This window comes from Zingiber officinale, chromosome 3A (genome assembly GCF_018446385.1).
Source record: "Zingiber officinale cultivar Zhangliang chromosome 3A, Zo_v1.1, whole genome shotgun sequence".
Lineage (NCBI taxonomy): Eukaryota > Viridiplantae > Streptophyta > Magnoliopsida > Zingiberales > Zingiberaceae > Zingiber > Zingiber officinale.
Genome location: NC_055990.1, coordinates 23,571,347 through 23,707,163, shown reverse-complemented (window position 1 = coordinate 23,707,163; position 135,817 = coordinate 23,571,347). Strand labels below are relative to the sequence as shown.

At 38.6% G+C, this 135,817-nt stretch overlaps 3 protein-coding genes and 2 long non-coding RNA genes across 9 annotated transcripts; 2 read left to right on the top strand and 3 right to left on the bottom strand.

Moving 5' to 3' along the window:
* Nucleotides 1–5,901: 5,901 nt before the first annotated feature.
* Nucleotides 5,902–7,426, bottom strand: LOC122053609. Its single transcript, XR_006132265.1, has 4 exons — nucleotides 7,032–7,426; nucleotides 6,781–6,893; nucleotides 6,046–6,152; nucleotides 5,902–5,974 (listed from the first exon to the last, which is right to left on the bottom strand). It is a non-coding gene; the product is annotated as an uncharacterized LOC122053609 (long non-coding RNA).
* Nucleotides 7,427–49,828: 42,402 nt separating this feature from the next.
* On the top strand, nucleotides 49,829–52,385 carry LOC122051453 (U-box domain-containing protein 9-like). 2 transcript variants are annotated; one of them, XM_042612601.1, is made up of 2 exons: nucleotides 49,829–50,308; nucleotides 51,140–52,385. In XM_042612601.1, exons 1-2 carry the CDS (start codon nucleotides 49,985–49,987, stop codon nucleotides 52,211–52,213), a joined length of 1,398 nt encoding a protein of 465 aa, XP_042468535.1. In that variant the 5' UTR covers nucleotides 49,829–49,984; the 3' UTR covers nucleotides 52,214–52,385. The 2 variants fall into 2 exon arrangements, with proteins under 2 accessions (XP_042468535.1, XP_042468534.1); XM_042612600.1 differs by having other exon boundaries at nucleotides 49,830–50,308; nucleotides 51,116–52,385.
* A 5,705-nt stretch (nucleotides 52,386–58,090) lies between these two features.
* Nucleotides 58,091–85,028, bottom strand: LOC122051452. 4 transcript variants are annotated; one of them, XR_006131441.1, is made up of 5 exons: nucleotides 84,887–85,028; nucleotides 84,405–84,603; nucleotides 82,836–83,014; nucleotides 80,834–80,934; nucleotides 58,091–58,311 (listed from the first exon to the last, which is right to left on the bottom strand). It is a non-coding gene; the product is annotated as an uncharacterized LOC122051452 (long non-coding RNA). The 4 variants fall into 4 exon arrangements; XR_006131443.1 differs by having other exon boundaries at nucleotides 80,834–80,880; XR_006131442.1 differs by lacking the exon at nucleotides 58,091–58,311 and adding an exon at nucleotides 72,012–72,064 and having other exon boundaries at nucleotides 80,834–80,880.
* On the top strand, nucleotides 83,588–85,472 carry LOC122051451 (pirin-like protein). The gene is made up of 7 exons (XM_042612599.1): nucleotides 83,588–83,916; nucleotides 84,008–84,057; nucleotides 84,149–84,187; nucleotides 84,270–84,298; nucleotides 84,390–84,452; nucleotides 84,555–84,658; nucleotides 84,821–85,472. Exons 1-7 carry the CDS (start codon nucleotides 83,639–83,641, stop codon nucleotides 85,305–85,307), a joined length of 1,050 nt encoding a protein of 349 aa, XP_042468533.1. The 5' UTR covers nucleotides 83,588–83,638; the 3' UTR covers nucleotides 85,308–85,472.
* A 20,433-nt stretch (nucleotides 85,473–105,905) lies between these two features.
* LOC122051450 (high mobility group B protein 9-like) lies at nucleotides 105,906–111,920 on the bottom strand. Its single transcript, XM_042612598.1, has 7 exons — nucleotides 111,846–111,920; nucleotides 111,309–111,528; nucleotides 108,555–108,633; nucleotides 107,426–107,585; nucleotides 107,231–107,338; nucleotides 106,528–106,904; nucleotides 105,906–106,436 (listed from the first exon to the last, which is right to left on the bottom strand). The coding sequence occupies exons 2-7, from the start codon at nucleotides 111,509–111,511 to the stop codon at nucleotides 106,080–106,082; spliced, it is 1,284 nt and encodes a 427-aa protein (XP_042468532.1). The 5' UTR covers nucleotides 111,512–111,528; nucleotides 111,846–111,920; the 3' UTR covers nucleotides 105,906–106,079.
* Nucleotides 111,921–135,817: the final 23,897 nt, after the last annotated feature.

The window sequence follows — 135,817 nt, the reverse complement described above, 5'->3', positions numbered from 1 at the left end:
TGAATAAGATTTTGTATTAGGAATTCACTTTTTGGCATATGTGAGGAATTAATGTCTTGACATCTAGGATAAAATAAGATTTGAATGTCCAAACCGCTCGATATAATAACTCATTCATATGCATATTCCAAAGTTATTCTTTTGGATCAGGAGTGCTCAAGATTCAAAATTATCTTGATTTTGATCACTATAATTGATATAATAAATTAATTAATTTAAAAATATAAATAATTCTTAGAAGTGACTGATTCAATTTAATGAAATTTTTTTAGCGGTTATTAGGAAAAATTCGAAAGTGAGAATGACACGCTGCACAACCAACATTCTAGAGTTATCTTTTCATTACAGGAAATTAATCTGTAATGTACCACAGTTAAGAATCATGCAATTAGTATCTAGTTAACTATGAAAGCGCTTTGTCATTGCACCATTGTCCAAGGGCATTCAACTATCTCTTTTTTTAATCTACTATTAAGCTCTTTAACTTGAAAATTTATTACAGCGTTAAAAATATTAAATCAATAGCGGTGCTCAATTATGATTGAATAATTTTGTTGACAAGAATGGTCTATTTATAACGAGTTTCCATATGAAATATCTCAAATAAACATTATCACATAATATTATCGTAACTCAAATAATCACAACTAAATATTCGATATAATTTTAGAGTAATTGAATTTTACCTCAAAGTCATATAATTTCAGAATCTACAATAATAAACCAACTAATAAACAATATTAACATGATATAAGAGTCTAAAATCAAACTAAATCAAATAGGTACAATTCTCACTCAAGGCAACTAGCAAATCAACCAATACAGCTGGAATCGAGCTTCAAAATTGCCAAAATCATAGCTAAATTAAGTGGACAAAATTTCTATCAATCGGTAGCTTGAAAAATCCAAACCAAGGATTTGGAATCAAGTTGAAACTCATGAAAAATGAAGCAAAATCAACCTAGGATTAACAGCTTCTTCAAGCGCCTCCTTTTGACCGCCATGTGTTGACAGCACCCTCCTCGTAACTCCTTCTTGAGTGGACCTTCCACCGTTTCAGTTTGTACATTACAAATATGAAACTTGAGTTACATTCGAGTCTAAAATCTATTTACAACAGGAACATAATAAGGGAGGCACGACGCACAGGTCACATATCATATACAACACGCACAATACTAAAATGGCGCGCATGACATATTATGAATTACAACACAATTTTAACCAACCACATTGGGGTTTTGGGTCATGACCATCACAACATTATACATAATTTTAAATTATGTATTTTACATAAATTTCTATAATTTTACTACTATTTTATCAATTTTATGAGTCACAACTTCTCGGCGGTCCTGTTTAGCGATTTTCGGGCGCGATCGCGAGATAATGCCCCTTGTGGGGTTAGGGGCAGCACCCCTTATCGCGAAATGAATATCGCGAGTGCCCCAAACTGATCTAATAGTGCCTTAAGTCGTTGTCCCAAAAAAAAATAATTTTTGTTTGGGCGAGACCTAGTCGTTTCGGAAGGTTTTTCTTGGTATTTGAAGCCTACAAGTGTCCAAGCACTTGTTGCTTCGCCTCTACAAGAAAAATACTCACAAAATCCATAAAAGTAGAAAAATTACAGAAACTTATAGATCTGAAACCTTTTCGTAATAACAAATACAAACATGTACAAGCTTCGCACGTGGCTCTGATACCACTATTAGAACTTTCGAGCCGCAAAAATCGCCTTTTGCATTACGAAAACCTCGAAGCTAGCCACGGATCCGTGCGAAGATAGATAAATAAAACATTCATGTACATGTTGTTGGTTAGTCCTAGGAAAACGTACCGGTTCCACTGTACATAAATTTTTGTACAAGTGTCGAACTTTTCCTTAAATAACCTATTGTGTTCTTTAGAAATTAAATTAGGAATCGCAGACGGAACTTAACACCATTGATTCCAAATTTAACTTATCTGTTCTTAATGGTTTAGATTTGAATCGCAAACGGAACTTAACACTATTGATTCAAATCTACCTAAATTATTAATTCCATTAAATATTAATTTCCAAAATTGGCTTCCAGGACTGCATGGCGAGGTACATGACCTTCTTGGATATGAGAGCAACCGCCACCGCCTAGGAAAAGCCTTTTAAAGAAAGATAATATTTAATTTCCTTAAATAACTCTAGGTTAACCAAAAAGAATAATCGAATCACAAATTCGAAAAAGAAGAAAACACAAACTTGAAAAATAAATTCGATAAACTAGATCTAATTACCTCTTGTATTTAGAATTCTTACAAAGAAAATAACTAGTATGATATTACTAGTTATACCTTCTCTTTGTAAGCTAATGACCTCGAGATCTTCTGCCGTATTCCTCGCCTCGCCTTGGACATCGTGTGGGCGACGATCCTCCAAGATGATGTTGGGTTTTTCGGGTTGCGAAAACCACTTTTTCGCGTCACGGAAACCCCGAAACCCCGCCACTGGATCCGTGCGAAGAATAAAAATTCGAAAAACTACGAGTACGAGTTTACCAACCTATAGATCTACACTAGAACTATATGTTAAAGAGTTTTACCCTCGTAGCATGCCCTTCGCGAGTCCCGCTTGTCTAAGGAGATGCCGGATCTCAAGTTGTCAAAGTAGACAACTCTCTATGCGTATCCACATGAACTAATTAGGTGGAGAAGACCAAACAATAGGTGTGCTAGCACCTAGGTGGTTCGACCAAGGAGACACTACAACAAAAACCTTCATAGACATCGATTTTCCACCGGTGTCTATTTGATTTTCGACCGATGTCTATGAAGCCGATGTTAAAAGTCTACCATTTTAGACATCGGGTTAAAACCGGTGTAGTATCATTTAACGACACCGGTTTTCGAATCGGTTATTAACCGGTGTAGTATCACTTAACGACACCGTTTCATCAACGGTGTAAAACCGATGTAATATTGTATGTTAATAACACCAGTTTTGACAGCGGTAAATGACCAATGTAATATTACTTTATAACACCGGTTTTACATCGGTGGAAAACCGATGTAATATGTATATTTTTTAACAGCACAGATTTGATTTTAAAACCGATAATAACAAAAAAAAATACACAAATATTCACAAATTGTACAAATATTCTTCATTCAATAATATCCATAAAATACACAAATATTCACAAATTATATAAATAATCTTCTTACAACAATATCCATAAAATACCCAAACATTCTTTTTACATCAAAAGCTAGCTAATAGATATCAAAATCAAGGTAGAACATTCTTTTAACACATCAAGGTAGAACCGCACTTCAAATGTAATCTAGCATGCATTCAACCCACTCGAACTGCACTTCATCAATTTCAACTCTGGAGTACTTGATATTTGTAAACTGTAAAAACACATAAATCCACCATATGTCAAATAACTAAAACAAATGTGTACATGTATCAAATAAAAAATATAAGATCACAAGTGCTTGTCATAAACATGCTTACCAGCGTGTTGAAACCTATTCTGTGAATGGTGGCTTCGAATGAACTTCACGAGCAAGGCCAAAATTTGCTATCTTCACAAAGTCCTTGGTTACCAATAAGTTCTCTGCAAAGGTCATAATCTAGTTTAATAGAATGCTAACTTCACCAGAATAATTATAGGTGCATAAATCACATTTAACAAAATAAATGCTAATCCTAGATAACAACGTTGTAGGAATAGATATGTTAAGAGCACACAAATGAATCTTTATAGGGATATTTGGTTAAAATCGGAACTAAAGAGGTACACCTACCTCCCATGTCAATAAGTCACTTCCTCGAGTTAGATATGGCTTTTGCAAATCTAGCTCCATATAGAAGGTGTAGAGTTTGATATCTTGAAGCTGCAAATCCAATCATAAGTAGGATTAGCGTGGTAAGCAAGACATTGAAAATCCCATTAATAGACACATATTGGCCATGAGAACCCTTGTTCTTGTCATTGAAATAAGGTGACTAGGAATAAAATAGGCACTAGGAATGACTAAAAATAAGTACAACTAAAATTCATAATTAGGATATCACTAGGAACGACAGTAGTGAAATAGTCTCCTTTCCGATGCCAATCAATTTTTGTCACAACCTGCAAAGCAAAAGAATGAATAATAGAAAGGTAGTGGCAAAGAACATTATAAAACTAAAATTATTAATAGGTTGCAGCTTAGGAACACACGCAATATAATTAAAGAAGGAATCAAATATAAAACTGCTTTATTGCATAAATTCCTCAAGCCGAACCTTATTTTCTCCCCCATTTTCTTTGGCTTCATTTTAGAACACTTGCCGTGCCAATCACAACCTTCCGCAACGATCCAATGTTTAGAAAATCTTAAAATATCATCTTAAGCATGTTTTCTTAGGCTTCATTTTAGACCTGTCTTTTGTCGGCCTACTAGCAATGATCTTTAGCAAAAACAATAAACTGACTGCAAGCTGTGCACCTAATCTCATTATATGATAATGCAACAATCAAGTTGGAAAAAATTATACTAGATGCCATATCTGTATGACAAAACATTTCAAAGATATTTTTGTAAATCCATTTAGGTACATCAGTACATATTTGCTTTCATCCACATACTGAAATGTAAAAAGGATGAAGCAAAGCTGTCAACCTTTGGTCATATTGTTTGTTCTTATAACTGAATTGTAAAGATCAAACTTGTTAACAGATAGTGGAGGGAAGAAAGTGAAGAAAGCTTGCAGAAGCTACAACCAAATTCAGCTACAACACACACAGAAACATCAAACAATGAACAGGACAACTGGGAAAATTCCACACAGAAACATCAGTATAAAGAATGAGTCACGACTCCAACATCTAAGACAGCATCATCTATGGAAACATGATACTAGTGGAGTTGAAACTTACAGGATAGAAAATTCAACAAAAAAAATAAAACAAAGCCATCATGTGTCTCAAAGTCAAGGTTCAACATCATAAGAAATATGCATACCAAACTTATAAGTCGTTGATAAAATTAATTCTTGACAATAAGGATACTAGTTGGTGCTTACAGGTAAGGGGTTTGCGGAAATGAATTGGTCAAAAAAGAATAAATTATCAAGCAAAGAACATGAACTTGCTACCGTATTCATGTAGGATCAGCAAGTACTCACGTATCTTGACTCGAGGAGATTCTTCAAAGTTTCCTGGAGAATCTATCATTAGTGGCAATACAGTTTAATGACAGAATCTGCTCCAGCTGTGAATAGCCATGGCTGCCTCGGATGAAATTTACAATCTAAAACACCTGTTCAATTAATAAGTTAATGTTAGGTCTAAGATAGGCAGGAATTGCAATTTTTATTTGAGTTAGAAAGCCATAGTTTCTTAATCTAGACGCGGTAAATGAAAAACAAGGAAAATAACAAAGTTTGCAACACAACTGACCTCTGTCATTAAACTGAGAGAATTTGGTATGCCTAAACTTTTCAGGGCACTTTAGGTTTCATCCTGATTCCAGCCTCAAAGGCTAGGTAACTAGGTATAATGTCATGATTTTTATATATTTCCAATTTGTCAGTGTGTATTAGAAAAAAGAAAGAAACAAAACTGAGATATAAAATAGGCACTAGGAATGACTAAAAATAAGTACAACTAAAATTCATAATTAGGATATCACTAGGAACGACAGTAGTGAAATAGTCTCCTTTCCGATGCCAATCAATTTTTGTCACAACCTGCAAAGCAAAAGAATGAATAATAGAAAGGTAGTGGCAAATACTCTAACAATTAAAATAAAGTAATCCAAAGGATTAAGTCTATGTCTAGAAACAATTAAGGTAATTTGATGTGCCTATATTGAAATTAATTACTATACAAATACATATGTACTCTGAAGGGGGGATACACACTAATATAGCTCACCTTGCAATGTTTTAATCGGATGCAATCATATTTATCATCTCGAACCCATCTCACTGCTGGAGTGGTATTTCCTAAAGCACAGAATCGAGTGCCAACTGATCTGAACATAAGCTAAAATAATATTATGAGTAAAAACACTTACCCTCATCCTCCTCTAGTTTTGATTCCTCCACATGAAGCAACTCCTTGACCCTTGCTTGATTCTCTGCACTTCCCAATCCAGTATCTAAAATAAGCACATCGCATCCTCTGAAACAATGTGTAAATGTATGTCAGAAAGAAGCAGGGTGGAATTAGGTATCGAAAACTGAATTAAAAAAAAACCCTAGAGGGTGGAAATTAAATTACAAAAACCTGGAGGAAATGAACATACAAAAGAAACGCTAACCATAGGTACGGCTCCCTTCTTTTAACATAACCATATTAAATTTATATTCTAACCTAAACCATCCAATATCTAAATTCCCATTAGATCTTCAAGGTTACAATCTTCCATAATCACCTAACATGAAACCTAAATGTCACTGAAACCATTTCAGATTCAGGTTAATCTTTATTTACAACATTCAATTACCCAATATAACAACTCTTATCCTTGTTAACTAGTAACACATCATACCCTTAACCTCCAACACCAGAACAAACAAATTCTTATTGACTCTGCCGTGGATCCAGCTCAAAACACACAGGATTCATTAGGTAACATCTACTGCGACTAATGATCGCACAAGAGTAAGGAACAAGAACTAAACTGTACCTCAATCCCCTACAAACAGAACATTACATAGTGCATCTTCACTAGCCGGATCAAGAAGAAAGAATAACAAGAAGTCATCAAAACAACCTGTTAACAACAACAACAGATCGACCTCATTACCTCTGCACCCTTCAATCACCGGAGACGATCACTGATACGAAGAAGAGATCGATCCAACAGAGCTGTGGTGGCCGGGACCAAAATACCAGTCTCTGCTTCCCAGAAAGAACCACCTGAATCAACACTAGAAAGGATCAAGGTTCGAATTCACAACCAAAACCAAACCCTTATCTCCAAGATCGAAGTTAGGGCAACGACTTGTTCTTGCCGACGAACAGGGACAGAGATCGGGAAGGAACAATGGTTGTTACCTCCTCCAAACAATCGATGCTGGCCTGATCCAACGCCGATGCACTTGGTTCCCTCCCGACAGCCGGCGAAATCCACCGATCGAGATCCGTCGCCGTTGTTCACCGAGATCAGAGAAGGGAGGAAGGGATCGGGGAGAAAGAAGGTTCGGCTGTAACTAACCTCTCTTCCTCTCAACGCTCCAAGGTCCGCTCTTCGCCGGCGCCACCGAGAGAAGAAGAAATCGCCGGTCTCGGTCGCGTGAAGTCCGAAGTCGCGAGAAGGAGAAAGTCGGGGGAAAAGAAAAGGCTTCGGCGCTTTATAGAGAGGTTAACCCCAAACCCCATCCTCAACCTTTAGCAATCAGACGATTAAGAAGAATGAAAAGAGGAAACGAGAGGTTTTGACCGTGTACCCAGCGAGCAAAGAGGCCGAGAAGGAGAAAATGAAGCACGGAGAGTCTTTATGCCTGCAATTTTAGGGTTTTAACAGGCAGACATACTTCGTTATTCTTGTACTGCACTCGATCTCTCTGCTTCAGAAGAAGGAGACCCCTTTACACAAGATCAGAGATCTCGGTGTTGTTCTCTCTTCCTTCGGATTCCCTCATGTTGCCGACCAACCGTGCCATGGTGGTCGTGGGCGTCCTCTAGCTGTTCGGATCTTGTCGGCCCCTACCTTAGCCGGGAAGAGCGAAGAGAGGAAGGAGGAGGAGGAGGAAGAGAGGATCGGACGAGGAGGCAGAATGGAACGATTTATACTGCGATTTTGCTTAGGATCGAAGCAGGTGGTTTTGATCCTAAGGGGCGTCGATCCAGGAAGGGGAAGAGATCCAGGAAAGGGAAGAGGGAGATGAGGCTGAGAGAGATGGTCGGAGGTTTAGGTTTAGGTTTAGGCTGAGAGAAGGGAAGTGATATTGGTTTAGGTTTGGAGGGAACTTTGTGAAGTGTTATAAATTTTGCTGGTGGAAAAATTAAATTATTTTTTTTTGGTTCATTAACATCGGGTTTTAAAAACCGCTGTTAAAACCGATGTCTATTAACAAAAAAAAAAGGCGCTCATAGACATCGGCTAAAAAACCGATGTCTATGAGCGAAAATCTGCGCTTATAGACACCGGTTTTTGAAAAAACCGGTGTAAAATACTCAAAGACATCGGTTTTTGCTTAAAACTGTTGTTGTTCCACCGATGTCTATGAGGCTTTTTCTTGTAGTGAGAAGAGGGAGAGGAGAAGGAGAGCTTGAGGAAGAAGATGGAATGAATGAGAATTACTTACAAAATGAAAACCCCTCACCTAGCATTAGTGTGGCCGGCCACAATTGTAACTCATTCTCATTTAATGTGGCCGACCACATTAAATGGAAGGAGACTTGTAACCTCCATGAGATGGCACACACATGTGCTAGCTTTGATGATGTGGCACATCATCATTTGTTCTCCTAATGCCAACTCACAAATGATGTGGCATAAAGTCAAGTCAAACTTGATTTTTCCTCTTCCTCTCAAGTCAAGTCAAACTTGACTTAATCTCTCTCATGGTTGATCTAATCCAACCATTTAATTCAAGCTAATTTAATATAATGAATCTAATTCATTTAATTAAATTGATTCAATGAGTCATAATCTAAATTAGACTCATTGAACACATGAATCAACTTGAGTCCAACTCAATTAGCCTAATTAGGATTACTCTAAATCCAATTTGATTCATCACATGAATCTAATCCTCTTGGTTCATCATATGAACCTAATCTCCATCTAATTGTCCTTAGTGTGTGACTCTATAGGTTCTTGTAACGTTGGCAATGTCCCTAAACTCATTTAGGAGCATAAGTAATGAGCAGTATCTAGCAACACATCATTACTACCCAAGTTACAAGAATGTTGAGATCCAACATCACCTTGTGACTACTAATTGTGACTTCTCACAATATATGACAAGTGTCCTTCTATCCTAGACATCTAGATTGATCAATGTGAGGCATAGACCGTGTCATCCTCTGACCAATCTAAATCTTGATCTCCAAGTAGACTCACTAAATCAAATGAGCTCAATATCTTATATTGACTCATTTGGGCATGGTCATGCACTTCATGGTCTCACTCTATCAAGAATATCGATGTCGCTCCCGTCATATAGGAGGGATAAATCCCATCTACATCACTCACATCCCTCTGCATAATTCGTTACATACCCAGTAATCGCCTTTATAGTCCACCCAGTTACGGGTGACGTTTGACGAAACCAAAGTACATAACTCCTTATGTAGGGATCCATGGTGACTTCAAGTCCTAGGACTAGTAGTCATACTAATAGCCACATGAGAAAGTATATGACACTCATATAACGATCCATGATACTTTCTCATGGCGGGTCATTCAGTATACATTCTCCAATGTATACCCATGTGTCAACTTGATATCTCTATATCCAAGACTCGTGAGATCAAGTCATCGAGTTTACCTACATGCTAGTCTTATTGCATTAATATTGTCCCTGAATGTTAATACTCGACTAGGAATGATTAAGAGTAGTGTTCCCTATATCATCTCACTATCGGTTCAACTAACCGATTGATATAGGTAAGAATCTTCTACTCAAGGACGCTATTATACTTAGTTTATTTGGCACCAATACAAGTAAGTATAATAACCCAAAAAAAAATAAATGCCTTTATTTATATAAGAATATGATACAACAAGTCCATAATACAATCATCAAATGATTGGCTCTAGGGCTCTAACTAACAGATGAACACCACCCAAAAGCTTCCTCCTCTTCTTCTAAAATCCGGCCACCACCACCATTAAGGAGAAGAGAGCAAAGGGAAAGGGAGAAGACAGAGGGGTCGCCCACCAAGAGATCACCAACCAAAAGAATAAGAGTTGTGTCTCATAAAGCCCCCTCATCCCTTCTTTTATATTACTTGCCCAAGGTAAATAAGGAAAAACTTTTTACAAAAAATAAAATCATCCAAGAGTTTTTCCTTTTTCTTTTTAATTTTTCCTTTTCTTTTCTCTTGATTGAATCAATCACCAAAATTAATTTTTGTGATGATTTTATATTTTTAATTATGGCCCCTTGCTTGGGCACCAAGCAATGTGGTTGGCCACCTCATCAAGAGAAAAGGAAATATATTTTTTAAAAAATTTTACAAGAAGAAATCTTCTTTTAAAATTTACAAGCTCTCTTTCCTAAAGTATGAGTTAAAAAAGGAAAGTTTTAAAAATTAAAATCATGTTTTAAAATTTAAAACTTCTCTTATAAAATTTCCTTTTTTAACATGATGATAGAAAATTTTAATTTTAAAACTTATCTTCCTTTTTTTCTTAAACCATGAGGATGGTTAAAAAAGGAAAGTTTTAAAACTTTTAAAACTCTCTATTAAAACATGTGGCCTAATTCAAATAAGGAAGGTTTTAAAAATTAAAATCTCTTTTTTAAAATTTATAGTTTTCTACAAAGAGAAGATTTTAAAAATTCAAAAACAATCCTCCTTATTTGAATATTGTGGCCGACCCCTACTAGCTTGGTCACCAAGCAATAGGGTCGGCCCTTTAAGAGGAGATGTGGCCGGCCATTGCTTGGTCACCAAGCAATGGACCGACCCCCTTCTTGGACACCAAGATGGACCTTTCTTTGGATGGACTTGAGACTCTAATGAGGCTACGACAAGGACCTAGAGGAGAAATTGGTTTTGGCCTTCTGATGAGCTTTAGTATCCCGTGTTCGCCCCGAACACACAACTCAAGATTATCGATAATAACTCATTCCACTAGAGAGTTATTATCGCACTACCTCACCAATCCCAAATTACATTATGTGCTCCTTCTTATCATGAGTGTGTTAGTTTCCCTGTGTTTAAAATTACGAATGCCCACTAATTAAGTAAGTTACTGATAACTCACTTAATTAATATCTAGCTCCAAGAGTAGTACCACTCAACTTTATTGTCATGTCGGACTAAGTCCACCTGCAGGGTTTAACATGGAAATCCTTATGAGCTCCTCTTGGAGACATTCTCAACCTAGATAACTAGGACACAGATTCCTTCTATAATCAACAACACACACTATAAGTAATTGTTGGTGCAAGGTGCACCAGAATCAAACCTGAGTTTTGATGTTGTCAAAGGTTCAAGTTAAGTCTTGTTATGATCTGATGATTTGGCTAAGTGTGCAGACTATTTACTCAATCAGGAAAGCCCTAGTCATGGCCAGATAGTAAAGTCCAAACAAGTCTGGAGGACCTAACGTTTGGAAGGTAGGTTGAGGTAAATAACTGGAGGAGCGACAGTGAGGTCGGGTTCCTGAAGGGAACAACCTAAGGTCGCTGATCCAACTGAAGAAACCGGGAAGGTTTCCAAGTTGAGATCAAGACAGTCCTAACTGTTATACTCATGCATATTACTATTTATGTATTATACCTGTGCTAACTTTGTTTTGTAGGAATATTATTGTTATATCGAACTAACTTTGTGTTGTAGAATCATATGATCCTTTGGACTTCAAATGGTCATAACTTTTGACTCAGAACTCAGAATCAGGATCTGTCAGTGGCCACGTGACCAACACTCAGAAACCTTCAATTTACCAAGGGTTCAGTCGACTGATCAAGGCATTTTATCAGTCGACCGAAAAAAGGTTCGGTCGACCGAACAGGTAAATTTGGCAAAACAGTTCAGGCTCGCAAATATGGTATCACAGCATAATCGGTCGACCAAAAATGAGGTTCGGTCGACCGAACCAATAAAAGAATTAATGGAGCATTAAGTGCGAATCTCGACGAGAAGGGAAATTCACCGTTCGGTCGACCTAACAAAGTTATCAGTCGACCGAACCATTAAAGATCAGTTAATGCTCGAAGATCAGATCTCAGCGAATCTCAACACAGAAAGAATGGAGCGGGTTCGGTCGACCGAACCCAGGGATCGGTCGACCGAACATCAAAGGTTCTTTTAAAAGAGAGCTCGAGGTCCAGGGCTGAATATACTGTTCGGGTTCGAAGTCAATCTCTTTGCTAGCTGCTATTGTTCGTGCTACTGCTCTACAACTCTTCTACACGCAAGCAAGTGCCGACTGAGCTTCAACTTTCACATACTATCGGTATACTTTACTTTTATATTGCACTTAAACTCATATAAGATAGTAGGCTTGTTACTATCTTATATTATTGTATTTTGTATGCATTACTTCTTTCCGAGGTTTTCGGGAAGAAGAATCTTAGTGGATTGCTCATCGGTGCAGTCAAGGACTGCGAGCCTTCGAGTAGGAGTCGAGCTAGGCTCCGAATGAAGTAAAATACCTTGTCTCTTTTCTTATTTCCGCTACATTACTTTGATTTGAAAGAAAAGAATAGTTTTTAAACGCGCGATATTCACCCCCCCCCCCTCTATCGCTTCAAACGATCTATTAATTGGTATCAGAGCCTAATAGCTCTGAAATTACTTAACCGTTTTTCGAGCAACTTTAAAAACTTTTTCTTTTGCTTTAAAAGTGTTTTATTTAATTCTTAAGTTTTTTTTTCTTTCTTTATCTGGCACTACTAATCCCAAGACAAAAGTCTTGGAAATTCTTTTTGTTTCTCAATTTTTGGTGCAAGAACAAATGGTGCAATCCGAGGGATATTCGACCGTGCGTCCTCCGCTATTCGATGGAAGTAATTTCTCATACTGGAAAAAGAGGATGGAAGTTTTTCTCAAAACAGACATTGATCAATGGCTTATTATCCGATGCGGCTACACATCACCAGTCAACAATCCAGAGGAATGGACAGAAGAAATAAAGAAGAAAATACAAATTGATTCAAGGGCACTCAACACTCTACAATGTGGGTTATCAAAAGAAGAATTCAAACGAGTCAACCCCTTCGACAATGCAAAAGATTTGTGGGATAAGTTAATTAAACTACATGAAGGGACAAATGATACAAAGGTAATAAAGCGTGATCTTTTATTAAATTCATTACTAAATATTAAAATGTAAGATGGTGAGTCGGCAAGTCAACTACACATGAGGATTAAAGACATCCTAAATGGACTGCATATCATCGACCATCAACTTGGGAATCGTGATATCATCAGGTATACACTTAACTCATTCCCTCGAAACTCCTTATGGGCATCTATTATAGATGCCTATAAAGTTGCGAAGGATCTTTCCATTATTAAATTAGACGAACTATTTTGTGAATTAACATTACATGAGCAGACTAACTTGAGTCAAGCCAAGAAAGGGTTAGCTTTGTATGCAGGGCCAAACAAGGAAGCTAAGCCTCGAACAAAACCAGAACCAACGCACTTGAGTCATATAGCATTTATGGCAAAGACTGAAGAGTCCGAATCCGAGTCTGAAGATGAGTATGAGTCAGAGTTTGACGACGAGTCTGAGATAAGCCATGGATTTGCATCAGTTTCAAAAGGACACGATAAGGTAACTTTTAATTCAAAGTCTGAAATGTTGAAAGTAATTAAATGCTTGTTTAAAAAATTAACAAAATCTGAAAAAACAAAATAACTTGCTACTTAAGGAAATAGACCACCTTAAGGAACAAGTTAACTTGAGTAACTCGACTAATCAAGTTCAAGTTGGAACTTTGACTCAAGTTACAAAACTTGAGGAAGAAAATTCTAACTTGAAAAGACAAGTCGAGCAACTCAAGGAAATGTTGAAAAAGTTCGAACTAGGATCCAAGTGTCTAAATATGGTACTTGGATCGCAACGAGCCGTGTACAACAAATCAGGACTTGGCTACAACCCTAAACAAACAAACAAATCATATTTGTCTTTAATTAGTCAAAAAGTTAGAAGTCAAGTCCAAACATGGGTCCAAACAAAATTTTTAATCAAACAAATTGAACCAAATCTATACTTGATCCCTAAGAGTCAAATCCATTACTTAGATAGACCTTATCTAAGCTATGACTCAGGGGGAGCAAGTAGAAAAATAATACAACCAACTTGATTAACCAAACTCAATACTTAGGACTAGGTTTATTTCTGCTTAGAACGGTTAGATGAAAAAGGTTTATCAAACCCTATAACATAGCATCGGAATGGATTGGGATGATAGTACGTTAAGGAAGTTTTGTCGAAGGCATGTCTAGGCTGAATATGGAATTCTACCTGGTGCACTAGACTTAGTGGATCTGACCGAAACTACCCCAGTCAAACATGGGCTAGTTAGACCAAAATTTAGCATTAAGTTTTTTGGGCGGGAACAGTTTGGAAAGCCTTCAGCAAGTGGTCTAATGATATCCAAGTAGGTCGTATGCCTCACCACTGAACTGAAAGCTTATCCTTAGGACGCTGGCTTGATTAACCCAAATCTAAGTTTGAATCTAACATTGGTTCAATAACCTTTCTCGAATAATTAATTATCAAACCTAATTCAAACTTAAATTCAAAATTAATTATCAAACCTTATTTTAAAACTTATTTAAAATTATTTTAAAACTTAATTAAAATTGTTTTAAAACTTAATTAAAATTGTTTTAAAACTTAATTAAAATGATTTTAAAACTTATTAAAAATTATTAAAAAAACTTAATTAAAATTATTGTAAAACTTAATTAAAACTTTTTTAAATCTTTATTAAAAACTTAATAAAAATTATTTTAAAACTTAATTTAAAATTATTTTAATCTTAATTAAAATTATTTTAAACTTAATTAAAATTATTTTTAAACTTAATTAAAATTATTTTCAACTTAATTAAAATTATTTTAAAACTTAATTTAAAATTATTTTAAACTTAATTAAAATTATATTTCAACTTAATTAAAATTATTTTTAAACTTAATTAAAAGTTATTTTAAAATTATTTAAAATTATTTTAAACTTAATTAAAATTTTTTTAAATCTTAATTAAAACTTAATTAAAAATTTAATTAAATTATTTTAAAACTTAATTAAAATTATTTTAAAACTTAATTAAATTTCTTAAAAACTTAATTAAAATTCTTTTAAAATTTTATTAAAATTTAATTAATTTTTTTAAAAATAAAACTTTGTTAAAACTTAATTAAAACTAAAATTAAATTAACACTCAATTAAACTCAAACTTAATTTTTGAAATTATAATTAAAACTTAAAATCGTAAACTTAAAGGAAAACTAAATCAACTCTAAATTCATAACTAAATCAATTAATTAAACTTGAAATCACAAATTAATTAATTAATTTTCTTTAACAATTAATCTTGAAATTTCTAAACTAAAACATAAATTAATAAATAAATTTATTATTAATAATACTAATAAACTTAAAATAATTAAAACTTAACTTAATTTTAAATAACTTTAATTTATACAATAAATTATAAATTAAATAAATCAATAAATTTTTAATCTCATACCTAATTTATTTTAATTTAATTAAAACAATAATTAAATCATTAATTAATTTGAGGTTAATTAAATTAACTTTACAAATCTAATTAACACAAAATTCAAAATAATCGAAATTTAATTCTCAACTTAATGAATTAATTTATAAATTCTCTAATTTAATACGTAAATTAATTCACGTTTAAATAATCTTAATCTAATCTAATTAAAAATCAACATTAATTAATTTTAATCAATTAATTATTAAGTTGCTTTAATTAATCTAAAATTGATTAACAACTTAAACTAATCACCTTATTTTATTAATTTACATTTAATCCTAAATTAATTAATCTTAATCAATTCAAAACTAACCTTAATTAAGTTTAACTTAAATAATTAACTAAATTCACGCTTGGTCTTTAGATTATTAAGGGGGAGCATTAACATGATTTCAAAACCATTCTTTCTTATAATTTTTCAAAATTCATATTTTCAAAACTTACTTCTTTTAGACTTATGGATTTTAAAATTCTCTTTCCAAAATATTTCAAAAATTATATACTTATTTTCCTAAAAAAGTATAAATGTTCTTGATTAAAAATATTTTTTGCTTCAAAGTTTTTTCTTCAAAATTTGACTTAGATTTTAAAAAAAAAAAATCTAAAGACTAATTTAAAAACTTAGTTCACTATTTTCTCTTAAAAAATTTTCTAACTTCCAAAATTTTTCTTAGATAATTTTTCAAAAATATATTTTCACATAGTTTTGACTTAATAATTCAAAGCTTAGATATTTTATGAATTTTTATAAAAAAACCTTGTTTTACTATTATTTTCAATCGAATAACTTCTAACTTATACTCAGAGAACCTTTATTTCAAAATTTTTCAAATGAGTTTTCTAACTCAAACTTAGTTTTTCTCTTAAACTACTTCAAATATGTTGGTATTATCCATATTTTTGATGTGTGTCAAAGGGGGGAGAGATAGTAAATTTAGGGGGAGTTATTGAACTCAGGGGGAGAGTTAAATGTTTGTTTACTTAACTCTGCATATTTTAAACTTAACTGTGAATCTTGGTTGCCAAACATCAAAAAGGGGGAGATTATTGGTGCAAGGTGCACCAGAATCAAACCTGAGTTTTGATGTTGTCAAAGGTTCAAGTTAAGTCTTGTTATGATCTGATGATTTGGCTAAGTGTGCAGGCTATTTACTCAATCAGGAAAGCCCTAGTCATGGCCAGACAGTAAAGTCCAAACAGGTCTGGAGGACCTAACGTTTGGCAGGTAGGTTGAGGTAAATAACTGGAGGAGCGACAGTGAGGTCGGGTTCCTGAAGGGAATAACCTAAGGTCGCTAATCCAACTGAAGAAATCGGGAAGGTTTCCAAGTTGAGATCAAGACATTCCTAACTGTTATACTCATGCATATTACTATTTATGTATTATACATGTGCTAACTTTGTTTTGCAGGAATATTATTGTTATATCGAACTAACTTTGTGTTGTAGAATCATATGACCCTTTGGACTTCAAATGGTCATAACTTTTGACTCAGAACTCAGAATCAGACTCTGTCAGCAGCCACGCGACTAATACTCAGAAACCTTCAATTTACCAAGGGTTTAGTCGACTGAACAGGAGGTTCAGTCATCCGATCAAGGTATTTTATCAGTCGACCGAAAAAGATTCGGTCTACCGAACAAGCAAATTTGGCAAAACAGTTTAGGCTCACAAATATGGTATCACAGCATGATCGGTCGACCGAAAATGAGGTTTGGTCGACCGAACCAATAAAAGAATTAATGGAGATTAAGTGCGAATCTCGGCGAAAAGGAAAATTCATCGTTCGGTCGACCGAACAAGGTTATCGGTCGACCAAACCATTAAAGATCAGTTAATGCTCGAAGATCAGATCTCAGTGAATTTTAGCACAGAAGGAATGGAGCGGGTTCGGTCGACCGAACCCAGGGATCGGTCGACCGAACCCAGGGATCGGTCGACCGAACGTCGAAGGTTCTTATAAAAGAGAGCTCGAGGTCCAGGGCTGAATATACTATTCGGGTTCGAAGTCAATCTCTGTGCTAGCTGCTATTGTTCGTGCTACTACTCTACAACTCTTCTACACGCAAGCAAGTGTCGACCGAGCTTCAACTTTCACATACTGTCGGTATACTTTACTTTTATATTCCACTTAAACTCATATAAGATAGTAGGCTTGTTACTATCTTATATTATTGTATTTTGTATGCATTACTTCTTTCCGAGGTTTTCGGGAAGAAGAATCTTAGTGGATTGCTCATCGGTGCAGTCAAGGACTACGAGCCTTCGAGTAGGAGTCGAGCTAGGCTTCGAACGAAGTAAAATACCTTGTCTCTTTTCTTATTTCCGCTGTATTATTTTGATTTGAAAGAAAAGAATAGTTTTTAAACGCGCGATATTCACCCCCCCCTCTATCGCTTCAAACGATCTATCAGTAATATCTTTTTCCAACTTATCAGGCATATTGATTTATCGAGCTAAACCTCACCCTTTGATAAGTCAAAGAAATAAATATTAAATATATGTGCTTGTTATTATATTAGGATTAAGAGCACACACTTCCATAATAACTAAGGTCTAGTTCTTTTACTAAGTCAGTACAAAAAGAACTTACCTAAATGGTCCTACTCAATACACTTAAAGTGTATCAGTGTAATTTATTAGTCAAGATAAACTAATACTTAATTACACTACGACTATTCTGATAGTTTGTTCCTTTCCATCTTAGTCGTGAGTAACTGTTTATAATTTATAGAGAATTGACAACATGATCTTCTGAGTGTGACACCACACTCCATGTTATCTACTATATAAATTAATTGAACAATTACATTTAACAAATAAATACAAATATTGACCAATGTGATTCTTTTATTTCAAAAATAAATATTTATAAAAGCTAGACTTTTAATATACACTCCAACACATGTTTGTCCACACTAGATCTACCTTAGATCTACATGAACAAGGAAGTATTACCCTTGTAGCAATGCCCTTCGCATATCCCACTCGTCCAAATGGTTGCCAGATCTCGTAGAGTGTCAAGTGTACACTCCTCTACACGTATCCACACGGACAAAAGGTGGAGAGAACCACTTATAGTGTGCTAGCACTCTTGAGAGGTCTCGGCAATGGAGGAGAAGGAGAGAAAAGAAGAAAGGAAGAAGAAGAGACCTTGAATAAGCACACACTTGCTTTCTTTTTCTCTCTATTTTGGCCGGCCACTTATTAGAGTGTTTTATACCTCCATGTAATACCAAGAGTCATGGCTCTTAGTCTTCCTCATGAGGTGGCACACAATGATGTAGCCTTGATGATGTGGAACATCATCATTGGTCGGCCCATGCCAAGTCACAATGAAGTGGCATTTGGTCAAGTCAAACTTGACCCTTCATCTTCCCTCTCAAGTCAAGTCAAACTTGACCTCTTATCTCCCATGGTTGATCAAATCTACCCTTTGATTCAAATCAATTTAATTTAATGAATCTCTATTCATTGGTTTAAATTGACTCAATGAATCATAGTCTAAATTAGACTCATTAGACACATGAATCAAATTGAGTCCAACTCAATTAGTCTAATTTGAATTACTCTTAATCCAATTTGATTCTTCACATGAACCTAATGCTCTTGGTCCATCATATGAACCTAATCCTCTTGGTCCATCATATGAACCTAATCTCCATCTAACTGCCTTTTGTGTGTGACCCTATAGGTTCTTGTAACGTTGGCAACACTCCTAAACCCATTTAGAAACCTAAGCAATGAACGGTATCTAGCAACATATTATTACTACCCAAGTTACAAGAATGTTGAGATCCAACATCACCATTGTGACTACTAGTTGTGACTCTCACAATATGTGACATCGTTCTTCTATCGTTGACATCTAAATTGATCAATTGAGGCATAGACCATGTCATCCTCTAATCAATCTATGTCTTGAACTCCAAGTAGACTCACTCTAATCAAATGAGCTCAATATCTCATATTGACTTATTTGGGCATGACCATGCACTTAGTGGTCTCACTCTATCAAGAATCATGATATCACTCCCGTCATATAGGAGGGATATATCTCATCTACATCACTCACATCCCTCCGCATAATTTGTTACATACCCAGTAGTCGCCTTTATAGTCCACCCATTTACGGGTGACGTTTGACGAAGCCAAAGTATGCAACTCCTTATGTAGGGAACCATGGTGACTTCAGGTCCAAGGACTGATAGTCATACTAATAGTCACATGAGAAAGTATATGACACTCATATAACGATCCATGATACTTTCTCATGGCAGGTCATTCAGTATACATTCTCCAATGCATACCCATGTGTCAACTTGATATCTAATATTCATGACTTGTGAGATCAAGTCATCGAGTTGACCTACATGATAGTCTCATCGCATTAACATTGTCCCTGAATGTTAATACTTGACTAGGAATGATTAAGAGTAGTGTTCTCTATATCATCTCATTATGACCTACATGCTAGTCTCATCGCATTAATATTGTCCCTGAATGTTAATATTTGATTAGGAATGATTAAGAGTTGTGTTCTCTATATCATCTCATTATCAATTCAACCAATCGATTAATATAGATAAGAACCTTCTACTTAAGGACGCTATTATATTCAGTTATTTGACATCAATACAAGTAAGTATAATAAACATAAAGAAATACCTTTATAAATATATATATATATATATATATATATATAGGAATACGATACATCGAATCTATACAACAATCATCACATGATCGGCTCTACCCTAGCCCAAGCATGACTCCGTGATCAACTTAAACATGTATTGAGTATCGAATGATCAACTCCTTCTAATCGCCCCTATCCGAAATCAACTCAAAATCCATCCCAAAAGGGGTAAAACTTCTACTATCTTCAATCCAATATTGATGCATCAGCTTTGAGTGAAACCGAACAACACTCTATTGGTAATGGCAGAGCTAGTCCAGGTGATCTTCTCGGATGGATCTCGAGTTCTGGGTTACGAGCATCGATGCCAACGTTCTCATGTTAGGCTGCCTTCCTCTTTCTCTCTTGTTTTTAATTTTTTCAGTTGTAAATCCGAGCTTATCTCCTTTTTAACACCGTTGAGCCCCAGACTAAAGCTCAGGTAGGCATTAATGCATTAACGTGGCTCTGCCCTGGTCTACTGGGGAGTTCATCCCGAACCTGTCAACAACTAAGATGAACAAGTTGATTATTCAGAACTTGTCAAACTGCAACTATAGATAGAGGTCTCTGTTGCACATCCAAATCATTAAGAAATATTTACATACTCAATACACTCAGTAAATCTTGCAATTCTTCCTTCCAGAAGTTCTACAACATTTAAGTAGCTCAGTATATTCCTTAATTTTTAGTATTATTTTAGTTGTCTTATTTCTATTACTTACATATGAAGGTGTTTTCCCCTTTTTGCATATTATTTTAAATTATTATTCTCAAGCTAAATTTTTGTAAAGGTTTTCAAGAGTTTCAGAATGAAGAAAATATAGTAAAATTTTAACAAGAAGTGATTCGCCTAATAAATCATAAGGAGTAGGAACTAGGAGATTTTCAAATCGGCCTCAATAAATTATTATTTTTATTGCACTTAGATCATTATTTTTTAAATTTTATTTGATTTTAAAATTAAAAGTTTGTTTAGCTGCATATTTAATTTAGGATTTCTTTTAAAAAAAAATACCTTTTAAAATAATACTTAAACTTTTAAAAATGTCATTCACCCTCTTTCCCTGGTGCTAACTTGATCTACAGCAATACTTAGCAAGGTCAATAGTCAATTTAGTAGGTACTTAGTGAACAATCTATCATATATTTTTAAAAATTAGTTATACTAAATTAAATATAACTTATCTATCAAGATAACTTGAACAGATAATCTCAGACTTTCAGTGAGAGTTGATTTCTACCAAGTATTGAGTGCAGACTACACAGTGGTCGAGCGGGCAAAGCAACCAAATGGGTAAATCGTCTGAGCGGGCAAAGCGGATCGTGAGGCAGAGCAACTAAGTGGCAGAGCTGACAGATCGGTCGAGGGGGCAAGTCGGTTGAGGGGGTTGATTGGTTGAGCGAGCAAAGTGGCTGAGTGGGCAGAGCGGTGGAGACCGTCGAACACTGAGTCTTAGTAGACAAGTGGAGTAGAGTCGTTGACCGACTGCAACTCCCAAGCGGGTAGTACATTAGAGTGGCTGATCAAGACATAGAGCAGTCGAGTGAGCAAGGCAGTCGAGTCCAAGAACAGACTGAGTGGTAGACTAGTCAGAGCAGCTGACTAAGCAGAGCAGACTGATCAGGACGAGTGGTTGACCGGGCGAAGCAGCCTAACAATGGTCTCCCTTTTTTTTGTGTGTATTGCTAAGACCATGGTCTCCCTTTATATAGGAGCACCATTCCTTACCTGCATTGAACGCTGAGAAATGACCATTCAATATCCTTAGTAGACAAGTGGAGCAGAGTCATCGATTTGGTGCAACTCCCGAGAGGGTAGTACATTAGAGTGGCTGATCAGGCTGAATGACGTAGAGCAGCCGAGTGAGGAAGGCAGTAGAGTCCAAGAACAGACTAGGTGACAAACCGGTCAGAGCAGTTGACCGGGCAGAGCAGGACAATCAGGCCGAGTGGCTAACCGAGTAGAGTAACCTAACAATGGTCTCCCTTTTTTTTTTGTATATGTATTGCTAAGACCATGGTCTTCCTTTATATAGGAGCACCATCCCTTACCTGCATTGAAGGCCGAGTAATGACCATTCAATATCCAAAGATTAATGATAGCCGACCGCCATCAATGGTCGACCATTACTATCCGGGAGGTTACAAAATCACCATTAACAATGGTTAATACTTTCGTTATCTTCTTGAGCAGCAAATACAAAGAATTCATGTGATAAAATATTGGTTGTTTCACTTCGACAAATGTTGCTCTGACTAGTTCAACATTCAACATGCGTAGGTCAAGTGCAATCCGTACTCTGAATTTACACCTCTTGTGCACCCACACATGAGAGAAAGTCTCTCTCCATACATTTATTCATATCATCAATACATATGAATTAATATAAACCAACTAATATATCTTGAAACTCTCAATGTGAGACTAAAGTTTCATTCATAATGAAACTTCTTCCCTCTTCCACCACTTCTCCATTTACATATATCCAATACTTAACATGTGAAATTCTATGTAGATTGAGTACTAGATACTTTACAAGTGAAGATGTAGGTAAGTATTAGAAATTTGGCAAGTTGAAGTCATAGCCGATCAAGAAGCACCAATTTTAAGCAAGACAATGAAGTTCTGGAAGTAGACCTCTCGGCATGAAAGACTTGAGATAAGGTTTCTGGCATGTGAAGTTCCAAAGGTGGAACCTCTTGGTAGGCAAGAAACTTCTATGAAGGAGAATCAAGTGCACCTTGTTGATATAAGCAGATACCTAGTTATTATTGAACCAATGTTTTGATATATAGTAAATGTTTAAAATTACTTATCTTGTGATCTGATATGTGTGTCAAGTGTGCAAATACAAGAAAACTTAACAGGATGCATTGCAAGAGCAATATGAAAGTACAATAAGAGTTGGTAAATGAAAAGTTCAAATACGTCAAGTAAACACAAACAAAAAAGAAAAGTTCAAATAGGTTGAGGCGGAAAAGAAATTTGGCAACAAGATGAAAAATTTAAATGGTTCGAGATGGACTAGATATTTGGCAAATAACTAAAGACCTAGTGAACCGAATATCCGATAAGCAAAAGAAGTCATGATAGGTTAAGAACAATCGAATATCAAATAAATACGAAGTCTCTGTTGGTTGATACACGAAATATCGTACTTATTCCTCTGTACAAAAATTTTGTACAAGTTCTGAACCATTCCTAACAACCTTTTGTGTTCTTTAGAAATTAAATTTGGAATCGCAAATAGAACTTAACATTATTGATTTCAAATTCAACTTATATGTTCTTAGTGGTTTAGACTTGATCGCAACGATGCTTAATATTATTAATCCAAATCCACCTATGTTACAAATTCAATTAAATATTAATTTCAGAGATTGGCTTCCAGGTTAAACATGACGAGGTACTAGACCTTCTTGGTTATGAGATCATCCACCACTTCCTTTACAAAGCCTTTTAAAGAAATTCAATATTCAATCTCCTTATAGTGGCCCCAGGTTTAACCAATAAGAAAAATCAAATCACAAGATCGAAAAAGAAAAGAAAAGAACACAAACTCGAATCACAAATTCGAAATCTAGAATCATATGCCTCTTGTGTTTGGTATTTCAAAATCTATACAAAGAAAACTAGTATGATGCGGAATAGAATTACTAGTTATACCTTTCTTTGTAAGCAGCAACCTCTTGATCTTCTATCGTATTCCTCTTCTTATCTCGGACGTCGTGTGGGCGACGATCTACCGAGACAAGAACCACCCAAGCCTCCTTCTCTAATAAGTTTCAGCCACCACAAAATCTCCAAGAAAAGATGAGGTTCGACCACCACCACAAGTTTCAAGGGATGCTAGAAACAAAGCCTCCTATCTCTCCTTCTTCCTCTAACAATAACCGGTCACCAACAAAAACTCCTTGAGATGAAGATGCCGCCGGCCAAGGAAGAAGAATAGGAGATGGAGAGGAAGAAAGGGGTCTGCCAACAACCAAGGAAGAGAGAAACCAATAGAAGAGATATTGTTATGAGGTGAGGCACCTCTACCCTCTCTTTTATATTCCTTGGTCTTGGCAAATAAGGAAAGTTTTATTAAAACTTTCTTATTCTCTTTGCTAATGAAAGGAAAGTTTAATAAAATTTCCCTTTCAAACTTTATATGGCCGGCCACCTTAATCTCTCCATAAAAGGAAAGTTTTAAACACAAAATTAAAACTTCCTAATTTGTTTCTGAAAATTTTTAAATAAAAATTTCTCTTTAAAAATTTCCTTCATAGTTGGTCATAAAAGGAAACTTTTATAAATTAAAATCTCTCTATTAAAACATGTGGATGATTTACAAAAGGAAAGTTTTCTCTAAAATTAAAATCCTCCTTTCAATCTACAAATAAGGAAAGATATCAAATCTTTTCTTAATCTTTTGTAGAAACTATAAAAGGAAAGATTTAATTTTAAAACTCTCTTTTAAATCATAAGGATGGTTAAAAAAAGGAATGTTTTATTAAAAATTAAAATCTTCCTTTTAACTACAAATAAGGAAAGATATCAAATCTTTTACTTAATCTTTTGTAGAAAGTTATAAAAGGAAAGATTTAAATTTTAAACTCTCTTTTAAAACCATGGCTTCCACATAAGAAAGATTTTAAAAATAAAATTATTTTTAATTTAATGTGGTCGGCCACACCAAGCTTGGGTTCAAGCTAGGGTCGGGCGGTCGACCACCTAATGAAACCAACTCACCTTGGTTTGGTCGGCCCTAGCTTGGGCTCCAAGCTTGGCTTGGCCGACCACCTTAAGGTGGGTAAGAAAGTGGTATGGGTGGGTATAATACTTTATAAATAAGAGGCTACGATAGGGACCGAGAGGAGGAATTGGTTTTGGTCTCCCGATGAAATTAAGCTTCCCGTGTTCGCCCCGAACACCCAACTTAATTTCATCAATAATAATTTATTCCACTAAAGAATTATTATTGAACTACCGCACCAATCCCAAATTACATTTTGGGCTCCTTCTTATCATGAGTGTGTTAATCTCCCTGTGTTTAAGATATCGAATGTCCACTAATTAAATGAGTTACTGACAACTCACTTAATTAATATCTAGCTCCAAGAGTAGTACCACTCAACCTTATCATTATATCAGACTGAGTCCACCTGCAGGGTTTACATGACAATCCTTATGAGCTCCTCTTGGGGGCATTATCAACCTAGATTACTATGACACAATTTCCTTCTATAATCAATAACACACACTATAAATAATATCATTTCTCAACTTATCGAGCCTATTGATTTATCGAACTAAATCTCACCTATTGATAAGTCAAAGAAATAAATACTAGATATATGTGTTTGTTATTATATCAGGATTAAGAGCACACACTTCCATAATAACAAAAGTCTTGTTCTTTTATTCAATCAGTATAAAAAGAACTTATCTTAAATGGTCCTGCTCAATACACTCAGAGTGTACTAGTGTAATTTTATAGTTAAGATAAACTAATACCAAATTACACTACGACTATTCCAATGGTTTGTTTCTTTCCATCTTAGTCGTGAACTACTGTTTATAATTTATAAGGAATTGATAACATGATCTTCTGTGTGTGACACCACACACCATGTTATCTACAATATAAATTAATTGAACAACTACACTTAGCATATAAATGTAGATATTTGACCAATGTGATTCTTTATTTCAAAAATAAATGTTTACAAAAAGCTAGGCTTTTAGTATACACTCTAACAGTCTCAATAGATCGAGGAGAATTAAATGTAGTTTGTAATAAATAATTTCATATGAAACGAAATAAACTTACAGTGCTCGAAGAAGAAGAAGTCGCTGGCTAGAGAATATCACCTTTGTGTTCCAATGACGATCACCACCAAGAAGAAGCTGCTGTCCCAGAAAAGATCACCACGTTGGAACCTTTTCCTATTTCTAAAAACCAAATCCTAGTCAATGGATGTTCTCCTTTGTTGATTGTTTCGATCACCTCAACTTTGTTCCTCTTCTTCGATTGCTCTTGGACGCAGAGATATATAGGAAGCTTACATCAGTTTATAATTAATGCTTTAATGATATTTCATTGAGATTAAATAGAGGGAGATGGACCAATCACCTCCTTCACTTCCTAACGTTGCAAATTCTTCAACGTCTAACATTGCAAATTCTACAATGTCTACAATGTCCAACATCTCTCACTCATCCAAGTCAATCCATAAAGTTATATGGTCACAAAGACTATGTAAGTCACCTAGACTATAAGATGATCATGGCACAAAGATCATAAAAAAAATACTAATTAGTCACAAAAACCAAATAAGAACATCCAATTCATATTTTATGGAAATAGTTTGTGCAACAGTAAGTACACTGAGCAATTATTGTTAAGAACATTGTTACACCTTACATAACTGCTCTATAGAACGAATCAGAGACATCAATAACTTGACGTTACTCCAAATTAAATAATTTACACACTAAGATTGTTACACCTCTGCATATCTTTGATGCATAGTCATCCTTTAGATTTCTTGGCTCAGAAGCAAAATATGGTCAGTTGTGATCCACTATTTTCTAAGAGGGTGCATCAACTGGATGATACAAGTATCCATCACGAATTCTTTTATCAATATGCCAAGTTAACTCCTTAGATATCGCCTTGTTCTGAAACCATCTTTGAAATCTTGGAACATTTGTAAGAACTCCTTCATTTATCATAGATTTTTTACCCAACTTCCACCTTGACATCTGGCAAATAGGACAATTGTTAAAATCCTCATACTCCTTCCGGTATAAGATACAATCATAGGAAAAACATGAATTTTCACATAATTCATCCCTAATGCACATAAGCTTTTCTTTGCATCATATAAAGATAAAGGTAATTCATTATCATCTAGAAGCATTTCCCAAAACAAACTAAGTCAGTGAAACTTTTATCACCCCAACTATATTTTACGTTCAAATTATATAATTTCACAAGTGAAGATAACTTTATAAATTTAGTACATCCAGGATATAAAGGTTTCTTGACATCTTCAAGTAGCTTATGGAATTGGTTTAGATTCTCAAGATAACTATCATATGCAACATGTACTATATCTATAGGTTCTTCAGCAAAAGATTTGTGTACATCTTGCCCTACTCGATCACTATCATTCATTGATTTCCTGATCGTAGATCTTTCCCCATACCAAATCCATACATGACATGTTAAATCTATACCATTACAACACAAATGTGCCCTTATAGTGTCAACATCTTTCTTCTTTAGATGACCACATCTTGCACATGGGCAAGGTATTACATTCGGATCGTTAGCATTTCGCGTTGCAATTAGTGCAAGAAAGGCTATGCCCTAATATCATATTCGTGTGATAATCTATTCTTTGACATCCAATCTTTGTCCATTACTCGTACAACTAAGCAACCAATAATGAGTCAAATCTTTCAAAATAGTTGTAAAAATAGGACACATTTGTTGGGTTACAATGGTTGCAAACAAATTCACACATGGAAAAATCATAGACTTATAAGTAAAAGATATCTCCATTGATATGAGACCTTTTAGGTAGAGCCCAAAAATAAAACCATGAGGATCTAGGCCTAAAGTGGACAATCTCATACTATTGTGGAGATATCTTAATTTTTTTGGTCCTAACAATTGATATTAGAGCCCAGATTTCCAGAAGGACTAACCGCCGATTGTGCACATCCAGAGTGGAATATTAACCTCTAACAAAGGAAGTGAGGGCTCCCATTCTAGATTAAGACGACTAGACACTAGGCAAAGAAATCCTAGTTGCGGCTAGGTAAGGCAAACCTGGTAAGTCGGTTGGACTGAGAGGCAAGGAAGTCCTAGCAGGTCAGGTGAACCGAGGGACAAGAAAGTCCTAGTAGGTCAGTTGGATCGAGGGGCAGGAAAGTCCTGGTGGGTCAAGGATCAGATAACATCAAGTGAATATGTTTGAGTGGGAGACCCTTCATTTGAGCGAGGATTGTTGGATTGCAATGGTTGCAAACAAAGTCTCACATTAAAAACACATGAAAAGAATCATAGACTTATAAGGGAAAAATATCTCCATTGGTATGAGACATTTTGGATAGATCACATAAACTATGAGGGCTTAGACTCAAAGTAGATAATATCATACTATTATGGAGATATCTTAATTCTTTTGATCCTAACAAATTTCAGCCCTTCCAAGGTACAATCTACCAAGACTTCCATTGCCCAATATCCAGTCATCCGTGACCTATTTGGACTTGCACATTCTTAGCATCCAGTCAACCTTGACCTGCCAGGGCTTCTTCACCAAGTGTCCGGCCAACCTTTAACCCATTTAGACTTATCCCTTGCATAGTCCTGCTAGTTCCACTGCCTAATTCTCAACTAGGTTTTCACTAACTAACCACATTAGAACTTCCACTGCCTAGTTCCCAACTATATCTTCACTGCCTAGCCCCACTAGGATTTCCACTACCTAACATCATTCACTAGGGTTTTTCCGTTGCCTAACCTCCGGTTAGGCCTTTCCTGTTGCCTAACCTTTAATTAGGACTTTCCTTTGTCTAACTTCCAGTTAAGATTTCTAGTTACCTAATCTCCAATTAAGACTTTCTGTTGCCTAATCTCTAGTTATTTTTCGTTGTTTAACTTCTAGTTAGGACTTTCCGTTTCCTAACCTCCAATTAGGACTTTCCCAAACAAATATCTAGTCCTCCCTTGACCTACCTAACTTCTCTCTCATAAATTCTCAAACATCAAAGTTAAAGCTTGAGTCAACTCGAGCTTAATCAAACTAGTCAACTTTTACCCGAGGACACTTGCACCAACACACAGTCCATGAAAACAGAGTACTCTAAGGAAGAAATTGATGAAGTACATTCTGGGTGGGTGGAATGCATACAAGATTATATTTATAGTTATGTATGCAAAGTAATACAAAATTATATTTATGACTAGGCATAAAAGTGAATTCATTTTGCCTACATTTAAGATTTCAAAAAGATTTCAAAATTTTAATTGAATTTAATATTGTGGTTTTATTGGGTCACCATTAATTATATATATATATATATATATATATGATCCTATATTGTATCGCATTTGAGTTTGAATTTCCTCACTTTGTTAACCTTTTTTTCATTTTGATTGGCTGAATTTATAGTTTTGTCCTTGGTTTGATTATGTTTTGGTGGTTAATGTAAATTGAAAAACGAGGACAAAAAATTGTTCCTTTCATTGTGTTAGCTAGTTGACAATTTCATAAGATTAACTTTGACACCTCTTTAACAACTCTTTGCAAAATATTAAGGTAGGAGAATGCCTTGTTATTTGGCAAAGAATGTTAGAATAATGTGACATGATGCTAGATGAAAAAAGGCTTCTAGATTTTTGCGCATGTACATGGATCAAATACAGAACTTTTATGTATCTTTATTGATCCGGTAGCAAAGGAGGGGTCTCGTACGGACAGAGGTTGATGACATGTGGAGGTCAAGGTTGAGATGATCGACGTAAAAGGTGAGCCGAGCGGGAGGTCACCTTGCCGATCGGCCGCGGCAGAAGGCTGGGTCGTCAAGGAGATAACTCGGCTGAGGGTCGAGTTTCCGACGCTTAGGAATCCACATACGACAGCTGATTGGGCCGAGCGACCGGCTGCTCAGCTGGGTCGTAGGCCAACGTAGGCGCTATTCATCCGAGCATATGACCGAGCAGCCCACTCGCTCGGCCCCGCCTGCGTCCCCCCGGACCACTAGTATGGCAAAGGCGCGGTCCCGCTCGGCCCGACCAGTATAGTCGAGCGTCTTTCCCGCTCGGCCTGATAAAAGACAGAAGGTGCAGAAGAGTACAAAGGGGACGACCAGAGATATCCTTCTCGAGATATGTGCCGCCGACAGACAGCATGGTCGGCAGCCGGACCAGACAAAGAATCGTACGGGGGAAGTTTCCACTGTCATATCAGAGATATGCTCGGACGGTTGCGATATGACCTCATGCGTGCTTTCCTGACACATCCATTTGGAGGTATGTTTGGGGAAGCGCGCACGCATCGATGAGTGTGCACGCGCCTCCCCGGGGGCCTATATAAGGGCCCCCAGACTTCGACGGAGGTATGCAATCAACCATACTGTAGCTATAGTTCTCCTTATTTTGTTTCAGATTTCTTCTCGCCTAACTTGAGCGTCGGATGGTCGTCGCCGCCCTTCCCAGCCCAGCTTTGTTGCAGGTTCGCCGGAGGTCCACCTCATCCCGACGTCTACGCGGAGCCAGCAGAGAGCGCCACGTCCCCAGCTTTTATCAACTTATAGTTCAGGATCATTTATATTCCATAAAAAATAATAATTAAAAAACATATAGTTTTCCATTATTTTTCCTTATGTAGTCTGGTGGCTTTCTTTATTGTAGAAATTGTAATTGCACCATTAGATAACAAAGTATGTTGGTTCAGTTCAATAATCTTTTTGTTGGAATATCAATATCTTTGGTATCGACTTTGACAATGTCTTGTGACATTTTGCTAAATTTATAATATATTTAACTTGCACGCAATTGTTTATTTTATGTTCTTGATTATTCTTAAAAATTTAATGATGCATGAAATAATAGCCGTGCTTCTATGGTTTAAACATACATGTAACAGTCTTAAAAACACAATAAACGTGTAGATTTTTGTTTCATGTGTATAGATTTTATAAATCTTAACTAATATACATATGTCTTTGTCATGGGGACAAGAGAGATACATGAATGAATTGATTTTGTTTAAATATCGCCTTATTAGTGCAGAGAAGACATTTTACACATTGTAAAAAGTTAATTTATGATTTGATAGTACTAAATTCAGATGTGTATCGTTAATTTTATAAATCTTAATTGACATATTTTTTATTTCTTTTACTAGCTATATTATCTTCCAATTTAGATATGCATATAATTAATTTTGAGATCTTAAATATAATATAGTTACATGGATTGAATGTAGTAAATGTTTTATTTTCGATTAGTTATTTTTTTATGTTTAACTATTATCTTATATATTATAAATAGAAAATAATTTTTCTAACAAAGATAATGGTTTTTAACTATTAAAAAATATTAAAGATAATGATTTTTAAATATTGTAAAAAAATTAAGAACAATAATTTTTAATTGTCAAAGCATTTTCTAATTACTATAGATAATGATTTTTAAACTATTGTAAAAAATAATTAAAGACAACTATGTTAAACGATTGTTAAACTATTGTCAGACAATTATCTAATATTGAAATACTCAAGGAAGACAATAATATTTAATTGTTCAAAGATAACAATATAAAATTATTATCGTTTAGCATACTTGTAATCATCTTGTCCATTATAATAATTTTTTAAGTATTAAAGATAACGAAAAAAATCTATTAATATTTTAGCTAGAGTGGTATTTGTTGTACGTGCATGCAGATGGCACCTATTATGTATGAATTTTAAAATATAAAAATTTAAAAGTGTTATTATTTTAATATAATTTTCTCATCGATTTACAGGTGACACTATTTAATTGTAATAAGTAGCTTTATTTAATTTAATTAGTCATCAACATTTAATTTAAGCAATATGCAATTCTTTTTTCATAAAATTTGTAATCAAATTATATGTCCATTTACATAATTTAATCGTATAGGTATCTCTATAGGCCCCTTTTATATAATATAATTATATAGATAGCTCTGTTTATTTGTTTTAGGTATTTGAATTAATTATCGATATTCATTTTAATTTTTTTAAATAAAAGCAGATTATAAATGGTACGTTGAATTAACAGATGTGATGGAACGAAAAAGATTTGAATTAATCAGAATATTTTGAAGAATGCAATTATTGAGTCTTAAATACGAGTATGAATTTCTCTTGCAGTTAAATTAGTAGTTATAACTTTTTTTTTTTAGATTTTTTTTAAAAAACATAATTTTTATCCTAAATTATAAATCCTAAGTACTATGATTTAAAAAATAATAATAAAAAATAATACTAAAAGTTCACGATTCACAAATAGATGTAAGGATAACACTTCATAATTTTTTATGTCTAAATTTTACTTGATTAATTTTAAAAGTGGATGGTTCGTGATCTTATCCGAAAATTGATGAGATGGAAAGTTGAAAATGTAGCACTCCTATGATTGTTTGTATTCTCTGACTTGTAACACAGATTACGTCAGTGTCAAATCAGAAAAAGGACATCTGCGTTGATCATCTGACATTCAAGTCAGTTACCAACGATGATATAAAAGGTGAAGCAACAGTTTATTTATTCATATTCTACAATCAATCTTTAAAATATTTATTTCATTTAAAATTTGAATCCTCTTCTTACATTCCAAAATTACAACTTAATAGTTTAATAGTTGGTATATTAGTATGTGATAAATTAATAGCTTTCAATGATAACAACATAATAAAAGGCCAGTTATTATAATACATAATAAATTAATTAGAGGCTCTCATGCATTGCCATATTTTTATAGATAATTATTCTAATAGATGAGATCAATTTTCAACGAATATAAAGTGTCAGACTGTCTTGAGGGTATGCTAAGGTGACTATTTCACTCGTTTACTTTAATAATAAATTAATTAAAAAATTAAATATTTTAAAATAAAATAAGATAAATTCATAATTATCGACCATTTGATAGTTTTCAAAAAAGGAAATTATATCATTTTGATATTATATAGTATTACTGCTGATTTTGGATGCTCATCACTATTTGTAAGGATAATTATTCATTTGGATACGACAATTTAGCAAAGGACGTATGAAGAAATCTAAATTTATTAAAAGACGTGCGCTATTTTGATATTTATCAAAAACATATTTTTTAAGTGTATTTCCTATCTTACCCTCAAGACAATTTGATTTTTTTCTACGATGTTTCTTTTCTCCACTGTATTTCTCTCTTTTCTCTCTCTTTTCTTTTTTGTATCGATATGCAGAACATATGAATAACATTAGTCAATTTTTTAATAACATTTTAATACATTTGAAAAAATAAAAATAAATAATGAATAGCATATTTAAACTCCTTGAAATTTCATAAATCCATTGGAACTAAAATGAGTGTAATCGGAGCTCTCTAGGTCGATCAGTGGGTTTCGCTCAAAACTCACTAATGGACCTAGAGAGCTCTTATTACACCCAATTTCAGTTTCTATGGATTTTTGAAATTACAAGGAGTTCAAATATGATGTTCATTATTTATTTTGGATTTTCATAGATGTTAATATGCAAAATGACAGATTTGTCAAAAACGCCCACATTGGGCCTTATATGAGTCCATATCAGGCCCAATGTGGGCTTTTTTGTCAATTCTTTGATTTTATATATTAATATCTATTAAAAGTCAAAATAAATAATGGACACCATATTTGAACTCCTTACAACATCTGAAATCCATAGGAACTGAAATGAGTGCAATCGGAGCTCTCTAGGTCCATCAGTGGATTTCGGTCAAAACCCACTAATAGACCTTGAGAGCTCCGATTGCGCTCATTTCAGTTCTTATGGATTTCTGATATTGCAAGGAATTCAAATATGGTGCCCATTATTTATTTCGGCTTTTAATAGATATTAATATATAAAATCAAAGAATCGATAAAAAAAGCTCACGTTGGGCCTGATATAGAATGATATCAGACCCACCTGACATATAAACAAAAATTTAGGTCCTCTATCAATGAGGATTAATAACACCTTTAATGACACATAGTTGAGATAAACACTAGCAGTTGTTTTAATACACAAGAAAGGTAAAGGGCTGTTAAATGATTTTGTCATAAAAATATGACATACTAATGAATAGTTTGTAGGTATTTATTTTTATATTATTTATACTTTTCAATTTTTCCTATATTTCTTGGAAGAAAAGTAAAAAAGTTTGATCACTATTCCCTTATTTTTAAAACTAAATTCACAGTCATGATTTTACTGTCTCAATACAATACATAAGGTTCTGCCATTATCTTATCATAAAGTAAAAATGTCCTAAAAATATAGCACTGATGATGATAATCCACAACAAATATTCTTGTATCATAACATTAGAGATTTCCGGAAGCAATTAATGTATAAGGAGATCATTATGTGACATTGTACTGCACCAAAGAATACAATAATAGCTAAGAATGCAACATTTTGCTTGTCTTGAATCATGGCTGCATTGACTCTTCATACCATAAATTTAGTTAGTCTAGTACTGAAATTCAAACTGACGAATAGTAATCCACTCACACCAGACTATTCATCCCAAGATTGTATGTCACAATAACTATAATCTTAGAGGTATTACCAGGAACGATTTACACACATATATTTGGAACATTTCATATCAGACCCATGTTGAGCCTGATATGAGTCCATATCAGGCTCAACGTGGGTTTTTTTATCGATTCTTTAATTTTATATTTTAATATTTATTAAAAGTCAAAATAAATAATGGATATCATATTTGAACTCCTTGCAACATCAGAAATCTATAGGAACTGAAATGGGCGCAATCGGAGCTCTCTAGGTCCATCAGTGGATTTTGACCGAAACTCACTGATGGACCTAGAGAATTCCGATTGTACCTGATCCGGCGGTAAGAACAGGGGACCACCGTTCTGGGGAGTCAACGCCACGTGGAAGTCAAATGGCCGGGTGGGCGACCGGATATGGGTTGGTTGAACGCCCGGCCGGCTGACCGGGTTCTAACTGAAGGCGCCCCAACAGGAAGCTGGGCCGAAACATGAGGTAGCATACTGCTAACAGTCTCCACAAAGCACATCACCGAGAATCTTCCAAGTAGACCACTATATGTGCCCGACCGGACGTGAGGTAGAGGCTAGCCGGCCGGACGCTCGGAGCGTAGGCCGGCCGGACGCCCGGCCGGAAGCAAAGGGGAAAAGGACAAGGGACATCTTTTTCTGACAACGGGTATGTTCCACGTTTAGGCCATACTCCAAATCTTACGACAGGGGGTTCCACTGTCCCATCGAAAACATGCTTGGACTGTAGCAGTATGGGGTCAGGTAAGCTCACTGACAGGCCCTTACTGGGGTATGGGCTGAGGACACGTGTACACCTCGGTATGTGTGCACCCGCTTCTCCCCAGCCCTATATAAAGACCCTCATCCTTCGCCGGAGGTACGCAGTCTACAACTTTGGGAGCCACTTCTTCATTGTTAGCTTACCTGACTTGAGCGTCGGAGGGTCGTCGCCGGGAACCCCTTCCCGGCCCGACTTCTGTGCAGGTTCACCAGAGGACCGGGCGGACAGTCAGCAGATCTACGTCAGCCGCTTGGAGAGCACCACGTGCCCAGCGTCCGTTGATTCAGCTTTCGGACATGATCAATTTGGCGCCATCTGTGGGAACACTCTTGCATCCGAACGGAAGTAATGGACGAAGCTGGACGACAACACACGGTGACGCTTTCCACGGAGGAACTCGACGCTTTGATCGAGTTGAGGGCCGCCAAGCTTGTGGAGCAAAAACAGAAAGCACCAGCCGAGCGGCCGGAGCAGCAAGCAACGTCAGCGTCTGGTGGCCGAGCGGAAGCACCATAGGCCACCGTTGCATTCCATCGAGCCCTATTCCGCACTCCTGAAGCCGCAGCAACTAATCGAGATCGGAGATCATCTTCGGATGAAATGCCAAGACGGGATAGCAGAAAAGGAAAAGCCCCCCGAACGGACTCATCGCCCGAGCGGATCAACCGCCAATTTTCAGAGGCTATTTTACGATACCCTCTGCCCAAGCACTATGTGCCTCCGACGATCGGTGAATACAACGGAACCACCGATCCGGATGATCATTTGGGTAAGTTCGACAACATAGCTACTCTTCATCAGTACACAGATGGGGTGAAGTGTCGAGTTTTCCTCACCACCCTCTCCGGATCGGCTCAACGGTGGTTTCGGAGGTTGCCGGACGGATCTATCACAAGCTTCAAAGACTTCCGTACGGCCTTCCTCCACCACTTTGCAAGCAGTCGGCGCTATCAAAAAACCAGTGTTAGTCTGTTTGCCATCAAACAGGAAGCCCGCGAATCGCTCCGAGCCTACATCCAACGGTTCAACAGAGTGGCCATGGACATTCCAACGGCCACCTCGGAGACCATGATGAATGCCTTCACACAAGGCCTCGTGGATGGGGACTTCTTCCGATCATTCATTCGGAAGCCGCCCCGAGACTACGACCACATGTTACACCGGGCCAACGAATACATCAACGTGGAGGAAGCGCAAGCGGCCCGGAAAAAAGAAACTCCGGCCGAGCGGGCTCCTCCTGCCGAACGGAAGCCGCAAGCTGCCCATCAGCCACCCAGAGGACCAAGGGCCGAAACAATCCGCTCCCCCCATGCTAGGTCCCACGTGTAAGAGGTAGCTGCCGCGCGGCCCAAGCCAAAGAAGAGATGGACCCCAATGTTCTGCTCCTTCCACCGGACAGACACGCACAACACAAGGGATTGTCGGAGTCTTCCCTTGATCGCTCATCCCGTTCCCCGGAGTGGCGGTCGTCGATCGCCATCATCCGACAGGCGACAGAGAACTCATGAAGCTGATCGGACGATAGCTGACAAGCGACAACAGCAGACTCCCGAGTGGCATCGCTCTCCGAGGCGGGAGAATCTCCGGATGTCCAGGGAACGTCCCCGATCGTCCGCTTGGGAAGAAGAAAATAAGAGCAATACTTCCCGAGGCGAGATCAACATCATAGCTGGTGGTCCGACCGGAGGAGATTCCAACCGAGCGAGGAAGGCGAGTGTCCGGCAGCTCCAGGTCCATGCGGTCGGCTACAGCCAGGAACGGGAGAGCGGACCCGAAATTAGTTTCGGGCCCAGGGACTTGGAAGGAGTTGGAAGTGCCCCACGACGACGCTCTGCTCATCAAAGCGGTAATAGCCAACTACACTATTCACCGCATTTTTATTGACACAGGGAGCTCGGTCAATATCATATTCAAGAAAGCATTCGATCAACTGCAAATTGATCGAGCCGAGCTGCTACCCATGACAACCCCCCTTTACGGGTTTACGGGCAATGAAGTTCAGCCGCTCGGACAAATCCGGCTAGCCATATCACTGGGAGAAGAGCCGCTCAGGAGGACGCGGACAGCAAACTTCGTGGTGGTCGACTCTCCCTCATCATACAACGTCATTTTGGGACGACTGGCGCTCAGCGAGTTCCGAGCGGCCGTCTCCACCTTCCATCAGAAGATCAAGTTCCCCGTCGAGGACAAAGTGGGAGAAGTACGGGGAGATCAACTAGCAGCTCGGCGATGCTACGTCGAGATGGTCCGAGCAGAAGCCAATTCCGCTCGGAAGTCGCCACGGATCGAGGTGAACGCTATAACTGAAAAGCCTCCCTCTCTAGTTTATGAAAAAAAAGAGGAAGTGCAGATTCAACCGACCTGAGCGGAGGCCACAACTTTCATCGCGTCCGATCTGGAGGCGAGCCAGAAGGAGGAAGCGATCCAATGCCTCCAGAGAAACCATGATGTCTTCGTCTGGTCAACGCACGAGCTGCCCGGAATTTCGCCGAGCATAGCGCAGCACGAGCTACATGTCCGACCGGACGCTCGGCCGGTGAAGCAGAGAAAAAGGGATTTCAGCGCCGAACAGAATGTCATCATCCGAGCGGAAGACCGTCGAGCTCCGACGTTAAATATCGAGAGACGAGCCGGCGTCTATAAATCATCCGAGCGGAAGACCGTCGAGCTCCGACGTTAAATATCGAGAGATGAGCCGGCGTCTATAAATCATCCGAGCGGAAGACCGTCGAGCTCCGACGTTAAATATCGAGAGACGAGCCGGCGTCTATAAATTATCCGAGCGGAAGACCGTCGAGCTCCGACGTTAAATATCGAGAGACGAGCCGGCGTCTATAAATCATCCGAGCGGAAGACCGTCGAGCTCCGACGTTAAATATCGAGAGACGAGCCGGCGTCTATAAATCATCCGAGCGGAAGATCGTCGAGCTCCGACGTTAAATATCGAGAGACGAGCCGGCGTCTATAAATCATCCGAGCGGAAGACCGTCGAGCTCCGACGTTAAATATCGAGAGACGAGCCGGCGTCTATAAATAATCCGAGCGAAAGACCGTCGAGCTCCGACGTTAAATATCGAGAGACGAGCCGACGTCTATAAATCATCCGAGCAGAAGACCGTCGAGATCCGACGTTAAATATCGAGAGACGAGCCGGCGTCTATAAATCATCCGAGCGGAAGACCGTCGAGCTCCGACGTTAAATATCGAGAGACGAGCCGGCGTCTATAAATCATCCGAGTGGATGAGGCCAATAAAAAGGATGCAATTGTCCAAGAAACTCACCGACAATATCGTTCGATCGTCTCTACATTTCGCTCGGCCCAGTACCCAAAGGTATTTCATCGGTGTCTAGCGAGCGATCTCTGCTATCAAAGCGAAATGTTGCATATTGGAAATATTACATATTTAGCCGAGCGGAAGGGCAACGCCAAATACTTGAAAAACACATTTCGAATACTAGAGATGTGATAACGGGCGAGCGGACAACACACATTAACTAGCAAAAGGACAAAGTATGCGAAAGGGAAATGTTGCGTTAAAATTAAAACTTTAGGCCGAGCGACCTAAGTACAAAAAAAAGATCATTTTTGGCCTAGTGGCCTAATTACACATAAAGACGTCTACTCAATGTAGTCATAAAGATCCTTGGGGATATTGTCCAGGAGTGCCACTTGATCGTCGGCCGGAATAGTAGTGGACTCCGGAAGAAGACCCTTAGACTTCAGATAAGTGGTGGTGGCGGTCATAGCCAAGTCGAAGGCTGTGTACATCCGCTCGCAGATTTTTTCAGAGAATTCAGGCGAGCGGATATAGCTTTGTCTTAGGGCAGTGACCCGACTCGGCTCGGCCTCTTGATATTTTTGGAGAGCCGCCTGGGAGGTAGTAAGGGAATCCTGCAGATTCTGAAGTTTCTCCGCGTCTGTCGAGCGGCCTGCCTTTTCTCTGTCGAGCTGCTCCATCAGCTCTTTTACCTTCAGCTCCAGGCCCCGAGCCTCCAGGTTCTTTTTCTCCAGATCGGAGATGGCCGTGTTTTTTCGAGTGGTGGCCAAGGTTATTTTTGTGTCGAGCGACTTGACTTGTCGCTCAGACTCGGCCAGGGCGTGGGCCTAATCGGCCGTCTTTTTTTGCTCGGCCGCCAACAAATCTTGAGCTCTCTTCAGCTCCTTTTGCAGCTCGGCATACAAGGGGCCTTGAGAGCCGGGCGGACCGCTAACCGCCTTTAGTTGTCTCAATTCCTCGTCCACCATCGCCAGGCGGTTGGAGACAGCTATCTCTTCCACCCATCTCTGGCGAGAGAATTAGAAATTGTTAGTGGTCGAGCGAAGATAATGCATACCAAACACTGAAGAAAACAAACTTACCCCCGTGGCCTCCTGCATATGGCTATTGGCCAAATTTCGAAGGGGGATCAGCGCGGCGCGCGCCCAAGCGTCAGCCCACATCTCGGCTAGGGTCCCCTTCAAGGTGATAGTGTGCTCGGGCACGTTTGGACGATCGACCTCTGGCAGCAGCTCTTCAGTCGGGAGATGAGGAGAGACTCGTACAGTGCGGCCATAGTCGGGGGTCGTCCGACCGGCGGTCGGAAGAGGATCCGAACCCGGCACCGAAAACTGAGAATGAATGGTTGAGCGCTTGACTGGTTGACGAGCGGGCGGAAGGGTGCTGACTGGAACAGCCTCAATAGGGGCCACCGGGTCGTCCCATTCCGAAGGAGTCTGATCGGACGAAACGGTTTCGACCTCCGGAGCTTTTCCGCTTGCACTTGCAGTGGCTCGGGCGGAAGGTTGAACAGCAGACGTGGCCGAATGGACTGGAGTCTCCACTCGGCGCCTTTTGGGGAGAGGCTGCTCTTCTTCCGGAGCTAAGTCGTCACCCCGAGCGGAAGGTTCTTGGCTGATGGTTGCTCCAACCGCAGGCTCCGGGAGAGAAGCCTGAGCGGCCGACTCCCCGGCATGTGTCCCGCTCTCTTCTTCATGTGAGCCGACTGGCTAGATACCGAGCGCCTCCATCTCCCTGGCCGCCGCGACTTCGAGCGCCGCCGCCTTTCTCTTCAGAATGCCGGCCATTACCGACTCCATGACGATGTCCGCTGCAAAGGAAAGGAGAAAAATAAGTTAGCAATCAAAGCAAACGCCCAAGTAAAATTCTTACCGAAGTCGGTCGGAAGAGGAGTCCGTATGGGACTCAGACCGAAGATGTACATCACTCCTTCGTGAAGAAGCTTATTGATGTCGAGTCATAGACCGGCTAGCATGTTTGCAGCATGGAGGTAGTCCGGTCGGGTCTTGAATTTCTTCAGCTCAGGAGTGGGGGGTAGGTCGACCTGTCACTTGGTCCGGAAATTGGCCTGTCGGGCATACGGATATAGAAAAAATACTCCTTCTAATGTTTATTGGAAGAAGGCAGTTTGTTAAAGAAGACTAAGCCGGGCCGATCTTGAAACATGAAGGTGCCCGGCTCGGATTGCTTGGGGTAATAGAAATAAAAAAAGTCGTCCGGTCGGAGGGGGATGTTGTGGATTTTGAACAAAACAACAACCCCGCAGAGAAGGCGAAAAGTGTTGGGTACTAGACTGCCGAGCGGAACACCAAAAAAGTTACAAACATCGATAATGAAAGGATGTACAGGGAAACACAGACCAGCGGTAAACTGGTCGCGGAAGACACAGAAGGCTCCGCGCGGTGGCCTGTGCGGCCGAGCGGAGGGACCGGCCAAAAGAAGTTCAAAATCATTGGGGATTTCAAAATTATCGGTCAGAATATCAAAATCACGCTGGTCGAATCGGGACTGCATGGTGGTGTACCATGGGTCGAGCGACTGGTCTTCAGGATGAGAAGAACTAGCCATGATCCGAGCGGAAGGAATAAAAAAGGCGGAAAGGTAGAAGAAAGGCGACAGCAAGCGAAAAAAGGCCCCGAGGATTGAAACTGGGGAAAGAAATGCGGAGGAAACACCGGAAATAAGAAAGAAAAGATATAGAGCCTTACTGCGAGGAAAAGGATCAAGGAAGAGGCGCCGGAGAGCAGGAATGGAATCGCCGGAGCACCGAAATACCAGGTACGAAGGTAGAGGTCGCGAAAGCAAATGAGGGGGATAGGGGAGAATGAAGATTTTATAGGGTGGAGGTCGGGCGGCCTCCACCGTTGGATCCAGGTCATGGGAATCAAAGCGTGCATCGCACCGTCCATTTCGAACCGCTTCGATCCCATCAAAGCCCTACGCCGTCGCCGCTGTACGATGACTACAGTGCGCCACGTGGCATTCATCCATTCAAAGTATTTAATGAGCGCATGTTCAGCCTTAATGTTGAAGATTGGCGCAGATTACGAGGAGGTTCAAGGAATGTGGCTGTTGACTAACCTCAAGGCCATCCCTGTGGAAAGCCGAGCGGAGGATAACGCCACACAGGCGCCGCCCGGCTAGACTCGCAGTCCAGTCAGTCGGACTAATCGCCTCCTTCGACTAGACTTGAAGGGGAGGCAAGTGATCCGGCGGTAAGAACAGGGGACCTCCATTCTGGGGAGTCAACGCCACGTGGAAGTCAAATGGCCGGGTGGGCGACCGGATATGGGTTGGTTGAACGCCCGGCCGGCTGACCGGGTTCTAACTGAAGGCGCCCCAGCAGGAAGTTGGGCCCCGGCGCTCATGATACAGGTTCTTAGGGCCGAGCGGAAGGCACGCTTGGCCGAAACATGAGGTAGCATACTGCTAACAGTCTCCACAAAGCACATCACCGAGAATCTTCCAAGTAGACCACTATATGTGCCCGGCCGGACGTGAGGCAGAGGCTAGCCGGCCGGACGCTCGGAGCGCAGGCCGGCTGGACGCCCGACCGGAAGCAAAGGGGAAAAAGACAAGGGACATCTTTTTCTGACAGCGGGTATGTTCCACGTTTAGGCCATACTCCAAATCTTACGACAGGGGGTTCCACTGTCCCATCGAAGACATGCTTGGACTGTAGCAGTATGGGGTTAGGTAAGCTCACTAACATGCCCTTACTGGGGTATGGGTTGAGGACACGTGTACACCTCGGTATGTGTGCACCCGCTTCTCCCCAGCCCTATATAAAGGCCCTCATCCTTCGTCGGAGGTACGCAGTCTACAACTTTGGGAGCCACTTCTTCATTGTTAGCTTGCCTGACTTGAGCGTCGGAGGGTCGTCGCTGGGAACCCCTTCCCGACCCGACTTTTGTGCAGGTTCACTGGAGGACCGGGCGGACAGTCAGCAGATCTACGTCAGCCGCTTGGAGAGCGTCACGTGCCCAGCGTCCGTTGATTCAGCTTTCGGACAGGATCAGTACCCATTTCAGTTCCTATGGATTTCTGATGTTGCAAGGAGTTCAAATATGACATCCATTATTTATTTCGACTTTTAATAGATATTAATATATAAAATCAAAGAATCGGAAAAAAACTTGGGCCTGATATGGAATCATATCAAGCCCAACGTTGGCCTGATATCATTCCATACCAGGCCCAACGTGGACGTTTTTGATGAATCTTTCATTTTGCATGTTAACATCTATGAAAATTCAAAATAAATAATGAACACTATATTTGAACTCCTTGTAATTTTAGAAATCTATAGAAACTGAAATAGGTGCAATCGAAGCTCTTTAGGTACATCAATGAGTTTTGACCGAAACCCACTGATCGACCTAGAGAGCTCCGATTACACCCATTTTAGTTCCAGTGGATTTCTGAAATTTCAAGGAGTTCAAATATGCTATTCATTGTTTATTTTTGCTTCTTCAAATGTATTAAAATGTTATTAAAAAATTGACTAATGTTATTCATATGTTCTCCATGTCGATACAAAAATGAGTTGAGAGAGAAATACACTGGAGAAAAGAAAAATCATAAAAAAAAATCAAATTGTCATGAGGGTAAAATATGAAATGTACTTAAAAAAATATGTTCTTTGATAAATATCAAAATAATATATGTCTTTTGATAAATTTAGATCTCTACGTACTTCCTTTGATAAATTATCGATTTGGATATAATAAAAAAATAAAAGACAACCAGTATTTAGGAGTCATATCGCATTTATTCACCACCCATTTTACATAATATCAAATTTAATTAATTTAATAAATGAAATGGATCAAAAATTAATAGCCCAAACATCAGCTAAGCTGGAGGGATGGATTGCATACAATCTGTTTGACTAGAACTACATTAATTGCAAAGATGTAAAATCATATTTATCTTCCTTTTCAATTTTGCTTTTCAAAGCATTATCATATTATTCAATAAACTACTTCAAAGTTATTTTCGAATGAACATAATCATTAAAAAAATGCATTCATACTTTTACTTCTTTGACTTGTCGACATACCTGTCCAAAATTTATCTTTCGCATATACAAGCATCTACTTATGACGAATTTCATATAAAGAATTCAGCCAATTATTTTTCTCCAAGTTAAATTCTTCGATCAATTTTTTTCCAGTTGCTATCACATTCTTTAGACGCCATATAATTGTAAACAATATTTTTCAAATTTCTCTTTATCAACTTATAGTTGGCATGACTACTAAACTTGACTGGAAGTTTTTTCATCTTTTTCCAGTTGCTATCACATTCTTTAGATGTCATAGAATTGTAAACAATATTTTTCAAATTTGTCTTTATCAACTTATAGTTGGCATGACTACTAAACTTGGCTGGAAGTTTTTCATAATATGTCAAAGGCATAAATGATAATACGAGTCCGGAAATACCTTAAGAATTGCAATTTCCATGGCTTTGCATTGATTCGTAATAGTAGCTCGTGGAACTCGTCCTCTCATGCATGTCAACCATGATTTAAATAACCAAATGGAAGTTTCGGAATCTTCTTTATATATCAAACCACATCCAAGTAATATAGATTCACCATGATGATTTACTCCAACAAACGGAGCAAATGACATATCATAACTATTTGTAAGATATGTAGTATCAAATGTAATGACATCAGAAAAAGAATCATATGCAACCCTAGATCTTGCATTAGTCCAAAATATATTTCTTATGCGAGAATCTTCATCTACGTCAATCACATAAAAGAAATTTGAATTTATACTTTGCATACGACAAAAGTAATTATTCAAGGCTTCTGCATCACCATTCCCAAGCCTTAATCTTCGTACTTCAGCCACATAATTTCTACACTTTCTCTCATCAAACGAAGAATTTTCATAGCCACTAGCTTCAACAACAAATGAATGAAAACTCTTACTCAAAATTATTCCCGCTTGATCATTCAACTCTAATTTCCACTTAGTTTGGGAATCTAACACTTTATTACATCTAAAATGTCTTGACTTCCTTAGACTTAATGCATGATTGTGTTCAAGTTGAATACTAGTAATGATACATAATTCATCATTCTGAATTGTAATATTAATCCTTGCTTTGCAATCTGTTTTGCTACAAGGTCTAGGATAAAAGGACTTTTTCACTCTGGGAGCAGTCATACCATTTTTAGAGCATCCGAACGAAAAATACTTTAGCTAACCATCATCTCCTTTTTTGGAACCTAGCTTTGAAATACCAAAACCAAGACCTTGGACATAGGATTTGTAAAAATCACGAACTTCTTCAGCTGAAAACATACATCCCAATTTGTGAAGTATCAACTCTGTTTGAGCTTAACGAATCACCCCACACTTGAAAATCACCCTCAATTAATAGTTCTTGCTCCATAATAATTTTACAACCTAAATTCAAACAAAATAGTTATTAGTAAATGATAAATCAGCTGGTAAAGTGATGCAGGACAATTAGCTCTATGACGCAAGACAAAAAATGTGATCACTCTGTGATCGCTCTGCGATCACTCATGATAAGCTAGTCACATGAACAACAAAATCTGTAAGCTAGTCAGTAAATCTGACCATAGTCACATGAACAACAAAGTAAGAAATGATATGGGTACTTTGATACAGAGCACAAAGAAGATAAATGATAAGCTACATATCTTAATATGCTGCAAGAATTATAAATAAATAAACAATAACATAAATCAGACCATAGTCACATGAATAACAAAATCTCAAATCACAAATTTGTAAAACACAGCATAAATCCGCTAAAAATCTATAAAACACAGCATAAATCCGTAGAAAGCAGATAAGACTTCGTCTGTTTTTTTTACTTCGTCACTTCCAGAGGCGGCGGTAGGAGAATGCCAAACTTGGATGATAAAGAAGGCGAAAGGGACATGACAGAGAAGACGAAAGGAGTCTTTGGGATCACTTATGTCCTTCCAAAAAGGAGATCAACACTTGGAGATCTCGAACCCACTCGGAAATGGATGGTGGCGGAGTGGGTTGGTTGCGTCGTAGCAGTAGGTTAGGTAAACCCTAGGAAACAAGGGCGGCAACACGGGAAAGAAGAAACAGATCTTCACGGGAAAAGCGAAGAAGAGTCTTGTGTCGTTTGTGAGTAAGATTTCGTGCCGTTTTATTTTTTTCCCATGTAGGATGGAGGGTTTCGTGCCTTTTTACTCAACATATCATTTCTCTTTATTTTATGTTTTTGATTATTCTTAAAAATTTAATAATGCATGAAATAATAGTCGTGCTTCTGTGATTTAAACATACGTGTAGCAGTCTTAAAAACATAATAAACGTGTATATTTTAGTTTCTTGTGTATAGATTTTATAAATCTTAACTAACATATATGTTTTTTTTCGAAGGGACGGGAGAGATACACACGAATGAATTGACTTTGTTTCAATATCGTCTTTTTATGTGGAGAAGACATTTTGCCCATTGTAAAAAGTTAATTTATGGTTTGATAGTACTAAATTCAAATATGTATCATTAATTTTATAAATCTTAATTAACATATTTTTTATTTCTTTTACATAGTTATATTATCTTTGTATTATTAATTTTGAGATCTTAAACCTAATATAATCACACGGATTGAATCTAGTAAATATTTTATTTTCGATTAGTTATTTTTTTATGTTTAACTATTATCTTATATATTATAAATGGAAAATAATTTTTCTAACAAAGATAATAATTTTTAATTATTAAAAAAATAATTAAAGATAATGATTTTAAAATATTATAAAAAAATGAAAGACAACAATTTTTAAATTATTATAAAAAATAATTAAAGACAACTATGTTAAACGGTTGTCAAACAATTATCTAATATTGAAATACTCAAGAAAGACAATAATATTTAATTGTTCAAAGATAACAATCTAAAATTGTTATCTTTTAGCATACTTTTAATCATCTTGTCAATTATAATAATTTTTAAGTATTAAATATAACGAATAAAATCTATTAGAGCATTAATGATGACACCAAATATTTCCTCTATAAATAATATTTATAGGGTCCACTTCCATATCATTAATTAAATATCTCACTTATCAAATATCTCAAATCTCACAATAAAATATTCCCTCAATCAAATATTTATAGGTCCCACCTATCAAATATTTTTATCTCTCAATTACAATTTGTGGGACTCACTTTCTTGCCATCCACAATGAAATCATCGATTGTACTCAATGATTTCTATTCTCCTTTCAAATATCCTCACAATAAGATATATTTGAGAGAGGAAGATATTTAATGAAATATTTTCTTCAAATATTTCCATTGGAGATATGCTTAATATTTTAGTTAGAGTGATATTTGTTGTACGTACATGCAGATGACACTGTATGAATTTTAAAATATTAAAATTTAAAAGTGTTATTATTTTAATATAATTTTCTCATCGATTGACAGGTGACACCATTTAATTGTAATAAATAGTTTTATTTAATTTAATTAGTCATCAACATTTCATTTAAGCAATATGCAATTCTTTTTTCATAAAATTTGTAATCAAATTATATGTCCATTTACATAATTTAATCGTATAGGTATCTCTATTGGTCCCTTTTATATAATATAATTATATAGATAGCTCTGTTTATTTGTTTTATGTATTTGAATTAATTATCGATATTCATTTTAATTTTTTTTTTAATAAAAGCAGATTATAAATGGTACGTTGAATTAAAAGATGTGATGGAACGAAAAAGATTTGAATTAATCAGAATATTTTGAAGAATGCAATTATTGAGTCTTAAATACGAGTATGAATTGCTCTTGCAGTTAAATTAGTAGTTATAACTTATTGTTTTTTTATATATTTTTTAAAAAATATAATTTTTATCTTAAATTATAAATCCTAAGTACTATGATTTAAAAATAATACTAAAGGTTCACGATTCACAAATAGATGTAAGGATAACATTTCATAATTTTTTATGTCTAAATTTTACTTTATTAATCTTAAAAGTGGATGGTTCGTTTATTGTATAAATTGAAAATATAATTTATCCATATTCTACCATCAATCTTTAACTATTTCACTAGTTTAATTTAATAATAAATTAATTAGAGAATCAAATATTTTAAAATAAAATAAGATAAATTCATAATTATCGACCATTTGATAGTTTTCAAAAAGAAAATTATATCATTTTGATATTATATAGTATTATATGAAATTACTGTTGATTTTGGATGCTCATCACTATTTGCAAGGATAATTATCCATTTGGATATAATAAAAGAAAATAAAAGACAACCAGTATTTAGGAGTCATATCGCATTTATTCACCACCCATTTTACATAATATCAAATTTAATTAATTTAATAAATGAAATGGATCAAAAATTAATAGCCCAAACATCAGCTAAGCTGGAGGGATGGATTGCATACCATCTGTTTGACTGGAACTACATTAATTGCAATATTGTTTGTACTGATATACATTTTACAAGGACATTTTAAAAATTTTATATAAATTATCTATTATATGTTATTTTTTAAATATTAGAATGACAATCTTCCTCATTAATACTGATTTATACCTACTTAAATATTCATCCTTAATAAAATTTAAATGGGTAAAAAATCAAAAGAGCATCCCAAATTATACAAGAGCTTCTCTTTTTTGAAAAAAAAAATTAAAAAAAACACTCCATCAAATATTTTATTCCTAAAATACCTAAATTCTAATGTTACTGTAGTAGCTACGCTACTAATAACTATAATGCTCTTACTTTAAATTTCATTGTAAGTAGCTATGATCACTATTATGATGTGTAACAATTATTCTATAGCTATTCTAATGCGTAGAAGTTATAATTGTTTTAAAATAATTTTGATTAATTGAAATGACTGATAAAATGTTAATATTTTTGGTCAAGTAAAAATTATTTTGAGATAATAATATTCAAAATTTAGAATTTAAGGTTCAAAATTTAAGAATTTATATACAACTGTGTAGCGGTCATTGGGAGACCGAATCCTCTGGTCTACTTTTTGTGGACTAGGAGATGGTCGGTTGAATCGTGGGTGTGATTCAGTCGTAATTGATTATGATCCCTTCCTAGGTTCATCTTCCCATTTAAGTTATAGTTTGGGTCGGGATGGACGGTCGGAGGCCGCTAGTGATAGGCAGGTGGTCGAACTAACGTGCATCGAGCGGGGGTGGCCTCCGGGCACCTGCCACAACCCAAACTATAGTCTAGATGAGAAGGTGTTCACCTAAAGGGGATCATAACTAATAACGATCAAATCATGATCACGATCTGACTACAATTGTATTGTTGACCATCCCCTAATCCATAAAAAAAATGAACTCAGTTGGGATCCTTGCTCCAGCCACTAGTAGTTACTACGGGTAGTAAATAATCAAAAGTTATTATAATGTAAAAAAATAATTATTTCACTTTTATTAAAAATATTATATATAAATCATTATCATATTAAAATACTTTTAATAATTTGATCAAAATTATTTAAACTTTATTAAAATTATTTTAAATGTGTTAAAATTACTTTAGAGCTAAATCATAAATCCTAAACATTAAAATCTTAAATTAGAACACTATTATATTAAAATATTCTTTATCAAATTAGTGAAACTTATTTAAAATTCATTAAAATCATTTTAAATTAGTTAAAATCACTTAAAAATCATTATAACAACTACCTTACAATATGTAAACACTACCAAATAACTACTACAATATTACAATAGTATTATATTAAGTGTTATAAATTATAGTAATTGCCGAATAATTTCTACGGATTATAATCTAACCATAACTGTTGTAATTAAACGTAGTTTTGAAATAAAACTATCTAGGCGTGTACTTTCGATTTTTTTTAAAAAATATTCTTTTATGATTTACATAATTTAAGATGTCTTTTAATTTTACCGAATTTAAATTTTAGCTCTATTAATTATTATTTTTTTAATGTCCATAGGAGCGCGTGTCATTCATTAAATTAGCACAACTGGCTGTTTAATTGTGAATTAAGCGATCACAATCCAACTTAATTATAAAACTGAAACCCTAGCTATGTATGCGCTGTGTTACACAGTCAGAGTCATTCATATAACACCCTAGATTCGAACAAATTACAATCGGTAAAATTATTCATTTAGCGCCCTAGCTCTGGGGTCCTCGACCGTAAAATGATCAAATTAGTCGGAGTGATTTGTGATGTCCCGTGACAGATTCGTTGTTCTGCATGATCCGTAAGCTGTTCCCACACATCCCTAATTGATTAGTCGAAGGACAAGGTCTAGATGAGCGTATCCGGCGGAGCATCGTAACTGAGCCACCCTTTAATTAAATTAAATGAATTTCGGTTTGCTTGGCCTTCCGGTCTCACTTCCTGACTCTCCCCTCGCAGGTCGCTCCCGAGAGAGATGGTCGAAGCGGAGCGCCACCACGCATCCGTCGACCGTACAATCCGAGATCCCTGATTCACCGATCGCGTCTCCTCCTCCCTAATTCACCGATGGCGAACTCGGAGGCAGTCGAGTCGTTGGCCGGGCCCGCGTCGGCGGCGGCGAGGGCGGAGGAGTTGAAGAAAGAACTGTGGAGGCTGGTGAGGGAAATCTCGGAGTCGGAGGATTGCAGCCTAGAATCTTACGAGGACGCGTCCAGGGCGCTCGACGCCCTCAAGGACATCAGGTTCCGCGGGAGCGTGAGTTCGAAGGAGGCTCTGGCGTGCCAGAGGAAGGCGGAGGGAAAGATGGAGCCGGCGGGCGTACCGAAGCATTTTTTGTGCCCGATCTCCTCCGAGACGATGAGAGATCCCGTCATCCTTGTCTCCGGACAGGTATCGGTGGTTCTGGAGTCTGGATTTACCGAATTCATCGTTTTTGGTTCTACGGCAGAAGAAATGTTGCTTTCATAAATTCCCTTTCCTCTTTCTTCATAAGCTGTGCATTACTACTGGATTTTAGGACCACGGAGATTCTAGTAGATGATTTGATTTATGTCTTTATTTTCTCTTTTATTATTTTGCCCAAGGTCGATCCTTTTTCCATGCTCCATGCTCCATGCTCCATGGTATGTATGTTTTTGTGTTAGTCGCTGTTTTTCAAATGGGATTTCTGTGAGGTTATATCAATTGACAAGTGTAAAACGTAGGGTTCTGCTTACTTTCCAGTTCTATATTTCATTTTGTTATTTTACTTCAGTCAAAGGAAAGCAAAAGCAATAGAAGAAGACTTACCATGTCTAGACTGTCATCATTTTCCAACCTTTAGGTAAATTTCTACCTACCCTGTATTTTACTTTTATCCAAAGAAAGTTTTCTCTAATCCTTTTTGGGTTGAATTATGGATCCAAGTGTCAAAGAACATTTCTGAAGCTTGATGCAGAAGTAAGTCGGTTCTGGTTCTATAATGCTCAGAATGCATTGGTTTTCATGTGTAGAAATAATCCTACTCTATAATTGCAAATCTTATTTGCGTTTCCTTGTAATTGAAATTTGTCTGGGTGAATAACAATAATGGCGTTGGCATTGCTGCAAATGCTTTGTTCCTTTGCTTGCAATAAACATTTGCTTCTTCTGTTTGTGAAGGTTGGATTTTTAGTGGCTCTGCTATTTTTGTGTCACTACGATTGATGCCTTTTGCAGACCTATGACAGGCTTTTCATTCAGGAATGGTTCAGTTCCGGGAATAGAACATGCCCACAAACTCAACAAGTTCTATCCGACTTCACCCTCACCCCGAATCATCTCGTACGCAGCATGATCTCCCAATGGCGCATTGAACATGGCCTCACTCTCCCTCCACAAGATCATGAGCAAGGAAGGTTGATAACTAGAAAGGAGCGGAATGCACTTCGTAGGATCCTTGACAAGATATCATCGTCCTCCAACATTCCAGAACAAAAGCAAGCAGTTAGAGAGCTCCGTCTGCTCACCAAGCAAAATGGATCGTTTCGTGCATTGGTGGGGGAGAACCCAGATGCAATATCACATTTGGTGTCTGTTCTTTCTGTCCCGGGATTGAATTGCGACCTGCAGGTGCAGGAGGATGCTGTGACGACGATGCTTAACCTTTCGATCCATGAAAGCAATAAGAAGATTGTGGGTGATAACCCGCAAGCGGTTGCTTTGCTTATTGAGGCACTGAAGACTGGAAACATGGAGACCCGTAGCAATTCAGCTGCAGCATTGTTCAGCTTGTCTGCCCTCGAGTCCAACAAAGTAAAGATTGTTAAAATGGGCGCGATGAAACCGCTGGTGGAACTGCTAGAACAAGGCAGCCCCAGTGCCAAGAAGGACGCCGGTTCCGCAATCTTCAACCTCTGCATATCTCATGAAAACCGGGCCGGGGCACTGATGGAAGGGGTGGTGGGTGTTCTGCTGAAGTCAATCGCAGACCAATCACTCGTCGATGAATCACTGGCGATCCTCGCATTGCTATCAAGAGACCAAGAGGCGGTCGAGGAGATTGCCGGGAACGGCGGCGTGACCTCCATGCTGAGATTAGTGAAGGACAGCGATCGCACCCGCAACAAACAGAACAACAAAGAGAATGCAGCAGCCATTCTGTTCGCAATTTGCATGCATGACCGGACAAAGCTGCGGGAGGTTGCAGAGGAGGAGAAGTCGACCGGAAGCATCTCTCATTTGGCTGAGAACGGCACCCCCAGGGCGCGCAGAAAGGCTGCTGGAATTCTGGAAAAATGGAAGAAGACGTTGCGCAGCACACATTATTCATGTTGAGGAATCAATCAATCATCAAGGTGAAGATGCACATATATATGTAAATAATACCCCAATCTCTTCTCTTCAGTTCATGGAGACTACATCTTCTGAGATGTAGAAAAAGATCTGGTAATTTTTTTCCCCCAATAATGTCTGTCTTTTGCATAAACATGATTTTTATCTGCGACTAGCTATCGAGATTCAAAAATATATGCTTCAAAACTAGTGCCTCTATGCTGCTATTTCTAGTAAGTAGTAGTATTTTTAATGGAGAATAATGGGCGGTGGTTGCGGTGAACTGCACTCACCAGCTATGGTTCAGTGGGTGCTTGGCAGCGGCGCCGCTCAGTGATTGCGACCTCCGCGTTCACGCGCTTTGCATCCGCCTTCTGTTTGTCTTGAACCCCACCCACAAATCACGGTTCTGCTTGAAGGATTGCACGACACGGCATGAGGGTGAGACTAATGGCCAGCTTATTTGGAGGATTAAAAATAAAATTAAGAAAAGTTTCTACGGAAAAAAGAAATTATTATTTACTATTTTATGAAAAATTTTAGATGAAAGAGAAATATAATTAAAAAGGACAGTTTGCGTCAAAATTATCCTTATTAAAAGAGAAATATAATCCATTGACGAATAATATATATATATATATATATATATAAATAAAATGACATATGTATCAGTTTTAAGTGATAAAATTATACTATGTACTTTAAAAATGTTGCATATATTTTTTTTATTTATAAAATTATATAGCATGTAGTCATTTTTTTCTATCAAGATAAATAGACATGCAAAGAAAAAAATTTCTTCATCCTTTCTCTTCTCTTTCTCTGTGGATAATTTTTCACTATAAATTTTTTTCTCTATCTCGTCCACACATTAGAATAAACAGAGCATAAAAACATCTCTAGTGGGAGCTCTTTCGGAACTCCTACTAGTGACGTAGCGTGTGGGACGAACCTCCCTCCCATAAATGATGGAGCCTCTCTGCATTTGCGGAGCCACTCCTTTGTAAGTGAACTTTTTAAATTATTTTTTCCAATATTTTTATTAAAAATTTTATAAATTCTATAAAATATGAAACTTGTTGAGATAAAATATGAAAAAAAAAATCAATATTTCTTAATGGTTAATTTTTATAAAAATTTAATTATATATTAGGTAAAATAGGAAAGAAAGATAAAAATATATATAATGAAAAATATGATATCCATAAAGAAATTATTAAAAGGTTTTTTTTATAGTGAAAAGGTATATAAAATTTTTATTTTTGATGTGATGTTGAAAGAGCTCGTTGAAAATATCCAGGACTATGAATACGCTAAACCACCACTACATTTTCATGCCTAGCTAATCATGATGCTAGCTTCCATATAAGTGGCAAAAAGATGAATGCTCGGTCAGTGCCTTATCAGCGTGTTCGGATTAATAGAAAAAGATAAATCATAGTAAATGAATGAATGTGTTATACAAGTTATAGAAATTTATGTTCTCTAAGTCCCAAGATTCAATCCAGATCTCAAGTGGCAAATCTCTACTCATTGACCACCTCATCTATGTTTGTTTTTTTTTTCCCGGCTTCCATATAAGCCACTCAACTTGGATTCCTGCATCATTCACTTTTTCATCTATTCACTGTAGCAATTCTTTTGACGATGGGAGTGAAATCGCTGAAGTGACTCCATTGAGTCAGTGGTTCAAATGAGTGGTAGTGGTAAAATGACTGACGATTGCTCTTTGAGTTTTCCATTCTTTTAAAAGCAAGAAAATTCCTCGCCGTCAAAAGTAGTCCATTTCTTTTAAGGCAATTTATCAAGTGACGCTTAGGTTTCAAAATTTTTCAAGTTCTACATCATACTAGATCTGACCTGGGCGGCTACGATTCAAGATCAAACTCCGAGTCAGTTACGGTTCAAGACCCGTAATCGGATCAACGGACCAGTTATAATTCCAACTGCCCGTTTGGTTATCTTTGTTTTTTTCTTTCTATGGATGAAAATTTATTAAAAAGAATGATATCTTTTGTTATATTACTATTTGTGATACTTAGAAGAAAAATGATAGAGTAAAAAGAAATTTCTTTTAAATCTGTAATAATTTATTTATATTAATGTAATTTAAAAGCAATTTCAATGGTTACACCTGTGATTCTTATTGAGGAGAGAAGGAATTTTTTTTTAAAATATTTTTTTATAGATGATTAATGATATTTATAAAATCATAAGAGATGTAAATAACTTATATAAGTCCAAACTCTTTTTTATTTTTATTATGAATTTATAATTTTTATTTTTTAATATAACAATATACATTATTATACCTTAGATTTTATGCAAGGGTATATTTTTTTATATATAAATGTCCTTCCGTCATTATAATTATTTTTCTTATTTAAATTGAATTGAACCGAATCACGATCAAAGTTAAAAAAAAAAATCAAATGCTATCATTAAAAGTGATTGATGGTCTTCAAATTTTTAAATTTATATTAAATTAATGTTATTGTATTCTTAATCACCCTCGAATTTATATATATATATATATATATATATATATATATATATTTAAATTTTGAACCTTTCAAGTATCGGATGAGATTTGATCAAAGAATTGACAATATTAAAAAGTTCATATATATTTTAAATGTGTATCGTTGCACTTTTAATAGTCCTCTTGAATCCATTTATGTTTTTATTTTCAAATTTGAAATATCAATAAAAAATAAAAAAAATTAAAAATTATAAGAGAAGTTTAATAAAAGTAAAAAAGATATATTTTTTATAACTAATTAAGAGAGGAAAAGAAAAATAAGACAAAAGAAAAAAAAAGGAAAAAAAAATATGAGAGAATAATAAAAATATAAATTATGTCAAATTAACATTGTCGCCCCTGAATTTATTTATATATTTTTAAAAATTTTAGTCTTTTAAGTCCATTAATAAATTTTGATTAAGAATTTTCTAATGATATTTTTTATTAAGGTTCTAAATTTAAAAATAAGAATGGATTTACTTGACCGTCATAAGTGCAACATTGTAAAGTTAAAATAAATTTAAGTTTCTTTTTGATGTTAATATTAAAAATGACTTTTAATTAAAATTTATTTATAGATTAAAAATTTAAAATTCAAAAATAAATATTTATATAAATAGATTCTGAATGCAATAATATTAATTTGATAAAAATATGAGATTTTTAAACTTATTAATAAGTTTTATATGAAAATATTTAATAAAATATTTTTTAAAAAAATAATGCCTTGACAAGTTCAGTTTTAAATAAGAAAAAAAAAGTTTTTTTACTTTGATTTAGGATTTATAGGGGCAGAAAGACATTTTTGAGGGGAAAAAGTCCTCGTTTTAAAATAAGAACAATGGACCAAAAGGCCGTATTTAAAATTTAAATATGAAAGTTAGGTGCGTGTTTTTTTAAAATTTCATCTTTTGGTTCATTCCTGAAATAAACAAAAATATGGTACCTTATTTAATTTTTTTTTTTTAAACTTAATTGTTAGATTGTTGTTTCTTTTCAAGGATGTTCAGCGGCGTTGTCAACGTCATCCTCCATAGTGTTGTCGTGGGCTCAAATTCAACCCACAATGCATAATTTTATTTTTTAAATTGGCTATTCCACTTATGTGGATAAATTTTAAAATAATCAATTTAGTTATATGAAATTTCTTATACCATCAAAATAAATCATAAAACGCTAACAATGAACAATCCATTAAATCTTAAATCAGTATTCTTAAATCAATCGTCTAGTCATAGTCTCCCTAAAACTTTTAATAATATTATTACATTATTATTATTATATAGTGCTTTTTTATTTTACTAATTTATATATTGTTTAGTCACTTTATATATATATATATATATAGAGAGAGTGGGGATGATCTAATGATTAATTATGTTTTTATTAACACAACTCAGTTCCAATCCTTTGGACAACTAAATTTAAAATTTTTTTTCTCTTTCATATTTTTCATATTTCAACTTAAATATACATTAGGCATCTTTGAAGATTTAGGAGTGTTCATTATAATAATTATTTTTATCATTTAGTATGCGCCTTTCTTCCAAATTAAAATTTTGGATTCACCCTTGATCATTTATTTAAACAAATTTATTTATTAATTTATTGGAGTTAAGAAAACATTCTACACTATTCTCCCGGGAGTGACACACAATTTGCTGAAAAAAATAAATGAAAGAATAATAAAAATATAAGTTATGTTAAATTAGCATTTTAGCTCCCTGAAATTATTTATATATATATTTTTTAGAAAATAGTCTTTTAAGTCCATTAATAAATTTTGATTAAAACTTTTCTAATTTTTTTAATTAAGGTTCTAAATTTAAAAACAAGAACTGATTTACATGACCGTCGTAAGTGCAGTGCAACATTGTAAAGTTAAAATAAATTTGAGTTTTTTTAGTGTTAATGACTTTTAATTAAAATTTATTTAGGATACAATTAAATGAACATCTATCATGTGTATTTTCATTAAATAGATATTCCATTTATAATTAAAGTCAAATGAACGTCTCATTTAAAATGATATATTCAAAATATTTTTATATTATCTAATCATTTAGTCACGTAAAAGATAGCAACTAATTTCTACAATACATTATTTCAATCATTTAGAAACTAATTGTTAACATTTATAATAGTGATTTTATATTATTTTAATTTACTTATTTGAGTAATAATCTGATTTCAATGAGTAAAATAAATGATTGAGCTCTATAACAGTTATTATATTTCAAATAAATATTATTTGATCATGATTAACAATACAAAAAGTAGTATGTAACTTTTACAACGTGCACAAACTAGTTGCTAGCGTCTACAACATATAGAAGTTAATTGCCCGCTTCTACAATATTTATTTTATATTATTTTGATTTTACTTTTCTAAGTGATAATTTAATTAAAATAATATTTCAACAAGTAAATCAAACGATAAGAATTTCGTAACGTTCATTATATTTCAAATAAACATAATTTAATCAGGAACATTTCAACTAACATATAACTTCTACGCATGGTAGAAATTAACCGATAGCTTATATATACTCGATTCTAAAAATTAATTGACAGTTGCTATGTATTGTAAAAGCTACGTATACTAACTTCTATGACCGCACTTAATTCAGATGTACTTTTAGAATAAAATCATGAGAGAGTCACTCATTTATTTTTTTTTTTTTAAGAAAAAGATATATTAATACGATGTTTCTGTTAATTTGGAGTGGTATTTTGATTTTTTTTTTTTTCCCATTCATTTATAGATTAAAATTTTAAAATTCAAAAATACATATTTATATAAATAGATACTGAATGCAATAATATTAATTTGATACAAATATGAGATTTTTAAACTTATTAATAAGTTTTATATGAAAATATTTAATAAAATAATCTTTAAAATAGAGATAAAAAATTGATTTGTTAAAAATGCCTCATTTTAAAATAAGAATAATTGACCAAAGCACATTTAAAATTGTGAAATTCTAAAACGAAACACTTAACTTTTAGATTAATCAAAAGAAGCAATTGTTTTCCATTTTATACTCCGCCAATTACTGTGATGTTATATTAATAACACCATTATACTAGCACATGAAGTACTATAAATTTAAAATCTAGAATTTAAATTTTAATATAATCGAAATAAATATCTTCCTTATATATCAATCATTATTCTAAGGATTAATAATCACTTATGATTTACCTTCTCTATATTAACTCTGAGACGGATTAACAGAGATGTTAAAACAAATATAGTCATCTTTTGTCAACTTTAAAAACGTAATTTTTTAAAATTCAAAATCACAATGATAGTATTCTCTAGTTGCATCAAAATAGTGATTGACAGGAAATAAGGAATAAGTGTATTTTTAAAAAAAAAAAATCCAAAAAGTTAAATGCATCTTGATAATTTCAACTGTTGGTCAATTGCTGAAATAAAAAATATGGTCTTGATTTAAAAAATTTTGAAACTTAATTGTTAAATTCCTGTTTCTTTCAGAACTGTCAAGGAGCGTTGTCAACGTCATCCTCCACACTGTTGTTGTGGGAAGCTGGATGCATCAAATTCAACCTAGTCAAGCACACAATGCATAATATGGCAGAAGGAGATTCAGTTGTCCTAATGTCTTGTCAATTCGTCCGTAGATTAATACTACTAATTATTAGTACAGATGACAAATTATGAGGGAGAGATATACTTAGATACATCGAATTTCGACCCTAAAATCTCATGTGATAACATTCCATATCTTAATTACCACATAAAGATACAAAATGACACATGATCTGACAAAGTGCTATCTTGTATGATGCATTCTTCCTTCACATAATTTTCAGTTAAATGAGGATAGAATTGTTGTAATCCAACGGTCACTTGTGTGGATCCAATCAACTATAAATTTTTCTAGTTGATTAGAGATGATTAAAAGTGATCCATTGGAGGGTTTTTAAAATAACCTCTTAGTGATCTTTTGGACATTATGAACTCATTGTAAGAATTTAAAAAATTCTATGCTCAAGTGATACAAGTGCCCAAGGCAATCAAATAGCTTAAAGAAGGATTGGAAGGCTCCATTCATCAAGCTCTTGGTAATATGTCTCTTCATAGCCTTTCAGCTTTTATCATTAGGATGAGATGAGTATTTCTTTGAGTGAATATCTTTAAAGGGTCAACCTTGTGAAACCCCAAAGTTTGGATCAAAGTGCTATCCTTATTTGTAGAGGTTTACCCTAACTGTTCTTGTGAAGAGATGGTTTAGTGAAAACTATTTAAGAATGATGCACTAAAGACATTAAACACCGTCAAGTTGGAACGGGGTCATCAATAATCGACCTTAAGATTGACCAAGTTTGAGTTGAATTATAATGTTTGATCCATATATTTGATAATTTAGCTCATCAAGTTGATCAGACACTTGATAGTTAAAAGTCCAAATAGATCATAGTTGATTGTACACAACAATAATAAAAGTCCTAACAAATTATGGAGGATTGAATGTTAGGTATGTGAGTGAAATTCTAACAAGTCGCGAAGGATTAGATGTTAGACATGAGAAGAAAAATTCTGACACATCATGGAGATTAGATGTTGGACATGCGATTAAAGTCCTAATAGATCATGGAGGGTTGGGTATTAGGCATGCGAATAAAAGTCTAAACAGATCAAGGAAGACTAAATGTTTGATAATGGTGAAGTCTTGATAGGTTAAGATTGACCATGTTAGGTAATGTGGAAGTCCTAGATGAATAAACTCTAGGTAAGTATAGAAGTCCTAGCGATGAAACTAGATAAGGGAAGTCTTAGTAAATTGAAGTCAATCAAATACTAGGCAAGGAGAGGGTTCAACTTGGTATGACAAGAACTAAAGTATCAATCAACTAATGAATATGAAATCACAAATTGATGGTTTAAAATAGGTTCGTAGTATGGGCAATCGACTAATAAGAGTTCTTAGTCAACTAATGATACAGTGAATTGGTGCAATTGACTAGGTTCCTTATGAAACATCATAAAATATTTTTCAGTCAAATACGACAGACTAATGAAAGTCAATCGACTTATAAAAATCAACTGATACCAGTCGATTCATTATGAAATATTATAGAAAATCTTTACCAATTAACTGGTGACCATGATGTTGAACTGAAAGAATCCATTAGGTAGATAAAGTTAGAGCAACATTTGAATTTGGAAGATCAGTTGACAAGTACAACAGATGATGAGCAGTCGACTAATAAGCAGATTCGATAATAAACGACAACCGATAAAAGAGTGTTTCGTGGAAATTTTGAGACACCCTAATTCTTGAAGGTTCGTGAGCAAGTGTTCCTACATTCTAAAGTCTTCAAGAATAATCAAAAGCAACAAGAAAAGCGAGCAAAGCAAAGTTTTATTGTGTAAAGTTGGTTTATTACATTGTATTTATTTTCGTTTGTATCTGATCCCGTCCGAAGGCTGAGTTGGACGGAGGCTGGTCGCGGTGGCCTGGTTGTTGACGGGAAGTCGTAGGTGATTCGGCTCCCACGGGTGGCTGACACTACTGCAGGACCCTGCGCACACTCAGACAATCCCCCCTCACGTTAGAGACCAAAAACCCAGGGAAAAAGTCCCCGGATCAGGCCCTCCGACGCTCAAGTCAGGTTCTTTTTCCCCAGAAAAAGCAGAGAGAAGAAGAAGAAACGACTGCAAACGAAACAGTTGTGGAAAAAGTGACGAGGGAGTGTGTGCACGTACCTGCGTACGAGGAATCTCTCCCCTTTTATGCCTCTTCTCTCCTAGAACCTGCCACCTGTCAGAAAACGTTAGACGCTGGGCTTTGTCGTGTAGTCCCGGACACCTGTCGTGCTGCTATTTGTCGTGAAAGCATCTTTCTGTTTGGGAACCTCCGCCTTCGCACATGGGTTTTGTCTTATAGTGAGGGATAGCTGGCAGGCTACTACTGGTTATGAGGGCATCTTTTCGTTTTAGGAACCTCCGCCTTCGCACGCATTGTTGGTATGTAATGATTATCCTCGACGGACCGTTGAGATTCTCCGCACCCGCACTACTTAGCTCCTCCGATCCATTGTGACCTGCACCGGCCTCGCCTCTTCCGATCGGCTCTAGCCTCTAAGTGTCACCTGCCAGACGGGCTGACTCTGACTGGCCCTGCCGATCCCGGTCTATGATCCGTGGTTTGCATTTCCGGGCCTCTGAATCGCAGACCTGCAGCCCGAGCTGTCTCTACACAGCTATACCGATCCCGACCTGCATCCTGCGCTTTGTATTTCCTGGCCCTCCACCGCAGGGCTATAGATCGAGCTGCCTCTGCTCAGCTCTGCCGATCCCGATCTGGCTCTGCCCGGTTCTGCCGATCCCGACCTGCTTCTGCGCTTTGTATTTCCTGGCCCTCAACCGCAGGCCTGTAGATCGAGCTACTTCTGATCAGTTCTGCCGCTTCCGACCCGTGACCTGTACTTTCAGTCCTTTGAATCGCAGGCCTGTAGACCACTCGTGACTTACACTTCCGATCCTTCGAATCGCAGACCTGCCGACCAAGCCGTCTCTACACAGCTCTGCCGCGTCCGACCCGTGATTTGTGACTTGCACTCCCGGGCCTTTGAATGGCGGACCTGCAGACCGAGCTGCCTCTATACAGCTCTGTCGATCCCGACCTGTGCCCGGTGTTCCGCCTGTCTTCTTCCCTCGTCTTTCAACTGCTTTGCCCCCTTGATCAACCAGTCTGCCTGACCTCTGACTACCCCACATGCTTGCCTCTGACCGCCCCGTCAGCTTGACCATTGACTGTCGCGTCACCTTGACTATTGACCGCCACGTCCTCTTGACTTTTGACCGCTACATGGCCTTGACCCTTCTCCCTCTTTCCCCTTGGGCCCCTCCATTGTCGACCGTATCACAAGCCTCCCTCACAAGTCTAGTCGAAGGAGGACGATAGTCTGACTGACTAGACCTCCGCACATCTCTGTGACCTCAGCATATCTCTGTGTTTCTACCTCAGCATATCTTTGCGCGCTCTGCTTCCTGCCTCACGCGTCAACCTTTGTGTCGCGTCGCCTGGGATACCATGCATCCTTTATTGCGTCGCCAGTCGCTTGGGGCGCCGTTCCCACACAACTGCTTTGACTTGGCCACCCGCCTTCTTTATAAAGAGCCTCACGGTCACTCCTTTACTCTATCCTTCTTCATTCCTGCTCTCCTACTTTCTTCTGCTAGCCCACGTTCTGCCAGCTTCCTTCCCCCGAGATGCATTCTCCTTCCTCTGACGAAGTTGATCAACCGCCCTCCCAAATGCTGATAAATCAACTCACCTCGCTGCTTGCCGCGAGAGAACGCGAACTGGAGCGTGTGTCCCAGGATTGCGCTCGCCAGACGGCTGCCCTGCGCTCCATGGAAGCCCAGTATCGTGTCGCGAAGTCTTGCGTGCATTTTGAAAAGGAGAGGAAAGAGGAATGCCAGGCTAGCCTGCAGCGCCAACGTAGCCTCCAAGAACGTTTGCAGCGAGAGCATGAGGCGGAGTTATCTCTTCTCCGCACGTGCCTTAACGTCAAGCAAGACACGATCGCCCAGCAACAAGCAGTCATCGACTCCTTACATGCGGAGCTGGCTCGGGCTTTGAACGCCCCAGAGGCCCCTGAGTCCCCAGACATTTCTTCACACGGCAGTGCTCATTCTCCATGACCAATCCTTTCCCCGAGTTAAGGCTAGCTCGAGTCATAGTTGTCTCAGTGGCTCCTTCTCCGCAAAACGTTCCCTCTTGTAGCCTTAGCTGTATCGCCTGCTTATTGAACTGTGCTGCTGTACTTGTATGTCCGTCCCCTTCCAGCATAGTCCTTCCTGCTCAAATTTCATCTAGCAAGCATTTTTAGAAACTGGCCCGTATGTGAGAGCCAAGAGTTGCTTCATGATTCCTTTTCATGTATGAATTTTGGATAATAAAACCGACATAGTGCTTGAGACTTAAAACTGTAATGAACGTGCAAAACCTGATTTCATAGTTAATGTTGACACTCTAGGAGCAGGGTAGACGACCTTCCGCATCCCTTGCCCTGCGTATTTGCTGCATATTTACAATTTGCGTAAAATAAAGCCAGATGTAGCTGACCTGATTATCGAAAACGCTCCGCTCAATGTGAGGCATATCCCTCAGAAAGGTAGTCAGGTGTGGGCGCCGAGCTCACTTATGATTTTCGCAGGGGAGTTGACTTTTGATTCCCGCGTGGGGGCCGACCTGAAAGGTCGTTGGGCGTGAGGGCATAGCTCACTTTCGATTCTCGCATGGGAGCCGACTTGAAAGGTCGTTGGGCGTGAGAACAGAGCTTACTTATAACTCGCACTGAGGCGAGAGTCTGGGACTACCGACCTAAAAGGTCGTTGGGCGTGAGCACAGGGCTCGCTTTTAATTCTCGCATGGGAGCCGACCTGAAAGGTCGTTGGGCGTGAGAGCAGAGCTCACTTATAACTCGCACTGAGGCGAGAGTCTGGGACTACCGACCTAAAAGGTCGTTGGGCGTGAGCACAGGGCTCGCTTTTAATTCTCGCATGGGAGCCGACCTGAAAGGTCGTTGGGCGTGAGAGCAGAGCTCACTTATAACTTGCGCTGAGGCGAGAGTCTAGGACTACCGACCTAAAAGGTCGTTGGGCGTGAGCACAGGGCTCACTTTTAATTCTCGCAGACCGACCCGAAGGTCGTTGGGCGTGAGAGCGAGCTCACTTATAACTCGCGACCGAGGCGAGAGTCTGGGACCACCGACCTAAAGGTGGTTGGGCGTGAGCAGGGCTCACTTTAATTCTGGGACCGACCCGAAGGTTGTTGGGCGTGAGAGCAGAGCTCACTTATAACTCGCACTGAGGCGAGAGTCTGGGACTACCGACCTAAAAGGTCGTTGGGCGTGAGCACAGGGCTCACTTTTAATTCTCGCATGGGAGCCGACCTGAAAGGTCGTTGGGCGTGAGAGCAGAGCTCACTTATAACTCGCACTGAGGCGAGAGTCTGGGACAACCGACCTAAAAGGTCGTTGGGCGTGAGCACAGGGCTCACTTTTAATTCTCGCATGGGAGCCGACCTGAAAGGTCGTTGGGCGTGAGAGCAGAGCTCACTTATAACTCGCACTGAGGCGAGAGTCTGGGATTACCGACCTAAAAGGTCGTTGGGCGTGAGCACAGGGCTCACTTTTAATTCTCGCATGGGAGCCGACCTGAAAGGTCGTTGGGCGTGAGAACAGAGCTCACTTATAACTCGCACTGAGGCGAGAGTCTGGGATACTCTGGTCCAAGACCGGTGGCGATGGTGCTGGTCCGAGACCAGTAATGATACTCCGGTCCGAGACCGGTGGCGATGGCGCTGGTCCGAGACCAGTAATGATACTCCGGTCCGAGACCGGTGGCGATGGTGCTGGTCTGAGACCAGTAATGATACTCCGGTCCGAGACCGGTGGCGATGGTGCTGGTCTGAGACCAGTAATGATACTCCGGTCCGAGACCGGTGGCGACGGCGCTGGCCGAGACCAGTAAGAACTCCAAACGGCAAAGGCATAGATGCATTGCTCTTCTTCGCCCTTATTCGTCTCGCCTATGCCGACCTGATCGCTTTGGTTGATCTGGTCGCTATTGTTGGCTTGGCGCGTCGCATTTCTTCCTGCAATTGCACTATGTACGATATAGAACTAAGAATAGAGGAGGGAGCGTAGAGACCTTACTCAACCCCTGGGCCACAGTGCTCTTGCAGCGTATGATGACCCCACGGTTCCCGCGATTCGCCCAGTTAGCTGCTCAGATCAGGGGCTGTCTACGCAGGGCTATTCGCCCGCTTGATACTCCTCTGATCTGACATCCACTTCCGCTGACCTACCTTGTCTCATTCGTGACCTTTTTGAATTGCCCGGCCTCTGCAGCTTCATGAAACTTCCCGCCTAGCCTTGAACCTTTCACGAAGAATGCTTCTTTTTTGAGGCCACGCCCCTTCATGATTACCTTGCCTTATCGATCTTTAATGCACTTCTTCTCGCGATGACACCTGTCCGACGCCTTTACTGCGCACGCCCCCTGACGCCAGCCTCTGACCCCCTTTTTGCACCCTTCGGCGCTTATTTCCCATCCGACGGCGTTGAGGCGCGTTACCCAAAAAGATACTTGGCTCGACTCTCGAGGTTTCCTAGGAATGAATGGGCTTTATAAACCCTAAAGGCAGTCCGCTTTCCTTACTTCGACGCTTCGTTACCCTCCTCCTCTCGTTCGCGGCCGTCTCTGGCAGTGCAACTATTCGTTCTCCTGCCCGCGTGATTGCCGCAGCACCCCAAATGTATCTCCCGTAAGGCCTGATTTGCTTCTTCCATATTCAAGCACTTGAGCAGAGGTCTGGAGAAAGACCTTTTGTACAATTGATCTCCAATCATAACATAAGAATGTGCCTGTCTCCTGAGCATACGTGCCTCTTCTAGGTTGGTGGGTACAATTCCCTGCTGGAGGAAACTCATTATGGGCGCCCTCCAATCAATTACTCCTCCCAGATTATTTTGCAGATCGATCTGAGCTATAAGGAAGGTCTGCGCTATAGATCTGTCAAGTACCCAAGTAGTTAGGGAGCTGGCCATGTTAGCTAGTTCATCTGCCCTTTCATTTTCAGACCTGGGAATCTTGGTGACTGTGACTTCTTTAAAATCTTTCCTCATCTTCTCATAGGCTTCCTTGTAAACTTGCATCTTTTCATTGTTTGCTTCAAAATGTCCAGTCACCTGCTGAGTTACTAGCTGCGAATCCGAGTATATTACGACTCTGCTTGCCCCCACATGCCGAGCTGCTTGCAAACCTGCTAATAGGGCTTCATACTCTACCTCATTGTTGGTAGCTCTGAAATTTAGCCGTACAGCCAGCTGCATAATGTCTCCCTGCGGAGATATCAGAAGTGCACCTACACCACTTCCCCGATGGGTAGCTGATCCGTCTACATAAATCTTCCAGACCTCCTCCGAGTCTGCTTGATAAACTTCTGTCAAGAAATCCTCCAGAGCCTGTGCTTTGATCGCGGTTCGGGGCTGATACTGTATATCATATTCCCCTAGCTCGGTTGCCCATGTGATAAGCCGACCCGCTACCTCCACTTTGGTAAGAGCTCGACCCATTGTACTGTTTGTCAGGACGGTGATGGGATGCGTCAGAAAATACGGTCGGAGGCGCCGAGCCATGAGAACAAGTCCGTAAACCAACTTTTCCAGGGTCGTGTACCGAGACTCAGCCCCCTTCAATAGATGACTGAAAAAATACACTGGTCGTTGTACATTGTCCTGTTCTTTAACTAGCACGGCCCCCACGGCCTCGGGGGTGGCTGACAAGTAGACCCAAAGGGGTTCTCCCACAACAGGCTTAAACAGTGATGGCAAGGACTCCAGGTATTGCTTTAGCTCCTCAAAGGCCTGTGTGCACTCCTCCGTCCACTGAAACTTGGCTGCCTTCCTGAGCACTTTGAAGAAGAGCGCGGCTCGATCTGCAGATCTGGAGATGAATCGGGACAGTGCTGTTATCCTGTCGACCAGCTTCTGTGTTTCCTTCAGATTCTGAGGGATCTGCATGTTCCGAAGTGCTTGAACCTTCTCAGGATTGACTTCTATCCCTCGTTCAGTCACCAGGTAGCCCAGAAACTTCCCTCCTTTGACCCCGAACAGACATTTCAGGGGATTCAGTTTTACCCCATATTGCCTCAGAGTCCCACAGGTTTCTTCTACATCTTTTATTAGACTGGACGCCAGGGGGGACTTGATCAGGATGTCATCAACATAGACCTCTACGTTCCGCCCGATCTGACTCCGAAAGACTTTGTCCATCATCCTTTGGTAGATAGCCCCGACGTTCCTGAGTCCAAATGGCATGACCGTATAGCAAAAAGTACCGTCGGCTGTTATGAAGCTGACTTTCTCCTGATCCTCCCTAGCCAAGGGTATCTGATGATATCCTTGATAAGCGTCCATCATGCATATCCTCTCACAGCCAGCAGTTGAATCCACCACCTGATCGATCCGCGGGAGAGGATAATAGTCTTTGGGGGTGGCCCTGTTGAGGTCGCAAAAGTCTATGCACACCCTCCACTTGTTGTTAGGCTTCTTCACCAATACAACGTTAGAAAGCCAGGACGGGAATTGCACCTCTCGAACATGTCCTGCCTTCCTGAGCTGATCCACTTCAGCTCGGATAATCTTATTCTGGTCGGCGGAGAAATTTCTCTTCTTCTGCTTGACTGGCTTGGCCTCGGGTATACTATGCAGCTTGTGCTCAGCTACTTCTGGTTTGACCCCGGGCAGCTCTTCCGATGACCAAGCAAAAACGTCCCTATTGCGGATCAGACACTGTATTAGCTCCAACTTAAGCTCCGGTGGTAAATCACTGGCAATGCGAGTGATGCTCTCTACTCTATCCGCATGCAGCCGAATTTCTTCCCAAGGGATAGGCTCCTCGGCAATAGGCAGAGGCTCCTCTTGGATAGCGTGTACTCCCCCATCCTGTGTCCTCCGGCTCTTGCGCGCCTCCACACGGACCATGTCAATGTAGCAGCTGCGGGACACCTTCTGCTCTCCCTTGACTTCCCCGACCTGCTCGCCGACCGGGAACTTGATCTTTTGATGAAAAGTGGAGACGGCAGCCCGGAACTCATGCAGAGCTGGCCTTCCTAGGATGACGTTGTAGGAGGAAGGCGAATCCACCACTATAAAGGTACTCCTTCGAGTGCGCACCAGTGGCTCAGTGCCCATGGAGATGACCAGCTTGATCTGACCCATGGGCTTGACTTCGTTGCCTGTGAACCCGTACAAAGAAGTGGTTACGGATTGGAGCTCAGCGGCATCAATCTGCATTTCCTCGAACGCAGCTCTGAATAAAATGTTGACCGAGCTCCCGGTATCCACAAAGACCCGAGCCACTCGGCTGTTAGCAATGACGGCCTTGATTATGAGGGCGTCGTCGTGGGGCAGTTCCAGACCCTCCAGGTCTTGAGGCCCAAAGCTAATAACAGGGCCAGAGGCCTGCTCGTGGCTGCATCCCACGGCTCCCACATACAACCGCCGAACGTGCGACTTGCGGGCTCGGCCGGAGTCCCCGTCAGTGGGCCCTCCTGAAATCATACCGATCTCTCGCATAGCAGCATTGCCCCTGTTCTCCAGTTCTCCGGCATCTCTTCGGTCTTCCCCGAGGCCAGCTTGGTTAGATGGGCCGGCTAGGTCGGGCCGGGTCTGACGAGCACGCCCAGCTGCAGCCCGTTCTTCTTCCATTCTCTGTATTTGGGGCGCCAACTCCGGGGGAGGCAAGCCCTGCTCCGCAGCTCGCCTGGAGTCACGGGCGAATTGGAAGCAGTTACTGAGATCGTGCGTCCTGGACCGATGATATGTGCAATATGGTGCTCCCCTTGGTACAGGCCTGGGCGCATGTATGGCAGCGACTCACGGAGCTGGCCTAACTCCCTGAGCGGGCTGAGGGGCAGGCCTGGGTTGAACGTGCTGGAAGGGCTGAGCTGGCTGTGGTGCTCTCCTTTCAGGTCGGTTGCCAGGAGTCAGCCTTCCGCCTGGCGGCCTGAGCTTCCTCCACCTTGATGTAGCAAGAAGCTTTCTCCACCATATCGTCAAAACTCCGGGCGGGGTTCTTGATGAGGTCCGTAAAGAACTCCCCTTCTCGCAATCCGTGGGAGAAGGCGCTCATCAATATTTCTGAGGTGGCGGAAGGGACGTCATTGGCCACCTGACTGAACCGGTTGATGTAGCTTCGCAAGGGCTCGGTCGAATCCTACTTAAGAGCAAAAAGACAGTGGTCGGTTTTTTGATACTTACGGCTACTGGTGAAACGGCGTAGGAAGGCCGTTTTGAAATTCATGAAGCGATTGATGGACTCTGGGGGCAACCCATCGAACCACTTCTGCGCCGACCCGGACAGGGTGTGTAGAAATACTCGGCATTTGACAGCATCGCTATATTGATACAAGATAGCCGCATTTTTGAACTTCCGCAGATGCTCTTCCGGGTCCTTGCTCCCATCGTATTCTCCAATGTTCGGGGCTCGATAACCCTTAGGCAGGCCTTCCCTCAGGATTTGAGCCGAGAAAGGTACCTTGTCGTCCGGATCTTCAGGCAGATCTCTGGCAGAGGCTATAGCCTTTCCCTTTCCTGCATCCCGGGGTGGATGTAGAGAGCTCTCTGCCACCGACGCCTGCGACTCTTCTTTCTTCGGACTATGCTCGCGCGGTCCAGGCTGATGATAGTTGCGGCGAGGTTCTCGGAATGAAGCACGAGGGAGTTCTTCCTGCTGCTTTCTCTTTGAGCCCCTGTCGGAGGCAGGAGCCGGTTCTTTAGACGCTTCGGGCGCCAAGCAAGGTCGTGAAACCGTTCCTTGTTTTTCATAGCGGCTTGCTTCCTGACCTCCTTGAAGAGCTCGTACTCCCCTGCAGTCATGGTGACATTAATCCTCCTGCTGGAACTTCGGCCAGAGTCCTCCATCTTCACGCTTCGGATCAGGCTCTTGTGTTTCCCACAGACGGCGCCAAATTTGATCCCATCCGAAGGCTGAGTCGGACGAAGGCTGGTCGCGGTGGCCTGATTGTTGACGGGAAGTCGTAGGTGATTCGGCTCCCACGGGTGGCTGACACTGCTGCAGGAACCTGCGCACACTCAGACAATCCCCCCTCATGTTAGAGACCAAAAACCCAGGGAAAAAGTCCCCGGATCAGGCCCTCCGACGCTCAAGTCAGGTCCTTTTTCCCCAGAAAAAGCAAAGAGAAGAAGAAGAAACGACTGCTAACGAAACAGTTGTGGAAAAAGTGACGAGGGAGTGTGTGCGCGTACCTGTGTACGAGGGATCTCTCCCCTTTTATGCCTCTTCTCTCCTAGAACCTGCCACCTGTCAGAAAACGTTAGACGCTGGGCTTTGTCGTGTAGTCCCGGACACCTGTCGTGCTGCTATTTGTCGTGAAAGCATCTTTCTGTTTGGGAACCTCCGCCTTTGCACATGGATTTTGTCTTGTAGTGAGGGATAGCTGGCAGGCTACTACTGGTTATGAGGGCATCTTTTGGTTTTAGGAACCTCCGCCTTCGCACGCATTGTTGGTATGTAATGATTATCCTTGACGGACCGTTGAGATTCTCCGCACCCGCACTACTTAGCTCCTCCGATCCATTGTGACCTGCACCGGCCTCGCCTCTTCCGATCGGCTCTAGCCTCTAAGTGTCACCTGCCAGACGGGCTGACTCTGACTGGCCCTGCCGATCCCGGTCTATGATCCGTGGTTTGCATTTCCGGGCCTCCGAATCGCAGACCTGCAGCCCGAGCTGTCTCTACACAGCTATGCCGATCCCGACCTGCATCCTGCGCTTTGTATTTCCTGGCCCTCCACCGCAGGCCTGTAGATCGAGCTGCCTCTGCTCATCTCTGCCGATCCCGACCTGGTTCTGCCCGGTTCTGCCGATCCCGACCTGCTTCTGCGCTTTATATTTCCTGGCCCTCAACCGCAGGCCTGTAGATCGAGCTACTTCTGATCAGTTCTGCCGCTTCCGACCCGTGACCTGTACTTGCAGTCCTTTGAATCGCAGGCCTGCAGACCAGTCGTGACTTGCAGTTCCGATCCTTCGTATTGCAGACCTGCCGACCAAGCCGTCTCTACATAGCTCTGTCGCGTCCGACCCGTGATTTGTGACTTGCACTCCCGGGCCTTTGAATGGCGGACCTGCAGACCGAGCTGCCTCTATACAGCTCTGCCGATCCCGACCTGTGCCCGGTGTTCCGCCTGTCTTCTTCCCTCGTCTTTCAATTGCTTTGCCCCCTTGATCAACCAGTCTGCCTGACCTCTGACTACCCCACATGCTTGCCTCTGACCGCCCCGTCAGCTTGACCATTGACTGTCGCGTCACCTTGACTATTGACCGCCACGTCCTCTTGACTTTTGACCGCTACATGGCCTTGACCCTTCTCCCTCTTTCCCCTTGGGCCCCTCCATTGTCGACCGTATCAGTATCATTGTATTCTTGTTTGTGCTCGTAAGAATAGATCTTGTAAGAAGTTTCTCTACCTCTTGTAGATGTTCGGCAAGGAGAAAGATAGTGGTAATTGCAATAAGACTTTAGAATGTGGAGTAGGAACCCAGGGGTTGTGAACCACATAAAATCGAACTTGTAATTTGTTGTATTTTTATCTCTATTTTCCATTATGCTACTGATTATAGATGAGCATATGATCAACAAAAAAATAAGACTCGCTATTGACCACCTCTAGCGATAATAATGATTCTACAAGTGGTATCAGAGTGGGTTACTCATCAGCAAACTAACCGCCAAGAGAGTAAGGATAGAGTAGTGGAAGGATCCACCTAAGTCAATGGAGTTCAAAGATGGATTTAGAAATAACACTCGATTTCCACTGCCTTTTAGATTAGAAGGATTTGCTCAATGGAGGGTAAGAACTGAATTGTTCTTTCAAATGGATATAGATCAGTGGTTCGCCTTGAAGGAGGAATTTGAAGCTGCAAAGGATAAAAAAGAAGACCTCTTTAAAAAAGCAAATGGATCGAAGTGCAAGTTAAAAGACCTAAGTGTTGGTCTCCGGTTGACCGATTAGAAGGGGGTTTGAATAGCCCTATAAAAATAAAGGCAAACCCTTCTCGGACTTAAAAGAACACTTGCATAAAGATAGCGTAGAAAATGAATTAAAAAAGAAAGAGACACCTGAATTTACTTGGTTACAATCGGGGAGGTTAATCCAAGGAAGCGAAATGCACTAACTCCCCTTCAGGCGGAGAAGTCTTTTTACAGTAGTGTAAGTACAAAAAATTAGAAGATAAATGAAAACTAGAGTGTGTACAAGTGTTGTTGCAAGAATGCTTGTTGTTTTTAGCTTTTTGGACCAAGACTATATTTATAACCTTGGTCGGGGGGCGCCTGGAAGGTTCCAAGCGGCTAGAGTGGGGTAAAAATCTATCCCCGATGCAACGGTCAAAATCCACGTCGATGCTGATAATATTTGGATTACGGGCGCCCGGACCCTCAAAATCAACTCTGTTGATTTTTTTCAATCCGGGCCCTCTGCTCCGGTGCTGCTCGCCTCGGTCCGAGTCTTCCGCTCCGGCTCCGCTCGTTTGGGTGATTTTGGCCAACCGAAATAAGGCTCACCCGAACCCAATTTCGACCTTCTCCTCGAGCAGACTTTCGCTCCGGCTTCTCGTCCCTTGAACATCGCGCACGTTCTTCTCGTCCATCGGTGTACTCTTCCACGGCGCCTCGTCCCTCAAATGCACCGAGCCTGTCGGCTCTCTCCCGTGTCGTCCTTCTCGCTAGCCGCATCCTCCGCTCGATTTCCTGTGCTCCTGCACACTTAGACACAGGGATCAAAAACCACATAACCTAACTTAAAGCACAAAAAATAGGAAATTAAATTTTTAGTTACCTCCCCCTAGACTTAATCTTTTTCTTCTCCCCCTTTGATCACATAAAAATGAGGTTCAATAAAATCTAAGGGTAACAAAAAAAAATTCAAAAAATTTCTAAGTAAAAAATTTCAAGTAGAAAAATTTTCTAAATTTTTTTTTCTTAAAACAATTATGCAACTTATAAAATAAATTTTGGTAAATCAAAGTTTATATAATAACTTAAAAACATTAAGTTAAACAGATGAAAAATTTTTCTAAGTTAAACAAATTTGCAAAGAAAAATTTGAGAATTTTTTAAAAAATTGAGTAACTATTTTAAAGCATTATCTAATTTCAATTTCAATTTAATACTTTATCAGTTAATCAATTAAACAATTTATTTCGTTAATTGACTTCCAAGTTGAGGCAAGACACTATACCTTCTTGGTTATTGGATCATCAACCACTTCTATATAAAACTGCATAAGGAAATTAAACATTTAATTTTTTTCGCTGAAAGTTCTAAGTCTAAATAAAGTTTAAGTTAGACAAGTCTTGGGAACCCAATATAGGTTCCAGCCAACTGGATTGATTAGGTATTTCTTAGAGATATATTTCTTTGAAATGTTTTTAATTTGTCTTTTGTGGTATCTAAAATACCAATTAGGTTATTGAACTTTCTAAAACTTATATTATATGAGCATGTATGATTTTTCAAGTTACTTATTTTTTTTTTTGCAAAATAACATTTTCTAATTTTATTTTGTCAAACTCTTCTAATAGACAAGATTTTGCTAAAATTAATTTTTAATTTTTTAATTTCTTTTTCAAGTTTGCAACAATCTTTGGTTAATAATTTTACAAACTTAAACAACTTGTCAAGTGGGAGAGATCGTATCTAACTTACCTTGTCGATCTCGTTGTCCGTGGCTCCTAGGGGTGTAATCGAGCCGAGCCGAACAGAACTCTTAAATGTTTGAGCTTGACTCGTTTATAATCGAGCCGAGCTCGAACTTTATTTAATTAATATATTCATGGCTCATGAGCTTATTCGAGCTTTTATCGAGCCTAAACGAGCTTAATAAATATAAATCATAAATTTAAATATTCATTAAAAACTAAATTATATATTTAGATAAAATTATAATATTATTATTAAAATTTATAATTTTATTCTAATAAATAAATTTAATATATTTGTCTATATTTTTCTTAAGTAGAGTATAAAATCTATAAATTCAATATCAAAATTATTATTTTTTTTATTTAAAAGTTGCTTAATGAGCTTAACCAACGTGTTCACGAGCTAACGAGCCGAATATTGTGAAGCTTGAACTTAGTTTGTTTATCTTAACGAGCCTCATTAAACGAGCTTTTATCGAATCGAGCTTCGAATAGCTCGCGAGCAGCTTGGTTCATTTACATCCCTAGTGGCTCCCCCTGAACTGCTGCTTTCTTCAGATGTTGCTCCCCCTTCATCGATGCTCTCGATGCTCATTTCGAAAGAGCTTTCTTCGTATTCGTCTTGATGACTTGCCATGAATGCAAGCCCGGAGAATGCTTCAACTTCCGATTCGAACGACGTTTTGTCCCATGTCGCCTTTAAAGTCTTGTACTTGTTCGTTTGGACAAACTTTTTTTTCCTTTGTCCTTATCCTTGTTCCTTAGCTTAGGGCAGTTGTCCTTAACATGTCCTTCCTCGTTGCAATGGTAGCATCTGATTATCCTTTTCTTTCTACCCTGCGGATGGGTAGCTTTTCTTGATTTAAAAAATTCTTAAATCACCTTACCATCATTGTTGTTTCTTCGTCCTCAAGGGAGGATTCCGAGTCTTGTTTGTCCATCCTTGCCTTAAAGGCAATGTTGTGCGTTGGCTCCTTCTTTGTATCTGCACATCTCAACTCATGAACTTTAAAAGTCGAAAATAATTCTTCTAAGGTAACAATTTCTAGATCCTTAGAGATATAGAAGACATCTACTAGTGATGCACATTTTGTATTCCTAGGGAATGTATTAAGAGCGTACCTTAGCGAATCTCGGTTACTTACCGTTTCTTCGAGATTCGAAAGTCCGGTGATGAGCTCCTTAATCCTTGAATGAAGGTGTGCAATTGTTTGGCCTTCTTTAAATCGGAGGTTGCTGATCTGGTTACGAAGTAAGTCCCGTTTTGCAAGTTTTGCCTCCGAGGTTCCTTCGTGAAGTTCCAGAAATTTTTCTCAAAGCTCCTTGGTGGACCTGTAAACTCCGATCCGATTGACTTTTTCTGGCGGGAGGACGCTTAGCAGATGAAATTCTACTTTGCCGTTTGCCACGAAGCCAACTTATTCCTTCTTCGTCCATTGATATTTTTACTTGCCTTCGGGTGCTTTAAAATTGAATTTTATTATTAATAATAAATCAAAGTCTGTTTTAAAAAATACCTCCATTCTCTTCTTCCAGCTGGTGAATTTCCCCTCGAACTTTGGTGGGAAGATGCTTGGTCCGGTCATTTTGTGTGCTTCGTTCGGCGGTTAGTTCACCTGAAGCGTCCTGACTCTGATACCACTTGTTGGTCCCCGGTTGGCTGGCTAGAAGGAGATTTGAATAGCCCTGCAAAAATAAAGACAAACCCTTCTCGGACTTAAAAGAACACTTACATAAAGATAGAATAGAAAATGAACTAAAAAAGAAAGACACCTGAATTTACTTGGTTACAACTAAGGAGGTTGTTAATCCAAGGAAGTGAAATGCACTAACTCTCCTTCAGATGGAGAAGCCTTTTTACAGCAGTGTAAGCACAAAAAATTAGAAGCTAAATGAAAACTAGAGCGTGTACAAGTGTTGATGCAAGAATGCTTGTTGTTTTTAACTTCTTGGACCAAGGCTATATTTTAGCCTTGGTGGGGGCGCCTAGAATGGAATAAAAATCTATCCCCGATGCAACAGTCAACGTCCACGTCGATGCTGATAATATTTGGGTTCTGGGCGCCCGGACTCTAGGCGCCCGGGCCCTCAAACTCAACCCTGTTGACTTTTTTGGTCCAGGGCGTATGCTCCGGTGCTGCTCGCCTCAGTCCGGGTCTTCCTCTCCGGCTCTGCTCGTTTGGGTGATTTCGGCCAACCGAAATAAGGCTCACCCGAACCTAATTTCGGCCTTATCCTCGAGTAGACTTCCGCTCCGGCTTCTCGTCTCTCTAACGTCGCGCACGTTTTTCTCGTCCACCGGTATACTCTTCCGCGGCGCCTCGTCCCTCAGACGCACCAAGCCCATCAGCTCTCTCCCGTGCCGTCCTTCTCGCTAGCTGCATCTTCCGCTTGACTTCCTGTGCTCCTAAGTTCCTGCACACTTAGACACAGGGATCAAAAACCACATGACCTAACTTAGCTTATTTGATCACATCAAAATAACCTTGGGGTACCAACACTAAGGTACATAATAAGATAACTAAAATTTTAGTTGATTTTCTATCTAATTCTATTTTGTGTCAATTAGGTGAATATAAGGATGTATATAAATTATGGAGCAAATTAGCTAAGCTCTACGATGATCGATCATTGGCATAGGAGGAGGTGCCCAAGGAGAGAGACTCATTGGCTAAAGGATAGGAGAATTTGAAAGGTGAGAGATGCTCAATATTCGAGATGAAGAAAGTTAAAAAAAAAATCCACCTCCATTATTGAGACGGAGAAGACAGTGACACTAAAACAAAAGAAACTCTTGACATCCGGAGTCGATGACGAAAAAACTCATACCACCTCTAGAAGTATAGAGAACCAAACATATGAAAGTAAAACAATTTCAATTATTAAAAATAAAGATCAAATTAAATGTTTTAAGTGTAGGGAGAATGACACTATAAGAGTATATGTTCAAACTTGACGAAGAAAAAGGTTCAAATGACACCTCAGAAAAAGAAGTCAAAGGAAGTCAGATCAATGGTATGAAAGGACAAGGAGCACATAGTGTGTTTCTTGGACAACCAACGAGGCCACTATCGAAGTTAATGTCCAAGGAGGCGAAACCCAGATAAGGATAAGCGAGGAAGCTCAAACTTTAAGGGAGCTTCTAAGGTAACACAAGGTATCAGTATTTAATAAAATTCTATTCATATCATGATAAGAAGCATGCTAAAGCTAAATTTTATAATTTTAATGTTCATAATCAAAAAAATAAGAAATCTAATAAATCCAACGATAATTATAGAATATGTAATGCTAAATCTACATTACATAAGATAGGAAGGTAGAGAGAGATTTAGGAAAGAAACTTAAGAAGAATAGATATATGTCTAAAAAGATAATTTTTCAAGGTGGATATGAAAAATCTAAAATTAAGATCTTAGAGAAGAAAAATCAAGTCTGGAAGTCAAGACTTAATCAATTAGAAAAAAATCCTTAAGAAAATAATAAATGTATTTAAGGGGGTCTAAGAAAGAAAATCTAGATTTAAATAAACAAGAACTATCCAAGGACAAGAAGAGTTTGAGATACAAATCATAGTCTAAGGATAATATGTCATCCTATTATATGGTTCAATATGACTATAGAACCAACCTTAAGTCAATAAGTGGAGTTAAAGTTACAAGGGAGATCATCTCTAATATTGACCTTGATGAGACTGCCATGGCTAAGACTTATAGGAAGTCTAGAAGAGTCATATTAGGAAAATATGTAGGAAGATTATTCTTAGTGAGTACCTAATATATCCAAAGAGCTCAAATAAATATTAAATTCTAAGAATATGATCCCTTCACAATAAATAAGTATAGGATGTCTCAACTTAGATCGGAAGGATAGTGAACCTATAATCATAATAAAGTTGAAAATTTTAGGTACTTTTGAGGTATGAGATTCACCTTAAAAATGAATATCCAAAATCTTACTCTAGGAGGTTTTAGAGTGTGCCAATAGAAACTGACTTTTAATCTATCAGAATTGATATTTGACATAATGTTAGATGACACAGAGATTGAAGATTTAGATGTTGTTACACTATCATGTCAATTTTTATCTATACCTGTCATGTTTTGCATGTCAAAATAGTTATCATATCATATCATACAATTGATATATGTTTATACATGTCATAGCATCATTATTCTTGATATATATGATCATGTTTTCATGCTATTAGGATTTGCATGTTTCAATTCTTATCATGATAATTTCTTTTGATCTTATATAATGCTTTAAATCTTGCTATGATAATTTCTTTTTATCTTATATAATGTTTTAAATCCTGCCATGATACTTACACTATGAAAAAAAAAATTAATAATTGCATTTGATAATTGTTGTCATGTCATACCTGCACTATGTTGTTATAACCTACATTAAAATTCTAATCACATCAAATTTCATTTTAAAAATATAAATTTAATGAATTTTCATGTTCATTTACATAGATTAAATTTTATGCAATTAAGAATAAAGATATCATTTGACACCTAGGTGGAATGGTAAAATTAAGAATGTCTAGATAAAAATACATAATCTCATAGCATAACAACTCTATTACATCTCACAAGAATCATAAAATAACTTATGTACATTGAGATACATATATATCAATGAGATGTTAGGATGATGAGCTGAGCTCAAAGTGCCGACATGGTGTATCTGTAAGAGCTAAACATCATCAAAACACATAAACCTTGTATGGACCAATTATAGGAGAAGCTAATATACAAATAATGGACATTTAACCCATAGCGTGTGATTGAAATTTCTTTTCAAAATATTTTAAAAATACTTTGAAAAATCTTGGTGCATTCTATTTACCTATAGAAAACATCATTGATAGTAGTGATACACCATTAGGTAAAATATTGAAGGTTTTAATGATTTTAATTTTATGCCGTTTTTAAAAATAATAGGTATTCTTTCAGAAAAATAGATTTTACTGGTAGTCTCCACAAATGTCTATATGAATTTTTATAATTTTTCAAAAATAATCGATTGCTTCAAATTGACTGAAACTTGATTGTTTCAGTTATCTATTTTTACTACTAGGTACTAAGTTTCAGTTGCCTATTGTTACTATTAGATAGTCATTTATCTCGTTATCTCTAACTCTCTGATATGCTTGATTAAATATTCAAAGGGAGAAATTCTTAGTAATAAATCAAAATGAGAGTATGAAGAATTGAGGGGATGTCAAGATTCATTTTTGAACGTTTAACCTCATAATATAAAAGTTGAAATTTCTTAAAGGTTCAGGAACTCTAGAAAATTATTAGTGTAATAACCAAAGGGGAGGTCCTTAGTTCTTCTAAAAGAAGAAGACTTTCAATACCAATAAGTGTAGGGAAGTATACTTTAAGGGAGAGATCCACCTTAAAGTCACGTGCAATGACAAGAAAAAGAGTGTTGGAGCAAGGGCCACGAACCCATCTTTCTGAAGTGAAAAACTCAAGGTTGAGTTTCGAACAAATACCAAAGGGAGAGTTTGAAAGGTTAGAGAACCTTCACCTAGACTTTGGTACTGAAATTGAATTTTTTGCCAAAGGAGGAGACGAGGAGTGAGGTGTCTAGGTTAGAAAACAACCTTTAAGAAAAAAATTCTTAACTTTTGAGTACCATTTTTGAAAATTTTGCCAAATCAAACCTCAAAATGTTAAATTAACATACTATGACAGAGATGGCACTCGGTTTTTTATAAGCCGGTAAATGAACCGAAGGTTCATGAACAAACTTGACGTTCGACTTAGTAAGAGCTTGTTTATGTTCATTTAATATACACAAGATTAATTAAATGAATAAGCTTGAACAACTCGTTTAACTAAACGAACAAATTTGAACACATGTATTCAGCTTATTAACGTTCGTAAATAATATTCATGAATATATTCATAAACAACATTTGTGAATAATGTTTATGAACCATGTTCATCAATAAAACTCTTATCAACCTACTAAATAAATAAACTTTCAAAATGAACAAATAAATTTATATTATCAAACTCAATAACTAATCAAACAAACTTAAAATGTAAAAAATTTAAATAATCAAAAAAGCTTGAATTATGAATTCGATAACATTTAAACGAACTAAACTCAAGCTTATAAAAAAGAAATCAAACCAAACTTGAACAATCATGTTAACGGTTTGATTCATTTTAAGCTCGATTGGCTCGATTACTTTATCAAATAAGCTTAAACATTACACAACTTGACTTGACTTATTTACCGTCTTAATTTTTAGGCCGACATTACAAAGCCCTTGAGATTTGAGATTAGAAATTAAAGTTTAGAGAGCGTGTGGGTCTCGAGTGCATGTATTTTACTCATAATTTACAGAAAAGGCTGTTGGGTCAAATGTCATTTAAAACAATCAATATTGCCAACCAATGCATCAAAGGCATAATGGATATGGTGTAGCCATGTCCAACAAGATTTTAGGCCTCTCCCTCTCCCTCTCCCTCTCCCTATTATCTCCATCTCATGGATCCTCAAGCTGTGAATAAAAAATAACTTTCTAATGCCGGTGATCTCCTTACACCGTCGACACATGCAAGCATTGACGATCTTTCATCGGAGTAATCGGCATTAGGCAACTCAGATTTGATTTCTTCTTTCTACGTTAAGTTTAACCAACATTGGCATTGGATTGGATACATAGTTTATTTGTATTCTAGTTTGCCACTTTGGTTTCTTAATGTTCGCCGTGTTGAGAGTAAATATACCTAGACAAGGGTAGATCTTAACATAGGCGAACTCAAACTTAAATTGATCATAGTTAATATGCCAATTGACTAGAGGTGAATTCCAATCAATGCATGAGTTGTGGACTAAAGCACTCTATTGCAAAATTAGTTTCCATCCAAGGGCAAGATAAATCAAACATTATTTCTTTATGGGATTAAGGATTAAAATGATTTGATTTCTACAAATTATTTAATGCAAGTATTTGATGCACCATCAAGTATCTCATCCAAGTGGAGCAAGACAAATGGTGATATAGAATCACAAAGTCATGTGTAGCAACCGCGGAACTATACCGAAAGGTTGTCTTTTAATAGAAAAGGAAACTTTCAGGATTATAATGCAAGATGAAAAAGAGCCAAGATCTATTAAAGATGCTCTTACTTGCCTCCCTAAAGAAACGTGGATAAAAACAATGGAAGAAAAGATGGATTCAACGAGATCAATCAATATTTGAAAATTAATTGATCTCCTAAAAGGACACAACGTAATAGGGAAAAAGAATGGGTTATTAAAATCAATAATAAAATTGATAGTTCAATCAGATGATACAGATCCAAGAGGTTTAAACAACAAGTGGGTATTGATTATGATAAGATGATTGTTTTTCTATTGTAAAACTCACCTCGATACACTAGATTCTAGTTATAGCTGCAAGTTTAGATGTAATAATTGTTTCTTGAAATGAATTGGAAGAAGAAATCAACTTTGAATAATTTTTGCTTTGTTGTTAAAGGTCAAGAAACCAAAGCCTAAGATTGATTTATGATCTTAAACAACCTTTTAAACAGTGATAAATTTCATTAAACTATTCTTTTATATAATTTTAGCATCACTGATAACAACCACTGTATATCAAAAGATCCAAAAATAAATTTGTGATTCTATCATTTTATGTGGATGGCATACTATTGGTGGGAAATAACTAGGAGTATTTATTAGTCATTAAAAATTGGTAGTTCTCTATTTTGAGATCATGGATGTGAGCAAAGAAACTTGCATACTTGGTGTAAAAAATCAAGAAGGATTGTTCCAAGGTGTTACCTCTTTTGCAAGAGATATACTTCAAGAAAATTCTCAAAAGATTCCACCTGCAAGATTGTAAACCCATTGGTGTCCTTGTTGCAAAAGGTCTAAACCTAAACCTAAGTAAAACAAAATGTCATAATAGTAATATTGTTGAAGGCCCAATGTATGCAATAATGTGTACTAAGCTAGATAAATAAATATTAATCTGATTCAAGAGAAACTCATTGGAAAGTCGTCAAAATGATAGAGGTATTTTACACAGAGGTATTCTAATAACACTGTAGACTTCATTGTGCTATTAAGGGGATGCTCTACGTTGCATAAGCTATATTGATATGGTTCAATATCGATGAGAAAAAAATTATCTTCCAATTATGTTTTCTTACTAAACAATGGATTGATTTGGTGGCGTATGATCCTTATAGCCAATGAAAGTTGAATTTGTAGAATTTTCAATAATTGTGCAAGAATCTAGTTGGTTTAAAAGAATTTGAGTCTCATAGGTTTCAACAAACGCATCGTTGAATTGTGGCTCTAATTGCATTCACTAAAGACCTCAAGTATCACTCGAAAACCAAACACATAAGTACCAAATACAACTTTGTTATAGACATAGTTACACAAACGGAAGTTAACATCAAATACATATATTTTTACAAAATTGTTACAAATCCCATCACAAAGCCTATGCCAAAGATGCATTCAACAGTCATGTTAAATCTCTGAAAATGAGTAGATTTTGATGCAATTGTAATATGTTTATTGGAAAACAAAGGAGATTAGTTTTCTTTTAAATTTTATATATGTTTTTTTAATATATTTTTAATTTGTAGGTATAGTTATTTCATTCTTTTGAGTTCTTATGAAATAATTGTTTTATTGTATAATTCGCATGAAACATCAATTTTTATGAACTACTATTCTCTCCCAATTTATTCTTGGCTATTACTATATCAAATCTACCATTCATTTTCATGCATCAAATTGAAAAATATCTATTCTTATTATATTATTCTGTATTCTATGCTTTGAGGAAAATTATTTTATTTCTTATTATCAAACATACTACATAGTGCATCACCGTATCACCAAACATATTACAGTGTATCACAGACCATGGAGAGAAAGAATGTTACAAGCATAAATCAAAGACGCATAAACTAATTACTAGCGATTTGGATATATCCAAATTGACAATCGAATACGCAAGCATTACGAAAATGTAAGTGGTAGACTGCCTATCTCCATTACGTTCTATGGCCACCAAAACATGAGCAATAAAGATGGTGCAGAGTGGAGTATACAACACAACCATTCTGTGATAAGATCAACTTGTCCATTCTCTAGTGGTGCTCAACACTATGTAGCAAGTGCAACCATGAAGGTCTACTATAATTCATGAAAAGGATAAGAAAAAAAACTAAATCACGCATTTACACACTAGTGCCTTCTGCAACAAGCATGTGTTATTGATTAAAAAAAAGTAATATAAGATATCATAAAACTGATTATATATTTAAAAATAACTTTACATAATTTAAAATTATTGAAACTATACAAGAAATTAAATTATATGATAACAAGTTATTAAAAAAATCTTCTTATTTTTTTTTTCAATTTGCATTGTTTATTTATATCTTCATATCGTAAAATGTTACTTTTAAATTTTATCTATATCAATCATGTTTTAAAATGAAACATTATCTAGCCGTATGTGGTAGACTCTGATTTGTAGAATAACTAATTGAAAGTCAAGGTCGATACCAGATGTTACATCATGGATGATGTATATTTGCAGAAAACTATCAAATATTTGTAGAAAACTATCATGATGCTGAAGCTACATCATGGATGATGTATATATATTTTTTTAATATGTGGAATTATTTGGTAATATATTTTTAAAAAAAAAATTGGCTCCATGTAATACTGAAATAGTAATGCTCTATCATTAAACTTGAGTAATTAGAAATGAAATTTATTGTTGAATATAGCCAAATGTTTGAAGGAGACTAACCTGAAATTTTAGTCAATCAATCTTTCCAAGCTAGCCTTCCTAGAGGATAAGAAATATCGATTTTTTTTATTTTTTTAACATCAAAATCCAGCCATCTTCTAGTGGTTTTTTAATGAAGTTGCCGTCCATTTGTTCCCGATGGTAACTACTTGTTTATTCAAGAAAAAGCGATGTAAGACCTGCAAGAGATGCAATCCAGGAGGCATGAGATGCACAAGCATAAAGGAAAACAGAAATGAAAGGAATAAAGAGAGAGCAGAGAAAAGAGACCAAAGGATCCAAATATATATATTCTATTGCAAAATGTTTTTCCAGTAGTTGTCCTGCATTTTTTTTATTGACTTTTTTGAGTTCTAAAACCAAACCAACCCCCACCATCATCATCACTAACTCTAGCACATCAGAATTTTATGTTTGAAACTTTTCTGTCCCCCCTAATACATTTCCTTCCATTTACACAAGTTGAAAAAGTCAATGAGGGATGCTCACATATCATGTTCACGTAAGGATGACATCGTGAGTTTAGTGATAATCATGGAACTAATTATTAATTCCTGTAAATTTTAGTGAGACCTTGAAAGTTTTGTTTTTTCCAACGCCCATTCTAATCCACCATCTGCCAGATGTATTTTCTTGTGGGAAATGAGAAGTCCAGTCAAAATTCTCTCATCTCATGATACCCACCTCATGTGTTGTACTAAAACTACACAAATGTAAATCTATTTAGATAAACATTCGTCTGCTCCAAAAATATAGACCAGCCAAAAGGTCTTTGCTAATAACCCTTACAACTCAATTGGATCATGATGATGAGCATTATGAGCTCTTGTTGCTCCTCTATAAATTACAGTACTCTATTTAGATCCTCAATGATCAAACAAACCACCAGCATAGCCTGTTTTCCTCCTCTCTTTTGTCATCCCAAAGCCAAGAGGTACTGGTTCATCAAAAGTCGGTATAAGAGTGCCATGGGAGATGATGAAACTCAAAGCTTTCAGAATCCTAGATATGTGATCAAGAAGGTGCTCGCAAGGCCCCAACATGAGGGCAATGGAGCCATTGTTAGGAGGAGCATTGGAAGGTGATTTCTTATCAGTCACTATTTTCTTAATCCTTTCTTAAACAGAGGATTCAACTAACATGATTCACACTTGGAAATTGATCTTGTGCAGGGGAGAACTAAAAAACTTGGATCCATTTCTAATGCTGGATGAGTTTTCAGGTAAGTAATTAACCTCTCTATCCTAATATAACCCCACTGCATTGTATTAGTGATGGATAATTCAATTTTTCCTTTTACTATTCCACATCAGTATCTGCACCAGCTGGGTTTCCTGATCATCCTCATAGAGGTTTGTCTATCTGTTCATTCAGTTCCCGATTTGGTGTAAATCCATTAGTTTTAAGTTTCTCAATCTATCCATTCAATGGCAGGTTTTGAGACCGTCACTTATATGCTGGAGGTAATAAATTAACTTGCTAGTATGTATCACATAGAAAAGATGAACAATTTAGCAAAGAAGTATAACATGGTACATAAATCATGGAATTCAGGGAGCCTTCACTCACCAGGATTTTGCAGGGCATAAAGGCACCATCAGAGCTGGAGATCTGCAGGTACTATTGATGATCATCACTCCTCGAGCTTATTGAATAATAATATTTCATCAGTTCACCTCCGTACTGCATTTGATGGGTCATGACTTCTAATTTCCTCAGTGGATGACTGCTGGTAAAGGAATTATTCACTCAGAAATGCCTGCTGCGCCTGGAGAGAACAAAGGGTTGCAGCTATGGATCAATCTCTCCTCCAAAAACAAAATGTAATCACCACTCTAGTCCTCTCAAATTCTTCATCTTTTGAATAAACACGAAAAATGTTCCTAATAGAAACGAGCAACCAGACCAATCTGGCCCAGTTTCCAATAAATCTCGAAAAAAAAATTTCCCAATGGAAGCTAACTGTTGCGCCTATTCCCCTCAAGGATGGAACCGAGATACCAAGAGCTAAAAAGAGAAGACATAAGCGAAGTGAAGCGAGAGGGCGTTACCGTCCGCATCATTGCCGGAGAATCCTTCGGCGTCCAGTCGCCGGTCTACACCCAGACTCCGACAATGTACCTCGATTTCACCTTAAGCCCCGGATCCCAAGTCCAGCAGCGGATCCCGGAGTCATGGAGCGCCTTCGTCTACATCGTGGAAGGCGAGGGTGTGTTCGGGGAGCCGAGCGCGGCGGCGGCGGGGAGCCACCACGCGCTGGTGCTGAGCCCCGGCGACGGGGTGGAGGTGTGGAACAGGGCAGCGAAGCCGCTGAGGTTCGTACTCTTGGGCGGGCAGCCGTTGATGGAACCTGTGGTGCAGTACGGACCGTTCGTGATGAACACGCAGGCGGAGATCGAGCAGGCGATCGAGGACTTCAACTGCTGCAAGAATGGGTTCGACAAGGGGAAGTTCTGGGCCTCTCTCAGGTGAAGTGTGAAGGCCCAAATTGAAGTTTAATGTTTCTTTTGATGGGGCTGTTTGGGGATGGTATAATTCAAACATCATACATCATGGCATGTCGTGTCACGACACAATTCTCCTCCGAATTGGATTGATTGGAATACTAACAATAAATATATTCATCTTTTATCATCATACCATAACACAACTCAAATTCAAGCTCAACCAAACTTTCCTCACGTCGTGTCGAGCATGCGTCAAGATTGGGTCCAATTGTTATAATTGACTCATCTTGACGGAACTTCAAAATGATATAATTTATTTGTTCAAATAATTTTTAATCAAATCTACTTAATCATCCTTTATTAGAACGCACTAGCAGATTTCAACTTCATTGTTTTTGTCGTTGGTGGGAAATCAAATGAATTGAGCGAAGATAATATTGAGATGGTGATGATAAGTCAAAAGACCTTGAGTCTAGACATGACCAAACCCTACCCAACAACTTGGAGACAGTGATAGGGCCCCTCACTGTAGCGCAGCAAACCCAACTATTCACAACAACAATGGAGTTAGTTCTCCTGTGCCAATTCGATAACACCGCCCTCTTGTATCAATACTCAAATAGAGTGAAGTGTCGAGTGTTCTTAACAATTTTATTTGGACTGAAAAGTAGGGTTCCATATGTTGAAGCACAACAACATTCAACCTTTTAAGAACTTCAGGTTGGCATTTCTATACTATTTCTCCAATAGCAACAAATACTAGAAGACCACTAGAAGCAATAGGGACTTGAGTTTCTTTGGAAATATATCCAACACTTCACTCACACAATGCTAGAAATACCTTTTACTACTCCTGAGGTATTGACCAATGTCTTCTCTTAAGGCCTCTAGGAGGGGGAGTTCTTCCAATTCCCTATTGTAGAGACCTCCTCCAACTACACCGAGTTTCTTGGATGAATCAAGAAATTTGTCAACATTGGTCAACGACTAAAAACTAACAAGTAGAAAACAATTGCTTAAACCTTTGGTAAGGCAAAATATCAGCCACCATAGAAGGTCAAGGCATTGGAACACATTGCCCCCCTACATGCCACTTAAGATGTCTGATAACCAACATTTTGATATAAAATTTTGACTCTTATATGTTTTGATCCGCTCGTATGTTTAAATTCACATTCATATATTAGTTTACTAGTTGAAATTTATTTTGGATTTTTGATGCAATTTCTCTTACATTCATGACATTATGTCTAAAGTTGTGAATATGATGTAGTAGGAGACCAAGGTGAACCATGGACTCGAGTCGAATCAATCCAACTTGAGTTTGAGGCTAGGGTAAAAGGGGGAAGTCCAATTTGAAAGGAGTTTGGTTCAGGATTGATCCTATTCATCCATTTAAATGTGGAGCTATCTTGTTCATCCATTCAAATCTGGAGTGATTCTATCCGTTCACTTAGATCTGAAGTCGTCTGATTCTAAGAGAAGCTACAATGGAGATTGAGGGGGGAGGAGGCATGGCTGACAGATTGGAGCTCTCCTATATCGCCATCTCCACCTCACGGGCTTGACTCTAATCCAGCAATCCACCGAGGGCCAGCGGCCATCCACTTTCAACCACAACATCCATTCATAGCGAAGGTGTGGGGATTCCCCACCTCCTCCTTTTCATCCTCAAGCCATCGACGTCAAGCTAAGAAGCCTCCATTAGCGGAGATTGTGAAGAAGAAAGGGGATTCCCTTCCCTTCCTCTTTAGAAGATTTATCCCCATCGTCATTATTGATCATGTTGCTTCTAAAGCATGAAATATAAAGTTAAAATCTGTAAACTATAAACACTTATAGCGACTTGCAGATGATCCTATGTTCTTTGTGCTTGTCGTCGGAAAGAGTGATCATGAAATCACAAACTAAATCTTTGATCAGCCGGATGTTCTTCTTCTTTCCAAAAGAAGCATATCTCACATGAAGAGTTTTCCGGAACTTATCCTCTCTCACACGTTCTTGCACTTGGATACATCCCTTATAATAAGGGAGAGTAGTGGATGATTTAATTAGCATTGTATTTACAACTACATTCCAGTCCCCCTACTATCAACATCTCCTACTGATCCAAGTCAAGCCACAAAGACCAAATAAGAAGTTACAAAGACCATATAAGAATATTTATTCATACTTAATGAAAAATGGTTCATGCGACAATAAACATATTGAGCGATTCATGCTAAGATAATTATTATACCTTACATAACTGCTCTTCAAAATAAATTTGAGACATCAACATCTTGTAGTTACCCTAGATTAAATCATTTACATTAATACGAATATCTGTAATCCCTCATAATGACTATTATGTCAAAAGTACGTTCCTTATTTCTAATCAATATAATTATCCACAATCATATTTTAAGTACTCAATAAAAAATATAATTGGTCGACCAGTGAATAAATAACAAAGATGTAAATATATTTCAATATTCCTTTTTCACTATAATATATTTATTCTAATTAGTCACTTTCTTAATTATACACCATAAATTGAATCATTCATAGTCAATAGGATGCATGCTAAAGTAGCAAACCCTGATTAAAACTTTAAGTAGACAGTTAAATAGTCACTTATAATAAAATTGAGATCAACTTATTATAAGTATCCCGTGGTAGTTTTGATGTGGTCAACCAAGTTAAGTTAGGTCCTATTTGGCTTTTGATGTCTTTTGTCTAAGTGTATAGGAACTTAGGAGCACAAAAAATCTAACAGAAGACGTAACTAGTGAGAAAGATGACACAGAAGAGAAGTCGACGGGCTCAGCGCATTTGAGAGACGAGGTGCTACAGAAGAGTACACTAATGGACGAGAACGACGTACACAACGTTCAAGGGACATGAAATCAAAAAGGAAGTCTGCTTGAGGAGAAGGTCAGAGTTGGATTTGGATGAGCTCAACTCTGGTTAGCCGGAACATCACCCAAGCGAAGAAATCAGCTAAGGAGTTGATCTGCCTCTTGGAAGGCTCTTTCGATGTACAGTACCGAAGGCGCCTTCTAGTCAGTTGAAGGCATCTTTTCTAGCTATTAGCCGAAAATAAAACTTTATCTTCGGCAGATAAAGCTTTCCACTTGCAGACGCCTTAAACACCATTAAAGGCGCCTTCCACCCTAGGATAGGATTTTCTATGAGCTATAAAAAGATCCATGGAGTTAGGAAATAAAAAATAATTGAACTACAAATCCTATATTTAATTTTCTAGCTTTTCTAGCTTAAAAAGAGTGTAAGAGGCTTTTCTGCCTTCAACAAAGGAGATTGATTAGTGGAGTTTTCTTCACCGCCTTGGATTAACAACCGCCTATGTTATAACCAAGTAAATTGCTTTGCCTCTTTTTCATTAATTATTCAGTTTTATTATTCTATTTATTTTAGTTGTGCTAGTCTAATCAAATCAAAAAAATGAGAAGCGGTTATTTTTTTTATAGACAATTAACCCCCCCTCTTATCGACTACCTCTGCACCAACAAGTAGTATCAGAGCCAAAATGCCTCAAAAGGACTAACCACTGACTGAAACACCGAGACGATGGACGGACTGAGTATCTATCAGGTAAAGTTCGAGGGAAAATTTACGTTATAGAAAAATGCATGGAAGTATTTTTCAAAACTGATTTTGAAATTTTTTTGATGATTAATATGATTTTGTAGTCCCCAAAGACCAATAAAGAGAAGAAAAAGAAGAGTATCTCTGGACCAAGAAGGAGCAAGCAGACTTCGTAGCAAATGGACGAGCCAAATTCCATCTATTGAGCATGCTACCTCCGTAAGAAGTCAGCAGAATCGGTGCCTACAAATCAGTAAAGGAACTTTAGGAAAAGTTTCTGAAGCTACATGAAGGTACGTCTGAAGTCAAGCTAGTAAAACTGGATTTGCTCCCGAACCAACTGACTAACCTCCGGTTGAAAGGAGAGTTAGTAGCACAACTGCATGTCAAGCCGAAGGAGTTAATCATTGGACTTATGAATCTTGAAGAACAGTTAACAAACCGAGATTCTTTAAGGTATGCGTTAAATGATTTCCCTAGGACACAAGAATGAATGTCTATAGTAGACTCCTATTATATTTCAAAAGATCTAGAGGTAAGTTCTTTAGAGAATTATTTCCCACTTTAAAATTTCATGAATCTAGATGCCCATAATTGAAAAAGGAGTCCAGTCAGAACGTTGTCCTGAAGGCAAGAATAAACGATCCAGACTCTGAAACATCAATTGATGAAGACGAAGATACTCTACTGGTAAGAAAATTTAGTAAGTTTATTAAATCTAATAAATTTAATAAAGTGCAGGCTAAGAAACATTCTCAGAATAAAATAAAGGTTTGATACTATAACTGCAATGAAGAAGGGCACATTAAGGATGATTACCTAAAGCTGAAGATGAAGGAGAAACAGAAAGAGCTAGCTAAATCAAGGCACCAAAACTTTAAAACAACATGGGACAAGTCATCATCGGAGTTAGAAGTTGAAAAATATGTCAGACTAGCCCTATTGGTGGACCACCAAGGAGAAGATGAAAGTAGCTCAGAGATGACTATCGATGAAGGGGGAGAATCCTCAGAAGAAAACTTAGATAAAGGGGAGCATCATAACACAAGGTAAGTAAGGTACATGCCCTACCTTTTAAAAAGACATTTCAATTTATCAAGATGCTTTCTAAGAATATAGTAAAATTAGAAAAAGAAAATGCTAAGATAAAAATGACCTTAGCCAATTCATGGCCCCTAAAAATATATAATAATCTAAGAGTAGAAAATGCAAAAATTGAAAGCACAAATAGAAAAATTAGAAAATGATTGTGCATGTTAGAATTCAAATATGTTTTGAAAATCAGAATAAAAAAATTATGGTAGAATTAACTGATACGTCATAAATCACCAAGGATAAATTAGGAAAATTGCTAGAAATTATATACCTCCAAAATTTTTAGTAAATCCACTAGATAGGAACCAGTTCCAAAATATTTTTTAGATTAAATTCCTAAATTTTAAATTATTAGGATAGAAATTATTTTAATTAGAAAAATATTTTTCAATAAATTTTTCTATTTGAATTTCTTATTTAAAATTTTTATATTTATATAATAGCAGTATTTTTGTTAAGGAATTTTTTTAATTTTTTTTTGTTGAGTTATTTTCTATGAAATTATCAATGAAAATCGTGTTTTGAAATTTAAAATTATTATACAGACTTATTTTTTTAAAATTTTATTTTTTATGATAAAATATAATATTCTCTATTAAAAGAAATATTTTTAAAATTTTTTGATCGTTAAATTATTTTCTATGAATTCATTAACAAAAATAGTATTTTTAAAATTAAAAATAATTTTCAGAATTATTTTTGAAAAATTTTATTTTTTTATCATAAAATGTCATATTCTCTATCTTAACGTAACTTTTTGAATTTTTTTTAATATTATTTGAATTATTACAAATTATTTTATGAAAAGTAAATTTTTAATATTAAAAAGTCAAGAAAATAAAACTTTGGAAACTTTTATTTATTTTTTCCCGTTAAAAAATGTGTTTTGCATGTTCAAGAAAATTAGCATAATTTTTAAAATTAAAAAATATTTTTTTATAATTTATTTTTAAAAATTAGTCGCTTTACTAAAATAAATTATTTCTGTTAGACTAAATAATATCTTTCTGTGAAAATTTTTCTACTGATCTATCTTATTCTACTTAAATTTGACACAATTTTTAAAGTTTTTTCAAAACTGAAAAGTAATCTTTAAATTATTTTTTATCAAAGTAGAAGATTAATTATTAAAAATAGAATATTTTTGAAAATTAATTCTGAAAAGTATTAGCCTACTGATATTTTTTGTTATGTATCCCTAGAAAATTATTTCAAACTTTTCTAACTATTTATTTTATTTTTTCTATTTTTTTTATATGTTCAAAAGGGGAGACATAGGTAAAAGTTATGAGGGAGTTAGGATAATTTTTTATCCTTGTACTTATTTTGTAATTTTATTCATTGCATTGCAATTTTTTTTTGTTATAATTGCAACTTACTTTACATACTCATGTTGTTATATTTTGGTTTAATCCTAACTTTAACTTGGGTTGATGTACATCAAAAAGGAAGAGATTGTAAATTCTCATAATACTTTTGATGTGGTCAAACAAGTTAAGTTGGGTTATGTTTGTTTTTTGATGTCTTATGTCTAAGTGCGCAAGAATTTAGGAGCACAGGAAGTCGAGCGGAAGACACAGCTAGCAAAAAAGATGGCACGATAAAGGAGCTGACGGGCTCGGTGCATTCGAGGGGCGAGGTGCTATGAAAGAGTACACTTATAATATTACTACCCTTATTGTCGTTATTGGACATGTGATATGAATCACATGTTATGATGTTTTTCTCTTTATCAATAAAAAATGTATGTTTTTCTCAATTTTAACATCGTACAAATTTGTATTTAGATATTCTCAATGTCTAATCCTGAATTCAACTCATGAACTCTAATTTGACCTCCAACAGATTTAGTAAATGGTGGATACATTTACTCTGATCATCAATATCATAAATGATCTCATCTTGATACAACTATCAAGGTAACCTCAATTTACAAGTATATCTCCATTCATAGCTTCACAAGTTGTCCCATAAGTAATGATCTTACCTCTATTTATATTTAATAATCAAAAATGATTTTCCATGTGAGTGGACCAATCTTAATCGCCCACCATGTTCATTGAGACTTTATACAAATATAACAAAAACATATACACCGAATAACTCATGATGTTTTACATATCTTATTGTCTTTACAATATGTTACATTCTTTGAAGTCTCAAGACTTCATATGTCCTTGAAATGACTCTTTAATCAATGACTTCGTAAAAGGATCTGCAAGCATAATACGTATTATGATATACTCAAGAACTATCTTTTCCTTGTCAATTCATATGCTAACCTAACTATAGTGTTCATTTTTTTTTTCCTTTGCCTACACTAGCACCATTTTTTTCTCTTCTTCATTGCCAGCTCCCACGCCGCCATCACCCCATTTCACCTGTCGGTGGAAACAAACTATGTGGGAGTGGCCACTGTGTTCAGAGCCCGACAACGACAACAGATCATAACACAATCGCGATCTCGCCCAACAACAGTAGTAGATCGCAACTGCGCCCAATGACAGAACACGATTTCAGTAGTGAAATTGGTTGTTGTTGTGATAGATTGTAGATCGCGACTTAGTCATGATTTCACAACAATCGATTGTGATTTCAGTAGCGAAACAACGTATAGAAAAGAAATTAAAGCATAGAGGTATTTTAGGAATTTTCTTATGTATTTAGAATCTACACTCTAATACCATTGTTGCTTCTAAAGCATGAAATATAAAACTAAAATTTGCAAATTGTAAACACTTACAACGACTTTCAAATGATCCTATGTTTTTTGTGCTTGTCATCGGAAGAGCAATCATGAAATCACAAACCAAATCCCTAATCAGTCAAATGTCCTTTTTCTTTCCAAAAGAAACAAATCTCATACGAAGAGTTTTTTTGGAACTTATCCTCTCTCTCACGTTCTTGCACTTGGACGCATCCCTTATAATAAGGGGGAGTAGTGAACGGACAAATTGGCATTGCAGTTACAACTACAGTCCATTTCCCCCACTACCAACAGATCAAGTCGTCATCGTCTTCATCAAGCCGAGGACACTCCCAATTACTTATCTATCAGATCTTCCTCTTTCAAGTGATTCACCACGAGCTTGGGGATTCCCTAGATCGATTTGTAAGCTTTATCTTTCACCATTGGAACTCAACATGTTTGATGCTCATAACTACTATATCTTTTAAAAATTTGTTTGCTCGTATGAGATTTTGTGATTTATCGTATAAATGTTTCCCGACAGATGAGGAGTGGTTGTTAGGAAAAGAGATATCTCAAATGTTAAAAGTTTCTTATTATATGACTGAAATATTTTCTAGAAGAATGTATCCGACAACAATTTTTTCCCCCTAAGGTTTGTGAAATTAAAGATTCATTGCTAAAGTGGGTCATATGATGCTTTCCAAATTTGAGAAATATTGATCTCATATTCATAGGGTTATGGGAATAGTTATGATTTTATATCCAAGATATAAGATAAAATTGGTGGAGTATTTGTTAGTTAGAGCCCTAGAGCCAATCATTTGATGATTGTATTATGGACTTGTTGTATCATATTCTTATATAAATAAAGGCATTTATTTTTTGTTATTATACTTACTTGTATTGGTGTCAAATAAACTAAGTATAATAGCGTCCTTGAGTAGACGGTTCTCACCTATATCAATCGATTAGTTGAACCGATAGTGAGATGATATAGGGAACACTACTCTTAATCATTCCTAGTCGAGTATTAACATTCAGGGACAATGTTAATGCAATAAGATTAGCATGTAGGTCAACTCGATGACTTGATCTCACAAGTCATAGATATAGAGATATCAAGTTGACACATGGATATGCATTGGAGAATGTATACTGAATGACCCGCCATGAGAAAGTATCATGGAGTTATATGAGTGTCATATACTTTCTCATGTAGCTATTAGTATGACTACTAGTCCTTAGACCTGAAGTCACTATGGTTCCCTACATAAGGAGTTATGTACTTTGATTTCGTCAAACGTCACTCGTAACTGGGTGGACTATAAAGGCGATTACTGGGTATGTAACGAATTATGCAGAGGGATGTGAGTGATGTAGATGAGATCTATCCCTCCTATATGACGGGAGCGACATCGATATTCTTGATAGAGTGAGATCACGAAGTGCATGGCCATGCCCAAATGAGTCAATATGAGATATTGAGCTCATTTGATTAAGTGAGTCTACTTGGAGATCAAGATTTAGATTGGTCAGAGGATGACACGGTCTATGCCTCACATTGATCAATCTAGATGTCTAGGATAGAAGGACACTTGTCATATATTGTGAGAAGTCACAATTAGTAGTCACAAGGTGATGTTGGATCTCAACATTCTTGTAACTTGGGTAGTAATGATGTGTTGCTAGATACCGCTCATTACTTATACTCCTAAATGGGTTTAGGGGCATTGCCAACGTTACAAGAACCTATAGGGTCACACACTAAGGACAATTAGATGGAGATTAGGTTCATATGATGAACCAAGAGGATTAGATTCATGTGATGAATCAAATTGGATTAAGAGTAATCATAATTGGGCTAATTGAGTTGGACTCAAGTTGATTCATGTGTTCAATGAGTCTAATTTAGATTATGACTCGTTGAATCAATTTAATTAAATGAATTAGATTCATTATATTAAATTGGCTTGAATTAAATGGTTGGATTAGATCAACCATGAGAGAGATTAAGTCAAGTTTGACTTGACTTGAGAGGAATAGGAAGAGTCAAGTTTGACTTGACTTTATGCCACATCATTTGTGACTTGGCATTAAGTGGCCAATGATAATGTGCCACATCATCATAGTTAGCACATGTGTGTGCCACCTCATGGAGATTACATATTCCCTCTTTAATGGCCACTTAATGCAAAAATGGGGGTTACACTTCTTGAGGTGGCCGGCCACTTTTGTGGTGAATGAGAAATTCATTTTTCATTCAATGGGATTCATTCACATCTTCTTCTTCCTCAAGCTCTCTCTTCTTGCTCTCCCTCTCCTCCTCTTGTCGTGGCTGATCAAGGGTGCTAGCACACTTTTGTTTAGTTTTTCTCCACCCATTTGTTCGTGTGGATACTTTTAGAGGATCGTACGCTTGACGATCTCGAGATCCGGCACTTCCTTGGACGAGCGGGATTCGTAAAGGGCACGCATCAAGGGTAATTCCTTCTCCTAGTTTAGAACTAAGTCTAAGAAACTCGTACTCATAGTTTTTGAAATTTTTATTCTTCGCACGGATCCGGTGGCGGGGTTTCGGGATTTCCGCGACGCGAAAAAGCGATTTTCGCGACCCGAAAAACCCAACAGTATTGTTTCAAAAGAACACATGGAAAGATTGGCTTTAAAGAACCTGTTAGAATGATTCAAAGAATATGTCATGATTTGCTTGAGTAGTACACAGATAATAATGTTTATGCTAGTGTTGAAAAAAGATCAATGTAGATTAGATTGAATATAAGTATTGATGATTTTTTGAATAGTTTTGATAAAAAAAAGTAGCACTTGAGTGTGACATTAACATTGATCTAAAGACCAAGCTAGACCTTTATTTGGAAAATAAAGTGCTATCGAGAAATATGGATTTTGACATATTAGAGTGGTGAAAGACCAACGTAATCAAGTATCCCACTTTGATGAGGATAACACGAGATCTTCTTGCCATTCCAATATTGATTGTGGCTTCAGAATCTACATTTAGTACAAGTGGTAGATTGGTGAATCCTCATAGAAGCCGACTTCATCCAAAAATAGTAGAAGCATTGATGTGCACTCAAAGTTGGTTATCAAATGAGAAACAAGGTAATATAAATTGTAAATTAGTTTTTTTTTTATCATTTTTGAATGAAAATATTTTTCTTTTATAATATACAATAATGACTTGTCTTCTTCAATGAATTTTGTAGCTATAAGTTCACAAGAAACAAAATCATATTACACTTTAGTTGAATATGATGAGGATACTATTGATGTTGATGGGGCAAGTTTTTAATACAATTTAATTTTATTAAATTTGATACTGAAAGTGAACTATTGGGTCAATTATTTATATTTTTCTTTGTCATTTTGAATTTTAATTTGCATTACACTACAATGTCAAGTGATGAAGACATCTATGATTAGTTCAGAGTTGAAATCGCTCAAGTTTACTTTTTGAATGATCATGTTTTAATATGACTAAATTAGGAGTAACTTATAGATCTTTAATTGATTTTTGTTGGATTATATTTTTTTAGTGATGATATTAATTCTAATATACTTTTGTTAAATGATATTAGTTGGATGGAATGAAGAATTATTAGTATAAAGCTATGGTATTTTTATAGAATAATGGTGTTGGGATAAACTTTTTTTAATATTTTATATATTTAGTTTGCTAATTTTTATCTTTAATCTTTTTTCTTATTATTTTCTTAAGAATTTAGTAAATATCCATAGCTTCATTGAAATAATTAAAATTTAAACAAATACAATTGTAGGTGATAATAAGATATCTGGATAGGGTATGAATATCTTGTAAAAAGGTATTAAAAGAATATATTTTCTATATTAATGATACAAGATGTATTTATATACATCATAAAAGATAAAGATAAAAAGAAAATATATACAAAAGATTTATGCTCCATATATTTCAAGATATCCTAATAGGCCCCCTAAAGATGGTGGACTAATAAAGACACCAATCTTGGAATAGAGAAGATGAAGTTGAGCACTAGAAAGTGGTTTCGCCAAAGCATCAGTAAACTGGTTAAACAACGAGACATGAGAGACATGAACTTTACCACTATGAACCAGTTAACAAACAAATGATATTCCAAAGCAATGCACTTCATGCGTGAGTGAAACACAAGATTTGCAAGATATAAGTAACTCCAATATTATCACAATAGATAGAGGTTGAAGATGTCATAGTGTCCACACCTAGTTCATCAAGAAGAGATTGAACCCATTGTAGTTCTACCACAGTAGAGGTAATGGCACGATATTTAGCCTCAATAGACGAGCGAGTAATAGAACCCTGTTTTTTGGAGCTCCAGGAATCGGATTGGAACCAAGGAATACAATATAAGCACCAATGGACGTACGATCATCAATATCACCAGCCGAATCTGCATCACAGTAGGCATGCAAAGAGGGAGAGGAGTGCCATCAGAGAATTATAAGAGCGTGTATCATTAAGATAGCGCAGCAGACGCTTAATAGCCCCCCAGTGGAGAGATGAGGGAGCATGCATAAACTGAAACAATTTGTTAACGGCAAAGGCAATATCTGGTCGAGTAAAAGGGAGATATTGTAGTTTACCAATTGTTTGGCGATACAAAGTAGTGTCTGCAGGAGGGGAGCCATCAGAGAGGTGCAAAGATGTGGACATGACAATAGGCGTTTGAGCAGGTTTTGAGTCCAGCATGTTGGTTCTGGTAAGAATATCAAGAAGATATTTTTCTGAGAGAGACAAAGGTCCTTTGGAGAGAAAACAACTTCAACACCTAGAAATAAGATAAGATTCCCAGATCTTTGATAGAGAACCGAGCACTCAGCTGATTGATGAATCCTTGAAGGATACCAATATTATTCCTTATAAGAATCAAATCATCGACATAGACAAGTAGATACATAATGATATCTCCAGAGCGAAAAATAAATAACGTATCAGCAAGAAAGGCCGTGAAGCCAACACTGATTAAAAAACGATGAAGCATAGTGTACCAGGTGCATATCATCTGCTTAAAACCATAAATTGCTTTACTCAACTTACGTACATGAGATGGAAAATTAGAGTCAACAAACTTGGGCAGCTGAGCCATATAAGCACAATCATCCAACTGACCCTAAAGAAATGTATTATTTACATCCATTTGATGAAAAGACCACCCTCTGAAAACAGCAAAGGACAAGATAAGGCAGACAGTAGTGGTCTTTACAACAAGATTGAAAGTGTCAGTATAGTTAAGACCTAGATGCTGATGAAATCTCTTAGCAACTAGACAAGCCTTATAGTAGTCAACAGAGCCATCAGACTTTTGCTTAAGCTGAAACACCCACTTGCAACTAATGCCATTCTGAGAGACATCAGACAGGATAATATCCCAAGTTCCATTACAGAAGCGATCATCAAACTCCTTAGACATGACTGTATGCCAGCGAGGATCCTTGAGAGCCATAGTATATGTTATAGGTTCAGATAGAGTAGTGTCGGTGAAAGCGATGAGACCAAAGTGAGGATGAGGCTTGAAGACATTGTTTTTAGAATGGGTCACCATAGGATGGGTGTTGGTGTTAGAAGCAGGCTAAACTGGAGGAGCAAGTGAGGGTGAAGCTACTACTGTGGCTTGCACAACAGGCAGAGGTTCGGCAAGGAGAGGTTCAATAGGTGGAGGCTTGGTAGAGACTGGTTGGTGAACAATCAGTGGTATGAGACATAGTTAGAGGAGCAAATAAGTGAATAATCAGCAGCACAGGAATCCTCTAGAGGCATACTAGGCAATGCTCCAAGAAAGGGTCCAGTACTAGAACCACCATTGGAAAAAGGAAACTCAAACTAAAAAAACTAACATGATGAGAGACAAATATTTTTTTCAGAAGAGGACTCATAGCACAAAGGAAAAAGGAAACTCCAAGAAAGGGTCCAGTACTAGAACCACCATTGGAAAAAGGAAACTCAAACTAAAAAAACTAACATGATGAGAGACAAATATTTTTTTCAGAAGAGGACTCATAGCACAAATAGGCACTCTGCGTGAGAAAGTAACCAAGGAAGACACATGATGAAGATCGGTGTGCAAGTTTATGAGAAGCATAGGGATGAAGCCAAGGAAAGCAGAGACAACCAAAAATTAGACGTTTGGAGAGATTTGGCAAGGAGACAAAGAGACACTCAAAGGAAGATTTGTTAAAAAAGATTATGTTTGGGTAGTCGATTAATCAGATAAGTGGCAGTGGCAGTGGCAGTGGCAAAGGCAAAGGGCCAAAACTGATTAGGAACAAATGTTTGATAAAGAAACGCAAGACCAGTTTTGATAATATACCGGTGACGACGTTCAGAGAAATCATTATGTTTAGGAGTATGAGGAGGAATGGTCAAGTGAGAGATTCCATGTAAACTAAGAAATTCTTTGAATGTAAGAAATTCTCCACCATTGTCAATATATAAGTGAGGATAAGACGATTAAATCATTTCTCGATGAGAGACTTAAAATATCGAAATACAGAAAAGGCATCTGATTTACATTTTAAGAGATATAACCAAATATATTTACTGTGATGATCAACAATATAACATAATATTTATATTTATCACATGAGATAACTAGAGAAGTCCAAACATCATAAAATATTAGATCAAAAGAAAATTACGAAGAGGGCGATGAGTCATAAAAAGATAATTTATGACTTTTATTATATTGACAAGAATTATAAGAAAAATGACGAATTGAAAAAGCAAAGCAAGATAACAACTTAGACACAACTAATTGACATAAGACTTGAGCAGACGGGTGACCCAGACGACTATGCCAGACAGGGAGAGAAATGCCAGAAGAAGAAAGCACCAGTGGTGGAGAAGGAATGAACGCATACCAAGAGTAGCCACCACCTTTAAGCAATGACATCATTAGTTTTATAGAGTTGGGAGACATACAAAAAGGTTCTTATTAATTGATGGAACACAAAAGACATTGGGAAACTTCAAAGAAGAAGGGCTATAGGGCGGTAAGAGACAACCTGTGTGAGTAATGGGAAGTCCAATGTCATCACTGACAACAACACCATAAAAACCAACATACGGAGCATGCAGAGAGAGAGATTTGGAGAGGTTAGAAGTCACATGATGCATGGGTAGTGCTAGAGTCAATGATTTAATCAGACGAAGAGGGTGATGTCATAGTGTAGGCAGCAGTCGACGAAGCATTCGGCCCATAAACAACACGAGACAAGCTAATGGGAGGTACAGGGGTAAGAGCAAGCTCATACGAAAAATTAAGGCAGCGCCAAGCAGAATAACCTTGATGACTACACAACTGATAATGTCCAAGATACGGGTATGAGACACGCTAGCCTTGCACTAGAGAGGGAGGCTCCTGCCGCGGTCGGGAGGACCACGAACCAATGGGATGAGCACCGTTGGGTGGATGAGTCGTGGCAAGTGTTGGGATGTATACTATAAGTCTAGTTTTTGTATGAACATCTGTTTTGAAATATTTTGAAATGAGAATCACTTTGGTCAAATGTCTGCATTTTATATTTATATATATGTCAATGCAGTTGTCCATTTAATTTATATTATAGATAACATGGTGTATGGTGCCTCACAGAAGATCATGTTATCGGTTCCTTATAAATTATAAATAGTAGCTCACAACCAAGATGGATTGGGACAGACCATTAGAACGGTTGTAGTGTAATTTGGTATTAATCTGTCTTGACTATAAAATTATACTAGTACACTATGTGTGTATTGAGCAGAACCGTTTGAGGTTGTTCAATTTATACTGACTATATAAAAAAAAAAACCTCTGTTATTATGGATGTGTGCCCTCTTAATCCCTATATAATAACGAGCACGTATACTTAGTATTTATTTCTTTAACTTATCAATGGGTGAGGTTTATTCATTAAATCAATAGGTCCGATGAGTTGGAAGATAGTATTATTTATATGGTGTGTTGTTGATTATAGAAGGAAACTGTGTCCTGATTATTTAGGCTGATGATGTCTCCTTGAGGAGTTCATAAGGATTATCATGTAAACCCTGTAGGTGGACTTAGTCCGGCATGATAATAAAGTTGAGTGGTACTACTCTTGGAATAAGATGTTAATTAATTGGGTTGTTAGTAACTCAATTAATTAACAGACATACGATATCTTAAACGCAGGGAGATTAACACACTCATGATAAGAAAGAACCCATATTGTAATATGAGATTGGTGCGGTAGTTCAATAATAACTCTTTAGTGGTATGAGTTATTATTGATGGATTTGGGTTGGGTGTTCGAACCGAACACAGGAAGCCCAAGCCCATCAGGAGGCCTAAATTAATTCCTCCTCTAGGTCCCTATTGTAGCCTCTATATAAAGCCTCGCATCCACCCATCTACAACTTGGTTTGGTTTAACTTGGTTTAGTTTAACTTAACTTGGTTTGGTTTAACTTAACTTGGTTTGGTTTAACTTAACTTGGTTTGGTCTAACTTTACTTGGTTTGGTTTAACTTAACTTGGTTTAGTTTAAATTAACTTGGTTTGGTTTAACATAGTTTGTTTAGATTTTTTCTAAACAAAATTTTGTTAATTTTTCTTTCCTTGTAACCGACAGCAAGTCTATAAAAGGGAGTAGGATGTGACCCCTAAAACCTAACTTTCTATTATTCCATAACTCCCTTCTCTCTTTATGGTTGCCACCCCCTCTCATCCTCCTAGGGTCGGCGACACAACCCCATCTCCTCCTCCTTGTGGTCGGCGCCCTTTCCCTCTCCTAGCTTAGGGCTAGCGCCCCTTTCACCCTCCTCCTCCTTGCTTAGGGTCGGCGCCCTTATCCCCTCCTCCTCCTTGGTGGCCAACGCCACTTCTTCATCTTGGTGGCCGATGGCTTGAAGAAAGGGAAGAAGAGGAAGAAAAGCAAGAAGAGGAAGAAGAGGAAGAAGAGAAAGAAGAGGAAGAAGAAAAGAAGGAAGAAGATTAGAAGGTGCCCTATCCTAGAGACTCCTTTTGTGGCCGGCGTTTTGGAAGAGAAGAAAAGAAAGGTGGTGTCGTCTTGGTAGATCGTCACCCACACAACGTCCAAGAAGAGGACAGGAATATGGTAGAAGATCAAGAGGTCTTTAGCTACGAAGAAAGGTACAACTAGTTCTTTAATTCTGCTGCGTATCTAGTTTTGTTCTCTTCGTATCGATTTTGGATATCAATTTTGAATACCAACACAAGAGGCTGGCGATCTTGTACTTCAATCAAGGTGTGTTTTGATCATTCAAGAACTTGCTTGATTGATCAAACATATGTTTGATCGAACATGCGGGTTGCTAGGAAAAGTTCTGTTCTTATACAATTTTTTGTATGAGAAATTTAAATAGAATAGAATTCCAGCGCCCTTCAGCAAGTGGATAAGATGGTCGGCATGATGAGGCAGCAGATCAAGAAACAGGGTGAGCAGTTGCCAGAAGAGTGATTTGCGAATCCCTACGAGCGGCAAGATGAGCTTCATGATTGAGGAGCTTCTCATGGAGTTCTTCAAACGAGATTGCAGTGCCCCGGACTTGAATGACATGTGCATGTTCATTATAGTCATCATCAAGACCATATAGGACTTTAATGGTGAGGTCTTCAATGTCAAGAGGGGCATTCATGAGCGCCAATTCATCAGACCTGGATTTGATAAACTGCATAAATTCAGTGATAGATTGAGAGTCTTTGACTGGATTGCAAAGTTATATTTTGAGTTGTGTAATACAACCATGAGAGGGTGTGCCATAAGTGAGAGTAAGAGTGTTCTAGACATCATGAGATGTGTGAGCAGCAGCAATGAATGGAATTAAGGATGGAGAAAGAGATCCAATAATAATATTTAGTATGAGTTGATCTTGACAGATCTAGGCATGATATGTAACATTAGGAGTCTGAGCACCGTCAACAGTATGTAGTTTGTCCAAATAGGAGTGAAAACCATTAACAAAGCCAAGTAGATCATGACCAGTGAGGAGAGTTGTGAACTGTAGACGCCATGAGAGATAATTGGATGAAGTCAGCTTCAAGGGCGCATGAGCAACAACATTGAAGGAGATTGGAACGATCGTAGGTGCAACCATAGGAGCTTCTACTTGAGAGAGAGGGTAGGAGACGATGATGATGACGACGGCTAGGCGCAACTAGAGTTAGGGTTTGTAGTGTAAGCCTGAGGCTCTAATATCATATAAAAAGGTATTGAAAGAAATATTTTCTATGTTCAAGAATAATGATACTAGATATATTTATATACATCATAAAGAGCTAAAGATAAAAAGAAAATATATACAAAAGATAAGGAAACATGTACAAAAGATTTATGCACCATATATTCGAAGATATCCCAATATATCTAATGCTCTGATGGATATAAGGATGGGGATGAAAATTGAATATCCAAGGGGGATGAGGATGTGAATAGATATAATAAATGAGAATAAAGATGGAGGATATGAAATCTAATCCAAATCCAATTCATTGTCATCCCTAATTAAGCCTTCTCACCTGACTAATGGCTGCAGATCGAGCTATTATATTTTCCCCAACTTTACTAATCTTCTTAGATGAGGGATAGAGATGGTCTTCTATATTATACTTTTCCTATCTTTATTAGTATTTCAAGCCAAGGGGCGGATATAGTCTTTCATATTATAGTTTCCTTGGCTTTACTAGTATTTTGAGTTGAGAGACTAAGATATCTTCTATTATACTCTCCTCGGTTTCACTAGTATTCCGAGACAAGGAATCATGTTTGGTCTTCTTACATTTTCTTCGGGCTCATCGGGTCGAGGTGGTATTTTGTTATTCTCTCTCCTGAGGTATTCCAAGTTCAAGATCAAGCTCCTTTCCCCCCATAAAGGCAATGGACTCTATCTCGCTAAGGGGTCGACTTGATTATTCTCTCCTGACATCTTTGGCTCAGCTTATGATCAAGTTTTTCTCAATCTTTCGAGTCGTGAATCAAGCTTGATTTTCTTATTTATTATGGGAACATCTCCTACTAAGAGCATCCCTACAATAGATCACATAAGACTCTAACAATACATTCACTTTGAGAACATCCTGACCAAGAACATCCTCATAGCAGATCACATATTTTGGGAGCATCCTTAATAAAAAAAAAACATTCCTGTTATGGTGCACTTACTTTAGGAACATTCTAACTATGTTTATTCATCATAAAAACATTCACAACCTGGAACATCCTCTTTGAGGTCCTCTGTTCTTATTCTCTTCACGACCTTAGCAAGATCGAACTTCTCTCCCCAATCGACGCAGAATCAGATTTCTTATCCTTCCTATGACCTCAATGAAATAGAACTTCTCTCCTTGAATAATGCGAGATCGAATTTCTTATTCTCCCCACAACCTCAGCGGGATCGAGCTTCTCTCCCCAATCAGTGCAAGATCAAATTTCTTATTCTTCCTGTGACTTTAGTGAGATTGAGCTTCTCTTTCCAATTAGTGTGAAATCAGATTTCTTATTCTCCCCACGATCTCAGTACAATTAAGTTTCTCTCCTTAATTGATATGAGATTGGATTTCTTATTCTCCCCATGACCTCACCAAGATCGAGCTCCTCTTCCTAATCGATGTGGGATCCAATTTCTTATTCTCCCCACAATCTTAACAAGATAGAGCTTCTCTCCCCAATTAGTGTGAGATTGAGTTTCTTATTCTCCTCATGACTTTAGCAGGATCGACCTACTCTCTCATTCGATATAGGATTGGATTTCTTATTTTTATCCTACAACCTTGGCAAGATTGAGATTCTCTCATCGGTCGGTGCGGCCTCGGTCTCCCAACCCACTCCTGAGTGTTCATTAATTAGCTTTAATCCCCATCTGACTCAATGACTCGAGTCCTAGTTTGGACCTCGTGGATCACTCATATAACTCTGTAGCCAAGGCACCCTACACTTCTTAAATCGAACTTCATTCAATTTTGTTTGAATGGGAGATTAGTGACCCCATGGGATAGGATCCTCTTCCAGCCTAGAAGATCCCGTCCACATGTAGCAAGCCCAACCTAGTTATTTACATGTGGTATTGAGGTCTGATTCACATACTACCAGCAACCTGCAAATCCTAAATCCGAAAGCCCGTTAGAGTTTAGGAGCATGTCTGTAGCAAAAGATAATTATGCTCATCCCAGACGTCTCTTCATCCAAGTTTATGTGAAGGGAGGTAAATCACGTGGTCAACTTATAGTCAACCGCCAAATAGCTAGAGATAGGAAAAGTTTTTCCATAGGGGAGCATGTCTATGTAAATAGCATAGTTAAGGATGATATCAAATCCAAACTTCACTCTTCTTCTACTACCATTTCATCTCTTTTTAGTCCAATACTAACTTGATCAATAAAGGAGTCACACTGGTCGTCATCGATGCTGCTGACAAATGTTGACATGAAGGTGTAGAAGCAACTTGGACATAGGGAGTAGGAGCCGCAACAGATGGGAAGCCGAAATGAAACCCTTGATATGTTTCTTGTGCAAAGAAACTGAGGCAGCCTATCTTCACTTGCAACTTTTGCTGTCACAGTGTTGGCGATAGCAATTTGAATACTAATGCGCCGGAGTCATCATTGACCGCTTAGACACCAAAAAGGAAGATTGGGGAGACGACCATGAAGTGCCTCAGGGAGCGGCGAGAGGTGGTTAGTGGAATAGTCGGCCGTTAATTAACCGTGTATGGTGGATTTTTGAATGGGCAAGGGAAGTAAAAGGCCCCGTATTGTGTTATTAGTAATTGGGTATAATTTATCAATATAGAAATTAAAAAATTTACATGTTAAAACAAACTAGAGTTCCTAGATTTTTAAATTGATAAATATTGTACTAAATAAAAATAAAAATAAACATTTGTATTAAATTTGAAAATAATAATAATAATTGTTTCACATTTATACATTAACTTTTCTTTTATAAGAAAAACTGCTTTTTCCTTTTATCATTTCAAAAAGCTTCTCAAACCTCGCCTGTGAAACATACCAATTATCCACATTTACCTTTCTTATTGCTTCCCTAAAGTAATTTAACTAAATGACAAACTGAAAAGCATTTGAGAATATTAGCACAAAAGATGTTTCATAAACTTGGGCATAGTTTGCATATCATTTTTTTTAAATTTTAAAGATAGTTTATGTAATTCATAAAGAATTACTTCGGAAAGCAAGATGAATGAAGTTGTAGCGATATAAGCTAGCAGGTGAGATTACTCAAACAACTGTAGATTTCAACGCTGACAAGAGCAAGGTTAAACAGATACAAAACGCAAATGTCTAGAGTGTAAATCTCTAGTTTCTTTTTGAATGGTGCTGACTGAAGAAACAAAAAAAGGTTAAATTCTATGCTGATGCTGAGCCAAACTATGATCATTCTGCACCATTCAATTTTTCATCCACTCTCCTAAGCAACTCGAGCTCATTTCCTTTGAAGGCTTGACCGAGCAAGTAGATACAATGGCACTTCTAACACTTGCCGGACTCTCAATTTCTGGGTGGATTTGTGAGCTTGCCCCACCAGAATTTATATCATTAGAACTGCAATCATTCTGATCATCAGATGCTTTCATATTAACGTCAGGCTTCTGGGATTTTGCATCAACGTCCTCCACTGGTTTGACAGGAAGCTGCTGCATCGGCAATGATGGATCGTAAACTAGCGGACCTGGTTTTAAACTTTCAGACAATATCATTTCACTTTCATGCCTCTCCTTCTCCTTCATACCTCTCTCCTGGTATACCTGCAACAAACGCATAATGTTTCATACGTAGAGGCAATAAGCACCCTTCTGTAAAGTAAGGAGATTTAAATGCATAGTTTCCAAATCTTACAGCTTTCTCAGCTTCACTAAGCCCATTCCAACTAACACTGATGATTCTACTGATTTCTGTGTCTTGCCCTGGATGAAGCGGCAACAGCTTAGCTCGTTGCTCAGCAAAGAAGCAATTATACCCGCCGTTGTCTTGCTTTGCAGGATTCGGATCTAGCATGCTGAGCTTCAACTGATGCTGGTGGTTGCGTGGGCTTGCTAAATTGCCATCATCAGCACAGATAGAAGACAAAGGATCTTGCTCTGCAGTGTGTTCAGGAACATGATAAAGGATACCCTTAAGTTTCTCTGAGCCAACATTAACAGTCACAAAATATCCATGCTCAAATTTCCCATCGATAACTCCAACAACTGGGGTATAAGTTGGCGATGAAAGACCTAGAGTTCAGAAAGAAGATGATCAGTGAATTTCGTCAGCAGCCCAGGTTCTATAAAAAAAATTTAAAATGGTACTTGTCCAAGTATCTTGCTTTGGAACACTTTGGCTTTTTATTTTTGTGGAAACTAGTAGGCACCTAGAAAATTACTCTTTATCAACTTTGCTGTTTTAATTTTTCTTTAACCTAGAGCTTCACGACCAAAGTTGTTAACAAGACTAGTCTCTAAGAAGATAACATAAAGCAAATTCTCATACTAGATTATTGCTAAATGCTGCTAATGTTTACCTGAAGTATTATTACAAAAGTGCCTTCCAAAAAACTCACCATTGTTTCTTCTCCGTTTGCTAGGAGTAGTCAGAGCTTCAGGATATATTTTCAAAGGTTCCAATGACTTCCGAGAAGCAACAGAAGTGGCAGAAGTATTTGAAGGAGCTGCAATACAAGCGCATTATGATAAGCACAAGACAAAAAAGGGTTAAAAAATAGACTTTAATAGTTGACACTTTCACAAAAACAAACCATTTAGAGGGTTCCATCCTTCAGAGCCAAATAAGTATATCTGCTCATAATGATGCAACAAGGATAAATAGTACTTGCGGAGAATAAAAGATGCATTGGTTGCTGTAGATGGAAAACTAAAAGCTGCAGTGACTTCTCTCCACCTCTTCTCTGAAACTACCTGTGATTGGACCATTAAGTTCAAATATGTCACCATCAAAGTCAATTCTTATATGCAAAACATATATATGTGTGACCGCAAACACAGCTTGATGATTATGTGTTTAAATGAGTTGGCATGCACTTGGCATCTAGACAATATTCAAACTGTAAGAAGTTCAATTAGTGTGGACAAATATGCTTGGATTAGTCAAAACCAGATTGAAGGAAGAGCGCAGCTTTTAATAAAATATGTTGCTACCTCTCCTCTTTGGAGCAGAATATGTATTCTTTTTTTTTTTTAAGTTTTCTGCAATGATGAAATTAAATCAAAGATGTAAACTTATGATTGACCATGGCATTCAATTTTGCGCCAGATCATAGCCCAGACATCATAATTGCAATAAAGCATCTGAGGCTTCTACTTGTAGAGTAGCAAACAAGGCAGAATTTATTACAAAAATAATTGACGGTGACCATAGACAAGTTAAGAGGCAAATGTACAGACAAAATTTGGATGTCTTAAGAGAAAAATACTGCTTCATAAATCACAAACCATAACAAACTAAACGAGTCTTGAGTCTGTACTTTTCACATTAGAAGGAGGAAGATTCTCATTCATTCAACTCAATCAAAAGCCATATTCAGCTTTAGGATCAGATAAGTGTTTCAGAAGTGAGTTTGGGTGTATATGCATTATATGATTCCTGTCACTATAAATACAGGTGAAAGTTTTCTCATTTTACAACATGGAGAAAATACAATCAATACAAGTATTACTTATTACCATTTTTAACCTTTTCACTATTCTTAAATTTTTATCAATTCTTGTTTTTTATTGTTCAACAATGACAAAAGCCTCTGAAATATATTTATGCTGCATAGAACATCAACATATTGAGAATGCTCAATTTCAACTAACCAGTGTCTAAGCTTTGTACTGAAGTCAATAGTAATCGAATTTCTTAACTAAAAGTAGTATCATTCTTACTTTTTCAATACCACCTCGAGAAGTTACTTCAACAAATAGCAGATGCAGATCAAGGCCCTTTCCTCCTATAATTGGAACCCTTGTAATAAACAAAGAGGCATTTAATAAAAAAATTTTGAAAAATGGCAAGGTTTTAAAAGGAGCATTCACCTGATTATAGTAACATTTTTTGTAATCATGAAGGCAAGATTGATATGTAAAGCAATTAGCCAAATTGCATTACCACAGAAGATCCCCTGGTTCACTTTAGCAAGAAAGGAAAATGTCTTTTCCTATTGTCCTTAATGTGAAAGAATAAATAGGATAGAAGTTTGGTCCAGTAAGATAATAGGTTAAGCAAAAAATCTCCTTTTACTCTTTTCCATCAATGGTTCTCCTCCCAATTTCTGCTTTTCCTTTCTCAATTCTCTTTGGTATAATAACTACCAATTAACAAGAAAGAAAGAAAAAGAAACTTGGCTTCAGGAGTATGGTTTTCCTTGCAGCAATCTACCACCCAAGTACCAACTTGGCATTGGGTGGACATTGCACACCATAAATTGTGGAGAGCATCCATTTTTCATACTTAATAATTTACATAAGGTCGAGTTTAATGAATTGCAATTCATGTCTCTTTCAAAACATGCTAATTTCATATATGATTTGTTTGTCATGGTTTTAAATCTCTGTCTCTGTCTACATAGGAAAATGTCGCGTTACATTGTTAACACAATTTCAGTAATATTGACCAAAATAGAACTTTTCTAAAAATTCATATGATATTGGCTAAAATTAGCTGACGCAAAACTTTTCTATGACTTATCATTTGAATTTGGTAGCTATCACGAGGAGGAAAGGAAACACTCAAAAAGCAATGGAGGGAAAGAAGAGAGTACTGAAGCACAGTACTGACCATGATAAGAATATTCACTTCCCATAACATATTCTTTGTCAAACATAAGAAGACACAAGGAGGATGTGACACTAAAAAAGAGGGAGGGGATGAGGAGATGCACCAATTAGAATATTTTCTATTAACTGGAACAAAAGAGAGAAATGTATCCAAATCTTGCATTTATGTACATTACAGTTTGGACTAGTGAAGTCCAACTCTCAGTGGTTAAACATGATACATTTATGCACATACAGAAATCAATTCAAATCCTAGATATCTCAGCAAGATTATTCGATAAGATCTTGAAAATTATGGGATTAATCTCAATAGGATATCACAAGAATCAATGCTTCCATCTAATGCACTACATTTTAATATTAAGAAGCTATATTCACTGATTGAGTTGCTTATTATATGCTTGTAACTTGTTATCTTAAAATTTTAATTCAATTTTTATAATTCCTATAAACTTATATTTAGAAGTAAATATACAAATTGAAGGGGGATTATAGATTAAAAGTCATTTGAGTTAATCTTGAAATGCTTTGTAATGTGCCAAGTGTCAATGCATTACTGAAATTGTTCCATTTTGGTTGGAGACCAAGTCTCCATCATGAAATAATAATCTTAATCTTATTTTTAGTTGAAATAATTTTATACATGTGTACCAGAAAATTACAAGTTTAATGTTTATTTTGAGCCCATTAGGGGCCACAGGGCAAGTTGTCACGGAGAGGAATCAAAATAGATTCTATTATCTACAACTCAATCAGTCACATATTGCTGCTAACACTGGGATTAACTAGTTGTTTGCGAAACGATATAATGCTATCACAAAGTCATACAAAATACACACAATTGTGATGACATTTCAATATCGCATATTTATATTCTATAATAGCTTATCTGCAAAAACTACAACTATTCAAAATGCATTTAAATTTGTAGTCTAATAGTTGAAGGAAATAGCTCTAGATTTCATCTATCATGCTTACATGAGACTGTATTTAATGTTGTTGAGTTTATATTCAATGGTTAAGATAGAAAGAGTTGCATGAGAATGAAGATACTATCGCTATAAACTAAGTGGGAGTACCATAATTGAAATGACAAGTTGGTAGGTGTGGCTATAAAAAAAAATGGTTCAATTAATTATGGGGCCAAGTGAACCTACCAAATTAAACAAAACAAGTAAGAAAATTTTGTTTGTGAAGTGAGAACCATGTCCACACCAAGAAGTTTGATTTCATTTTAACAAGGGCCATTTGATACCACGCTTGAGTAAACCAAAAACCATCATATGCTACAATATAAATGTCTAGGTCCAATGTGTGGATGTCACTTGAAGTCTATAACTAATGTTTATAAATTGTCAGAGGAAGCATCCATACAGAAGTGTTGTGGAATATATATTCAGTACAAAATCAAGCAACAAAGCAAAAAGGTTCTGATGTCATTGAGGATTGATCAAGAGTCAAAATTGTCTACAAGTTAGACTTCTATAGGCCCCCCACACGTGTTAAACTTCAACAAACAATACTTCTTAATGAAATTTATATTTTACTAAGGGAAAAATCAGTTCAGCATCCCTAGAAACAGGTTGATTGGCACTTGTTAGAATAAATAAACAAAGGCAACTAAACAAATGGGGAAAACAAAATAGACAGACCCAAGGACACAACAAGTCAGTGTCTAGCAACAACGAAGTTGGTAATATAAAAATATCCACGCATAACCCGAGCAGCCTTCTATCACCATTTCTCCATGGAAATTAAACACACAGATGATCCCTAAATCTGAGCGCTAAGAGCATATATAAAAACACTTTTTGGACTCAGGGTTGCATTCGAATGAAAGAAAGGGCTAAAGAAAGCGCTCACATAAACTTTGTACCCATGTCAGCATGCAGCTTCATCAAGGTATCCTTGAATAGCTCTGGATCAGCAACCACGTCCTCGTACTTAGCCAATGGCTTAGGGTAAGCGCGATAGTTGGCGGCTTGTTGTGCGTCGAAATCACACTGCGCCACCTCCTTCATCTTCTCGATGCCCTTTTCCTTTTCGGCAGCATCACTCATCTCCATGATTCACCCCTCAATATCTGGAATGCCAACACCGGCGCTCATCAATCGAAACGAAATCAAAATCCGTCGTCGTAAATGACACTTTCGTCACACGGAACCAATTCAAATCGAGGAGGAATTAAACTTAACAATTTCAAACCCTTTTTTTCCAAAAAAAAATAAAAAAAAAAAACAAAGGATTTTGTCTTATCTTATGCCGATCGATGTCATGCTCAAAGAAACCGGCGCGAAAACAATCGAATGATTCCACGATCGTCATCAAAATGGAAGAAGCGTGCATTCCAAGGAGGGAGAGGAATAAAATTTTACTGGGAGAAAATTGACAGATTATTACCATTACCATTGCCGAAGGAATGGGAAACGGAATATACGTCAGGAGAAACGAAGACCGAGAAAATAGATGAGATCCATTTTTTTCATGACCGATTAATTGCTAGAATATAATAATAATTATTATTATTTATAGTAGTAAGGTGCTATTTATAATATACAGATACATGGCTTTTAAGGAAACCGTATAGCCACATCAGATGTATCGATAAAAAATAGAAGAAAAAAAAACAAAGAATTACACGAATATAACGCAATCCGATATAATCAAAGGTGCTAAGTCATAAGGAACTTCCAATGGACATAAAATATTTTATTAGGTATCTCATTTCTCTCATGTGAAGGACTTATGTTAATGATAAAATATTCTTCATGATTTTATTTCTAATAGGACACCAATGATACTTACCATTTAGGATGAACGTTATCCTATTTTACTCCAATAATTCATAAAGAGATGCTCACAAATCCATTCATCTTTTATATATATATATATATACTAATAATAATTTATTATTATTGTTCACATTGGTTTATATAATTTGATAAAAGGCCATTATAACACTACTATTTTAACCATGGATGAATTGGAATGTGGGATGATTTAATGAAAGGTAGTAATATTAAGTATTTTAAGTCATAATAATTTTGAAATAAAAAATTGAGACATTATACTTAAAATCAATATGTGTTGGTTCTATTATATGATAATAAAGGTTATCTTTTTCTATAGACAAATAGATAGCTAGATATTAGAGAATGATCAAAAATAAATACGACATCATCAGAATTTACTGGATAGTTCACCTAGTGTCTAGTAGATTTCTCAAAACCCATCCAAAGGATTATTGTATTGGGATAAAATATTTTCTATGATTTATATATTGATCCTGTTCAAATCAGGAGTCAACGAACGCTGGGGACGTGGCGCTCCCTGCTGGATCCTCGAGCGCTCCGGCGAACCTGCAACAAAACCGAGCCGGGAAGGGTGTCCCGGCGACGGCCCTCCGACGCTCAAGTCAGGCGAGGAAATAGCAAAGAAGTGGCTTTTAAGTAGAAGACCCCTGTACCTCCGGTGAAGAAATGGAGACCTTATATAGACCTCTCAAAGAAGCCTGGGCGCGCCAATCAAAGCAACCACCTGCTTTTGACCATGCCCGGGTATGGGTCTGTCAGAAGGGTCATGCCCAGATATGGATCTGTCAGGAAGACGTCCATGAGGCCATACTGCTACTGTATCAACCTTTCCATGATGTGACGGCAAGATCCTCCATCGTGCGATCTTGTGTACGGCCTAATCATCAGACATGCTTCTGCTGATATCCCGTATCCCGAGCCGAGCACATAGGTCGCTCGGCCACCTTTGTACCCTCGCCCTTATCTTGGCAGAACGGACAACCTGCTCGGCTCTTTGGTCCCAGCCGAGCGGATTCCCGCTCGGCCCTTCGATCCTCCTGCCTTGGCGTCGGAAACCCCAGCCCATGGATGAGTTATTTCTAGCTCCGCTCGGAGCCTTACCCGCTTGACCAGCCTTCCATCCGTCCTTAGGCTGGGACCCTTCAGAGGGTGGGCCCCCCCCATTCTTACAGCCGGATCACTTGCCTTCCCTTCAAGTCTAGTCGAAGGAGGCAGTGAGTCCGACTGACTGAACTATGTGTCCGAGCGGGCGGTCGTCGCCTTCCAGTCGCTTATAATATCTCTGGGGCCGTTTGGCCCTTCTGCCAAATTCAGCCGTTCGGCTCTTCATTTCGGTTGTCTTGTCGCTCAACATGGATGTTTGCTTGTCTAGATCTTCTCGAAAATCACGCAAATCCTCTCCATTAAGTCGAAGCATGCACGGTATGGGCGCATTAATTGTGCCTGGCGACAGAGCGCCACGTGGCTCCTCTTGCGTGGCGGTGATGATCCGTACGATGGGACGCTGGTCATTTTGAAACGGACGGCTAGATGATGACTTCGTCTTCCGTGACCTGCATCCGATGGACGAGGCCGACCAGCCTCGTTTGTATAAAGCCCTCGTCTTCGCCTTTTACGTCGCATTCTCTGTTTCATCGCGTATTCTCTGTCGAAGGTGCCCGCTGCTGCTGCATCATTCCGGCCGTCCCAGCTCTTGCCTCTTGGTGGTCTTCGGCTCTTTGGTGATCCTTTCTGTCTACCTTCCCTCAGTAAGCTTCTCCCTTTCCTTACAAGGCCTTCCCAACTTGTTCTGCCTCCTTTGTTCCCATTCCTTCGATTTCTCGCTGTCTTTTTGCTCTTTCGAGATGGCAAGCTCCTCTGAACCCGCTGTTGGAGTTCATGGCCCTTGGTATCTGACCATGGAAAGTCGGTTTGATGAGGAGGGTGCTCGGCGCCTTGTTCGGACGTATGAGATTCCTGATAACTATGAAATAGTTGTAGCCGACCCGACTGACCGGCCCCATGACCCGCCGATCGGCACCGTTTGTTTCTTTTTAGACCAATTCCAGGGCGGCCTTAGATTTCCTACCCATCCATTCATTTTGGAGGTTTGTAATTATTTCCGCATCCCGCTCGGCCAACTTGTGCCGAATTCCTTTAGACTGCTGAGCGGGGTGGTCGTCCTCTTTAAGCTGCACAGTATCCCTCTTGACCCCAAAATATTCCACTTCTTTTTCTACCCTAAACAATCCGAGCTGGGGACTTTTATTTTCCAAAGTAGAATAGGCTTTAAATTTTTTGACAATATGCCGACCTCCAACAAGCACTGGAAAGAATTTTTCTTCTACATCCGACTTCCCGAGCGGCCAGCATTTCGAACCAAATGGCAAACCGCCGTGCCGACCCAGCAGGATCTCGGCAAATTCAGAAGCAACCCGGCATATCTTCATGCGGCGAACTGGTTGTCTGGTCAGCGATACAAGATTGACCAGTTGCTTCTCAAGGGGGTGTTGTATATTTTCGGATTGTCTCCCGTTCGGGCAAATCTCCCCTTCCGCATGAGTAAGGATTCTTTACTCTCTTAGTCTTTTTTGTCTAATTGATTTTAATTTCTTTTACTGCAGCTGAAGTGATGTGGCGCTCCAAGGCTACCGCTCATCTGAAGTTGAAGGCCGTGGAAATTGAAGCGGCCACCAAGAGAGAGCTCGCCGAGCGGGGTCTCATCCCCAGCCGACCGGCGGATGCAGGAGAGGGGGGGCGCAGTCCGCCCCTGAAACAGAAGCTACCTCAGCCGCTTCAACGGAGGTTGAGGCGGATCCTGTTTCCTCTGCTCCAGCAGAGCTGGGAGTCCCCTAAGTCGGGGATCCCCCACTGGAAGTTCGGCGGAAACGTCGAAGGGACCCCAGCCTTCCGACTCAAGAAGGCGCACCACAGGCGCCGATCGGGGTAGATTCGCCGGACCGCACGCCATCACAGATCGGGACCCCCGCGGCTTCGCCTACCGCACAGCCCTCCGGCTCTCCTCCCCGGACTTGTCGCCGCATACGTCGGTTGGGCGAAACTTCCGCCATAGGGGAGTCCTCTCATCAGGCGGCCGCGACTAAAGAAGCGCCGTCCGACCATCCGACCATCAAGACTACCCTCCGATTCCCATCGGAGGAATATTTACTGTCCGCCGATCGGCCCTCGAGCCCTGTTCACGAAATAACATTGACGGGTCCGCTCGCCAAGCTTTTCGAGGACGCGCAGATTCAAGTGGCCCTCATGACGCCCAAGCAGCTCGGCGACAACAACATGCAGCAGGCCACTCAGGTAAATTCATTTTTCTTTCTGTGATAGGCTACTGTCTGGTTCCTCATTTTATTATCTCCCTTACAGCGCTGGGCCGAGCAAATCGCCACTAGCCATCGGCTAGCCGAGCTGGAGGATCTCCTGGAGAAACTCCAAGTGTCAGGGGGTCCATCGGCTGAGCGGGAGAAACAGACCCTCGAGGTCGAACAGAAGAAGGCTGCTGATCTGGCTGCAGAGGTGGCCCGACTCGAAGACTTGGTGAAGAAGCGGGACGGGGACATGAAGCGCGCCAGTGGCCGGAAGAGGCGGGCGATTGCTGATCTGGATAAAATGAAAGTTGAAGTCCGGGCCCTAGATCAGCAATCTAAAAAGCTAGAGGCCGAGCTGAATGCCGAGCGGGAGATCCGTTCGGCCGAACGCACAAAAGCTGAGATGGACTTGAAGGCAGTCCAAGATTCCCTAATTGCCTCCCGGGCGGTGCTTAAAAGGTATAAGGAGGGAGAGCCGAGTCGCTTAGCAGCGGCGCGCCAAGAATATCTCCATTCGGAGCGGTTCGGCGCAAAATTCGGCGACAATGTCTCTTCTACTTTCGCCGAAGCGGTCAGGGTAACCATGGAGTACTTGAAGAAGGGTGACCACCTTCCCGAGGGAATGCATATTCCCGCCTCCGACCTGGCGGCCATGATTGATGACATCCCGGACGCCTTCTTTAATTTTGAAGATCCGGAGTGAGGCAAGTTCTTTCAAGTGCTTTCTGTATTTCATCCGTTCAGCGGATGCAAACTTTTTGTACGTGCCGGTCGGCATAATTTTTCTTCTAATGAAACGCTGCTCCTTTGCCTTTGTCTTCGTACTCATTATCTATAATATTCTTCTGTTTGCTTAACGTTTATGCTTAGAGTCAGTCATGCTCTTAAGCGTTCTCCGTCATGCGGCCGATCGGCTTAATCCATTAAACAAATTTCGAGCGGGAAAGACTACTCGCACTGCACGTATCTGGCTTATGTGAATTCAGCTAACGCCAAGTATCAAAGGACCACCCCCCGATCGGGCCTGAATGTTTTAATATTCGTAGTTTCCGCGGTATTTTATTCTGATATTCGTTCATCCGCCCGGGGTATTATAGTCGCCGGACCGACTCGATCTTTGACGACGGTGACGGTGCTCGTCGGTCTTCCGCTCGGGGATTTATAGACGTCGGCTCGTCTCTCGATCTTTAACGACGGTGCTCGTCGGCGCGGTTATTTATAGCCGATCGGCGCGGCTCTCGATCTTTAACGACGGTGCTCGTCGGCGCGGATGTTTATAGCCGATCGGCGCGGCTCTCGATCTTTAACGACGGTGCTCGTCGGCGTGGATGTTTATAGCCGATCGGCGTGGCTCTCGATCTTTAACGACGGTGCTCGTCGGGGCGGTTATTTATAGTCGGTCGGCGCGGCTCTCGATCTTTAACGACGGTGCTCGTCGGCGCGGATGTTTATAGCCGATCGGCGCGGTTCTCGATCTTTAACGACGGTGCTCGTCGGCGCGGATGTTTATAGCCGATCGGCGCGGATGTTTATAGCCGATCGGCGTGGCTCTCGATCTTTAACGACGGTGCTCGTCGGCGCGGTTATTTATAGCCGGTCGGCGCGGCTCTCGATCTTTAACGACGGTGCTCGTCGGCGCGGATGTTTATAGCCGATCGGCGCGGCTCTCGATCTTTAACGACGGTGCTCGTCGGCGCGGTTATTTATAGCCGGTCGGCGCGGCTCTCGATCTTTAACGACGGTGCTCGTCGGCGCGGATGTTTATAGCCGATCGGCGCGGCTCTCGATTTTTAACGACGGTGCTCGTCGGCGCGGATGTTTATAGCCGATCGGCGCGGCTCTCGATCTTTAACGACGGTGCTCGTCGGCGCGGATGTTTATAGCCGATCGGCGCGGCTCTCGATCTTTAACGACGGTGCTCGTCGGCTATCCGCTCGGTTTTTATAGCCGGTCGGCCCGGCTCTACGGTTTATAACCGGTCGGTGCGGCTCTCGATCTTTAACGACGGTGCTCGTCGGCGCGGATGTTTATAGCCGATCGGCGCGGCTCTCGATCTTTAACGACGGTGCTCGTCGGCGCGGATGTTTATAGCCGATCGGCGCGACTCTCGATCTTTAACGACGGTGTGCTCGTCGGCGCGGATGTTTATAGCCGATCGGCGCGGCTCTCGATCTTTAACGATGCTGCTCGTCGGCGCGGATGTTTATAGCCGATCGGCGCGGCTCTCGATCTTTAACGACGGTGCTCGTCGGAGCGGATGTTTATAGCCGATTGGCGCGTCTCTCGATCTTTAACGACGGTGCTCGTCAGAGCGGATGTTTATAGCCGATCGGCGCGGCTCTCGATCTTTAATGACGGTGCTCGTCGGCGCGGTTATTTATAGCCGGTCGGCGCGGCTCTCGATCTTTAACGACGGTGCTTGTCGGCGCGGATGTTTATAGCCGATCGGCGCGGCTCTCGATCTTTAACGACGGTGCTCGTCGGCTATCCGCTCGGTTTTTATAGCCGGTCGGCGCAGCTCTACGGTTTAACGTCTGGGCTAGACGGCCTTCGAGGCTAACTCCTTACCAGGTCGAGCGACCTTGGCTTTCATATCCCGCGCTTGAATAATATTTATGCCCGGCCGAACAGCACTGGTCATTCGCTTGCGAATCTTATCGGCTGGGAGGCTTTCACTATTCGGGTGCTTGGCTCGGATAATCCATATGCCCCTTTTACCCAGCTTGGAGAACGTACTCCTGGCCGAACGGCTCAGGGTCTGCTTCGAGCATTTTGGCTCGGATAATTTATCTCCGGCCGAACGGCGCGGGGCTTTCGTTTCTTGCCAATGCCTTATATTTGTTCTCTTGATTCTTCATTTCTGCATTTCCAATATTAGTCGAAAAAAGTACACAGAATAATTTACAGTGGTACACCTTTCATCCCGCCCGGTAAGGCTGGAGGTGGTTTGCGCTCCACGGTCTATCTAGTTGTCGACCGTCCTCATCCTCCAAATAATAGACGCCCGAGCGGAGCTTTTCGATGATTTTGAACGGGCCTGCCCACGGCGCTTCAAGCTTGCCGACGTCGCCGACCGGTTTGACTTTCTTCCAGACAAGGTCGCCGACCTGGAATGATCGGGGAATGACGCGGCGGTTGTAGTTTTGCTTCATTCGTTGACGGTATGCCATCAGCCGAACGGATGCCTTGGCTCGTTCCTCGTCAATCAAATCCAGCTCCATGTTTCTCCGATCGGCGTTGCCTTTGTCGTACAATTGGACCCGGACGGACTCGACGCCGACTTGAACCGGGATGACTGCTTCGCCGCCGTACACCAGATGAAAAGGTGTGATGCCCGTCGCTTCCTTAGGAGTTGTCCGGATGGCCCATAAAACGCCCGGCACTTCATCCGGCCAACTTCCTCCCACGTGGTTGAGCCGAGCACACAGAATACGGAGAATTTCCCGGTTGGCTACTTCAGCTTGACCGTTGCTTTGGGGGTAAGCCACGGACGTGAAGTGTTGCTCAATGCCATAGCTTTTGCACCAATCTTCTAGCACCTTCCCTGTGAATTGCCGCCCATTGTCGGAAACCAATCGGCGAGGGATACCGAACCTACAGATGATGTGTTGCCATATGAATTTTTTGACCATCTGTTCGGTGATCCTGGCTAGTGGCTCGGCTTCCACCCACTTGGAGAAATAATCGACCGCCACCAGCAAAAATTTCCTCTGCCCGGTCGCCATCGGAAATGGACCCACGATATCCATTCCCCATTGATCGAACGGACATGAAACGGTTGATGCTTTCATCTCCTCTGCCGGTCGGCGCGAGAAGTTGTGATACTTCTGGCATGAAAGGCATGTAGATACTGTCCGAGCGGCGTCTATTTGTAAGGTCGGCCAAAAGTATCCCGCTAGCAGGATCTTTTTAGCTAATGATCGTCCGCCCGGGTGTCCTCCACACGATCCTTGATGTACTTCTTGGAGAATGTAAGCCGAGTCTTCCGAGCTCACGCATTTCAACAGCGGATGAGAGAAAGCCTTCTTGTAGAGCTGATCACCTATGAGTGTGAACCGACCGGCCCTCCTCCTGAGTAGCTGGGCTTCATCCCGATCGGACGGTGTGGATCCCGAGCGGAGGAACTCTATGATGGGTGTCCTCCAGTCGCTTGGAAATGTGAGGCCTTCCATCCGGTCGACGTGCGCCACCAGCAGTACTTTTTCAATTGGTTGCTTAATGGCGACCGACGTTATAGAACTTGCTAGTTTGGCCAACTCATCGGCTGCCGGGTTCTCCGTTCGGGGAATCTTTTGAATAAGGACCTCACGGAAAGTGGCTTTGAGTTTCTCAAAGGCTTCAGCGTAGAGCTTAAGCCGAACGCTGTTGATTTCAAAGGTACCAGAAAGTTGCTGAGCGGCCAACTGTGAATCCGAATAGAGTGTCACCCGACCGGCTCCTACATGCCGTGCTGCCTGCAATCCGGCTATGAGAGCCTCATACTCTGCTTCATTGTTGGTGGCTTTGTAATCCAGTCGGACGGATAGGTGCATCTTTTCTTCTTGAGGGGAGAGCAGCAATATTCCAATCCCACTTCCGAGCCGAGTGGAAGACCCGTCCACATATATTCTCCACAGAGCTTCCGGCTCAGGCTTCTGCACTTCGGTCACAAAATCAGCCAAGGATTGCGCTTTGATCGTCGAGCGGGGTTGATATTGGATGTCAAATTCACTTAGTTCTGTCGTCCACTTGATGAGCCGTCCGGACGCTTCTGGATTCAACAGCACTCTTCCTAGTGGACTGTTCGTCCGGACGATGATGGTGTGAGCCAAGAAATATGGTCGAAGGCGCCGAGCGGCTAGTATCAAAGCAAAAGCCAACTTCTCGAGCCCGGTGTAACGAGATTCAGCATCTTTTAAAATGTGGCTGAGAAAATACACCGGCTGCTCTTCGCCGCTCGCCTTTACAAGTGCTGAGCCCACAGCATGCTCAGTTGACGACAGATAAATATAAAGTGACTCACCCCCGATCGGCTTGGCAAGAATGGGCAGAGAATTAAGATATGTCTTCAATTCTTCGAAGGCTCGGTCACATTCTTCATCCACTGGAACTTAGTAGCCTTGCGCAGGATCTTGAAGAACGGTAGGCTCCGGTCGGCAGTTTTGGAGATGAACCTGGACAACCGGTCAACCGTTGCACTTCCCTTGTATTTCTGGGAGGCGGCATGTCTTGCAGAGCTTTCACCTTGCTGGGATTGGCTTCAATTCCCCGCTCGGTCACTATATATCCCAAGAAACGCCCCCCTTTTGCTCCGAACAAGCATTTCTGGGGATTTAGCTTGACTCCATATTTGCGTAGAGTTCGGAAGGTTTCTTCCATGTCCTTGAAGAGATCGGCCGCTCGGACGGATTTGATAAGAATGTCGTCCACATAGACTTCCAGATTTCGCCCGATCTGCTCCCTGAACACTTTGTTCATCAAGCGTTGATAGGTGGCCCCGGCATTCTTCAATCCGAACGGCATCACATTGTAGCAATATGTGCCGTCGGCAGTCACGAAGCTAACCTTTTCTTGATCTTCACGGGCGAGCGGCACCTGATGATAGCCTTGGTATGCGTCGAGCATGCAAATCAATTCGCAACCGGCCGTAGAGTCCACCAGTTGATCTATCCGGGGCAAGGGATAAAAATCTTTGGGGCATGCTTTGTTCAAGTCTCGAAAGTCAATGCAAACCCTCCACTTGCCGCCCGGCTTGGAGACTAATACTACGTTAGCCAGCCAGCTCGGGAACTGCACCTCACGTATGTGGCCGACCTCCAGAAGTTTCTCCACTTCCGCTCGGATGATGGAGTTCTGTTCGGCGCTGAAATCTCTTTTCCTCTGCTTTATCGGCCGAGCGTCCGGTCGGACATGCAACTTATGTTGTGCTATGCTCGGCGAAATTCCAGGCAATTCATGTGTCGACCAGACGAATACATCATGATTTCGTTGGAGGTATTGGATCAGCTCCTCCTTCTGCTTCTCCTCCAGATCAGAGGCGATAAAAGTTGTAGCCTCAGATCGGGTCGGGTGAATCTGTACTTCCTCTTTTTCCTCATAAATTAAGGCGGGTGGCTTTTCAGTGATAGCATTTACCTCGATTCGAGGCGCCTTCCGAGCGGAGTTGGATTCTGCTCGGACCATCTCTATGTAACACCGCCGAGCTGCTAACTGATCTCCCCGTACTTCTCCCACCTTGTCTTCGACGGGGAACTTCATCTTCTGGTGGAAGGTTGAGACGACTGCTCGGAATTCGCCGAGCGCCTGTCGGCCCAATATGACGTTGTAGGACGAGGGAGAATCTACCACCACAAAATTTATTGTCCTGGTCCTCCTGAGCGGCTCCTCTCCCAACGAGGTAGCCAGCCGGATCTGTCCGACCGGCTGAACTCGTTGCCCGTGAACCCATAGAGCGGCGTAGTCATGGGAAGCAGCTCGGCTCGATCAATTTGCAGCTGATCGAACGCCTTCTTGAATATAATGTTGACCGAGCTCCCTGTGTCAACAAATATACGGTGAATAGTGTAATTTGCTATTACCGCTTTAATGAGCAGAGCGTCGTCGTGGGGCACTTCTATTCCTTCCAAGTCCCCGGGCCCGAAAGTGATTTCCGGTCCACTTGCCCTCTCTTGGCTACAACCAACTGCGTGAATTTGTAGCTGCCGGACGCCCGCCTTTCTGGCTCGGTTGGAATCTCCTCCGGTCGGCCCACCAGCAATAACGTTGATCTCGCCCCGGGCAATATTGCTTCTATTCTCCTCTTCCCGAGCGGACGGTCGGGACCGTTCTCTGGACGCCCGTCGATTCTCCTGTCTTGGGGATCGGTGCCGATCGGGCGTCTGTCGATGTTGCCTCTCGGTGCGTGTCCGGTCGGCTTCATGGGCCCTTTGTCTCCTGTCAATGGGAGTAGACCGTCGTTCGGCTTTCCTGGGACCAGGATTGGCCACGAAGGGAAGACTTCGACAATCCCTTGTGTTGTGCGTATCCGTCTGGTGGAATGAGCAGAACATAGGGACCCACCTCTTCTTTGGCTTGGGCCGAGCGGCTGCCACTTCTTGTACGTGCGACCTGGCGTGGGGGGATCGGATTGCTTCGGCTCTCGGTCCTCTAGGGGGCTACTGAGCGACGTGCTGTTTCCGCTCGGCATGAATAGGTGCCCGCTCGGTAGGAGTTTCCTTTTTCCGGGCGGCTTGTGCTTCTTCCACGTTTATGTATTCATTGGCCCGGTGCAGCATATGATCATAGTCTTGGGGCGGCTTTCGGATGAGCGACCAGAAGAAGTCCCCGTCCACAAGGCCTTGCGTGAAGGCATTCATCATCGTTTCCGATGTGGCTGTTGGGATATCCATCGCCACTTGGTTGAATCGCTGGATGTAGGCTCGAAGCGATTCTCTCGACTCTTGCTTGATGGCAAACAAGCTGACACTTGTCTTCTGATAACGCCGACTGCTGGCGAAGTGGTGGAGGAAGGCCGTTCGGAAGTCCTTGAAGCTAGCCATGGATCCGTCCGGCAGCCTCCGAAACCACCGTTGGGCCGATCCCGAGAGAGTTGTAAGGAAGACGCGGCACTTTACTCCATTTGTATATTGATGGAGTGTAGCTGTGTTATCAAACTTACCCAGATGGTCATCCGGGTCTGTTGTTCCATTGTACTCGCCGATCGCCGGAGGCACGTAATGCTTGGGCAAAGGATCTCGTAGAATAGCCTCCGAGAATTGGCGATTGATCCGCTCGGGAGATGAGTCTGCTCGGGGAGCTTTCCCCTTTCTGGCGTCTCGCCTAGGCATTTCGTCGGAAGAAGATCCTCTATCTCTCCGAGCTGGCACGGCTTCAGGGGTGCGGAATAAGGCACGATGGAATGCGGCGGTGGCTTGAGGTGCGTCCGCTCGGCCGCCCGACGCAGATGTTGCTTGTTGCTCCGGCCGCTCGGCTGATGCTTTTTGTTTTTGCTCCACAAGTTTAGCGGCCCTCATCTCGACCAGAGCGTCCAACTCTTCTTGTGAGAGTGCCACATTGTGTATTCTTCCAGCATCGTCCATTGTCTCTGTTCGGATGCAGGTGCGTTCCCACAGACGGCGCCAAATTGATCTTGTCCAAACCAGGAGTCAACGAACGCTGGGGACGTGGCGCTCCCTGCTGGACCCTCGAGCGCTCCGGCGAACCTGCAACAAAACCGAGCCGGGAAGGGTGTCCCGGCGACGGCCCTCCGACGCTCAAGTCAGGCGAGGAAATAGCAAAGAAGTGACTTTTAAGTAGAAGACCCCTGTACCTCCGGTGAAGAAATAGAGACCTTATATAGACCTCTCAAAGAAGCCTGGGCGCGCCAATCAAAGCAACCACCTGCTTTTGACCATGCCCGGGTATGGGTCTGTCAGAAGGGCCATGCCCAGATATGGATCTGTCAGGAAGACGTCCATGAGGCCATACTGCTACTGTATCAACCTTTCCATGATGTGACGGCAAGATCCTCCACCGTGCGATCTTGTGTACGGCCTAATCATCAAACATGCTTCTGCTGATATCCCGTATCCCGAGCCGAGCACATAGGCCGCTCGGCCACCTTTGTACCCTCGCCCTTATCTTGGCAGAACGGACAACCTGCTCGGCTCTTTGGTCCCAGCCGAGCGGATTCCCGCTCGGCCCTTCGATCCTCCTGCCTTGGCGTCGGAAACCCCAGCCCATGGATGGGTTATTTCTAGCTCCGCTCGGAGCCTTACCCGCTTGACCAGCCTTCCATCCGTCCTTAGGCTGGGACCCTTCAGAGGGTGGGCCCCCCCATTCTTACAGCCGGATCATATATATATATATATATATATATATATATATATATATATATATATATATATATATATATAATACCAATTTTTAGTGATACCAATTTTTAGTGATACTAAAAACAAAAGTAGATTAACAGAAATAAAGTAACAAAAGTAGATTAACAAAAGTAGATTAACAGAAATAAAGTAACAAAAGTAGATTAATAATAACAGAAGTACAGCAATTGTAAAACAGTAATAGTTAACAGTAAATAGTAAACAGTAAATAGTAAGCAGTAAATAGTAAATAGTAAACGGTAAATAGTAAAAAAATTACAGTAATAGTGAAGTGCAGAAATACAGTAGATAGTCACAATACCGTGATGGTATGGTTAAATATATTGACTTTTTTTATTTTTACTCTTTTTTTTTTTTTTTTTTACTAAACTGCTTTCTTTTCTTGTTTGTTTTCCAGGGAGCCTCACCTGTTCAGGACCTCACCTTTCAATCAGTGCCCCGGCTTATGCGTAAGTTTTTGGGTTGCTACCCTTCTTACTTAGCCCGCACAGGTCTTATATGATTTTGGTTATTCCTGATACAGTTACTGTTCACCTGTTGGTTACTAAGACAAGGACTGAGGAAAAGATCCAAGACGAGAGAGACAGAATGTTTTTGAGTCTAAACTTAGATTATCATTATAAAACAGGCAACAAGCATAGATATTATTTAGTAGAGAAGTTTTTACAGAGAGTTACATAAAATTTTTACATAAAGATAGCTTACATAGAAGACAACATATATTACATAAATGTACAGAATTTTTACATAACTTAACAGAGAGAACTTACAAACACACTTGCGCAAACTTGAAGAATAGTGGAAGAGTATGGACAGTAGTGAGTGCAGTGGGAGAAGTGGATGCTTCAGCAAGAGAGTTTTGGGGTCCTTTTATAGGAGGAGGAGAGAGCTTTTCTTGGAGGAGAAGGAAAGCAGAGAAAGAGAGGGGCCTGGAAAGAGAAGGCTTGGCGAAGGACAAGTGGAAAGCTCTAAGAAATGGAAAGGGGGCCTGGCAAAAGAAGGGTTTAGTTGAGGGGACAGATGGCTTCTTTTTAGGTGGGTGGACATAGTGGCTAGGTGGCAGAAAAACGTCATGAATGACGTTTTTGGTAGTTGTTACTATAGTGGTGTGTTTATGGGAGAGGACGTCATGGATGACGTTATTAAGTCTCCATTAAGTTGTCGAGGTTATTGTCACTGGTAAGATCCAGAGAGGGAGTTTGTGAACTTCCGGCTAAGTCTGACTGCATACTTCTGTTGAGTGCTGCTCTATATGCTCTAGCAGAGAGAACAGAGCTGGCTAGTCTCTTCTGACAGTATCTTTCAGTTTTTCTTTTATAATATTGAAGCAATGTCGTATGCTGTGTTTTGAAGGAGAAAGGGAGGAATCTAGTCCCCATATCTTTTGGCCAATAGATCTTCTCAGTGTAAGTTTCTCCTATTAGGAAGTAATTATCTGGATCTGTCAAGCGATCCCAAGCCCAATTAGTTCCTTGTACTGATGCTCTCCAATGCTTTAATTGATCTTCAATAGTAGGGAGAGCTTCCCAATGGAGATCGGGGTCAGATGGGTAATCTTCAAGTTCTGTTTGGATACCCCCGACTTCATTGATATCCAGCTTAACCAGATGTTTGGCTGGTTCAATATTAAGGTTAAGCCATTCCGGTGGAGAGCTGTCAAAAGTACATACAACAAACGTTTCCTCTTCTTCGAGAGCCAGAGAAATAATAGTACCAAGTTTTTTAGGAAAATCTTTAACAGAATCTGGATCATGTATCCAGACTTTGTATAGTAGTCCATAGTCCATCAGAAGAAAAGGAGTAATAAGCCTTCCTTTGTATGAAATTGCTTTATACCTTTCATAGTCTAAGTTGGCTTTTCGGAAGGAATATAGCAACTGGCATGGGCATCTGTATTTAGTAGAGTCTTCACAGGTTGGCCCAATTTTCTGACATTTAAGTTTGGGGCCAAATTCTGCTTCATAGGTAATAGTTAGCCCAGGAGGGGGATTTTTGTGGAAGGCCTTTAATGCTTCACATAATTCAAAAATTGTCTGTAGTGTAGATTGTTCTGCTAGGTTCCGAACATAGGAGTTGATATCCTTGGGTATAGTGTTGGGCATGCCCAATATATGGGCTGCAGATGTTCTTTGAGCAAAAGTTATAGCAGCTTGTTCTTTTAACTGGGCCAGTGTTAGATAATTGGCCCGTTATGGTTTCTTTTCTTCTAATGTTGTGGAAGAGGAAGGAGACCCATGAGTTCCTTCAGTAATTTGTGCATATGTAGGAGTTTCTTCTGATTGTGAGCTAGTTGGCACCATAGTTGTTGTTTTTAATAAAGTGCTAATAAAGAAATTAGCACCAAGTTGAGTTCTGGCAGCATTAAAAGCTTCTTCAAGTGAATAATACCCTTTGAAGAAAGGATGTTCTAAGCCTTGTATGGCCATATTTGTTTCCTCCCAAGTAGCATATACCCCAGCTTATGGCCCAGAAAAGACTACATAGCAAGAGAATTTCTTGCCTGCTGGCTTTTGTATGGTTGTTAGAAAGTAGTTTGTTAAAGCATTTATGACTGCTATCTTGTGTCCTGAGCTACCAGGGATGGTAGGAATGTGCCAAATGTTATCTATCAAGCAGTGTTGAATGTGATCTAGTTTGTCTCTGAATAAAGAGCGAAACTGATCTTCTTGCTGTGTAAACTGTTGTAGTTCTTGTGTTCCAAATCTTAATGTTTTAGTAGCAAACGAGGTGCGAACTTTCCTTGGCCGATCCATTACCTAAACAAAAATTGTTAGTGAAGTAAACGAGATAAAGTGTCAGCTAAGGAATTGTTAATTCCTTTTATATGTTCCCAGTGAATACGTAAACCTTTATTAATAATAGTATCTGTGAATTTTAGCCATCTCTTAGTACTTAATCCTTTTCTTAATCCTTTAGTTTGTTGACTATACTTGACTATAGCTTCGCAGTCGGTTCGAATGGTAATTTCTTGCTTATTACAAATGAATAATCGGAAGGCTTCTAGACAATAAATAACTGCTAATATTTCAAAATCTAACGAGGTAAGATGTCATTTTTCTTGAAATTTTCCAGAGGCATATCTACATAAGGTTTCTGTAGTTTTAGGGTCATACTTGGATGTTTTTCTAAATAAAATTCCTTCCCATCCTGTTTCACATCCATCTGTTTCGATGACTAAGTAGTCAGCATCAAGTGGTAGTGTTAACATGGGAATTGTTTTTACTAATTCTTTAATCTGTTTTACAAGTGCTATATCTTGTTGATTAAAGTGTTTTTGTCCTGTTAAGGAGGTTTTGTTGTATAAGGGGCCGCTGATTTTTCCTATATTTTTTAAATAAGGTCTAGCATAATTTAGGAGTCCTAAAAAGGCTCTTAGAGTTTTAGTGTCTTCCATCTTATCTGGAAAAGCAAGGATTTTAGCAGAGATATGAGGTTGAAGGGCTATTTGTCCCTGCCCTATTTCTGCTCCTAAGAAATCAATATGAGTAGTGGCTATTGTCATTTTCTTTCGAGAAATAATCAGACCATGTTTCTCAAATAAATTAAATATAATATGAAGATGAGCATAATGTTCTTGTTTAGTCTTAGAGAAAACTAAAATATCATCTATATACACACAAGTGAAAAGAGAAAAATCTCGAAAAATGTCATCCATTTTCCTTTGGAATATTTGAGGAGCGACCTTGAGGCCAAAAGGCATAACAAGCCACTCAAAATGTCCTTCGGGACAGGAAAAGGATGTCCATTCAATGGACTCAGGATGCATTTTAACTTGCCAAAATCCTGATTTCATGTCAAATTTTGAGTACCATTTTGAGTTTTGGATTTTATTTAAGAGTTGGTCTTTGTCGAGAATTTTATAACCGTCTTCTTGACAATTATCATTTAGTCTCTTGTAATTAAATACCATTCTAGATTGGCCACGTTTTTGTTCTGATCCTTTATTAACTATAAAAGCTGGACTCCGGTGCCTAGATGTAGACCTTTGAATGACTCCTAAAGTTAAGAGTTGGTTAATATGCATTTTGCATTCTTTAGTTTCCCAATTTGTATATTTTAAGTCTTGGGCCTTAATTGTAAGGTCTGGATTAATGATTGATAGCTTGCAGTATACTTTATCTCTATCCCAATATTTAGTAGGATTTTCTCTCCAATTATTTCTAATTTTTCTAATCTAGAAATGAGAGAGTCTAAGTCAGGTTTATGTGTGTTTATTAATTGAAGTAACTGTTGTGGGAGTATAAGATCATGTGGGATATAGGTGTCATTAGTTATGGGGCTTGACCAGCCAAGTGAGGCTAGTTTTCCGAGTCTTGGTAGTCAGAAAAAGCTAGGGCACAGGTCTGGTTATCCGGTTGTGTCTTCTTACTAGGTTGTTTACAGGCATTTTTAGGAGAACATTGACAAGATGTGTTGTCTGAAGGTAGGAGTTCTATGTGGGATTTTGTAGTTAAGGGATGGACAATAGAGGGATAGTCTGATACTATTGGAGATATTATGGGTGAGGAAAAGAAAAGAGCATAATCCTTAGTTAGAAGACAAGCTCTATCTGATGCTACCAGAAAATTTAAACCTAGGATTAAATGAATATTAGGATGTAAGAGTGGCTTAATCCATAGCTTAGGAAGTGAGAGTGGTGTGCCGTATTTACCACAGTTGTCATAAAACCTTAGATGGGTGTTAGTAACAAATTGCGTGCAAGCTAACTGTTGGCCATCAAATTGTGTACTTAGTAATGGTTGTGATGCTGTTTTTATAAAAGTTTTCGGTAAGACAGAAAGAAGTGTGTTTTCATCTATGGTGGAGTTGGTAGCTCCACTATCTAAAAAGGCATGTAGTGTGAATTCATGGCCATGGATATTTACTAGACATTTGACTCTAATGTCTAGAGTTTTTCCTGTATTACATATACTAGAGGCTTTTATAAAGACTAGATCTCGATCTATTACATCTATTGGTGTAAGTTGTAAACTTTTTCCTTTATCAAGGGTAGCCTGAGAAGAAGAATGTGGAGGAAGATTTTCTTTTATTTGTTTATCTAGGATCTCAATTTCTGTTTCTAATTTATTAATACGTGTTTCTAATACAGAAACTCTTGTTTCTAATAAAAAATTTCTAGTGCCTCCTTTAGAGAGCTGGCTTATAGGTATCGTAATAGAGAATAGTTGTTGAAGACAAAGATTACAGGCTTGTTTTTTACATATTTTGCAGGTTCCTCTTTTGTCTAAAGATGGATAATAACTACAAAAGAAACAAGGAATGTTATCAGTTCCTGTTTTGAGTATCCACTCATGTATGCAGTTAAGTTCTTCTGTAATCTTATTGTTAAGTTGTTTAAACATTAGATTTGTATCTGGAAATGGAGAGTCTTCCCATAATTCATCTAGATTGTCTAATGTATCATAGGGTATGTAATTTTCAGGATATAGGTTATACTGTTGATGCGAGGGTTGCAAGAAAGAGTTTACAAGACTGTAATCAGAAGAAGGAACAACTTCTTCTATGTCATCTACAGAAACAATAGAGTAGATGGAGGATGTATCAGAAACATCTGATTGTACTTCTATTAAATCTAGATTTGTACAGGTAACTAGTTTTGCTTCTTGGGTATATAAATTCTTTTTATTTGGGCAGGCAGAGGATAAATGACCTGGTTCATTACAGGCAAAACATGTGATAGTATTGGAATATGTCTTCTTTGGTTTGAACTTCCGTACATGTTTTTCTTTATTTAAGTAGGGTTTCTTTTCTCTACTTTTTCTAAGATAATAAGTCTTTTTAGGTTTTATTACCTTTGGCCTTGTTACCAATTTTCTGGGTGTTCTTGATGAATGATTTGGTCTTGTTCTAGGTTGGGTGAGGCCATATTGTTGAGGGGTATATATCTGACTACAAAATCCATATTGTTGATTTTTTAATTGCTTTTGTATATGGATATAAGTACATTTTTCTTTAAGTATGGAAATAATGTGTTGAATTCTTACTCCAATATTATCGTATTGTGGTGCTACATTCATGTCTGTCCAGGCTTTATGTATTTCCTTTCCTAAGTCTCCTGGAAGTTTGCTAAAAAGTCTTTCCCCTAGTTCCGGGTTACAATAGTTTCCTGAGACTGCTGTTAATGCTAGAAAGTCATTACAAAAAAGTTTAATCCAGTTCCAACTAAAAAGTTGTAATTGTTCTAAGTCTCTCATAGCTTCTCTTTGTCTTATATCTAATCCAGTATTAGCATCTCTGGCAGTAAACAACCTATGAATTGTGTAGCAAAAATTGAGTATGTTATTTCCTTGTGATGCCATCCTGGCTACTTCCTCGGGATATGTAGTTTTATAGGCTTCCCATGCTGCTCTGGCAACATCACCTAGGTAATTTTCTCCTACTCTTATCATGGCTTCTCCTGTTTCTATGTCTAGTTCATGTCTAGCTTGATAATCTCTTTTAACAGAGACTATCCATTGTTCTAGATAAGTATCATAAAGTTGCGGATCATCGCATTCTCCAATATTTAACAAGACCGAATTCTTGCCAAAGTAAGTAATTTCAGGTGGTCTTCTTTTTCCTATTGTTCTTAATAAAGGATTATTATTAGTATATGGGGTAATCTTTGTTCTTGGGGGATGTCCTTCCCCATAATCCATAGTTCTCATAGAACTTTCAAGGTATCTTACTTGTAGCGGTTGTGGTCTGAGGTTACTAGTGCTACTAGATTCGGCTGGATTCATTAGATTTACTGTTGAGAAGTAATCTTATTTTTTAGCAATTATGTTATGCTCTTCGTCGAAATATAACCATCCAGTCAGGCTCTAATTTATGGTGTAAAAGGTCAAAAGTTTCTAATTCTTTTAAATCTTCTTTAGTGAAATAGTTGGCTATTTCAAATGGAATGTAAACATATTCATTTAGATCGTCATAAAATAAATAATTACTTTCCGTATTATTGCTTATAGGAGTGTCCAGTATGCTATATTCAATGTTCATTAAATTCATATTAGTTTGAGTTTCTTCATTTTCTTCTTTCTGTGATGTTGAAGGTTTATAATTATGAAATCTTACTATAGAGCTTCCATGTCTATCTTTATAAATGATGGATTCTGTTGGTTGTAAGGTTTGTGGTTTATTGTTTAATTCTAAATTAAGAGTCCAATCCAATCCTGCAAGTAATGTTGATGAGAAGTCCTTAGGTTTGTGGAAATAAATACCTTTTGTCGTAAGGGTTTCAATAACATTAGTAATTTGAACTTTAAAACTATTGTTATATATATATATATATATATATATATATATATATATATATATATATATATATATATATATATATCTTATTATGGGGTCAGAATATTCGATCGTTTGAAATAGTGATATCAGCTTTTACTTTCATAATAGGTTTCTTAAAAAAATAAATACAACTTGACTTTCAAAATGAAATTACAATAATTATCTCATAAAAATCAACATAATTTAATGGTTGTGGTTGAAATCGTGAAAGGTTTACATGGAAAAAAAACAGATAAATTTAATTAGCTTCATTAGTTAGTCATAAGGTGATCAATTCAGTTCCATATAATTTTTTCATCGGTCACTAGGATACATCAGAAAGTACTCGTGGCAGGTGGCCAAGAAACTCAACATCCTTTAGTTGCGTGCCCTATTTAGAGAAGAAAACTCTTATAAATTCGTTATAATTAAGGATCGAACCACGGATACCTAAATGATATTCTGGATAACCTATCGTTGTACCATAATCCCAAAGGCATGAAAGGTTTAAGGGGTGTTTGGTTCTTTCTTAGGAATAGAAATCGGAATGGGAATCATAGTTTTATGGAATAAAAATGGATATGAACATGGATATCACTCTTAAAAGTAATGTTTAGTTAGTTGAATATTTTCTATCGGAATAAATCAAAATTTTCTTTTTTACCCTTAAAGAAAAATAAGAGAAAAAATTAGATGTGAGAGAAAAATATGATGAGAGAGAAAGTGTGATGGGAAATAATGAAGAGAGGGAAAGTGTGATGAGAGAAAATGAAGAAAGAGAGTGTAATGGGAGAGAGCATGATGAGAGAAGATGAGAGAAAAAATATGATGAGAGAGAAAGTATAATGTGAGAGGATGAAGAGAGAAAAAGTGTAATGAGAAAAAATAACGAAAGAGAGTGTGATGGGAAATATTGAGGAGAGAGAAAGTATTATGAGAGAGAAATCATGATGAGAGAGAAAGTGTGATGAGAAAAAAAGAGAAAGCAAGTGTGGTGGAAGAGATTGATGAGAGAGAAAGCATGATGAGAGAGAAAGTGCGATGAGAAAAAAAGAGAAAAGAGAGTGTGATGGGAGAGATTGAGGGAGAAAAAGTATGATGAGAAAGAAATTGTGATGAGTAAAAAAAGAGGGAAGAGAGTGTGATGGAAGAGATTGAGGAGAGAAAAAGTGTGTAATAAAATAAGGAGAGAGAAAGTGATATGAAAGAAAAATTAAGTAAATATATTTTGATATTTGGTATTAAGGGAGGAAATTTTAGTTTTAGATCAAAGGTATTTTTGGAATAAAGGAATATTTTGATTGTTGAAAATAGAGTAATGACTCATTGAAGGGGACATGGGAATGAGTCATTACCCAATTATAAGGGTTTACGCCCTTATTTATATTTCCATTCATGTAATCCAAATATTAATAATGATAATAAATGATAGCTATTCTCATTCCCCACTCTTATTCCCCTAAACCAAACACCCTCTTATATATGTACTTACTACTTACTAGTTGCCCCACGGGGTTATCTCGGCTGGTAAAGGCGTGGAAGTTTGCCACTGAGAACATGGGTTCGAGTCCGCAGGGCAACGGGGATTTATTCTCTATCCCTGTGCAAAAAGTCTCGGCCCACTGCGTACTTGCCACCGAGCTACCGTGATTTACCTCCCTCGTGATGACCCTGGGCAGGGTGCGGCGGGGGCCCTGAGGGCGAGGGTTTCGCCTTTTGCCACTTACTACTTACTAGTTATGTTGCTAGCTTTATAAAGATCGGAGAGCGGTCAACATAGTGTCGTGGGAAAATCCTCCATTATAGTTAGGCTTAACTATTATTTTAGATTTGATATATATGTGTATATAATGTGTAAGTAGTTGTATGATTCAACTTGGAGATTGCACAAAGAGTTTAGTGGACTTGATGAGATTGAGTTGTGATAGATCTTGGGAGGATCTTGAAGCTCAAGAGAAGCTCATGGACTTAGTAGGTGGAGCTTTGCATTGGATGAAGATGGAGCTTGGGAGAAGTTCAATGGACTCGAGGGTAGGGAGTTTGATTTGAGGTTTTACTTACTTGACTTGACGGCGGGGAGTATGGTGTTAGGGAAACGACTCCTCCATTGTTTTGTGTGTTTTGTAATATGATTTAATTTAGGTGTGTTTTGTGTTCTAACATATGTATTGGGTATGCAAATACTTGGATAGTGTGCATAACAAGTGTGTAGATCCTGTGCTCGACGGTTAAAGGCCTAGATCAAGTGGACCTGATAGGATTTGTGGATTAGATTAGTTGAAATCAAACAAAAAGAATCCAAATAAGAGGTACTCAACATTTGAGGATGAAATTATTAAAAAAAAACATCGGCATTGTTCAAATGTAATGAGAGAACCTTCAACCTTATCCCACCATTTTGAAGAAGTCTTATTCCTTCAAGCACCAAATTAACATCCAAAGGCCGACCGAGTCATTACAATTAGTTGAATTTGAGCTACAAACCAATGTCTAATACTAAAGTTGAAGCATCATCATACCTAAGTGAAGTTGGTACCTAAGTGAAGTTAATTCAAGTGAGTTGGTACCTAAGTGAAGTTGCATAAGTATGCATTGTCAAAATAAATCTGTGTTCACAAAATAACACATGAAGATTTAGTTTTCTATATATATATACCTGAGTGACTTTTAACTATATTCATAAGACAAGATATTTAGTTGTCAATATGTACCTGCTATATTGATAATAATACACTAGCTAGGAGCTAGTCTACATTCAATTCAAGTTTTTCTATTAGTAGTGACAACTACAAGAACCACCAATATCACTAGTAGAACCACCAATATCACTATAAGAAAAAATTCTTTTAGCGACTGAATTATCTGTCGTTAATGGATTAAAAATAGCGATAAATTATTTTCGTCACTACAAAATGGGTTGCTGATGTCAGGTTAATTTCTATTGTTAAGTTTAGCAACAAATATTAAAATTCCATTAGAGACGGAAAATTTAAGTCGCTCTTAAATTAGTGACGGAAGGTTAAATTTTGTTATTAATTGATGATAGAATTAAAATTCTGTCGCTAAATTCGTTAATGGAAAGTTATTATTCTGTCATAGATTTAGACACAGAATTTTAATTCCAATAGCAACGGGAAATTAAAATTCATATGCATGTCGTTAGAACATTATGACATGTCTTTGGAGCATGGCGAGGAGTCCAGATATGTTGTACGAGCCTAGCAATGGATTCGGACTTGTTGCCCGAGCCTGGTGACAGGCATGAATGCGTCGCTCGAGCCCGACAACAAACTCGGACGCATCGCCCAAACCCAATGACAAACTCGGACTTGTCACCCAAGTCGGGTGATAGGCCTAAATGCTTCAACCGACTCGATGAGGATCACGGTGAGGCGTCTATCACACAAGGCTTCTGAAGCAAGCAGTTGAAACTTAGGTTTTTTTTTACTTAGGATTTAATCGAGTAGTTTAGATTAATAATTTTAATTAATTCCGATTAGGATAATTTAAATATATTTAATTAAAATTTAATAAAATTATTATATTAATTATATATATAATTTTTTTAATTATTATTTAAAAATATTTATATTAACTTTTGTAATTAATATATTTTATATTTAGTTATTAATATGGTTATTAATATTTATTAATATTATGTATAAAAATAGTAAAATAATTCAATCGTCTAGATACTGCCTAAGCAGTCGAGGTGGTCATTGATCTCCCGTCACCGCCTCCACCATTTACAACACTGTATATAGTATTACAATATTATACCGATACGATTTTATAATTGTTATAATATATATATTGTTGAGTAAGATAAATTTATATTTTAACAGTTATAAAATTATAATTACTATAATATTATATTATAGTAGGTACGATTTAATCGTTAAAATGTAAATATTGAAGGAATCAAAATTGATAATGTCAAACACTGAATTTAAGAACAACTGTGCCATTTACAAGGGAACTGATGGGTGGGACAGTAGTTACGATTTTGAAGCTGATGAACCGATCAAAATCCGTCCCATCGATTTAAAATTTAATATATATAGTATTAAATAATAATGTCGAACATTATATTTAATCATAATTTTATCATTTTATAAAAGGACAATGGGATTTCTTTTTTATTAAAAAAAAAG

Bases quoted from the DNA above. Each gene is read 5' to 3' on its own strand.
- LOC122051453 (XM_042612600.1), top strand. From the start codon at position 49,985: ATGGCGAACTCGGAGGCAGTCGAGTCGTTGGCCGGGCCCGCGTCGGCG. The intron at 50,309-51,115 runs GTATCGGTGGTT...TGCCTTTTGCAG, and splicing joins TCATCCTTGTCTCCGGACAG to ACCTATGACAGGCTTTTCAT.
- LOC122051451 (XM_042612599.1), top strand. From the start codon at position 83,639: ATGATGATGAGCATTATGAGCTCTTGTTGCTCCTCTATAAATTACAGT. The intron at 83,917-84,007 runs GTGATTTCTTAT...GATCTTGTGCAG, and splicing joins GTTAGGAGGAGCATTGGAAG to GGGAGAACTAAAAAACTTGG. The intron at 84,659-84,820 runs GTAATCACCACT...ATTCCCCTCAAG, and splicing joins CTCTCCTCCAAAAACAAAAT to GATGGAACCGAGATACCAAG.
- LOC122051450 (XM_042612598.1), bottom strand. From the start codon at position 111,511: ATGGAGATGAGTGATGCTGCCGAAAAGGAAAAGGGCATCGAGAAGATG. The intron at 107,586-108,554 runs GTAAGAATGATA...GTCCAATCACAG, and splicing joins CTCGAGGTGGTATTGAAAAA to GTAGTTTCAGAGAAGAGGTG. The intron at 106,437-106,527 runs GTAAGATTTGGA...CGTTTGTTGCAG, and splicing joins TTAGTGAAGCTGAGAAAGCT to GTATACCAGGAGAGAGGTAT.